The sequence below is a fragment of the Tachypleus tridentatus genome, chromosome 10 (assembly GCF_004210375.1).
Source record: "Tachypleus tridentatus isolate NWPU-2018 chromosome 10, ASM421037v1, whole genome shotgun sequence".
NCBI lineage: Eukaryota > Metazoa > Arthropoda > Merostomata > Xiphosura > Limulidae > Tachypleus > Tachypleus tridentatus.
This window is the reverse complement of record NC_134834.1, coordinates 161,317,775-161,457,005: the sequence shown is the minus strand read 5'-3', so window position 1 is coordinate 161,457,005 and position 139,231 is coordinate 161,317,775. Positions and strand designations below refer to the sequence as shown.

Here is a 139,231-nt window from a genome sequence, read left to right as displayed (position 1 = left end):
TATATAATATGTAACTAATATCATCTGTAGTAGTATATAATATGTAACTAATATCATCTGTAGTAGTATATAATATGTAACTAATATCATCTGTAGTAGTATATAATATGTAACTAATATCATCTGTAGTAGTATATAATATGTAACTAATATCATCTGTAGTAGTATATAATATGTAACTAATATCATCTGTAGTAGTATATAATATGTAACTAATATCATCTGTAGTAGTATATAATATGTAACTAATATCATCTGTAGTAGTATATAATATGTAACTAATATCATCTGTAGTAGTATATAATATGTAACTAATATCATCTGTAGTAGTATATAATATGTAACTAATATCATCTGTAGTAGTATATAATATGTAACTAATATCATCTGTAGTAGTATATAATATGTAACTAATATCATCTGTAGTAGTATATAATATGTAACTAATATCATCTGTAGTAGTATATAATATGTAACTAATATCATCTGTAGTAGTATATAATATGTAACTAATATCATCTGTAGTAGTATATAATATGTAACTAATATCATCTGTAGTAGTATATAATATGTAACTAATATCATCTGTAGTAGTATATAATATGTAACTAATATCATCTGTAGTAGTATATAATATGTAACTAATATCATCTGTAGTAGTATATAATATGTAACTAATATCATCTGTAGTAGTATATAATATGTAACTAATATCATCTGTAGTAGTATATAATATGTAACTAATATCATCTGTAGTAGTATATAATATGTAACTAATATCATCTGTAGTAGTATATAATATGTAACTAATATCATCTGTAGTAGTATATAATATGTAACTAATATCATCTGTAGTAGTATATAATATGTAACTAATATCATCTGTAGTAGTATATAATATGTAACTAATATCATCTGTAGTAGTATATAATATGTAACTAATATCATCTGTAGTAGTATATAATATGTAACTAATATCATCTGTAGTAGTATATAATATGTAACTAATATCATCTGTAGTAGTATATAATATGTAACTAATATCATCTGTAGTAGTATATAATATGTAACTAATATCATCTGTAGTAGTATATAATATGTAACTAATATCATCTGTAGTAGTATATAATATGTAACTAATATCATCTGTAGTAGTATATAATATGTAACTAATATCATCTGTAGTAGTATATAATATGTAACTAATATCATCTGTAGTAGTATATAATATGTAACTAATATCATCTGTAGTAGTATATAATATGTAACTAATATCATCTGTAGTAGTATATAATATGTAACTAATATCATCTGTAGTAGTATATAATATGTAACTAATATCATCTGTAGTAGTATATAATATGTAACTAATATCATCTGTAGTAGTATATAATATGTAACTAATATCATCTGTAGTAGTATATAATATGTAACTAATATCATCTGTAGTAGTATATAATATGTAACTAATATCATCTGTAGTAGTATATAATATGTAACTAATATCATCTGTAGTAGTATATAATATGTAACTAATATCATCTGTAGTAGTATATAATATGTAACTAATATCATCTGTAGTAGTATATAATATGTAACTAATATCATCTGTAGTAGTATATAATATGTAACTAATATCATCTGTAGTAGTATATAATATGTAACTAATATCATCTGTAGTAGTATATAATATGTAACTAATATCATCTGTAGTAGTATATAATATGTAACTAATATCATCTGTAGTAGTATATAATATGTAACTAATATCATCTGTAGTAGTATATAATATGTAACTAATATCATCTGTAGTAGTATATAATATGTAACTAATATCATCTGTAGTAGTATATAATATGTAACTAATATCATCTGTAGTAGTATATAATATGTAACTAATATCATCTGTAGTAGTATATAATATGTAACTAATATCATCTGTAGTAGTATATAATATGTAACTAATATCATCTGTAGTAGTATATAATATGTAACTAATATCATCTGTAGTAGTATATAATATGTAACTAATATCATCTGTAGTAGTATATAATATGTAACTAATATCATCTGTAGTAGTATATAATATGTAACTAATATCATCTGTAGTAGTATATAATATGTAACTAATATCATCTGTAGTAGTATATAATATGTAACTAATATCATCTGTAGTAGTATATAATATGTAACTAATATCATCTGTAGTAGTATATAATATGTAACTAATATCATCTGTAGTAGTATATAATATGTAACTAATATCATCTGTAGTAGTATATAATATGTAACTAATATCATCTGTAGTAGTATATAATATGTAACTAATATCATCTGTAGTAGTATATAATATGTAACTAATATCATCTGTAGTAGTATATAATATGTAACTAATATCATCTGTAGTAGTATATAATATGTAACTAATATCATCTGTAGTAGTATATAATATGTAACTAATATCATCTGTAGTAGTATATAATATGTAACTAATATCATCTGTAGTAGTATATAATATGTAACTAATATCATCTGTAGTAGTATATAATATGTAACTAATATCATCTGTAGTAGTATATAATATGTAACTAATATCATCTGTAGTAGTATATAATATGTAACTAATATCATCTGTAGTAGTATATAATATGTAACTAATATCATCTGTAGTAGTATATAATATGTAACTAATATCATCTGTAGTAGTATATAATATGTAACTAATATCATCTGTAGTAGTATATAATATGTAACTAATATCATCTGTAGTAGTATATAATATGTAACTAATATCATCTGTAGTAGTATATAATATGTAACTAATATCATCTGTAGTAGTATATAATATGTAACTAATATCATCTGTAGTAGTATATAATATGTAACTAATATCATCTGTAGTAGTATATAATATGTAACTAATATCATCTGTAGTAGTATATAATATGTAACTAATATCATCTGTAGTAGTATATAATATGTAACTAATATCATCTGTAGTAGTATATAATATGTAACTAATATCATCTGTAGTAGTATATAATATGTAACTAATATCATCTGTAGTAGTATATAATATGTAACTAATATCATCTGTAGTAGTATATAATATGTAACTAATATCATCTGTAGTAGTATATAATATGTAACTAATATCATCTGTAGTAGTATATAATATGTAACTAATATCATCTGTAGTAGTATATAATATGTAACTAATATCATCTGTAGTAGTATATAATATGTAACTAATATCATCTGTAGTAGTATATAATATGTAACTAATATCATCTGTAGTAGTATATAATATGTAACTAATATCATCTGTAGTAGTATATAATATGTAACTAATATCATCTGTAGTAGTATATAATATGTAACTAATATCATCTGTAGTAGTATATAATATGTAACTAATATCATCTGTAGTAGTATATAATATGTAACTAATATCATCTGTAGTAGTATATAATATGTAACTAATATCATCTGTAGTAGTATATAATATGTAACTAATATCATCTGTAGTAGTAGTATATAATATGTAACTAATATCATCTGTAGTAGTAGTATATATATGTAACTAATATCATCTGTAGTAGTATATAATATGTAACTAATATCATCTGTAGTAGTATATAATATGTAACTAATATCATCTGTAGTAGTATATAATATGTAACTAATATCATCTGTAGTAGTATATAATATGTAACTAATATCATCTGTAGTAGTATATAATATGTAACTAATATCATCTGTAGTAGTATATAATATGTAACTAATATCATCTGTAGTAGTATATAATATGTAACTAATATCATCTGTAGTAGTATATAATATGTAACTAATATCATCTGTAGTAGTATATAATATGTAACTAATATCATCTGTAGTAGTATATAATATGTAACTAATATCATCTGTAGTAGTATATAATATGTAACTAATATCATCTGTAGTAGTATATAATATGTAACTAATATCATCTGTAGTAGTATATAATATGTAACTAATATCATCTGTAGTAGTATATAATATGTAACTAATATCATCTGTAGTAGTATATAATATGTAACTAATATCATCTGTAGTAGTATATAATATGTAACTAATATCATCTGTAGTAGTATATAATATGTAACTATATATCATGTAACTAATATCATCTGTAGTAGTATATAATATGTAACTAATATCATCTGTAGTAGTATATAATATGTAACTAATATCATCTGTAGTAGTATATAATATGTAACTAATATCATCTGTAGTAGTATATAATATGTAACTAATATCATCTGTAGTAGTATATAATATGTAACTAATATCATCTGTAGTAGTATATAATATGTAACTAATATCATCTGTAGTAGTATATAATATGTAACTAATATCATCTGTAGTAGTATATAATATGTAATATGTAATATCATCTGTAGTAGTATATAATATGTAACTAATATCATCTGTAGTAGTATATAATATGTAACTAATATCATCTGTAGTAGTATATAATATGTAACTAATATCATCTGTAGTAGTATATAATATGTAACTAATATCATCTGTAGTAGTATATAATATGTAACTAATATCATCTGTAGTAGTATATAATATGTAACTAATATCATCTGTAGTAGTATATAATATGTAACTAATATCATCTGTAGTAGTATATAATATGTAACTAATATCATCTGTAGTAGTATATAATATGTAACTAATATCATCTGTAGTAGTATATATATAACTAATATCATGTAACTAATATCATCTGTAGTAGTATATAATATGTAACTAATATCATCTGTAGTAGTATATAATATGTAACTAATATCATCTGTAGTAGTATATAATATGTAACTAATATCATCTGTAGTAGTATATAATATGTAACTAATATCATCTGTAGTAGTATATAATATGTAACTAATATCATCTGTAGTAGTATATAATATGTAACTAATATCATCTGTAGTAGTATATAATATGTAACTAATATCATCTGTAGTAGTAGTATATAATATGTAACTAATATCATCTGTAGTAGTATATAATATGTAACTAATATCATCTGTAGTAGTATATAATATGTAACTAATATCATCTGTAGTAGTATATAATATGTAATATGTAATATCATCTGTAGTAGTATATAATATGTAACTAATATCATCTGTAGTAGTATATAATATGTAACTAATATCATCTGTAGTAGTATATAATATGTAACTAATATCATCTGTAGTAGTATATAATATGTAACTAATATCATCTGTAGTAGTATATATATGTAACTAATATCATCTGTAGTGTAAATGTAACTAATATCATCTGTAGTAGTATATAATATGTAACTAATATCATCTGTAGTAGTATATAATATGTAACTAATATCATCTGTAGTAGTATATAATATGTAACTAATATCATCTGTAGTAGTATATAATATGTAACTAATATCATCTGTAGTAGTATATAATATGTAACTAATATCATCTGTAGTAGTATATAATATGTAACTAATATCATCTGTAGTAGTATATAATATGTAACTAATATCATCTGTAGTAGTATATAATATGTAACTAATATCATCTGTAGTAGTATATAATATGTAACTAATATCATCTGTAGTAGTATATAATATGTAACTAATATCATCTGTAGTAGTATATAATATGTAATAATATCATCTGTAGTAGTATATAATATGTAACTAATATCATCTGTAGTAGTATATAATATGTAACTAATATCATCTGTAGTAGTATATAATATGTCATCTGTAGTAGTATATAATAACTAATATCATCTGTAGTAGTATATAATATGTAACTAATATCATCTGTAGTAGTATATAATATGTAACTAATATCATCTGTAGTAGTATATAATATGTAACTAATATCATCTGTAGTAGTATATAATATGTAACTAATATCATCTGTAGTAGTATATAATATGTAACTAATATCATCTGTAGTAGTATATAATATGTAACTAATATCATCTGTAGTAGTATATAATATGTAACTAATATCATCTGTAGTAGTATATAATATGTAACTAATATCATCTGTAGTAGTATATAATATGTAACTAATATCATCTGTAGTATATATATAATATGTAACTAATATCATCTGTAGTAGTATATAATATGTAACTAATATCATCTGTAGTAGTATATAATATGTAACTAATATCATCTGTAGTAGTATATAATATGTAACTAATATCATCTGTAGTAGTATATAATATGTAACTAATATCATCTGTAGTAGTATATAATATGTAACTAATATCATCTGTAGTAGTATATAATATGTAACTAATATCATCTGTAGTAGTATATAATATGTAACTAATATCATCTGTAGTAGTATATAATATGTAACTAATATCATCTGTAGTAGTATATAATATGTAACTAATATCATCTGTAGTAGTATATAATATGTAACTAATATCATCTGTAGTAGTATATAATATGTAACTAATATCATCTGTAGTAGTATATAATATGTAACTAATATCATCTGTAGTAGTATATAATATGTAACTAATATCATCTGTAGTAGTATATAATATGTAACTAATATCATCTGTAGTAGTATATAATATGTAACTAATATCATCTGTAGTAGTATATAATATGTAACTAATATCATCTGTAGTAGTATATAATATGTAACTAATATCATCTGTAGTAGTATATAATATGTAACTAATATCATCTGTAGTAGTATATAATATGTAACTAATATCATCTGTAGTAGTATATAATATGTAACTAATATCATCTGTAGTAGTATATAATATGTAACTAATATCATCTGTAGTAGTATATAACTAATATCATCTGTATGTAACTAATATCATCTGTAGTAGTATATAATATGTAACTAATATCATCTGTAGTAGTATATAATATGTAACTAATATCATCTGTAGTAGTATATAATATGTAACTAATATCATCTGTAGTAGTATATAATATGTAACTAATATCATCTGTAGTAGTATATAATATGTAACTAATATCATCTGTAGTAGTATATAATATGTAACTAATATCATCTGTAGTAGTATATAATATGTAACTAATATCATCTGTAGTAGTATATAATATGTAACTAATATCATCTGTAGTAGTATATAATATGTAACTAATATCATCTGTAGTAGTATATAATATGTAACTAATATCATCTGTAGTAGTATATAATATGTAACTAATATCATCTGTAGTAGTATATAATATGTAACTAATATCATCTGTAGTAGTATATAATATGTAACTAATATCATCTGTAGTAGTATATAATATGTAACTAATATCATCTGTAGTAGTATATAATATGTAACTAATATCATCTGTAGTAGTATATAATATGTAACTAATATCATCTGTAGTAGTATATAATATGTAACTAATAATATGTATCTATATAGTATGTACTAATATCATCTATGTAGTATATAATATCATCTAATATGTATCTGTAGTATATAATATGTAACTAATATCATCTGTAGTAGTATATAATATGTAACTAATATCATCTGTAGTAGTATATAATATGTAACTAATATCATCTGTAGTAGTATATAATATGTAACTAATATCATCTGTAGTAGTATATAATATGTAACTAATATCATCTGTAGTAGTATATAATATGTAACTAATATCATCTCTGTAGTAGTATATAATATGTAACTAATATCATCTGTAGTAGTATATAATATGTAACTAATATCATCTGTAGTAGTATATAATATGTAACTAATATCATCTGTAGTAGTATATAATATGTAACTAATATCATCTGTAGTAGTATATAATATGTAACTAATATCATCTGTAGTAGTATATAATATGTAACTAATATCATCTGTAGTAGTATATAATATGTAACTAATATCATCTGTAGTAGTATATAATACGTAACTAATATCATCTGTAGTAGTATATAATATGTAACTAATATCATCTGTAGTAGTATATAATATGTAACTAATAGTATCTGTAGTAGTATATAATATGTAACTAATATCATCTGTAGTAGTATATAATATGTAACTAATATCATCCGTAGTAGTATATAATATGTAACTAGTATCATCTGTAGTAGTATATAATACGTAACTAATATCATCTGTAGTAGTATATAATATGTAACTAATATCATCTGTAGTAGTATATAATATGTAACTAATATCATCTGTAGTAGTATATAATATGTAACTAATATCATCTGTAGTAGTATATAATATGTAACTAATATCATCTGTAGTAGTATATAATATGTAACTAATATCATCTGTAGTAGTATATAATATGTAACTAATATCATCTGTAGTAGTATATAATATGTAACTAATATCATCTGTAGTAGTATATAATATGTAACTAATATCATCTGTAGTAGTATATAATATGTAACTAATATCATCTGTAGTAGTATATAATATGTAACTAATATCATCTGTAGTAGTATATAATATGTAACTAATATCATCTGTAGTAGTATATAATATGTAACTAATATCATCTGTAGTAGTATATAATATGTAACTAATATCATCTGTAGTAGTATATAATATGTAACTAATATCATCTGTAGTAGTATATAATATGTAACTAATATCATCTGTAGTAGTATATAATATGTAACTAATATCATCTGTAGTAGTATATAATATGTAACTAATATCATCTGTAGTAGTATATAATATGTAACTAATATCATCTGTAGTAGTATATAATATGTAACTAATATCATCTGTAGTAGTATATAATATGTAACTAATATCATCTGTAGTAGTATATAATATGTAACTAATATCATCTGTAGTAGTATATAATATGTAACTAATATCATCTGTAGTAGTATATAATATGTAACTAATATCATCTGTAGTAGTATATAATATGTAACTAATATCATCTGTAGTAGTATATAATATGTAACTAATATCATCTGTAGTAGTATATAATATGTAACTAATATCATCTGTAGTAGTATATAATATGTAATATATCATCTGTATGTAACTAATATCATCTGTAGTAGTATATAATATGTAACTAATATCATCTGTAGTAGTATATAATATGTAACTAATATCATCTGTAGTAGTATATAATATGTAACTAATATCATCTGTAGTAGTATATAATAATAATAATAACTAATATCATCTGTAGTAGTATATAATATGTAACTAATATCATCTGTAGTAGTATATAATATGTAACTAATATCATCTGTAGTAGTATATAATATGTAACTAATATCATCTGTAGTAGTATATAATATGTAACTAATATCATCTGTAGTAGTATATAATATGTAACTAATATCATCTGTAGTAGTATATAATATGTAACTAATATCATCTGTAGTAGTATATAATATGTAACTAATATCATCTGTAGTAGTATATAATATGTAACTAATATCATCTGTAGTAGTATATAATATGTAACTAATATCATCTGTAGTAGTATATAATATGTAACTAATATCATCTGTAGTAGTATATAATATGTAACTAATATCATCTGTAGTAGTATATAATATGTAACTAATATCATCTGTAGTAGTATATAATATGTAACTAATATCATCTGTAGTAGTATATAATATGTAACTAATATCATCTGTAGTAGTATATAATATGTAACTAATATCATCTGTAGTAGTATATAATATGTAACTAATATCATCTGTAGTAGTATATAATATGTAACTAATATCATCTGTAGTAGTATATAATATGTAACTAATATCATCTGTAGTAGTATATAATATGTAACTAATATCATCTGTAGTAGTATATAGTATATGTAACTAATATCATCTGTAGTAGTATATAATATGTAACTAATATCATCTGTAGTAGTATATAATATGTAACTAATATCATCTGTAGTAGTATATAATATGTAACTAATATCATCTGTAGTAGTATATAATATGTAACTAATATCATCTGTAGTAGTATATAATATGTAACTAATATCATCTGTAGTAGTATATAATATGTAACTAATATCATCTGTAGTAGTATATAATATGTAACTAATATCATCTGTAGTAGTATATAATATGTAACTAATATCATCTGTAGTAGTATATAATATGTAACTAATATCATCTGTAGTAGTATATAATATGTAACTAATATCATCTGTAGTAGTATATAATATGTAACTAATATCATCTGTAGTAGTATATAATATGTAACTAATATCATCTGTAGTAGTATATAATATGTAACTAATATCATCTGTAGTAGTATATAATATGTAACTAATATCATCTGTAGTAGTATATAATATGTAACTAATATCATCTGTAGTAGTATATAATATGTAACTAATATCATCTGTAGTAGTATATAATATGTAACTAATATCATCTGTAGTAGTATATAATATGTAACTAATATCATCTGTAGTAGTATATAATATGTAACTAATATCATCTGTAGTAGTATATAATATGTAACTAATATCATCTGTAGTAGTATATAATATGTAACTAATATCATCTGTAGTAGTATATAATATGTAACTAATATCATCTGTAACTAATATAGTAGTATATAATATGTAACTAATATCATCTGTAGTAGTATATAACATGTAACTAATATCATCTGTAGTAGTATATAATATGTAACTAATATCATCTGTAGTAGTATATAATATGTAACTAATATCATCTGTAGTAGTATATAATATGTAACTAATATCATCTGTAGTAGTATATAATATGTAACTAATAATATCATCTGTAGTAGTATATAATATGTAACTAATATCATCTGTAGTAGTATATAATATGTAACTAATATCATCTGTAGTGTATATAATATGTAACTAATATCATCTGTAGTAGTATATAATATGTAACTAATATCATCTGTAGTAGTATATAATATGTAACTAATATCATCTGTAGTAGTATATAATATGTAACTAATATCATCTGTAGTAGTATATAATATGTAACTAATATCATCTGTAGTAGTATATAATATGTAACTAATATCATCTGTAGTAGTACTAATATATAATATGTAACTAATATCATCTGTAGTAGTATATAATATGTAACTAATATCATCTGTAGTAGTATATAATATGTAACTAATATCATCTGTAGTAGTATATAATATGTAACTAATATCATCTGTAGTAGTATATAATATGTAACTAATATCATCTGTAGTAGTATATAATATGTAACTAATATCATCTGTAGTAGTATATAATATGTAACTAATATCATCTGTAGTAGTATATAATATGTAACTAATATCATCTGTAGTAGTATATAATATGTAACTAATATCATCTGTAGTAGTATATAATATGTAACTAATATCATCTGTAGTAGTATATAATATGTAACTAATATCATCTGTAGTAGTATATAATATGTAACTAATATCATCTGTAGTAGTATATAATATGTAACTAATATCATCTGTAGTAGTATATAATATGTAACTAATATCATCTGTAGTAGTATATAATATGTAACTAATATCATCTGTAGTAGTATATAATATGTAACTAATATCATCTGTAGTAGTATATAATATGTAACTAATATCATCTGTAGTAGTATATAATATGTAACTAATATCATCTGTAGTAGTATATAATATGTAACTAATATCATCTGTAGTAGTATATAATATGTAACTAATATCATCTGTAGTAGTATATAATATGTAACTAATATCATCTGTAGTAGTATATAATATGTAACTAATATCATCTGTAGTAGTATATAATATGTAACTAATATCATCTGTAGTAGTATATAATATGTAACTAATATCATCTGTAGTAGTATATAATATGTAACTAATATCATCTGTAGTAGTATATAATATGTAACTAATATCATCTGTAGTAGTATATAATATGTAACTAATATCATCTGTAGTAGTATATAATATGTAACTAATATCATCTGTAGTAGTATATAATATGTAACTAATATCATCTGTAGTAGTATATAATATGTAATCTGTAGTAGTATAATATCATCTGTAGTAGTATATAATATGTAACTAATATCATCTGTAGTAGTATATAATATGTAACTAATATCATCTGTAGTAGTATATAATATGTAACTAATATCATCTGTAGTAGTATATAATATGTAACTAATATCATCTGTAGTAGTATATAATATGTAACTAATATCATCTGTAGTAGTATGTAGTAAGTATATAATATGTAACTAATATCATCTGTAGTAGTATATAATATGTAACTAATATCATCTGTAGTAGTATATAATATGTAACTAATATCATCTGTAGTAGTATATAATATGTAACTAATATCATCTGTAGTAGTATATAATATGTAACTAATATCATCTGTAGTAGTATATAATATGTAACTAATATCATCTGTAGTAGTATATAATATGTAACTAATATCATCTGTAGTAGTATATAATATGTAACTAATATCATCTGTAGTAGTATATAATATGTAACTAATATCATCTGTAGTAGTATATAATATGTAACTAATATCATCTGTAGTAGTATATAATATGTAACTAATATCATCTGTAGTAGTATATAATATGTAACTAATATCATCTGTAGTAGTATATAATATGTAACTAATATCATCTGTAGTAGTATATAATATGTAACTAATATCATCTGTAGTAGTATATATATGTAACTAATATCATCTGTAGTAGTATATAATATGTAACTAATATCATCTGTAGTAGTATATAATATGTAACTAATATCATCTGTAGTAGTATATAATATGTAACTAATATCATCTGTAGTAGTATATAATATGTAACTAATATCATCTGTAGTAGTATATAATATGTAACTAATATCATCTGTAGTAGTATGTATATATCATGTAACTAATATCATCTGTAGTAGTATATAATATGTAACTAATATCATCTGTAGTAGTATATAATATGTAACTAATATCATCTGTATATAATATGTAACTATATCATCTGTAGTAGTATATAATATGTAACTAATATCATCTGTAGTAGTATATAATATGTAACTAATATCATCTGTAGTAGTATATAAATGTAACTAATATCATCTGTAGTAGTATATAATATGTAACTAATATCATCTGTAGTAGTATATAATATGTAACTAATATCATCTGTAGTAGTATATAATATGTAACTAATATCATCTGTAGTAGTATATAATATGTAACTAATATCATCTGTAGTAGTATATAATATGTAACTAATATCATCTGTAGTAGTATATAATATGTAACTAATATCATCTGTAGTAGTATATAATATGTAACTAATATCATCTGTAGTAGTATATAATATGTAACTAATATCATCTGTAGTAGTATATAATATGTAACTAATATCATCTGTAGTAGTATATAATATGTAACTAATATCATCTGTAGTAGTATATAATATGTAACTAATATCATCTGTAGTAGTATATAATATGTAACTAATATCATCTGTAGTAGTATATAATATGTAACTAATATCATCTGTAGTAGTATATAATATGTAACTAATATCATCTGTAGTAGTATATAATATGTAACTAATATCATCTGTAGTAGTATATAATATGTAACTAATATCATCTGTAGTAGTATATAATATGTAACTAATATCATCTGTAGTAGTATATAATATGTAACTAATATCATCTGTAGTAGTATATAATATGTAACTAATATCATCTGTAGTAGTATATAATATGTAACTAATATCATCTGTAGTAGTATATAATATGTAACTAATATCATCTGTAGTAGTATATAATATGTAACTAATATCATCTGTAGTAGTATATAATATGTAACTAATATCATCTGTAGTAGTATATAATATGTAACTAATATCATCTGTAGTAGTATATAATATGTAACTAATATCATCTGTAGTAGTATATAATATGTAACTAATATCATCTGTAGTAGTATATAATATGTAACTAATATCATCTGTAGTAGTATATAATATGTAACTAATATCATCTGTAGTAGTATATAATATGTAACTAATATCATCTGTAGTAGTATATAATATGTAACTAATATCATCTGTAGTAGTATATAATATGTAACTAATATCATCTGTAGTAGTATATAATATGTAACTAATATCATCTGTAGTAGTATATAATATGTAACTAATATCATCTGTAGTAGTATATAATATGTAACTAATATCATCTGTAGTAGTATATAATATGTAACTAATATCATCTGTAGTAGTATATAATATGTAACTAATATCATCTGTAGTAGTATATAATATGTAACTAATATCATCTGTAGTAGTATATAATATGTAACTAATATCATCTGTAGTAGTATATAATATGTAACTAATATCATCTGTAGTAGTATATAATATGTAACTAATATCATCTGTAGTAGTATATAATATGTAACTAATATCATCTGTAGTAGTATATAATATGTAACTAATATCATCTGTAGTAGTATATAATATGTAACTAATATCATCTGTAGTAGTATATAATATGTAACTAATATCATCTGTAGTAGTATATAATATGTAACTAATATCATCTGTAGTAGTATATAATATGTAACTAATATCATCTGTAGTAGTATATAATATGTAACTAATATCATCTGTAGTAGTATATAATATGTAACTAATATCATCTGTAGTAGTATATAATATGTAACTAATATCATCTGTAGTAGTATATAATATGTAACTAATATCATCTGTAGTAGTATATAATATGTAACTAATATCATCTGTAGTAGTATATAATATGTAACTAATATCATCTGTAGTAGTATATAATATGTAACTAATATCATCTGTAGTAGTATATAATATGTAACTAATATCATCTGTAGTAGTATATAATATGTAACTAATATCATCTGTAGTAGTATATAATATGTAACTAATATCATCTGTAGTAGTATATAATATGTAACTAATATCATCTGTAGTAGTATATAATATGTAACTAATATCATCTGTAGTAGTATATAATATGTAACTAATATCATCTGTAGTAGTATATAATATGTAACTAATATCATCTGTAGTAGTATATAATATGTAACTAATATCATCTGTAGTAGTATATAATATGTAACTAATATCATCTGTAGTAGTATATAATATGTAACTAATATCATCTGTAGTAGTATATAATATGTAACTAATATCATCTGTAGTAGTATATAATATGTAACTAATATCATCTGTAGTAGTATATAATATGTAACTAATATCATCTGTAGTAGTATATAATATGTAACTAATATCATCTGTAGTAGTATATAATATGTAACTAATATCATCTGTAGTAGTATATAATATGTAACTAATATCATCTGTAGTAGTATATAATATGTAACTAATATCATCTGTAGTAGTATATAATATGTAACTAATATCATCTGTAGTAGTATATAATATGTAACTAATATCATCTGTAGTAGTATATAACATGTAACTAATATCATCTGTAGTAGTATATAATATGTAACTAATATCATCTGTAGTAGTATATAATATGTAACTAATATCATCTGTAGTAGTATATAATATGTAACTAATATCATCTGTAGTAGTATATAATATGTAACTAATATCATCTGTAGTAGTATATAATATGTAACTAATATCATCTGTAGTAGTATATAATATGTAACTAATATCATCTGTAGTAGTATATAATATGTAACTAATATCATCTGTAGTAGTATATAATATGTAACTAATATCATCTGTAGTAGTATATAATATGTAACTAATATCATCTGTAGTAGTATATAATATGTAACTAATATCATCTGTAGTAGTATATAATATGTAACTAATATCATCTGTAGTAGTATATAATATGTAACTAATATCATCTGTAGTAGTATATAATATGTAACTAATATCATCTGTAGTAGTATATAATATGTAACTAATATCATCTGTAGTAGTATATAATATGTAACTAATATCATCTGTAGTAGTATATAATATGTAACTAATATCATCTGTAGTAGTATATAATATGTAACTAATATCATCTGTAGTAGTATATAATATGTAACTAATATCATCTGTAGTAGTATATAATATGTAACTAATATCATCTGTAGTAGTATATAATATGTAACTAATATCATCTGTAGTAGTATATAATATGTAACTAATATCATCTGTAGTAGTATATAATATGTAACTAATATCATCTGTAGTAGTATATAATATGTAACTAATATCATCTGTAGTAGTATATAATATGTAACTAATATCATCTGTAGTAGTATATAATATGTAACTAATATCATCTGTAGTAGTATATAATATGTAACTAATATCATCTGTAGTAGTATATAATATGTAACTAATATCATCTGTAGTAGTATATAATATGTAACTAATATCATCTGTAGTAGTATATAATATGTAACTAATATCATCTGTAGTAGTATATAATATGTAACTAATATCATCTGTAGTAGTATATAATATGTAACTAATATCATCTGTAGTAGTATATAATATGTAACTAATATCATCTGTAGTAGTATATAATATGTAACTAATATCATCTGTAGTAGTATATAATATGTAACTAATATCATCTGTAGTAGTATATAATATGTAACTAATATCATCTGTAGTAGTATATAATATGTAACTAATATCATCTGTAGTAGTATATAATATGTAACTAATATCATCTGTAGTAGTATATAATATGTAACTAATATCATCTGTAGTAGTATATAATATGTAACTAATATCATCTGTAGTAGTATATAATATGTAACTAATATCATCTGTAGTAGTATATAATATGTAACTAATATCATCTGTAGTAGTATATAATATGTAACTAATATCATCTGTAGTAGTATATAATATGTAACTAATATCATCTGTAGTAGTATATAATATGTAACTAATATCATCTGTAGTAGTATATAATATGTAACTAATATCATCTGTAGTAGTATATAATATGTAACTAATATCATCTGTAGTAGTATATAATATGTAACTAATATCATCTGTAGTAGTATATAATATGTAACTAATATCATCTGTAGTAGTATATAATATGTAACTAATATCATCTGTAGTAGTATATAATATGTAACTAATATCATCTGTAGTAGTATATAATATGTAACTAATATCATCTGTAGTAGTATATAATATGTAACTAATATCATCTGTAGTAGTATATAATATGTAACTAATATCATCTGTAGTAGTATATAATATGTAACTAATATCATCTGTAGTAGTATATAATATGTAACTAATATCATCTGTAGTAGTATATAATATGTAACTAATATCATCTGTAGTAGTATATAATATGTAACTAATATCATCTGTAGTAGTATATAATATGTAACTAATATCATCTGTAGTAGTATATAATATGTAACTAATATCATCTGTAGTAGTATATAATATGTAACTAATATCATCTGTAGTAGTATATAATATGTAACTAATATCATCTGTAGTAGTATATAATATGTAACTAATATCATCTGTAGTAGTATATAATATGTAACTAATATCATCTGTAGTAGTATATAATATGTAACTAATATCATCTGTAGTAGTATATAATATGTAACTAATATCATCTGTAGTAGTATATAATATGTAACTAATATCATCTGTAGTAGTATATAATATGTAACTAATATCATCTGTAGTAGTATATAATATGTAACTAATATCATCTGTAGTAGTATATAATATGTAACTAATATCATCTGTAGTATATAATATGTAATATCATCTGTAGTAGTATGTAAATGTAACTAATATCATCTGTAGTAGTATATAATATGTAACTAATATCATCTGTAGTAGTATATAATATGTAACTAATATCATCTGTAGTAGTATATAATATGTAACTAATATCATCTGTAGTAGTATATAATATGTAACTAATATCATCTGTAGTAGTATATAATATGTAACTAATATCATCTGTAGTAGTATATAATATGTAACTAATATCATCTGTAGTAGTATATAATATGTAACTAATATCATCTGTAGTAGTATATAATATGTAACTAATATCATCTGTAGTAGTATATAATATGTAACTAATATCATCTGTAGTAGTATATAATATGTAACTAATATCATCTGTAGTAGTATATAATATGTAACTAATATCATCTGTAGTAGTATATAATATGTAACTAATATCATCTGTAGTAGTATATAATATGTAACTAATATCATCTGTAGTAGTATATAATATGTAACTAATATCATCTGTAGTAGTATATAATATGTAACTAATATCATCTGTAGTAGTATATAATATGTAACTAATATCATCTGTAGTAGTATATAATATGTAACTAATATCATCTGTAGTAGTATATAATATGTAACTAATATCATCTGTAGTAGTATATAATATGTAACTAATATCATCTGTAGTAGTATATAATATGTAACTAATATCATCTGTAGTAGTATATAATATGTAACTAATATCATCTGTAGTAGTATATAATATGTAACTAATATCATCTGTAGTAGTATATAATATGTAACTAATATCATCTGTAGTAGTATATAATATGTAACTAATATCATCTGTAGTAGTATATAATATGTAACTAATATCATCTGTAGTAGTATATAATATGTAACTAATATCATCTGTAGTAGTATATAATATGTAACTAATATCATCTGTAGTAGTATATAATATGTAACTAATATCATCTGTAGTAGTATATAATATGTAACTAATATCATCTGTAGTAGTATATAATATGTAACTAATATCATCTGTAGTAGTATATAATATGTAACTAATATCATCTGTAGTAGTATATAATATGTAACTAATATCATCTGTAGTAGTATATAATATGTAACTAATATCATCTGTAGTAGTATATAATATGTAACTAATATCATCTGTAGTAGTATATAATATGTAACTAATATCATCTGTAGTAGTATATAATATGTAACTAATATCATCTGTAGTAGTATATAATATGTAACTAATATCATCTGTAGTAGTATATAATATGTAACTAATATCATCTGTAGTAGTATATAATATGTAACTAATATCATCTGTAGTAGTATATAATATGTAACTAATATCATCTGTAGTAGTATATAATATGTAACTAATATCATCTGTAGTAGTATATAATATGTAACTAATATCATCTGTAGTAGTATATAATATGTAACTAATATCATCTGTAGTAGTATATAATATGTAACTAATATCATCTGTAGTAGTATATAATATGTAACTAATATCATCTGTAGTAGTATATAATATGTAACTAATATCATCTGTAGTAGTATATAATATGTAACTAATATCATCTGTAGTAGTATATAATATGTAACTAATATCATCTGTAGTAGTATATAATATGTAACTAATATCATCTGTAGTAGTATATAATATGTAACTAATATCATCTGTAGTAGTATATAATATGTAACTAATATCATCTGTAGTAGTATATAATATGTAACTAATATCATCTGTAGTAGTATATAATATGTAACTAATATCATCTGTAGTAGTATATAATATGTAACTAATATCATCTGTAGTAGTATATAATATGTAACTAATATCATCTGTAGTAGTATATAATATGTAACTAATATCATCTGTAGTAGTATATAATATGTAACTAATATCATCTGTAGTAGTATATAATATGTAACTAATATCATCTGTAGTAGTATATAATATGTAACTAATATCATCTGTAGTAGTATATAATATGTAACTAATATCATCTGTAGTAGTATATAATATGTAACTAATATCATCTGTAGTAGTATATAATATGTAACTAATATCATCTGTAGTAGTATATAATATGTAACTAATATCATCTGTAGTAGTATATAATATGTAACTAATATCATCTGTAGTAGTATATAATATGTAACTAATATCATCTGTAGTAGTATATAATATGTAACTAATATCATCTGTAGTAGTATATAATATGTAACTAATATCATCTGTAGTAGTATATAATATGTAACTAATATCATCTGTAGTAGTATATAATATGTAACTAATATCATCTGTAGTAGTATATAATATGTAACTAATATCATCTGTAGTAGTATATAATATGTAACTAATATCATCTGTAGTAGTATATAATATGTAACTAATATCATCTGTAGTAGTATATAATATGTAACTAATATCATCTGTAGTGTATATAATATGTAACTAATATCATCTGTAGTAGTATATAATATGTAACTAATATCATCTGTAGTAGTATATAATATGTAACTAATATCATCTGTAGTAGTATATAATATGTAACTAATATCATCTGTAGTAGTATATAATATGTAACTAATATCATCTGTAGTAGTATATAATATGTAACTAATATCATCTGTAGTAGTATATAATATGTAACTAATATCATCTGTAGTAGTATATAATATGTAACTAATATCATCTGTAGTAGTATATAATATGTAACTAATATCATCTGTAGTAGTATATAATATGTAACTAATATCATCTGTAGTAGTATATAATATGTAACTAATATCATCTGTAGTAGTATATAATATGTAACTAATATCATCTGTAGTAGTATATAATATGTAACTAATATCATCTGTAGTAGTATATAATATGTAACTAATATCATCTGTAGTAGTATATAATATGTAACTAATATCATCTGTAGTAGTATATAATATGTAACTAATATCATCTGTAGTAGTATATAATATGTAACTAATATCATCTGTAGTAGTATATAATATGTAACTAATATCATCTGTAGTAGTATATAATATGTAACTAATATCATCTGTAGTAGTATATAATAGTAGTATAATATGTAACTAATATCATCTGTAGTAGTATATAATATGTAACTAATATCATCTGTAGTAGTATATAATATGTAACTAATATCATCTGTAGTAGTATATAATATGTAACTAATATCATCTGTAGTAGTATATAATATGTAACTAATATCATCTGTAGTAGTATATAATATGTAACTAATATCATCTGTAGTAGTATATAATATGTAACTAATATCATCTGTAGTAGTATATAATATGTAACTAATATCATCTGTAGTAGTATATAATATGTAACTAATATCATCTGTAGTAGTATATAATATGTAACTAATATCATCTGTAGTAGTATATAATATGTAACTAATATCATCTGTAGTAGTATATAATATGTAACTAATATCATCTGTAGTAGTATATAATATGTAACTAATATCATCTGTAGTAGTATATAATATGTAACTAATATCATCTGTAGTAGTATATAATATGTAACTAATATCATCTGTAGTAGTATATAATATGTAACTAATATCATCTGTAGTAGTATATAATATGTAACTAATATCATCTGTAGTAGTATATAATATGTAACTAATATCATCTGTAGTAGTATATAATATGTAACTAATATCATCTGTAGTAGTATATAATATGTAACTAATATCATCTGTAGTAGTATATAATATGTAACTAATATCATCTGTAGTAGTATATAATATGTAACTAATATCATCTGTAGTAGTATATAATATGTAACTAATATCATCTGTAGTAGTATATAATATGTAACTAATATCATCTGTAGTAGTATATAATATGTAACTAATATCATCTGTAGTAGTATATAATATGTAACTAATATCATCTGTAGTAGTATATAATATGTAACTAATATCATCTGTAGTAGTATATAATATGTAACTAATATCATCTGTAGTAGTATATAATATGTAACTAATATCATCTGTAGTATATATAATATGTAACTAATATCATCTGTAGTAGTATATAATATGTAACTAATATCATCTGTAGTAGTATATAATATGTAACTAATATCATCTGTAGTAGTATATAATATGTAACTAATATCATCTGTAGTAGTATATAATATGTAACTAATATCATCTGTAGTAGTATATAATATGTAACTAATATCATCTGTAGTAGTATATAATATGTAACTAATATCATCTGTAGTAGTATATAATATGTAACTAATATCATCTGTAGTAGTATATAATATGTAACTAATATCATCTGTAGTAGTATATAATATGTAACTAATATCATCTGTAGTAGTATATAATATGTAACTAATATCATCTGTAGTAGTATATAATATGTAACTAATATCATCTGTAGTAGTATATAATATGTAACTAATATCATCTGTAGTAGTATATAATATGTAACTAATATCATCTGTAGTAGTATATAATATGTAACTAATATCATCTGTAGTAGTATATAATATGTAACTAATATCATCTGTAGTAGTATATAATATGTAACTAATATCATCTGTAGTAGTATATAATATGTAACTAATATCATCTGTAGTAGTATATAATATGTAACTAATATCATCTGTAGTAGTATATAATATGTAACTAATATCATCTGTAGTAGTATATAATATGTAACTAATATCATCTGTAGTAGTATATAATATGTAACTAATATCATCTGTAGTAGTATATAATATGTAACTAATATCATCTGTAGTAGTATATAATATGTAACTAATATCATCTGTAGTAGTATATAATATGTAACTAATATCATCTGTAGTAGTATATAATATGTAACTAATATCATCTGTAGTAGTATATAATATGTAACTAATATCATCTGTAGTAGTATATAATATGTAACTAATATCATCTGTAGTAGTATATAATATGTAACTAATATCATCTGTAGTAGTATATAATATGTAACTAATATCATCTGTAGTAGTATATAATATGTAACTAATATCATCTGTAGTAGTATATAATATGTAACTAATATCATCTGTAGTAGTATATAATATGTAACTAATATCATCTGTAGTAGTATATAATATGTAACTAATATCATCTGTAGTAGTATATAATATGTAACTAATATCATCTGTAGTAGTATATAATATGTAACTAATATCATCTGTAGTAGTATATAATATGTAACTAATATCATCTGTAGTAGTATATAATATGTAACTAATATCATCTGTAGTAGTATATAATATGTAACTAATATCATCTGTAGTAGTATATAATATGTAACTAATATCATCTGTAGTAGTATATAATATGTAACTAATATCATCTGTAGTAGTATATAATATGTAACTAATATCATCTGTAGTAGTATATAATATGTAACTAATATCATCTGTAGTAGTATATAATATGTAACTAATATCATCTGTAGTAGTATATAATATGTAACTAATATCATCTGTAGTAGTATATAATATGTAACTAATATCATCTGTAGTAGTATATAATATGTAACTAATATCATCTGTAGTAGTATATAATATGTAACTAATATCATCTGTAGTAGTATATAATATGTAACTAATATCATCTGTAGTAGTATATAATATGTAACTAATATCATCTGTAGTAGTATATAATATGTAACTAATATCATCTGTAGTAGTATATAATATGTAACTAATATCATCTGTAGTAGTATATAATATGTAACTAATATCATCTGTAGTAGTATATAATATGTAACTAATATCATCTGTAGTAGTATATAATATGTAACTAATATGTAGTAGTATATATATATAACTAATATCATCTGTAGTAGTATATAATATGTAACTAATATCATCTGTAGTAGTATATAATATGTAACTAATATCATCTGTAGTAGTATATAATATGTAACTAATATCATCTGTAGTAGTATATAATATGTAACTAATATCATCTGTAGTAGTATATAATATGTAACTAATATCATCTGTAGTAGTATATAATATGTAACTAATATCATCTGTAGTAGTATATAATATGTAACTAATATCATCTGTAGTAGTATATAATATGTAACTAATATCATCTGTAGTAGTATATAATATGTAACTAATATCATCTGTAGTAGTATAATATGTAACTAATATCATCTGTAGTAGTATATAATATGTAACTAATATCATCTGTAGTAGTATATAATATGTAACTAATATCATCTGTAGTAGTATATAATATGTAACTAATATCATCCGTAGTAGTATATAATATGTAACTTGTATCATCTGCATTAGTATGTAACATGTAAGTAATATCATCTGTAGTATATAATACGTAACTGATATCATCTGCCGTAATATATAATATGTAACTAATATCATCTGTAGTAGTATATAATATGTAACTAATATCATCTGTAGTAGTATATAATATGTAACTAATATCATCTAGTAGTATATATGTACTATATCATCTGTAGTAGTATAATATAACTAATATCATCTGTAGTAGTATATAATATGTAACTAATATCATCTGTAGTAGTATATAATATGTAACTAATATCATCTGTAGTAGTATATAATATGTAACTAATATCATCTGTAGTAGTATATAATATGTAACTAATATCATCTGTAGTAGTATATAATATGTAACTAATATCATCTGTAGTAGTATATAATATGTAACTAATATCATCTGTAGTAGTATATAATATGTAACTAATATCATCTGTAGTAGTATATAATATGTAACTAATATCATCTGTAGTAGTATATAATATGTAACTAATATCATCTGTAGTAGTATATAATATGTAACTAATATCATCTGTAGTATATAATATGTAACTAATATCATCTGTAGTAGTATATAATATGTAACTAATATCATCTGTAGTAGTATATAATATGTAACTAATATCATCTGTAGTAGTATATAATATGTAACTAATATCATCTGTAGTAGTATATAATATGTAACTAATATCATCTGTAGTAGTATATAATATGTAACTAATATCATCTGTAGTATATAATATGTAACTAATATCATCTGTAGTAGTATATAACATGTAACTAATATCATCTGTAGTAGTATATAATATGTAACTAATATCATCTGTAGTAGTATATAATATGTAACTAATATCATCTGTAGTAGTATATAATATGTAACTAATATCATCTGTAGTAGTATATAATATGTAACTAATATCATCTGTAGTAGTATATAATATGTAACTAATATCATCTGTAGTAGTATATAATATGTAACTAATATCATCTGTAGTAGTATATAATATGTAACTAATATCATCTGTAGTAGTATATAATATGTAACTAATATCATCTGTAGTAGTATATAATATGTAACTAATATCATCTGTAGTAGTATATAATATGTAACTAATATCATCTGTAGTAGTATATAATATGTAACTAATATCATCTGTAGTAGTATATAATATGTAACTAATATCATCTGTAGTATTATATAAAATGTAACTAATGTCATCTGCATTAGTATATAACATGTAACTAATATCATCTGTAGTAGTATATAATATGTAACTAATATCATCTGTAGTAGTATATAATATGTAACTAATATCATCTGTAGTAGTATATAATATGTAACTAATATCATCTGTAGTAGTATAATATGTAACTAATATCATCTGTAGTAGTATATAACATGTAACTAATATCATCTGTAGTAGTATATAATATGTAACTAATATCATCTGTAGTAGTATATAATATGTAACTAATATCATCTGTAGTAGTATATAATATGTAACTAATATCATCTGTAGTAGTATATAATATGTAACTAATATCATCTGTAGTAGTATATAATATGTAACTAATATCATCTGTAGTAGTATATAATATGTAACTAATATCATCTGTAGTAGTATATAATATGTAACTAATATCATCTGTAGTAGTATATAATATGTAACTAATATCATCTGTAGTAGTATATAATATGTAACTAATATCATCTGTAGTATTATATCAAATGTAACTAATATCATCTGTAGTAGTATATAATATGTAACTAATATCATCTGTAGTAGTATATAATATGTAACTAATATCATCTGTAGTAGTATATAATATGTAACTAATATCATCTGTAGTAGTATATAACATGTAACTAATATCATCTGTAGTAGTATATAATATGTAACTAATATCATCTGTAGTAGTGTATAATATGTAACTAATATCATCTGTAGTAGTATATAATATGTAACTAATATCATCTGTAGTAGTATATAATATGTAACTAATATCATCTGTAGTAGTAGTATATAATATGTAACTAATATCATCTGTAGTAGTATATAATATGTAACTAATATCATCTGTAGTAGTATATAATATGTAACTAATATCATCTGTAGTAGTATATAATATGTAACTAATATCATCTGTAGTAGTATATAATATGTAACTAATATCATCTGTAGTAGTATATAATATGTAACTAATATCATCTACAGCGGTATATAATATGTAACTAATATCATCTGTAGTATTATATAAAATGTAACTAATGTCATCTGCATTAGTATATAACATGTAACTAATATCATCTGTAGTAGTATATAATATGTAACTAATATCATCTGTAGTAGTATATAATATGTAACTAATATCATCTGTAGTAGTATATAATATGTAACTAATATCATCTGTAGTAGTATATAATATGTAACTAATGTCTTCTTTACTCGTTTATCACATGTAACTGATATCATCTGTAGTGGTATATAATATGTAACTAATATCATCTCTAGCAGTATATGATATGTAACTAATATCATCTCTAGTAGTATATAACATGCAACTAATATCATCTGCAGTAATATATAATGTGTAACTAATATCATCTGTAGTAGTATATAACATGTAACTAATATCATCTGTAGTAGTATATAATATGTAACCAATATCATCTGTAGTAGTATATAATATGTAACTAATATCATCTGTAGTAGTATATAATATGTAACTAATATCATCTGTAGTGGTATATAATATGTAACTGATATCATCTGTAGTATTATATCAAATGTAACTAATATCATCTGTAGTAGTATATAATATGTAACTAATATCATCTGTAGTAGTATATAATTTGTAACTAATATCATCTGTAGTAGTATATAATATGTAACTAATATCATCTGTAGTAGTATATAATATGTAACTGATATCATCTGTAGAAGTATTAATATGTAACTAATATCATCTGTAGTAGTATATAATATGTAACTAATATCATCTGTAGTAGTATATAATATGTAACTAATATCATCTGTAGTAGTATATAATATGTAACTAATATCATCTGTAGTAGTATATAATATGTAACTAATATCATCTGTAGTAGTATATGATATGTAACTAATATCATCTGTAGTAGTATATAATATGTAACTAATATCATCTGTAGAAGTATATAATATATAACTAATATCATCTGTACTAGTATGTAACATGTAACTAATATCATCTGCAGTAGTGTATAATATGTAACTAATGTCATCTGTACTAGTATATAACATGTAACTATTATCATCTGTAGTAGTATATAATATGTAACTAGTGTTTTCTAGTTTTCTATGTTTACACACATATGCCAATTAACAAGTCGATAATTTTGTGATTTAATTTTCGATTTCCTATTTAAAATCGCTGGGTTTTCTGTACAACACAGTTGTCTAATGTTTATTAATAGTTGGAACAAATAATTCTTGTATATACCACACAGAAAGAGGCTATGAATTTTAACATTCTCTCGAATGTGATAACATTTTATCTTGTGAATAAAATAGAAACAAATTATGAAAGATGTATTTCCTTGTTCAATGAGCGGCCCGGCGTGGCCTAGCGCGTAAGGCGTGCGACTGGTAATCCGAGGGTCGCTGGTTCGCACCCACGTCGCGCTAAACATGCTCGCCCTCCCAGCCGTGGGGTCGTTATAAAGTCACGGTTAATCCAACTATTCGTTGGTAAAAGAGTAGCCCCAGAGTTGGCGGTGAGTGGTGATGACTAGCTGCCTTCCCTCTAGTCTTACAGTGCTAAATTAGGGATGGCTACCATAGATAGCCCTCGAATAGCTTTGTGCGATATTCCCAAACAAACAAACATTGTTTGAAGAAAATATAAATGGATTAGATTTCTTTTGTGCACGATATTCAACCTGTTCAATCCATACTTTATATTTCCGAAGTTTTAACGGTTTCTGTATTACTTATTCCAGCTTGAATTTTTAATTCTAAATTCGATTCTCATTTTCAGCTTATCAGCCTTTAAGAAGCTCCGTAGAAAACTTTAAGCAGAAAAATGTTGCTTAGCAGAATGTCGTGACACAATATTTTACGTTTCTCGAGAGATTTCCTATTGGCTGTCTTCTGATGAAACTAGCGGTAAAGAAAAAAAATCAAAGTTAAGAGCTTTGTCAACAGAGGGCTTTTTTCATGCTATTTCACTACAGATTTTTATTTTTTTATTGATGAATTTGGTGAAAGCTTTGCAGCATGTTGGTAACACTTAGGTTAATCATGGTAAAAACAGCCAGGTAAGAGTTATTTACTTTTAATAAATATCAATCCATAATTGTGAAAATAAAGTCACAAAAAAAACGACGTTTAGACTCTAGTTAACTGTAAAATAACTTTTAATTGGTGTTTTGCCTTTTTGCTTCTTTGGGTCAAGTACATGAAAAAGGGTAAAGGTCATTTTTAGCCGCAACATAACGGCTCGCAGAATGGTTCTGATTTCTTCGGTTCTTTTTTCCAAATACAAGCTTTTATCTCATAGTTGCATTTGTTGGCCGATTTGATATCTAAATACAGCCGCGATTATTGAGGATTCCCTTTTCTTTGCTAACTTTATTATCAAAACGTGTAAATCTCTCCAACAAGCACTACATATTTTGAAAGACTATCTAGAATTGCATAATTGTTCTACATATTTATATCATTAATATATACTGCTGTTCTTGAGGAAACAATTTAACCTATATCTACCAAAATATTGTTTTTAAAACATTTATTTCTTTAACTATTATCTTTTCCCTTTTGTTAACTAATTTAGTGTTGGAATTATGTTCACAAACCTAAGTTCATTGTGATTGCGGCCCGGCATGGCCAGATGGGTTAAGGCGTTCGACTCGTAATCTGAGGGTCGCGGGTTCGAATCCCCGTCGCACCAAACATGCTTTCAGGCATGGGGGCGTTATAATATGACGGTCCATCTTATTATTCGTTGGTAAAAGAGTAGCCCAAGAGTTGGCGGTTGGTGGTGATGACTAGCTGCCTTCCCTCTATTCTTACACTGCTAAACTAGGGACGGCTAGCACAGATAGCCCTCGAGTAGCTTTGTGTGAAATTCCAAACAAACAAACAAATAATTGAGATTATAAGTGATATATGATTCTATAGGAGTCACAATACGGAAATTATATCGATCTTTGTTATAATAAATATATCATTTTTCTACTTTTCTTTAACCCTAACAGTCCTTTAATACAGACACTTCAGTAACCCTATCGAAGGAGAAGCTTTTTTCCAGGGGTTTCGGAATCAGTAAAACATTTAAGTTATTTTGTTTTATAGCACAAAAAAGAAAGTTTTAATCCTTACCATTGTATAAGCTGTGATTTTTTACAACTTCCTAATTCGTTGTTTCTTTAAAAAGTTTCCCATAATTCAAAAATGTTCCCCCTTTTCAAGTGTAAACCGAATTTTTTGTAACTCATCATCATGTTTCATAAACTGTAACAGGAAACCACAGTGTGTGTGTGTGTGTTTTATAACAAAGTCACATCAATCTATCTGCTGTGTCAACCGAGACGAATCGAATCCCTGATTCCAATCTGAAGACTTACCAATCTATAGATAAATCGAGGATAGAACAGTTGTCTTCTGTTTAGTTGGTTTAACTTATTAATGTTTTTATTTATTTAAAAGGAAATCAGATAGTTAGTGTTACGTTTTATTTTTGCTGTGTTTTTTTTTCTAATGATTGGTCGGTTTTTGTTCTCCACAAAGCTAAACAATGAGCTGTATGTGCTTGGCTCACAAAGGATACGTAAACCAGATTTTTAGCATCGTAAGTATGAGATCGTACGGTTGGAAATCTTAGCATAGCTTGGTGGTTAGAGCGCTTGACCTTTAAGCTGTAGAGGCGTTGTAACATTATGGTCAATCCAACTACCCGTTGATAAAAACGGAGGCCAAAGGTTGGCAGTGAGTGGTGTTCTTCTAGTCTCTTACTGATGAATTAGGAACAACTATTGTAGATAGCTCTCGAGTAGATTTAGTCAAAATTTAAAATAAGCCAAACTTACTATTGAGCCACTGGAGTTTGGGGGGAGGAGTGTTATAAAGGATTAATGGAATCTGCAGCTTTCACGATGTTTGTAACTTAAGAAGTCAGTAGAAACTCAGCTGTGAAATCAAAGAAAGAGAAAATTTCAAACAGAGAAATTCTAACAACGTTCCTACATAAATCGATTTTTCCCCTGTTGTATGTTGTTCCAAGAAGGACACAGGTATAGGATAAGGCTTCAATGAAGTATTAATAAATTTCATCATTGTTTTTATTTTACAAACTCTATACCAGGCAGAGTTTATACATTGTATAAACCTGTTGTGCAGTCTACTTTACAGACTAGTTTCTTAAGAAGTTAAACCGATAATACGAGTTGTTTTAAAGTTTCTCACCTTGTTACATTTTTAATTTTCCTGACTAAATGCAATCTGTCCCTGCAGAATCCTTCCACTGATATGGTCTATTATCTTGCTTTGACAATAATGAAGAACAAAGGTTAAAAAATAAGAAAGAAAAGGCTTAGTGAAATGTTAGTGTTAAAGTTTAGTAATAATGGAATGTATATCTCAGCTTATAAACAATAAAGTAGCATGTTCTACGAAGAGTTTTAGATTCTAAAGGTCCAATTGTTTACAGTTTCCCAAGGAGACAGTTACTTCTGTTAAGGTCAGCAGATTATGTTTGGCAAATTAATCTGTATTTGTTTTGTTTTATTATCACTTGTCAAAGTACAAAAAAATGTCTGTATCAATATTGATATATTGTAACCTATATTCATTACAATATGTAGCGTAAGGTCAACACTCTGAGAGGTGATGACATAAAGATTCAAAAACCTGGTGAGTGACAGCATAAATAGTCAGAAATCTGATGAGTGATAACATAAAGAGTCAAAAACCTTAAGAGCGACAGCATAAATAGTCAGAAACCTGGTGAGTGATAACATAAAGAGTCAAAAACCTGGTGAGTGATAACATAAAGAGTAAAAAACCTTAAGAGTGACAGCATAAACCTGTGAAACCTGGTGAGTGACAACATAAAGAGTCAAAAGCATCGTGAGTGATAACATAAATAGTCAAAAACCTGGTGAGTGATAACATAAAGAGTTAAAAACCTGGTGAGTGATACCAAAAAGAGTCAAAAACCTGGTGAGTGATAACATAAACATCCAAAACCTGGTGAGTGATAACATAAAGATCCAAAAACCTGGTGAGTGATAGCATAAATAGTCAAAAACCTGGTGAGTGATAACATAAAGATTTAAAAACCTGGTGAGTGATAACAAAAAGAGTCAAAAACCTGGTGAGTGATGACATAAAGATCCAAAAACCTGGTGAGTGATAGCATAAAGAGTCAAAAACCAGGTGAGTGATAAGATAAAGATCCAAAAACCTGGTGAGTGATAACATAAAGAGTAAAAAACCTTAAGAGTGACAGCATAAACCTGTGAAACCTGGTGAGTGATAGCATAAAGATTCAAAAACCTGGTGAGTGATAACATAAATAGTCAGAAACCTGGTGAGTGATAACATAAAGATCCAAAACCTGGTGAGTGATAACATAAAGAGTAAAAAACCTGGTGAGTGATAACATAAAGATCCAAAAACCTGGTGAGTGATAACATAAAGAGTAAAAAACCTTAAGAGTGACAGCATAAACCTGTGAAACCTGGTGAGTGATAGCATAAAGATTCAAAAACCTGGTGAGTGATAACATAAATAGTCAGAAACCTGGTGAGTGATAACATAAAGAGTCAAAACCGTGTCGTGTTATTGGCTGAAAGCTAGCAGTTAATTATTGCTCATAAACATTACTGCTTAGAATTAAAGCTTTACTTGGTTAAGCTGAATAAATTAGGCTTAGCTACATATTAAATGTTTATACACACACATATATATATATGTACGTATGTATGTCTATGGCTTGTTTATTTTTAGTCCACTGGTAGACCAAAGAAAATCTAAAGGGCTTTAACGCTTACACCTGGCATTCTATTCCTTTCATCAACATAGCGAAGATAAACTACTCCCAAAGCAAAGAAGATAACGACATTTTTTACTTTCTAATTTTCTCTTAATTATGTTTGTTCCCAGTTACTCGGCAGTAATCTTGTGGGTTTATACGATAATAATTGGGATAACACGATGGGCACACCGCACATAACCCATTGGTTGTTTTCCGCTCAAGAAAAAAACTGAACCATTTTTAAGAATGAGTATAATGAGCTAACTGACCTTCATTACAGCCACATATCGGCTAACACTTTCTGCACATAATATCTAAAACTTATTCCTAAAAATACAAAATCTAAATATCCAGATTGAAAAAAATAGGTTAGATAATTCAGTTAAAACTGGCATTAAATCTATTGGTCGATAGGATAGATCATTCAGTTACAATTAACTAATCTTAAAACTACTGATCAATTTGATAGGTAATTCAGTTAAAACTGGCCTTAGAACTACTGGTCAATAGGATAGATAGTTCAGTTAAAACTGACCTTAGGAATATTGTTCAAGAGGATAGACAATTCAGTTATAACTGGCCTTAGGACTACTGGTCAATAGGATAGATAATTCAGTTATAACTGGCCTTAAAACTATTGGTCGAGACGATAGACAACTCAGTTACAACTGGCCTTAGAACTACTGGACAAGAGAATAGATAATTCAGTTATAACTGGCCTTAAAACTATTGGTCGAGACGATAGACAACTCAGTTACAACTGGTCTTAGAACTACTGGACAAGAGAATAGATAATTCAGTTATAACTGGCCTTAGGACTACTGGTCAAGAGGATAGATAATTCAGTTATAACTGGCTTTAAAACTATTGGTCGAGACGATAGACAACTCAGTTACAACTGATCTTAAACCTACTGATCAAAAGGATAGGTAATTCAGTTAAAGCTAGTCTTAGGACTACTGATCAAGAGGATAGATAATTCAGTTAAAACTGGCCTTGAGACTACTACTCAAGAAGATAAATAATTCAGTTACGACTGGCCTTAGGACTACTGGCCACGAGGATATATAATTCAGTTAAAACTGACATTAAGACTACTTGCCATAAGTATATATAACTCAGTTAAAAATTGACATTAGGTCTACTGGTCAAGGATTTAAGTAATTCAGTGAAAACTGGTGTTAGATCTCAACTTTATGATGATGTTGGAAGTATAATACATAGAAACATAATCAGATCTGTTTTATATTTTGAAACACATATTTGTAATGACCAAATTATAAATCATCCCAAACAAAATAAATATTATTTTGTATATTGAAATATTTTTATACATACAACAATCTAGTAACCTGTACCATAAATAATGCTTCTCATATATTCCATGTTCGTTACTCCTATTGTTAATAAATATTTTGTCAGTCTTATGTGTTTAAAGGTTGTGTTTGATCGCGCAAACCAAGGGATAAAAAAATTTAATTTTGGAGACATAACGAATAAAAGCCCTGTGGTTCAGCGGTAGCCGTGAGATACTAAAATTGGGTTTTCGATTCCTGTCGTTTGCCCTGTGCGAATAATCAATTGTAAAGCTATGCAGTTAACAACAAAACAAACACGAGAGCCATTAACTGACTCGTACATTATATTTACAAATAAACTAGTATATTAAACATTATTCTAATCAACACTATCCACTGTCGTTACGATCAATAATATAAACACAAACTGCCTCTACTAGTTAACGTCTGAAGGTTGATGGTCATTTGAAAAAACAAAATCCAATAATGAATTAATTCATTGTTGATTTACTGCGCTAAGTAATCAACGGCCATGAGTTCGGTCCTCACGCTTTGTTTGTATCAAGTTATAATTACTGTGATGTCTCCAAAGGATTCTCAAACCATGTGAGAATCATGTCGATCACACAAACCGGTATATTAACTTCAATTAAGCCTTTTTGCTACGACAAGTAGCCAAGATTTTCTGAATTATAGGTTTATTTCATACTTACGAAAGAAATCACTTACTATTAAATTACCGATTCACATCGTGGCAAAATCAAATACGATGTTTCTTTCGATATCTAGGATTTTCGATGATTTATAAAAAAAAAAACATGCATGGAATTTTTAATACTCTAACTTCCAACAGGTCGGTAAGAACCTTTTAAATATTCATGGCTCAAATTATGGGAATTACGAAATCAAATTTTAAGTAATAATAATGAAACCTTGAGAAAATTTATGACGATATTATCGTTAACACAAAGTGTTTAACTTAGAAAATATTCATTAAGAACTTTAAATTGTAAGAATTATATATTGCTTGTACTCATTATACATTATACAATGTATTGATTAACAGCCTCAAACTGTAAGTTTTATTCATCAGTTGTAATCATAACAATATAACAAATTAATAGCCTTAAACTGTAGGTTTTATGTATAAGTTGTGATCATAACAGTATAACAAATTAATAATGTTAAACCTGTAAGCTACAGTCAAAACCTTTCACTAACAAAGCACGCTAGAAACAAAACCTGCCACTAAAAACATAATATTATAAACAAAACCTTCCATATTATATGCAGAACTACTTTGTTTCTTATCAACCCAGCTGTGATACCAATCACAAACATAGTATCTTCTACAAACATTCCAAGAAAAAATAAGTTCTTATTCAAATAATGCCTTAATTAATAATTAGGTCCTAGTTGTTGCAAATCATTTGGTTACTAAAGTTTGTCATACAGAAAAGTTTATACCTTTTAATACTTATACATTTTCTTTGATATTAAATAGGATTCTGAATTTCCAATGTTACCACAGGTGTACATGAATATGTTTATATATATATATATATTTTATTTTCTTAGTTGTATGAAAATAAAATTATACATAATGAAAACCATCAGAAAAAAAAAGTTATATTTTTACAGTTTGTGGTTTTAAAATATTCAAGTGTATTTAGAAAGGTTGAAATTACCAGACTAATTCTACTCTTATGTACTTAAACCACTTTGTGAAAACAGTTCCTAAAATTTATTTTGATTTGATAGTTTTAAATGGAAAGTGAGGTTGAACTTTATAAAAAATTTATATAAAATTAAATTTGTTTGTAGAAACTGATTGTTAACAGAATCACTTATTGTTAAGAAATGTCCAACTTGCTGTCAAACTAAAAATACCATTCCCTAAATAAATATTTTTATGTGTCTTTAGTTAAACTGTTTTAAGTTTGACAATGAAGACCACAGTTTGCACCATAACAGCAACCCAGAAAACTGTTGATGGTCCAAGTTCTAAGGTAAAACATTCCACACCTCTAAATCTACTTTTACAATACACCATAATGGGATATGAGTGAAGTAAGATTTAACTAAAATTTATTTATTTATTAATATTTTAAATGTTGTGTATTATACGGCAGAGTTGAGTTTCCAAATTATGAAATAGCAATTCATTTAGATAAGAAAAAACTTTGCCATAAAACCTATGGTCATCATGTACATTAAAGTTTAACAAGTCTTTTCTTTTTAAGAGTAGAAAATAATTTTATTTATCAAAGTACTTGAAAATGTTTCTTTTATTGAAGTATTTGAAAAAAATAATTATATAATTTTAATACTTGTTGCAGACTTTATTGTGAGTCATAATTAGATGATGTGATTCAGAAAACAAATACAGTTACATCAAAAATAAAAACTGTTAAAGCATCTTATTCATTTTTATATTCAATTATATGCAAGTATGTCTTGTTCTACTCACTCATGATCCCCTGCTGGAACAGCAGTAAGTCTTAGGATTTACAACACTTAAAATAAAGTGTTGAATTTCTTTTGATGGACACAGCAGATAGCCCAATGTGGCTTTGCTATAAAAACAACACCTACCCATTTACGAATAAATTGGCTAAATTACCTGTGTTTCTTTTGGGCTTCAGATAAAACAGTGCCTACAATTTATGTTGTACCTTACGTATTTTCCATGAATATTATGTCACAAAATTAACACCTTGTCATTAATTTTAATTAAAGATATCAGTTCATAATAGGTTCATCACATGTATGTATTTATTTTTAAAATATAATTTTATCACATCCTACACAAAGTTTTAGACTAATTTTGTTGTTGTTTATTTCCTTAGTAAACAGGAAAAACAGTTTTATAATTGTACTATATTCCAAACACAATTATTATTGTTTAAGATTTTAATAAACATTGTATAAGAATAAAATATGTACTAGAATATGAAAATCTAAAATTGATTCCTATATTTCAAAAATGAACAATAAACACTTTGGTGATTTTTTTTTTCTCGTACACTGTTTAGGTGGTTTCATCAGACTTTATTGGAGATTCTCACAGCAGTATTTTTGATGCAAGTGTTGGCATTTCTTTAAACGAGAACTTTTGTTAAACTTGTTTCATGGTAGGTTTGGTTTTATTATGCAGGTACTTTGTAAGTAGTTTAGCCTGAATTTTGGTGAATGTTTCAAATTTATTTGTCATTAAATACTGTACTATTGCAGACATATCAAATATACAGATATATTATTTTAACAGAATCTAATGCTGCAGGTTTATTGTGACATAACTGTTAGTGAAAGTGTGACAGATGTTAGTGTAAGTTTTCTGTACTTATGACTTTTCTGTGACTTGTGTCATATTAATCCTTTTAGCTTATTTTCCAATTCATTGTTTCACTCTTCATATACATTAAAACCATATAAAACAGTAGTTGTTCATTGTTCTTGTTTTATACATACATGTTTGTTTATAGATGTTTCAAATATTTTATAATTAATTCATCATTTACCTCCCTTGTGTGTTTGAGAGAGAAGGAGTTCATGGAAGGCTTTCCTCAAATTATTATTTTGCTTACCACAATTAACATTTTTATTATTATGTTTGTTCTCTGAACATATACGTAAACATATAAACATCTGTTGCTATTATTCATTCATAAGAAAATCTTGAACTTCTTCTTAGTATGGTCAGTAGTAAGAACATGGTTCTCTGTGGAAAATTAAAACTTCTTTGTAATTTGTTTGGTCAACAACCAAGTTAGAAAATGTTTCCGTGTTTCTTGTGTAAATGGGACAGCAGAACATGAAATCAAAACTGGCTAAAAAAGCAATGGCCATGCAAATTCAGCAAACTTTTATTAACCTGAAGATGACCTAGGAAGGTCAAAACCTTTTTCTCTTCTTACCAATAAAAGTTAATACCCAAAGCAGCCGTTCTGAGATAAGTTTATATTTCAGATTGGTTTCTTGTCATTAAGAAGGTATGATATAAACTCCTTCTTAAGATATCATGCTAATATCATGTCCCTGGAGAAAGTAAGTTTTTAACCAAATGCCTGACCCAAAAACTCTATTCATTTCAGAATCAGATGAAAGTGTACCAAGAGTACACAAATGAAATGGTGCCATGTTTAGTGGGACAAGGGTTGAAATCCACAACCCACAGATTGGAAGTTCAGCACTCTAATCACTTGGCCGTGCCAAGACTCTCAGTATATCACTGATCACCTGGCCGTGCCAAGCCTCTCAGTATATCACTGATCACCTGGCCGTGCCAAGCCTCTCAGTATGTCGCTGATCACCTGGCCGTGCCAAGACTCTCAGTATGTCGCTGATCACCTGGCCGTGCCAAGACTCTCAGAATGTCGCTGATCACCTGGCTGTGCCAAAACTCTCAGTATGTCGCTGATCACCTGGCCGTGCCAAGACTCTCAGTATATCGCTGATCACCTGGCCGTGCCAAGACTCTCAGTATGTCGCTGATCACCTGGTCGTGCCAAGACTCTCAGTGTATCGCTGATCACCTGGCCGTGCCAAGACTCTCAGTATACCACTGATCACCTGGCCGTGTCAAGACTCTCAGTATATCACTATAACACTTAGATTTGACAAAAGAATTAAAATAAATGAGGATGCATGTTTGTCTCACATCAGTGATCTTCCATTTTCTTCAGTTTGTTTGCATTTTTGTTAACAAACATAATAATAAAAAAATGTTCATTGTGGTAAACGAAATAATAATTTGATCTAAATAAGAGTTTAGTTTCCTTCCAATTTGTAAAAATATCCTTATACAATAGAAAAAATGGATATTATTTAAACAGCTATAAAGATGAATTTATTAGCAAAATAAAAAAAACTATTTGTACCCTTGCACTTAATAGATGTCACAAATCTTCAGAAAAACAGAAAATATTTATTAAAGCAGTTTCACCTTGTTACTGATATAACATTTTAACAAAACATTAAATGTTTATTTCCTTTTGTGAGTTTATTGAATACCCAATACATTATTACTCTTGGGGAAAACTGACAAACACAATCTGTTAATTTTCTGGTTCTAGAGCGATCCTGGCTGTCATAAACAACTTCATGTAACACATTTCAACATATTTGGGGATATTTCATTTTTACTGTATTAATAACATTTTACTGCATCTCTGGTTGACATTCTAAAAGATCATAAAGATTACACCCATCTGCCAGTTCAATGAAAGGATGCTGTGTGAAAAAAATAATAAAAAACATCAGTTTAATAAAAGTAATTATTCTACATCATACACATTATGTTAAATTAGTCTCTGTAAACAGTACTGTGTACAAATGTTAGGACAAGGGAATACTCTGTCATTCTTTCCATTTTATGAGTTCAAGTTTGAAATATTTCATTCAAAATGTGTGTTGTATGTCAGGTAGAAGAAAGGTGAAAGATACTTATCTCACCATGCAGCACCTACTATGAAGCATGAGAGAGACAGTGTGATAGTATGGGGGGGGGGGCGTTTATGATGAGATAACAGGAGACATTTCAAAATACACTGAACAATAGACCAGCTCAAGTATTGATCCATCATAGAGCATCCAGTGGTTTACATATTATTGGTAACTGATTCTAGTACCAAGAAGATAATAACCTCAAAACCTCATCCAACCCATACAGAAATTACTTAGTTAAGAAACAAGCTGCTAGAGTCATTCAAATAACACAGTTACCCACACAGAGCCCCTGTCTCAACCTAACTGAACAGATCTGGGATATGACATATTAAAAACTTTACAAATCAAAAGTTACTTCCAAAGAAACTTTATGGCAGTGTATGAAAGCCACATGGAACACAATCCTATTGGATACTTTGATTAAATATCTTGTAACAATACCTAAAAGACTGTCTGCAGTTATTAAAGCAAAAAATTTAATATTTTTAAAGAGTATGGCATTCCAAAGACATGCTGACAACTGAAGATTAAGTAATTCCACGTATTAAACTACAACCCTCTAACAATATGGTTTTATAAAAACAAGGTCAAATCAAGTGTTCTGTAAATTATACTCTTGTTGAAGAATATATAACAATTGACATTTAACAATCCTCTGTAAGAAGATATCTTGAAGTTTACAATTTGTACTGATAAAAATGTTATATATACTTTACCATAAAAGCATAAGAAACTGAAAATTACAAAAAGATAAAAACAGAAAACTCATTACTCATGACCAGTCCTACATGAGTCTGTCTATAACTTCAAGAATTACCAGCTTTTTGTAATATAAAAAACTATATAATAAAAATTGAAGAACCCACAGCAGGTATCAAAATCACATGAACGATAAAAACGAAAATTAGAAGATGCATGTAATTGTTTCTCAAACCATTAATGAAATGTATTTCTCCATTAATTATGAGAAAAATTAAACTTTCATCACCAGGTTCAAAATATTTGTTTTCAATTAAAAGTTAACAACACTAGTAATGATATAATCTACCTTTATAACGTACATGTTTTTGTTTGTAGATTTGTTTATTTTTCTCAAACATCTAAGAAAATATTCAAAACCATGGTATGATGTTGTATATTTATCATACTGTAATTTGCATAGATTTGTATGGTTTTTCTTTATCAAGATTTACATAACCTTCTGGCATGACTCTTATTAGACTTTTGTCAATGCATGACACTGCAGGTATGTCATTTCTTTCTTTTTCTGAACTTGGAAGACTTCATCATATAACATGATGAACTAATTAGTAAACTTCTAGAATAACTTCCTCCTCAAGAGTTACATGGTACATTTCATTCCTAGCACCACTAACTGACAAATGGTTTTTGATACAGTAGACCTGAAATCCCTCACAATATACTTATTTTATAATTATTAGATATTTGAGATTATGAAACTACACACTGTTATAATGGCTAATGCAAACAATTTGTGGAAATACAACAAACAGACAAGTAACTCTTACTCGGGGAAAACAAATTGTACTTTATTAAATATATAATATAATGATTATTAATATTCTTATAGAATGGAACAGTTGTTTTCTATAACTAATTTACAATGTACACTATCCTTATATATGAATAAGGACAAGGGTAAATACAAACAATGTCACAATTTGTTGTCATTAAATATAAATAGAGAACTAGCTTTTAGATAAACCATACAAAATATTGTAAAAATCAGGTGTGTTTTTTAATGAATAATAAACGCATTAAAATTCAAAGTATCTGAATGTAAGATCCAACAACATTTTGAGTTTTATAATCTTAGAAATTATACCACAGGAACATTGCTATGAAGTACAACCACTTTTACCAGTTAGAGATTAACTAAAGTGAAGGTGAATGGATGGATTTAAATATAAGTTTTACAAAGTAAAAATATTCACCTTAAAGTTGATTAGTTTAACAGCAGTAAAACTTGATATTGTGTGGAATTATGGAGATTACAAAACAAACAAATATGAAACTATGAGTAATTTATACCATACCTTTAAGAGTTCAGAGGCAGTGTATCTTTTAGTTACATCCACTTCTAAACATTTATTCAAAAAATCTTGAAACACGGGGGGATAGGTTATGTTTATTTTCAATTTCTGGCTTCCCATTTGTTAGTATTAAGTTATATATCTGAAAAGTAATTGATTATAAAAATATATAAGTATACATAATGAAAAATTACAGCCAATACTGTTAGTTACACTAGTATTATAGAGATATAATATACCTTACTTATAAAACACAAAAATACTATCTGCTTCATGGACTCTTACAGAATCCTCATTACTTGACAACCATGACATCACCATGTACAACTTTTTTGGATAATTCCTCCCTAATAATATCTAAATAGCTCCCAAAGTACATCACCATGGGTGAATTACCTAAACTGTTACTGTTTTATTATAGTGGCTTCAGAAGATGATAGTGATACTATGGCCAAAAACACTAAAAGTTAACAAGTTACAAAACAATAATATGTACATTCAATAATTACATGTTTGTTACTGTAAACAATCTTGTCAAATGTTCATGGTTGTTATATTCATTATATTCAATACATCTATATGTATGAATAATGTGCAAAGCCATCTTTTTGTCCTTATTACATCTATTCCCTGTAGTTGGTGAAAGACACTGTACAAAACATACAGTTGTGTTTTATACTACAAAAGTGTAGCTTTTAAGAATGTGGGTATTGTGAAACAATGGTAATTTTTGTGATTAACATTATTAGAGAAACATTTATGTTGAACAAAAGCAAACCATTAATCCACCCAAGTCATTAAGACCTTGAAAATGTTCATGAAAGACTATAATTTCATTCATTGAAAGACTCTTAAATTTACTGAAACAAACTTTAATATTGTCATTATACCAAAGTCTTTAATTTTCCATCTAAATTCAGTTCTTTTATAACTTCTAAAACATAAACAATGTAAAAAAGAAGAAAAATAGGAGACATCCATATTAGGAGAAAATTGAAATTCAATCTACTCTTACTCCTTGGCTGTAAGCACTGGTTACCAACACTTACCATGTCAGAATTTTCATCATAATAAGGAGGTTGACCATCAATCATTTCAATGACTGTAATGCCCAGTGACCAAATGTCAACCTCCGGTCCATACATTTTCCCTATTATTATTTCTGGAGCCATCCATTGACGAGTGCCAACCACTGACGTTCGTTTTTGTTTAGGGGATATTTTGGCACATAATCCAAAATCAGCTGTGTGATGGAGAAAACCAAAAATAAAGTTTTCATGTGAGAACAAATGACAACAGAAATAAGTTTTACAGAGCTTCTAATCAGCCTTACAAAATAAACTTAAGGTGTATTAATAATTGTTACAGTTTTGTTGTCAGCTCATCAGGCTGAACTGAGCTGAGAAAAGTTCAAGATTTCTAAAACAAGTTAACCTTATCAAGCCAGGTATAATATATCATTTTTTATGAGGGCACATGACAACATTAACTTCTCATTATTTTTGTTTAGACTTATAACAAAATAAAATTTTGCCATTTGTTTCAGATAAATTAATTAAAAAAATATTCAATTGGTTAACTATAATTTCAATTTATTCTGGTCCTATTGATAATATTGATTGTAAAATAGAAATATTTAAACATTCAAATATACAAATAAAACTTGTCAACATACAAATCTGCTTAGTTCCAGAACAAATAGTTTGTAATAAAATATTTATTTTAGAAATTACTAGTTTTAAAAAATTTAAAATATAATTAAATAACAAAAATCATGAGTTAACCATGGAAAATTAACAAAATATTTAAAACCAACTGGCTTAAAACTGGTTATAAAAACAAGTGTTGGTGTTGTTTTACATTGTTCTTAGTTTCTCCATTGTGACTTAGAATCAAAGATGTGTGAGAAACAGTATTTCAAATCTATCTTTTGTATCCTACAAATCAGAGCCAAACAAGATTTTCATTCAATGTTAGAACTCATCAGTTTGGTTAGATGGTGAGACACAAAAGTTTCTATGAAACACTATTTATACATGTGGTATAAAACATTAAATATTTCAATATGAGTGGTGTAAATACTGAAATATTGTACAAGTTAAAGTTATTATAAAACAAGTTAACTGTGGATGTATTTCATTTTTCATATTCCTCTTAACTTGTCTATTGTGGTTCAAAATTACAGATGTATAAAAGATAAAACAAAATGGTTTTCTTACATACCTGTAATTTTTCAATCACAACAGACAAATTAAGATAAATATAGAAAAGTAAAAAACACATCTGTAGTTGATTTGTTTTATAATAATGAAAACTTTAAATATTAAATTTCAGACAGACAGGTTTTAAAAAAAAATGTTTTATTTTTTGTTTGCTATTTGTATATTACTGGCTTATTGTACTTTGAGACAAATGTTACTTTCCATTAATATATATAATTTATAATTAGGTCTTTACATAAGACTGCTTTTTGAAAAATAAACTATCAGATTAATATTAGTTTCCAACTGGCAAATAGTAACTCAAACTCTTGTTTTAATGAAAATAATGTGTTGTCAGAAGGTCAAGTAATCTATGATAAAAAGTGTTAGAAACAAGCTAAAGTACTTAGAACATGTTCACAAAGTCATTATATGTCTAAAAACTGACCTAGTTTTATACTGTAGTCCTTTCCAAGTAATATGTTACTACTTTTAATGTCTCTGTGAATTACATTATTGGTATGCAGAAACTCTATTCCTTTGAGAACCTAAATGAAATATGAAAATATTTTAAATATATTAAGATATATTAGTATGAGTTTTGTGTGTTTGTTGTATTCAATACTTTATATCTAATGATATTTGGATACAAGAATACAAACATGAAGTACAACAAAAAAAAATATTAAAGTTTGTTTATATTAATAACTACCAGAAGTACCTGGCTCTGATCATGTTATTAGGTTAATTTATTACTTGTTTTATTATCTGCTGTCAAGAGTAAAGTGTGGGATTTACAGGTTGAGACCAACAATTTTGGTAACTTTAAACCTAATTCATTTTGAATTAAGGTGTTTTATATATTTCATTTATACTTTCAGTACATGGACTAACAACAGTATTACACTATACTTTTGTTACTAAGCAACATGACGTAAAATGAGTGGTTGTAAAGCATTATTATCAAGACACATTGTTTATCCTATATATGTTTTTGTATAAATGAAAGTACTCAACTATGTTCAGATTATTAGGTTGATATATTATATTGTGACAGAGGCAGACTAGCCAATGTGCCATTGTACTTTGGCCTCCTCAAATAAAGTGCAAAGGTCATATATAACTCTGTGCTGGTGGGATGGTATAGGTCCTAACCAGTAATGAAACAGCACGGCCCCTAAACAGGGCCAAGTCCACCGCTGCTACATGTCTATGTTATTGTGAGTGTTTTGAATCTATTTTAACATAAAGGTATAGCCTATATATGTTTCTTGCTAAGCAACAAGACATAATAGTCATTGTCCTTTCTCAGGAAATGAATGTTTATGGAAGTAAGTATCCTATATTTTGACAAGGAACTACAATAATTATTGAAAACATAAATTACAATCATCTTATCTCTGCTATAATGAAACCTATACTAAATACAAATAATCAATATAACATACTTCTTTACAAACCACTGATATTTCATTTTCACAGAGAGAAGTTTTGTTGACAATGTCAGTCAAACAGCCACCTTCCATATATTCCATTGTTACCTAAACAAAGAAAATTTAATATTACACATACATTTTAGTATTTACTAAAATTATACATAATAATGAGACAGTAATCATATATCAAATAAAAATAGAAAAGTTTTTAAACAATTATTCATGAGGTAGAACTAAAGTAACAACAGTTATTAACCATTCTTTAATATTTAGATTTTTATTATCTAGAAAGACGTGTGGTTCATAGAAAAAAATTACAAATTCAATTTCAAGAGTGTTAATGAAGAGAGACCACTTTTCAACATCTTTCTTAGTTTTATCTATTTCTAATTTTTATATTTTACCACAAAAGATTTTTTATATTTTTTTAAATGTACAATGTTTTATATATTAGTTACTAATGATGTTATCTTATATCCAACATTTATAAACAAAACAATTCAGATTGTATTTGATGTAAGAAACTTCAAAGTTAATATTTATTGTATTTCACACAAAGTTTACAGTTTTGCAAATAATGCTACATTTAATACAATAATTTCTACAACCACATATAAACTATGTGAACCAAACATACATAGAAAATGGATAAATCAACGTAATAAATTACAGAGTGCTACCGATATATATTGTGTTGATGAGAGATAGTATACTACTAGGAACACTGTAAGGAAGTATAAGTTATTTCAAAATCATATATATGGAATCAGTTAAAAATTATTGTGTCTCAAACAAATATGGCTCCAATCTACAGTCTCTTACAAGAGATCTTTCAAGTATTATTTATAACCAGAATTTTGAAAAAAATTCACACCTAGAAGAGTAATATGTAAAAAATTTTCTTAAATATGAAGAATTGCTTGAAATAAACTCATTTAACTAAATAAAGACAGAACCTTAACCTACTCTCTACAAGAGGTAATATTAAAAATAAAAGAGAACTAATATGTAACACTAACAACACTTACCCAGAGCTCATCACCAACAAGATAACTATCAAAGTACTTCACTATATTAGGATGTTTCGTTTCTTGAAGTACTGATAATTCTCTGATTAGAAGTTCTTTTTTCACTTGTTGGTTTAAATTTATCTGTTTAACAGCAACATTCAAACCAGTCACTTTATCAATGGCTGTATAAATAGTTCCTGAAGCACTGAAACGGTAGAACAAAATTTCATTAGTAATGTGCTAGTACATGAACATATTACACCATGCTACTAATAAAATTAGTTTACCTTTTAAAATAATAATAGATTGTCAGATGTTTCTAATCTTATATTTCTATACGGTTAAAAACTGTATGCTTAGTTTATCTTACTGTAATTACAAAATTATCGACAATTTAATGTTTGCTATTATATGAACGTGATTCTAATATACTGATAAAAAAATAAATGATTTAATGCATAACAATATTAATTGCACTACAGATTATTTGGATAATTAAACCTTGTATGTGATCATGTGCACTTTAAACATTGTCATAGCAATAATGTCGTTCTATACTGTTATTTTGTTTTTAATAATTTGTCTAACTTCCTCTTTAAATGATAATGTACAATTATTTAGTTTCAATTTTTCAACACTTTCTGAAGTGTGAAACTATTTTTGCTGCAACTAAAATAGTTATTTTTGAATACAAACTTTTGTTGATGTGAAATGAAACAGTTGCATTTGTGTCACGAGAATCAGACTGACCACTTGTTACTCTACGTTTTTTGTTAACTTGACAGACCAGAAAAGGGTAAGATGTCTTAATATTGAACGTTTCTATATTTTATAATTTAAATCATATTTTCCGCAAATCAGGAATATTATTCTATAGATTGGTTAACCAGCATATACATTTTCCTTCTGTGTCCCACATTCTGTAATAATGTTATGAAAGTTATACTCTTCTGTACTGAAAATGTAATTACGATAGATACACAAACAACTATTTTCATTCAGTGCTGCCCTCTATATATGTCTCTCAAGTACAATATTATGCGAACCTTTTCAGACAGACATTTGTAATAAGTGTGTCAGGATTTATGTTCATTGGTTCCACTTTAATCCAAAATCCGATCACTGGCAACAGATATCTATCTACGTGTGGGTATTATGAGGGATCCCAATTCAAGGAATGAACCACAATTTGACGTCTTACTCTTGTTTTTGTATGATTTAATATGGAGGATTTCATGTCGTCTACACCAGCACAACACGACAACCCCACTCTACACTGAATGGATTTTATTATATCGTTAAGGATGTTGCCCTTACAGTACTTACACAAGCAATATAGAACTGGAGAGTATTAACGGTCCACAGACTCCACTAAGATAGAAAGAGTATTAAACCTCATAGGGAGTCTGGAGACACGAAAACACCTGAAACAGTGCAATGGGTGACCACAAAACCCTATTTTAAAAACAGAACAAACCGATTTATTTAATACAAAGGATAGCAAGAATGGGTAGATATCTCTTTCTTCTTTACCCATGTAGTCCATAAGTGGTATAGTCCAGTACGAGCGTATTTATAAAGAAATTCTAACTTCAGGAAAACCTTCAAATGATCTTGTTAAATACCCCTTCAATACAGTATTCAATGCGTAGCCACACAAGTCAAGACGTTTAACAAGCGCAAGTTCTGAAAGTTAAAGTATACATGGTCAGACACAATTTGACACAAAGTGCGATCCAAACAATGGGTAATTGCAATAAAATGGGAAATAAGACCCCTGAAAACATCACACAGAAATTTGAAGTGTGGATATATGTGGAAAAGGATAACCCAAACAAGAATAAATGGTGATACTATGAAAATAGTGAAATATGAATGTATTAGGAGTAGCCCCAATGGCCAGTTAAAGACATTCTTCCAGTGAATGATAAAGATGTGATGTCAGAGAGAAGATAAGGTGTCAAGTTTAATGAGATTACATCCTAAACAAAAATGAAAAGCCAAAACCCAGTTTGTGAGGGTGGAAGGAGAAATATCACGAGCAGAGGATAGTTCCCGAGTGATAAAGGGGCGAAAACGAACAACACATTTGGAAGCCATATGGACAATATTACATTGAAAATCACATACAGTAAATAAGAGTATTATCAGAACAGACATGGGATAAAGGCGAGAAATGGAAAGAAGGCAAATGGGTTAAAAGTAGAAGTTATACTCTCTTGCCACTGAGGTTTGGGGAAGAAGAGAGTGTTTCGGATAAAGGAGATGATGTGTGGGATGATAAAGAGTACATGAAACATCACTGGTAAATAAATCAAACCACCAACATCCATAAGATAAGAGGAGAAGGAACTAACTCTCATGGGAAAGGTAATACAAGGAACAGGTGGAATGCGAGTTGAATGGAGGCAATGGAGGACCATATTAACACCACAGTCCAGAAAAGCAGCCCACATAAGAGGAAGACGAATCTGGAAGAAATTTATCAATATGAAGGTTATAAGGGAGACAAACACTCTATGATATTGGGGAAAATGAAAGATGTGGGACAAAGCCTCCTGAAAACTAGAAATTGAAGATCTCTGATGAAAAACTAAGTAAGAAACACAGCAATATGAGGAACAGTTGGACAATTAGCTGAAAACCTCTGGCCCAGAGACCAATAGCCAAAAACATTTCATTTATGTTGATAAACTTTCATGGATAAAGGACAAATGGAACATAACAGAAATGAAACTACTTATCAGGACAAGCCTGATTTGCTCACTAAGAATCAGAAAAGGAACCAAACACGACGACAGAACACAGGAAGAGCAGGATGAAGCACCAATGAACATACAATCATTTGTTTGTCCAATCCTGACTAAAGAGTTACCAAGGATCACAGAACAAAGCAGAAGTAATTTGTGGTTGTGTGATGTGGAAAAGACATCAATGTTAGGAGTGTCCCACTGAAGTCAAAGCCACCAGAAAAAAAGAGGCTCAACAAACCACTTTATTCGATAAATTTTGTGTAAACAAGAAAGATGAAATGCAACAAGATTGAAATACTCAGAACATAGCACACAGTGATATGGACATCTTGGGTGTTGGCATGAAAATGCATCCATAGATCATAGAGATGACAAGAAAAACTCAAACTATGCAACAAAAACATCTGTGGCCAAAACCTGCCCAAAGGTAGGTGTGCATAACTGTTAACTCACCCATTGTTGGACACACGAAAGATATGATCATAACTATTTGGATATGTGAATTAACGTTCGTAACATCCAACTTGGTCATCCATAATCGGCAAGAAAACTCACCTGGGGGCGAAGAAAAAGTCCATAGTAAGACAAAGGAGATTGAGAAATATTTTGAACTTTTGAAGTAGGATAATTTTATGACTTGTTGCCAATTTACATTTTTTGAGAGAAGGGAATATAAAAAACCTGCAATACAAACTGAAAGAAACATTAGTCACACGTTTGATGGCCTATTATGACAGAAAAGCTTGAACCACATTTGACTGCTGTTAATTGGTAACAGAATCCTGAAGTAAAAGCCCATCTGATAGAGCCTGATAAACACGCTGATTTTCTAGGTCTAGGAAAATAACGAGATACAGAACCCCTAAAAGAAGGAACAGGTAAGGACTAGAACAGCAATAGGGGTTTGTCGTGGTTTACACTGCAACAAACAATCTATCAAGAAAGAAATAGTAAAGGATTCCATACGAGATTGCAAAGTATCAGTAACATGGTTTATACATACCAATAAAGAAAGGGCGCAATGTGTAATTCTCTGAAATAAGTGTTGACAGACAAACCTGGAACAAGGCCACATCGAGACCCAGGAGATATCAATAACAAAGGAACGACGTGTGCAAGGCAAGATAAAAGGATGACTAATAGTCATTGTGAAAATAATAAGGGAGAGGCTGTCCGTCAATAAACTCAACCATCAATGCATAGCCTGGAGAACACGATAGATGGCAGACAAAAAGGGTAGACAAAGGTTTGAAATTGGACATGTTTTTAAACGCAGCAGAAAATCACGTATTGCCACCATATTGGCATAATATTCCTCAAATGTCGAGGATAACTAGTTTGATGGTATCCCAAAGCAAACTGATGACAGACTATGTCAAGTGAGACATGTTGGCACCCTCAACCAATTGGAAAGCAAAATATCACGCAAAAACTCTAATATCAGAGGAAAGTAGGAAGACTAAATAAGGACAAGAAGAAATACCATGTAAAACAGGAGGACAGAGATCATAGAAAATTGGAGAGAGGGATGAAACAACACAAGCCATAGAATCATGTACAAAAAGACCATACGAGGCCTAGCTGGTTCCACTGACAGGGACATAGGAAGAAGTAGCAAAACCTGGGTGCGATATTTTTCAGACTGGATATATTTGGCATGTTCTTGAGGAAGTGATTCAAGTTCAATAGAAGGTAGTTAATCCATGTAACAACCAGTACCTCGGACAACATCCACGTATAAATCCAATGGCAGGTCACTCTCACCTGCCGCCAATGGAAAAGTGACTGTTGGTGGTGTGACACACAAAGTGGCAACATTAATTTTAAAATTAATGGTAAATAACAGATCGAACAAATTCTTTGATAGATGAATATAAACGTGTGAGAAAGAAAAAATAATAACAATTATGATTGGATAGTATATTAAAGATAAAGACGTAAGCTGTATAATATAAACGATTTGGAAGTACAACTATTCAACTTATAATTAGGAAGAACAATTTTAAACTTCTAAATACGAACCCTGCCACAAAAGAAATGATAGTCTGATAAAACTGAATAAAGAGAGTTATATGCTTAACAAGCACATGCGGCGTTTTTATTAGTGGAGGGTTTTCCCAGGGTAATTTATATGAAAGAAGCGGCAGGAGGCATATGACATGCGTAAAAAACATTTCTGCTTATAGTGGGCAGAACTGAAGACGAATAGCCATTTATGTAACTGAAGGTAATGCACTATATCGGAAGAAGTCATTGAAACTAATAAAATATCTATGCATTTGTAATTTTAATAACTAAAAATCATAATACTAATAAAATAAATAAATTGATAATTGATGCCTGTTAACATGTTTACAACGCTAGTAATTTTTTCTTCTACACAAGGAAAAAGTGAATTACTGTGAAAGTGCAAAGTATTACGATGAAAGTATAAAAACATTTTATTTCAGTGGTCACTATATGACATGTAATTAACCCTTGTCTTAATATTTAGTTTCGATCATGACGCCTGCTATTTAATAGTATTTGGAACATAAAGAATTTGTGACGTAAAATTTACAAAATGATCAGTTTAATGTCATACATTCACTCAGTTGAAAAGCTTTTAAAACAAATCAAGGTAAACCAGCAGTTTTTTTTTTAAAAAATCAACATATGGTCTTAGAAAAAACAAGCTGATTAAGAGATACAGCTAAAGTTAAACAATAACTTATAATTAATTAGTGCTATCTTTTTATCTGTTACATTTATTTCTTCTTAATCCTTTCGCAAAATCACAAGCGATTTTACTTCGGACTAAAAAACTCATATACAGAACCTCAATCCAAAGACTCAAGTTCTAATAAGAACACTTAGCACACTCAATTTATCATAAATTTAAATACAATAAAAATCTGCTGAGATACTTATTACAATGAGACTTACCCATGGCCGATTTCTGATATTTTTCTATATTTCATATTGGGATTTCCCTGAGAAACAATACTGCTTAACTTTATCATGATTTCTTTGTCTGTCAGTTTTCCGTCCAGCCCAACAAGTGAGCAGTTTTTCAGTTCCTATTTTTTAATAAATTGTGTATACTGTTAAAGACACGTAGTTATTAATTTTGTAACAATGAAGTAATAATTCAAAGCCAATGATGTATTCACAGAGCAACTGTGAACCCAATGTTCTTACACCAGTGAAATAATCAAAGAGAAGCTTTTGAATTATATAATCCTAAGACTGTAAATAAAAAACAACAACAACACTAAAACCAAGACTGCCGTGGGAAAATATCAGTAAAATAACTCAAAAGTAACAATGAACACTACAGTTTGAAATATATTAATTAAACACTAGGAAGCTTTGTACTGGCAATTACGGTTAGTGTTTGACTGGAACACTCCTGACGAAGCTGTAAAGCGAAACGTTGTGTGACTATTGAAGACAAATAAGAAATTTGTAGGCTCCCGTTAGCAAAGCGGCGGGATTATGCCGCTAAAAATTAAGTTTCGATACTCGTTGTGGGCTGAGCACAGATAGTCCTTTGTATAGTTTTGTACTTAAAGACACACAAATTTCCAATTATAAAGTTTATTATTAGTAAAAAAATGTCTATAACAATACGCACTACATATATTGAATTATATAAAGTATTATAAAACAACAATTTACCACACAAATATACGTTTATCAGCAAATATTAATTATATTGTTTGTTTTGAATTTCGCGTAAAGCTACTCGAGGGCTATCTGCGCTAGCTGTCTCTAAATTAGCAGTGTAAGACAAGAGGGAAGGTATCTAGTCATTACTACCCACCGCAAACTCTTTGGCTACTCTTTTACCAGCGAACTGTCGAATTGACAGATACATTATAACGCCCTCACAAGCATGTTTGATGCGACGAGTATTCAAACCCGCGACCTTCAGATTATAAGTCGAGTGCCTTATCCACCTACCCATGCCCGGCCAGACTGATTGTAATCTCACGAATGCTATATAGAATATTCTAAATTACACCATAAATGTTATTTAAACAAAGAATCAACCTCTGGTATTTTAAATACAAACAACACCTCTTGTTTGTTTTCTGATTTTGGTGCTTGTTTTTGTTTTTTTTTAATTTCGCTCAAAGCTACTCGAGGGCTATCTGCGCTTGCTGTTTCTAATTTAGCAGTGTAAGACAAGAGGGAAGGCATCTAGTTATCACTACCCACCGCCTACTCTTGGGCTACTCTTTTACCAACGAACAGTGGGATTGACCGTCACATTTATAACGCTCATACGGCTGTAAGGGCGAGCATATCTGGCGCGACTGCGATTCGAACCCGCGACCCTCAGATTACGAATCGAACGGCTTAACCCACCTGGTCGTGCCGAGCCCCGCTGTTGGTGAAACATAATTCTAACATTTAGTTAGTGTCCAATCATCAATAAGTATTTAAACAGATAATCATTCAATGTTGTTCTAATGAAGATTTTTACAGTATTGTATAATTGGCTGAGAGATTTTCAGTAAATATAATAGTTACAAGATTTGAGCTAAAATCTCACCTTTAACACCTGAAGGAGTAGCAGACATAACCCAAGACTTACGAATACTATAAGTCCGGCATAGTAGATTATGAGGTTCCTCAGGTTATGTAAATACGAACCTTCCACTGAGCACCCCTTGTGACATCTTTTATAATCAGGATAACTGACAACAGAAAGCAGATTTAAATGTGTTAAATAATCAGGTCTGTGGTTTTTGTAACATGGAGAATAAGCCATTAGTCTCATATACCTACGGATAGTATAGATACACGTGATTGAAGAAATCTCTAGGACCAGCAACTACAATTGCATGGATGTAAATATACAGTAATTTGTAAAAACACAAAAGATGTTTTGTTAATTATTGATTGCATAACATGTTTAAAGATACAGCTAATCAATGACGACCTCAGTACAATCAATTCCATATATCTTTCACAGTGAAATACTTCTGACATGACATAATCAAGCTATTTATAAAAGTTAAAAACCAATATCGTCAAGTCTCATGACTTACCCAAAATCAGGGTATTTTTTGTTCATAATTGAGATGAGATAGCTTTTTAATTTCCAGCCATGGTTATTTTCTTCGTGCGTTATTTTTTGTATATATGTGAGGAACACGATTTCAAAAACAAGTGTGCCCACAATTAGCGAAATTATAGCGCACAGGAAAAATATCATGAACTTAGTAGTCTTTGGCAAATATATTATGTAGATTGATCTACTAAGCTTTAAATAAATTAAAGCCAACACCACTAAAATACCATAAACAAAAAGAAGATATAACTTTGATAGTGGCAGTGATGTTTCCATTGACTGATAGTAAATTAAAATTGCACGACTAATGCGAAAAGAAAGGAAATCCATTTTCTCTAGAACTTATCTTGTAATATCTTTTATACTCCTCTGTAGAACTGGTTTCTAAGGTTTTGCTCTTAGCAACATGACGTGTCAATATCAGGTAGATAATTGTTGTTACGAGGAAACATATAATTGTTGTGCTTTTTTGTTTTAAAGTTTTTATAAAGGTTAAGATAAAACGACCTTTACATTCCAGAAAAATATAAAAGAATATCTTCTTATTTAAACTAATGTTTCGCTTTTGTGGCTTCTACGGGGAAAATATACATAACTGTTTAATATTAAAACATTCGTTAAATTAATAAACTGTTTGTAATGTTATGTTTCTCGAGTCTGCCACGACGCGCATCTAAAAATGTATAAAATATTATTTGTGTTTCATTGTTGTTCTTTGTAGCTATAATACTAACTAGTGAAGTATTAGAAGGGCCCGGCATCACCAAGCGTGTTAAGGCGTTAGACTCCTAATCTGAGGGTCACGGGTCCGAATCCGGGTGGCACCAAACAAAGTTACTCTTTCAGCTCTTACGCGAAATTCAAAACAAGCTAGAATTTTGAAATAAGACAATAACGTTTCGACCTCAAGATGACCTAAGAAGGTCCAAACATTGTTCTGTACATTGTATTGTTCTAATACTCGTAGTACTAGTCTTGAGAATACGATTTTACTTCAAAAATGTTTCTCGTCATCACGAGATATAAAATATCTTGCACTGACAGCCGCATTGTTAATGTTAGTTTTTGTTTTCTAGGATTCCTAGCTGAGCGAGCAACGATGGCCGAATAGTTGAGGCACTCGACTCGTAATCTGTTGGTCACAGGTTCAAAGCAAACCAACCCTAGTTGAGTATGTAGCCTCGTAAATCGCGTTATTTTTTCCCTCTTCTAAAATAGATTTGAACAAAGTTAAGTACCAGTTGTCAGCCTTAAGTTCCCAGGTTTATGGCTGAGCCGTAGGAGGAGGGGTGAAAGAGAAATTAAATAAACAAAAAATGGAGGCAATTTTAATAAAAACTAATTTATTAGCGAAATGAAATGCAACATGATATTTTTCTTTAGACTAAAGCGTCAGTATCTGGTATTTAAGTGTTTGTTTCTGTTACAGTGATAATGAGTTGTTTTTTTCTGAAAATGTATCTCCACGCTATTATCAAAATGCGCATGCGTATACACCGAAGTAAATACACTTAAAAAGTTCAAACGGCAATATAAAAGTTTATGAAAGATGTAACATTAGGTTGTAGAGTAACAGTATATGTTTATTTGTTGCTACCATTAAGTCAGTAAAATTTAACAATAACTAAAGTAAAGTAAAAATGTTCACAGGTGTCAACTTATTTCTTTATCGAATATAAGCGTATATAAACTTACAGAGGCCTAATTCATATTAAGCCTAAGAGAAGTGGACTTACAGACCACGGTGTTTCCCATTATAATATTTGTCAATGTATGGCTGATACTTATAGGTTAGCAACATGCAACATGACTTTCATTAACTCTCCAAAAAAGAAATCACTCTAATTTTTGACAAAGAAAATAGTATCTGCATTTGTAATTAACTCTTTATTTTTTACAAAATAAAACTTGGATTAATGTGTAAACAAATAATGATGATTTTGTGTGTGTAAAATAAAAATATATATCCTACAGAACATAATTTCTGAAGAAAATGTTCCAAAAATTAAATCAACATTTCCAGCAACCTAGTCTCAGTCATTTATTACATTTCACACTTAACTAACAAAATTATTATATAGAGTACTATAGATGATCAACTCAAGATACATTGGTTAGATGAAATTCAATTTAAACAGGGTTCAACCTAATCATCAAAATAGTTTGTCTTGTTAGAAGATGAGAGTTGGAAACATGATCCAACATAAAACACGTGAATAACATTAAATGTTAAAAATATGTTGATGACTGAGTAAAAGTCAGTAGCACCCAATTTAAGGTATTAGGTTGTCCAGAAATAAATGCCAAAATTCTCAGGATAACATTCAGAAGCTGAATATAGATTACCTTATCATTGGTTTGTTGGTTTAGTCTAATGATTGTTGCTTATAAGGTGTCTTAATTGTCTGCTGTTTCAACTTGGAATATGTTTTGCAACCCCCAAATCTGCATAGATAAGAGGGATTTTCATCTGTTTTTTGCTCTACAACTTCAAACATAAAGAAAACTATTATAGAAGATTGAGATTCTTAATAATTTTTTTCTAAACACAGTGGCTGATAAAACCAGTCAAACTAATGCTTAAAACTGAGTTAACTTTATGTATCAGTTGAAATAAACAATTTAATGGATAAGCATATAAAATATGGTTATGCATTTTTCATTTTGCCATGGACAGTTGTTAATTTTCTAAAATACACCCTGACAAAAGTGTTTAAATTTATTTATTTATTTTTCAAGTAGTTTCTTTATTAATTATGTCTGAAATATAATTTTTTAAAAATCAAGCTAATGAAACATCATTTAACTTATTCTTAACTCTTAAAATGATTTTATCATCCACCATTGTGGATTGTTCCTAATTAAGTTTTAATTGTTTTCAGATCTGACAAGATCTTATACTTCTGTTGTAGCTTTCACTCACATTCACAATTAACTTCGTTAATATCAAATCAAATTACGTATAAAAATAGTTTCAAGGTATAAAACATTGTTTGAGACTGTCCTTAAACCCTGAGGTGAAAGTTTGGATGGTACTTCTTAAGATAAGTCAGTTGTTTGGAATTAGTATCTTCTTGTCCATTTGTGTAAAGAAAGAAATTAATAACTGTAATTGAAATCTGTTGAGAAGCTCCTTTTGTATAAAATATGGCTACCTTACTAATGTTGTTTATTTAACCAGATGTGATTATTAAGACATGGAATTTACATATTCCAATGATATTTCAAACCTTACTTAAACTAACACACTTTTACTGATGTTCACTATAAACACATTCACCTTACATTGCATATCACCCATTAAACATACCAATCACTTGTATATTACTTGACAACATTTACATTATAGAAAGGACAGTAATTGCAATTATGTTTCAAAATAAACCTTTTTTATATATTTATATATAAATGACACACTATCTTGAAAAACAGAATGAGTCAAATTGAAAACACACAACCATCATCTGATGCTCAAATTTGTATGTACACAGATCATAGAACACCTGGCCGTAAGTCAATTTATTGTTATTACCTGTTTCATTGTACATATTTTAATTTATTGTATATCTGTGAAAAGCAGAACCAAATTTACACAGGGAAAACCAGTCACATGCTCACTGAATACAGAAGAGAGATTTATAGAGCAATTTCAGTTGAGAATTTAAAGACAATTTCTGTATAACATTACACATCAATCACCAAAGAATCAAAATCAAAAATAATATTTTAAATAAGATTGTACAAGCCATTTTAGTGTTAACAAATACTTCAGCCTTTATAAATAAAAAAAAACATATGTTTTTGTTTCACTTTGTTTTCTTTATTCCTTTGAATGTTTATAAAAATTGTCAAAATTATTTATTTTAATTTTTTTCAAATTCTTTATATTAACTGTGTTTTTATATATTTCTTGTAATCATAATTTTTTCAAATTCTTCATTAACTGTGTTTTTATGTATTTCTTGTAATCATAATTTTTTCAAATTCTTCATATTAACTGTGTTTTATATATTTCTTGTAATCATAATTTTTCAAATTCTTCATATTAACTGTGTTTTATATATTTCTTGTAATCATAATTTTTCAAATTCTTCATATTAACTGTGTTTTTACATATTTCTTGTAATCATAATTTTTCAAATTCTTCACATTAATTGTGTTTTTACATATTTCTTGTAATTATAATTTTTCAAATTCTTCACATTAATTGTGTTTTTACATATTTCTTGTAATTATAATTTTTCAAATTCTTCACATTAATTGTGTTTTTACATATTTTTTGCAATCATAATTTTACTTCTTTAGCTTTATTGAACACTTTGTCTCTACTTTCTTTGTCTTTGTTATATCATCATTATTAATACTCAATGGACGTGACGATGACTGAAGAAGGTCGAAACATTGTTCCCTCCTCTACCTAAAAAATTTTCTCAACCCAAACGAGTCGTTTTTACATATATATTATTAATACTCATGTCTTTATCTCATAAAACGTTATTTTCTCATTTGTTGTTTTCCATTCAGAAAGTCCTGTCATTAACCAACAAGCTTGTTTCAGGCTTGAAAAGAAACATTTGATAGAAACATTACAAGAAAATAAAAAAATTAAAATAATTTAACACCAAGTTTAATTTATTATTGAACCATCACATTGTTCTGTTATTTTATATACATACATTTCATTCATCACAAACATATTACATATATTTTGTTTCATCTGTTTAGTTTTCATGAATTCTATATCAGAAATTGTTTTGATGAATTATTGTCCCTCTAGGGCTATAATTGATAATGTGGGTTTTAGTTACATCTGTACTTGTTGCAGTATACTAGAATTTCTATCATTAGTTATTGTTGTTTTCAGTTATTTAATTTGAAAAATTTATATCAATGTCACTCTCATGTTTACATGATTTACTGAGCAAGATATCAGATACTTTGCTTTAACCAACATTTTACACTGAGATATTGTAAATTTTTCTGTCTGTTTGTAGTAGGTTTTGAATGTATCTGTGGAGGGTAACAGCTCGTGAATTGAATAATATGAAATGCTTGATGCCAGTTAGGTAATACTACTGGTTTAGACATTTAATGTACAGTTCATCAAGTGAGTTTTAAGTATGCTAAACATGAGTTACTTTATTACTTTTATCAGAGGTTTGGATGTTTATGTCTTATGTATGTGTCTGTCAGAAAATTTGAGAAAGACTAATATCCTGCTTATGTTTATTTTGGACATAAGAATCGTTTAGTGTGTGGAAAACAACAACAAAAGATTTCTGTGTCCACATTTTACACAACATCATCACAAACACAACTTATATATAGTTGAGAATATAACAGGAGATGACATTTCTACCTATAACTCTTTTTAAAATAAAAAAAAATACCACGCCTGTCTAATGCTATCAGTGTTGATAGCTTTTATTAAGTTGAAGTTAACACTTTAGTAACTACAACTAATGCATCTGTTAGCCCTCATTAATCACAAAGTGTTTGTTGGTTTCATTTTCTAATATGTAAAACTGTAAATACAATGGAACCTTTTAAGTGGAAACCACAGAGTGAAATTGGTGAAACGAAAAGCATGCTTCTGTTTAGTATGTGATTATCAAAACACATGTTTTACATTAGATTATGATAACAAATCTGTTTTTTTGAAACTGTACTGTTCTCCAGCTAACAATGTAAAGAACCTGCTCAGTCACCTTGTTTACATGTTAACTGTTTATGTTGGACAAGTATCTGAGTTTGGAATGTTTCCTTATGAATCAGCCTGTAACATCAATCAATACCACACCAACAACAACAACCTGTAGTTGTTAAGTTAATCAACTTTATCTTCTCCCCAGATCTAAATAAATCTTTGCATTGATAACTTTTAACAAAAGTAAAAATGTTTATTGTACTGTTTGGTAGTTACTTCAGGGAATACATGTTTCCTTACTTCTGAATTTTAGATAAATTCCATTCTTTAGATAACATAAAGATCTCTAGACAGTTTTAAGGAATATCTTCTCATTTAGAAAATGGTTTAGAAATAAATGAAAAAAAAAACAAACTTTAAAAGCAAGAGAAGTAAAAACACAAACCTACCAAGTCTTCAACACAGTGAACTAACACACAGTTTTCTGAATTTTATCACTCTTGTGATGTCTCATGAAGTGTTAATTATAACATCTTAGCTATCAAGTTGTATTAAAAAATGGAAAACCCAAGGCACAAACTTGTTATACCCACCTTTTTAAAATCAAATGATGCTGCTTATTTGAAGCAGTTAAAGATATGACCTTAGTTTAAGAACATTACATAAAGTAAGATAATAAAACCTACTGGAAATATGTTCATAAAGATTTAATAATTAATACTAACAAACAAAAATAAATAAGAATAAAAATTCAAAAAACAAAAAACTTAGTGATGTAAAGATGAAGGAACTAAGATACATAGAATGTTTGTGAAATAATGGAATCACATGTGAGTTATAAAGGACTATATGGATATGGTAGTATTTATAATATCCACAATCACAAGTAGATCAGGAGAGTTTTTGTAATGTTACAAGTGATGAATCAATCAAGAATACAAACAAACAAACATACCTTCTTATAAATTAATAAGTTAACTGTATAATATCAACAAATAAAAATAAAATAGAAGTTTATGAAATTATTTAGAAAATTATCTTTTATAATCATATTATATACTTACTGTTTTATAAACTTAGCTGTTTTATTATTTTTATGAAGATATAGTTATTAAATTTATTTTTTGTTTGACCAATAATCAAACATTCCTATTTAATGCCTTTCATATTTCAAATGAGTTTGTTTTATGATATACCTTTTGTTTTATTACTTATTTCAGTAGGCATTTTTGTCCAATAAAAATTAAATATTTTTACCAGTATCTAAACACATTATACAGATATTCTCCTCATAAATATTACTACTATTTTGAAAGAAGAGTATTGTTTTTTCTTACATTTAATAAGTTAAAAGAAAAGAAAGTTGTTTGTGTGTGTGTGTCACACACAATTCATGATTATGTTAATTATGAAAACTTGAATTACTTTTTTCAAACACAAAACTTCACAATATCTGTGTTCTGTACAATACATTTTTTTAAAAAAAATAGAAACTTTCATGGACAAATAGGTAATTTCAGAAAACAGGAAAAGCAAAAATGTGTTTAATGGAGCAGTTGACCACAGTATTTTAAAATATTACTGTTAAAATGTACATTTTCACTTTATCATCAATACAAGAACATTTATAAATCACCACCTAAAGTTTTTTAACATGTAATTATAAATTCAAACCTATTTTAAAAAGAGTAGGCCTCGTGAAACTGTGCTCTAATATAATTTAATCATAGAGAAAGCAAGAAAAACTGATTTTAAAAAGTGAAAAACTAAATAAATATCCTTGAAAATAGATTCAGATGAGTTACACGCTCCGTTATTATTTAAACATTATTACCACGATCATACAAGCACTAGTAATGATCACTATTTCAATACAGATGAAAATAGCACTTGAATATGATAATTCAGTAATGTCAGATATCGGTACTAGTCCTGGTTCACTGAGAATTATTTCTTTTCACAGATGAATACTACATAACCTGTATATAAATAGAAACCAAAACAGCAAAACATGGATGAAATTTAAGAGCATACCTCCACTGCCATTCCAAAGAACTGCAGTAAGGAATGGTAGTAGGTTATGGTTTGGTTTGTTTTGAATTGTGTGCAAAGCTACACAAGAGCTATCCATAGTGTAGGACTCTTCCTTCCAATTACTTTTCATACAGAGTGTAAAGCTCTTCCTTCCAGTTACTTCTCACCCAGAATAAAGGGCTGTTCCTTCCAGTTAGTTTTCATTCAGAGTGTAGGGCTCTTTCTTACAATTACTTTTTATCCAGCGTGTAGGATTCTTCACTTCAATTACTTTTCATCAAGAGTGTATGGCTCTTTCATCCAATTACTTTTCATCCAAAGTGTAGCGCTCTTCCTTCCCGTTACTTCTCATCCATAGTGTAGAGCTGTTCCTTTCAATAAGATTTCATGTAAAATGTTGGTCTCTTTCTTTTAGTTACTTCTCGCTCAAAGTGTAGGGCTCTTCCTTCCAATTACTTTTCATTCAGAGTGTAGTTTCTCTTTCTTCCCTTCATTCTTTACTCAGAGTGAAGGCTTTTCCTTTCCATTACTTTTCATCCAGAGTGTAGTTTCTCTTTCTTCCAGTTACTCTTTACTCAGAGTATAGGGCTCTTCGTTCCAGTTACTTTTCATCCAGAGTGTAGTGCTTTTCCTTCCAATTACTTTTCATCGAGAGTGTAGGGCTCTTCCTTCCAGTAAGTTTTCATCCAGAGTGTAGGACTCTTATTTCTTGTTAATTCTGACGAAAAGTGTAGGGCATTTTCCTCAAGTTACTTGTTACTTAGGGTGTAAAACTCTCCTTCCAGTCACTTATCATTCATAGCGTGCGACTCTTTTCTCCAGTTACCAGGCACGGCATGGCCAAGTGTGTTAAGGCGTGCGACTCGTAATCTGAGGGTCGCGGGTTCGCATCCCCGTCGCGGCAACCATGCTCGCCCTTTCAGCCGTGGGAGCGTTATAATGTGATGACCAATCCCATTATTCGTTGGTAAAAGTGTAGACCAAGAGTTGGCGGTGGGTAGTGATGACTAGCTGGCTTCCCTATAGTCTGACACTACTAAATTATGGACGGCTAGTACAGATAGCACTCGAGTAGTTTGTGCAAAATTAAAAAAACAAACAAATAAACTTTCTAGATACTACATTTAAAGTGTAGAACTTTTAATTTCAGTTACTTTTCACTCAAAATGTAGAACTCTTCCTATCAGTAACTATTCACTCAGAGTGTAGGATTCTTCATTCCAGTTACTTTTCATCCAGAGTGTAGGATTCTTCATTCCAGTTACTTTTCATCCAGAGTGTAGGGCTCTTTCTTACAATTACTTTACATATAGAGTGTAATGCTCTTCCTTCCCGTACTTCTCATCCAAGGTGCAGGGCTGTTCCTTCCAATTAGTTTTCATCCAGAGTGCAGGGCATTTCCTTCCAATTACTTTTAACTAAGTGTATAGGGCTCTTTCGATTACTTTTTATCCAGAGTGTAGGGCTCTTCCTTCCAGTCAGTTTTCATCCAGTATGTAGGGCTCTTCTGTCTTTATACTTTTTATTTTCAGTGCAGGACTCTTCCTTGTACTTACTTGTTACTTAGAATGTAGGACTCTTTCTTGTATTTACTTGTTACTTACAGTGTATGACTCTTTCTTGTACTTCCTTGTTATTTAGAGTGTAGGACTCTTCCTTGTACTTACTTGTTACTTAGAGTGTAGATCTATTCCTTTTCGTTACTTCCCTGAGAGTGTTGAACTCTTCCTTCCATTTACTTTGATCCAGAATGTAGGGCTCTTTTTCCAGCTACTTTTCATACAGAAGGTAGGGTTCTACCTTCCAGTTATTTTTTATCCAGAGTGTAGGATTCTTCATTCCAATTACTTTTCATTTAGAGTGTAGTGCTTTTGCTTGTAGTTACTTTTCATCCAGGATGTAGGGCTCTTCCTTCCAGTTACTTTTCATTCAGCATGTAGTGCTCTTCCTTCCAATTACCTTTCATCCAGAGTGTAGGATTCTTCATTCCAGTTACTTTTCATCCAGCGTGTAGGATTCTTCATTTAAGTTACTTTTCATCCAGAGTGTATGGCTCTTTCATCCAATTACTTTTCATCCAAAGTGTAGCGCTGTTCCTTTCAATTAGTTTTCATGTAAAATGTTGGTCTCTTTCTTCTAGTTACTTCTCGCTCAAAGTGTAGGACTCTTCCTTCCAATTACTTTTAATCGAGAGTGTAGGGCGTTTTATTCCAATTGCTTTTAACCAAGTGTATTGGGTTCTTCCTTCCAGTTAGTTTTCATCCAGTATACAGGGCTCTTCTGTCTTGTTACTTCTTACTTAGAGTGTCGGACTCTTCGTTGTACTTACTTGTTACTTAGAGTGTAGGACTATTCCTTGTAGTAACTTCCATGAGAGTGTAGAACTCTTCCTTTCCGTTACTTCTCACCTAGAGTGTAGAACTCTTCCTTTCCGTTACTTCTCATTTAGAGTGTAGAGCTCTTCTTTTCGTTACTTCTCATCTAGAGTGTAGAACTATTCCTTTCCGTTACTTGTCATCTAGAGTGAAGAGCTCTTCTTTCCGTTACTTCTCATCTAGAGTGAAGAGCTCTTCTTTTCGTTACTTCTCATCTAGACTGTAGAGCTCTTCTTTCCGTTACTTCTCACCTAGAGTGTAGAACTCTTCCTTTCCGTTACTTCTCATTTAGAGTGTAGAGCTCTTCTTTTCGTTACTTCTCATCTAGAGTGTAGAACTATTCCTTTCCGTTACTTCTCATCTAGAGTGAAGAGCTCTTCTTTCCGTTACTTCTCATCTAGACTGTAGAGCTCTTCTTTCCGTTACTTCTCATCTAGAGTGAAGAGCTCTTCTTTCCGTTACTTCTCATCTAGACTGTAGAGCTCTTCTTTCCGTTACTTCTCATCTAGACTGTAGAACTCTTCTTTTCGTTACTTCTCATCTAGACTGTAGAGCTCTTCTTTCCGTTACTTCTCATCTAGACTGTAGAGCTCTTCTTTCCGTTACTTCTCATCTAGACTGTAGAGCTCTTCTTTCCGTTACTTCTCATCTAGAGTGTAGAACTCTTCTTTCCGTTACTTCTCATCTAGAGTGTAGAATTCTTCCTTTCCGTTACTTCTCATCTAGAGTGTAGAACTATTCCTTTCCGTTACTTCTCATCTAGACTGTAGAGCTCTTCTTTCCAATTACTTTTCATCGAGAGTGTAAGGCTTTTCCTTTCAATGAGTAGGGCTTTCCAGAATGTAGGGCTTTTTTTTCTTATTACTTCTTACTAAAAGTTTAGGACATTTTCTTCAAGTTACTTCTTACTTTGGGTGTAAAACTCTTCCTTCCAGTTATTTTTCACTCAGTGTAAAACTCTTCCTTCTAGTTACTTCTCACTCATAGTGTGCGACTCCTCTTTCCAGTTACTTCACTTAAAGTGTAGAACTTTTCTTTTCAGTTAATTTTCACTCACAGTGTACGATTCTTCATTCCAGTTACTTCTCATCTAGAGTATAGGGCTCTTCCCTCCTGTTACTTCTCATCCAGAGTGTAGGGCTGTTCCTTCCAGGTATTTTTCATCCTTAGCGATGGTCTCTTTCTCCTAGTTACTACCCACTCAAAGTGTACGCCGCCTCCTTCCAATTACGTTTCATCCAGGGTGTAGAGTTGTTCCTTCTAGTTACTTTTCATCCAGAGTGTTGTTTCTCTTTCTTCTAGTTATTCTTTACTCAGAGTGTAGGGCTTTTCCTTTCCATTACATTTCATCTAGAGTGTAGTTTCTCTTTCTTCCAGTTACTCTTTACTCAGAGTATAGGGCTTTTCGTTCCAGTTACTTTTCATTCAGAGTGAAGTGCTTTTCCTTTCCATTACTTTTCATCTAGAGTGTAGTTTCTCTTTCTTCCAGTTACTCTTTACTCAGAGTATAGGGCTTTTCGTTCCAGTTACTTTTCATTCAGAGTGAAGTGCTTTTCCTTCCAATTACTTTTCATCGAGAGTGTAGGGCTCTTCCTTCCAGCAAGTTTTCATCCAGAGTGTAGGACTCTTCTTTCTTGTTAATTCTGACGAAGAGTGTAGGGCATTTTCCTCAAGTTACTTGTTACTTAGGGTGTAAAACTCTCCTTCCAGTCACTTATCATTCATAGCGTGCGACTCTTTTCTCCAGTTACCAGGCACGGCATGGCCAAGTGTGTTAAGGCGTGCGACTCGTAATCTGAGGATCGCGGGTTCGCATCCCCGTCGCGGCAACCATCCACGCCCTTTCAGCCGTGGGAGCGTTATAATGTGACGGTCAATCCCATATTCGTTGGTAAAAGAGTAGACCATGAGTTGGCGGTGGGTAGTGATGACTAGCTGGCTTCCCTCTTGTCTGACACTACTAAATTATGGACGGCTAGTACAGATAGAACTCGAGTAGCTTTGTGCAAAATTAAAAAACAAACAAATAAACAAACTTTCTAGATACTACATTTAAAGTGTAGAACTTTTATTTTCAGTTACTTTTCACTCAAAATGTAGAACTCTTCCTATCAGTAACTATTCACTCAGAGTGTAGGATTCTTCATTCCAGTTACTTTTCATCCAGAGTGTAGGGCTCTTTCTTACAATTACTTTACATATAGAGTGTAATGCTCTTCCTTCCCGTGCTTCTCATCCAAGGTGCAGGGCTGTTTCTTCCAATTAGTTTTCATCCAGAGTGCAGGGCATTTCCTTCCAATTACTTTTAACTAAGTGTATAGGGCTCTTTCGATTACTTTTTATCCAGAGTGTAGGGCTCTTCCTTCCAGTCAGTTTTCATCCAGTATGTATGGTTCTTCTGTCTTTATACTTTTTTACTTTCAGTGCAGGACTCTTCCTTGTACTTACTTGTTACTTAGAATGTAGGACTCTTTCTTGTATTTACTTGTTACTTACAGTGTATGACTCTTTCTTGTACTTCCTTGTTATTTAGAGTGTAGGACTCTTCCTTGTACTTACTTGTTACTTAGAGTGTAGATCTATTCCTTTCCGTTACTTCCCTGAGAGTGTAGAACTCTTCCTTTCATTTACTTTGATCCAGAATGTAGGGCTCTTTTTTCCAGCTACTTTTCATACAGAAGGTAGGGCTCTACCTTCCAGTTAACTTTTATCTAGAGTGTAGGATTCTTCATTCCAATTACTTTTCATCCAGAGTGTAGTGCTTTTGCTTGTAGTTACTTTTCATCCAGGGGGTAGGGATCTTCCTTTCAGTTACCTTTGATCCAGGATGTAGGGCTCTTCCTTCCAGTTACTTTTCATTCAGCATGTAGTGCTCTTCCTTCCAATTACCTTTCATCCAGAGTGTAGGATTCTTCATTCCAATTACTTTTCATCCAGAGTGTAGTGCTTTTGCTTGTAGTTACTTTTCATCCAGGGGGTAGGGATCTTCCTTTCAGTTACCTTTGATCCAGGATGTAGGGCTCTTCCTTCCAGTTACTTTTCATTCAGCATGTAGTGCTCTTCCTTCCAATTACCTTTCATCCAGAGTGTAGGATTCTTCATTCCAGTTACTTTTCATCCAGCGTGTAGGATTCTTCATTTCAGTTACTTTTCATCCAGAGTGTATGGTTCTTTCATCCAATTACTTTTCATCCAAAGTGTAGCACTCTTCCTTCCCGTTACTTCTCATCCATAGTGTAGAGCTGTTCCTTTCAATTAGTTTTGATTTAAAATGTTGGTTTCTTTCTTCTAGTTACTTCTCGCTCAAAGTGTAGGGCTCTTCCTTCCAATTACTTTTCATCTAGAGTGTAGGGCGTTTTATTCCAATTACTTTTAACCAAGTGTATTGGGCTCTTTCTTTCAGTTAGTTTTCATCCAGTATGTAGGGCTCTTCTGTCTTGTTACTTCTTACTTAGAGTGTCGGACTCTTTCTTGTACTTATTTGTTACTTAGAGTGTAGGTCTATTCCTTTTCGTTACTTCCCTGAGAGTGTTGAACTCTTCCTTCCATTTACTTTGATCCAGAATGTAGGGCTCTTTTTTCCAGCTACTTTTCATACAGAAGGTAGGGCTCTACCTTCCAGTCAGTTTTTATCCAGAGTGTAAGATTCTTCATTCCAATTACTTTTCATTTAGAGTGTAGTGCTTTTGCTTGTAGTTACTTTTCATCCAGGGGGTAGGGATCTTCCTTTCAGTTACCTTTGATCCAGAATGTAGGGCTCTTCCTTCCAGTTACTTTTCATTCAGCATGAAGTGCTCTTCCTTCCAATTACCTTTCATCCAGAGTGTAGGATTCTTCATTCCAGTTACTTTTCATCCAGCGTGTAGGATTCTTCATTTAAGTTACTTTTCATCCAGAGTGTATGGCTCTTTCATCCAATTACTTTTCATCCAAAGTGTAGCGCTGTTCCTTTCAATTAGTTTTCATGTAAAATGTTGGTCTCTTTCTTCTAGTTACTTCTCGCTCAAAGTGTAGGACTCTTCCTTCCAATTACTTTTAATCGAGAGTGTAGGGCGTTTTATTCCAATTACTTTTAACCAAGTGTATTGGGTTCTTCCTTCCAGTCAGTTTTCATCCAGTATGTAGGGCTCTTCCGTCTTTATACTTCTTACTTTCAGTGCAGGACTCTATCTTGTACTTACTTGTTACTTAGAATGTAGGACTCTTCCTTGTATTTACTTGTTACTTAGAGTGTAGAACTCTTTCTTGTACTTCCTTGTTATTTAGAGTGTAGGACTCTTCCTTGTACTGATTTGTTACTTAGAGTGTAGGTCTATTCCTTTTAGTTACTTCCCTGAGAGTGTAGAACTCTTCCTTCCATTTACTTTGATCCAGAATGTAGGGCTCTTTTTTTTCAGCTACTTTTCATACAGAGTGTAGGTCTCTACCTTCCAGTTAACTTTTATCCGGAGTGTAGGGATCTTCATTCCTTTTACTTTTCATCCAGCGTGTAGGATTCTTCATTTCAGTCACTTTTCATCCAAAGTGTAGTGCTCTTCTTTCCCGTTACTACTCATCCACAGTGTAGAACTGTTCCTTTCAGTTAGTTTTCATGTAAACTGTTGGTGTTTTTCTTCTAGTTATTTCTCGCTCAAAATGTAGGGCTCTTCTTTCCAATTACTTTTCATTTAGAGTGTAGGGCTTTTGCTTCTAGTTACTTTTCATCCAAGGGGTAGGGATCTTCCTTTCAGTTACCTTTGATCCAGAATTTAGGAATCGTCCTTCCAGTTATTTTTTATCCAGTGTGTAGAACTCTTCCTTCCAATTACTTTTTATCCATATTGTAGGACTCTTCCTTTTAGTTACTTCCCTTAGAGTGTAGGGCTGTTCCTTCCAAATACTTTTCTTTCAGAGTGTAGGACTCTTTTTTCCAGCTACTTTTCATCCAGAGTGAAGCATTCTTCTTCATTCCACTTACTTTTCATCCAAAATGTAGTGTTCTTACTTCCAGTTACTTTTCATTTAGTGGGCAGGGATCTTCCTTTAAGTTACCTTTGATCTACAATGTAGAGCTCTTCCTTCCAGTTACCTTTCATCCAGCATGAAGTGTTCTTCCTTCCAATTACTTTTCATCTAGAGTGTACGGCTCTTCCTTTCAATTACTTTTCGTTCAGAGTGTAGTGCTCTTCCGTGTAGTTGCTTTTTACCCAGAGTGTAGGGCTCTTCAGTGATGACGAGAAACCCACTTGTTGAGAAATTTATATGCAAAAACGGCTCGTTTGGGCTGAGAAAACACTTTTACATAGAAGAGCGAACAACGTTTCGACCTTCTTCGGTCATCGTCAGGTTCACAAAGAAAGAGGTAACTGACCGGAAGCTGACCAAAACGAGCCGTTTTTGCATATAAATGTAGGGCTCTTCGTTCCAGTTACTTTTGATCAAAAGTGTAATGCTCTTCCTTCCAATTATTTTTATCCAAGTGTATAGGGCTCTTCCTTCCAATTACTTTTGATTGAGAGTGTAGTGCTTTTTTTTTCATTTACTTTTCATCCAGAGTGTAGCGCTCTTTTTTCCACTTACTTTTTATCCAGTGTGTAAGATCCTTCCTTCTTGTTACTTCTTATTCAGAGTGGACGGCTTTTCCTTCCATTTACTTTTTTTTTAATCCAGAGTGTAGGGCTGTTCCTTCCAGTTATTTTTCATCCCTAGTGTAGGTCTCTTCCTTCCAGTTACTTTTCATCCAAAGTGTAGGGCTCTTTTCTCGAGTTAGTCTTCATCCTGAGTGTAGGGTTTTTCTTTCTTGTTACCTCTTACTAAGAGTGTGGGACATTTTCTTCAAGTTGCTTGTTGCATAGGGTGTAAAACTCTTTCTTCCAGTTACTTATCACTCATAGTGTGTGACTCTTCTTTCTAGTTACTTTACTTAAAGTGTAGAACTCTTCCTTTCAGTTACTATTCATAAAGAGTGTAATGCTTTTTCTTCCAGTTATTTTCACCCTGAGTGTACTGCTCTTCCTTCCAGTTACTTTTCATTCATAGTGTAGGGCTCTTTTTTCTAGTTATTTCTCACTCATCGTGTGGGACACTTCCTTCCAGTTTCTTTTTACTTAAAAGTGTAGGACATTTCCATCTTTTGAGTATCCACTAACAGTGTACATACGACTCTTCCTTGTACTTAGTTCTTACTTAGAGTGTACGACACTTGAGTCCATTTGATTTGACATATATTTCATTCTGAAATACTTTTAACATAGGATAATCAAGGAATTTTTTGTATTTATAAAAGTATAAAAACTAATTTTTTGAAGTATTTTGATATCTGGATATTTCTTGTTTATAACTGAGGTGAGAAAGCTTTTTAATTTCCAACGATTATGATATTCCCCATATATTATTTTTTGTATATATCATATGTCAGTAGCACGATTTCAAAGAGAAGTATGCCCACAATTAGTAAAATTATAGCGGACATGAAAAATATAATAAACTTAGCGGTTTGCGGTAAGTATATTATGGAATTTGATCTATTGTGTCTTAAATAAATTGAAGCTAACACGACTGAAATATCACAAACACAAAGTAGATAAACTTTTCGAGTGGTAGCAATTTTTCCATCTCCTGAAAGCAGACCAAAATTATACAACGAATGCGTAAAAACACAACAGCTCCATTTGCTCTGGAACTTGTTTTATAATCTCTTTGATAGTTTTCTGTGGAACTGGTTTTAAAGGTTTTACTATTAGCCACATGATGTGTCTACAATATCAGATAAATAATTGTTGTTATGAGAATATAATTTTTGCACTTTTGTATTTTAGTGTTTTGATAAAAGTGAAGAAAAACGACCTTTACATTCCAGATAAATATAAAAGAATACATATTTTTTAAAACCATGTTTCGCGTTTGCGCCTTCTTCGTCGTTAATATACGTAATTTATTGATATTAAAATATTCGTTAAATTGTAAAACTGTAACGTTTTGTTTTTCGAGTCTTCGTTGTTTGTTTTTTGGAATTTCGCACAAAGCAACTCGAGGGCTATCTGTGCTAGCCGTCCCTAATTTAGCAGTGTAATACAAGAGGGAAGGCAGCTAGTCATCACCACCCACCGCCAACTCTTGGGCTACTCTTTTACCAACGAATAGTGGGATTGACCATCACATTATAACACCCCCACGTCTGGGAGAGCGAGCATGTTTTGGCGCGACTCGGGCGCGAACCCGCGACCCTCAGATTACGAAGCGCACGTCTTAACGCGCTAGGCCATGCCAAGCCTTTTTCGAGTCTTCCGTAACGTGTTTAACAATGTATAAAACATTATTATATTATAGTTGTAATACACATTACGTAGTCATAGAAACACGCCACATATATTACTTTAATTGATATACAATAAAGATTACCCGTTTCTTCTGACGATTCGTCAATTGAGACTAAATGACACAATATCTCTTACACCAAATGCCGCATCGTTGATATTTGTTTTTTAAGGATTCCAAATTGTACGTCGAAGCTAACAAATCGCGTTCATTTTACTCTTATTTTAAAATAGTTTAGTACATAGTTCAGTACCGGTTGTTAGCTTATAATTTCATAGACTTATCTCTGAGGCAGTTTAAATAATCCAAAAAGGGAGGCAATTTTAATAAAATAATAAAAAGTATGTTATAAGCGAAATAAAAGGTAATAAACATTTTTCATTGGACTGAAACGTCAGTATTTGACATATAAGTGTTTTTGTCTCTCTTAAAATAAAAATGAGAATTTGTTCCGAAAATGTTCCTGCACCTACCATCTAAATGCGCATGCGTACAAACCAACGTGAGTATACTTTACTATTTTATTCAGCTATGTGCTGTTGTTTTAAATTAAGCACAAAGCTACAAAATGGGCTATTTGTGCTCTGCCCACCACAGGCATCGAAACCCGATTTTTAGCGTTGTAAGTCCGAAGACATACAGCTGAGCCACTGGGGGGCAGCTATGTGCTAAAAACCTTTACTGTTGCTCTACATTGATTGATTTAGCGTTTTATGGCACAAAGCAGGTAGGCTATTTGTTGCTCTACAACCTAATGTTAGGTATTTAAAAAAAACTTTTATTTGTGTATTTCTTGCAATTTTAATGTGCAGTAAAATTTAACAATAACTAAACTAAAGTGAAAATGTACCCAAGTTAGTGTTAATTTATTTCTTTATCTAATATTGTCGTACTTGGTAAAGGCCTGATTTGTGTTAAGCCTAAGATCAGTGGACTTGCAGACTACGGTGTCTCCGATTAGAATTATTTTCAGTTATACTAGAAATCATCTGTTTTAAGAAGTATTATTGCAGTGAAGACACCAATTTGACTGTAAATGATTAGAGGATGTTTGATATTATGTATATTTATGTTTTACAGTTATTAGTTGGCGTACATTTGATGAAGCAAAATGTTATAGTTGAAATTTATTTAACATACTTTAATAAATACTGAGCTGGTTGCTAAGTTTATGTAGACCGATAAAGTCTCTAGTAACTTAATATAGCTTAAGAACCTAAACACAGACTCCTGTTTCTTGTTAAATAAATTGGCCGTTTTCAATTAGGCCTACTTTGTTCATTTTTAAATTCGCCTGCAAAATATATTCCTTTATCATGAGATTACTGAACTCATCACATAGCTTAAAGTGTATCTAAAGGTAATATAATGATAATGGATAATTATTACCCAAATCAGAATACCTTTTTTAGTATTGATCAAAATTATGAAAATATAAGAAGTTTGTGGCCCTGTCTTCTATAAAAACTAAAACTATCTTGATTTAACATGTGTATGTGTGTGTGTGTAAATGCATACATATTAGTTTGTTATAACACAAAAACAAGCCGAAACAAAAGCAAATTAAACAAAAAACGCTATATCAACTGAAAAGATCCAATGGTACAAGCTACAATGTGGGATTATAAAATGTACCCTGGGTTTTGGAGGTGACTCCGAAATAGGACCCACATTGCGGTGGGGATACACCGTCTACTAGTCTTAACCTCTATTTAGTAGTCTCGCATAAGAAATAAATAGTAGCAATAGATATAGAATAAGAAATAAAAATTAGGAGAGCAAGATGTGGGTGCTCAAGCCCACAACTCCCCTCATATATCAATCACCCTTTGCTGCATGCAAACAGTTTTGGGAAGGTTACTACTGTCCAAGTAAAGAATTAATTGAAATAAAAAGTAGAATGAGGTTGTAGCACACTGGGGGGAGTAGGTAAGATGAAAACCTTCTTATTGTTAGCTTTCCAGCCCTCAATATGGTAGAAGGACATAACCAAATACACTATTTCTCAGTCTGTAAATTAAATCCTCTTACTTCTTCGAACACGTGATGATAATTAGGCACGCTTCAGTTCTTGTAATTGTTTATTTTATAAGTTTTTAAAAACTTGTAAAACGTGGAAGTAATTTAAATGAAAATTTCTCACGAATAGAGTACTTGTTGTAATAAGTTTATCATCAAGTTCTTTCTCATGAATAGAGTACTTGTTGTAATAGGTTTATCATCAAGTTCTTTCCTTCCACGAAGGTTTTATTCCCTTTCCCTTCTCTCATTGTCAACACTTTTCTCTATAATTAAATACATCAGCATTATCTCTGTGTTTAGTGGTCCACGAATGTTCTTATCTTTTGGTTACTGATTCTTTTATTAATCTTTATAAAATTGAAAGCAAAATTCTCATGCAGAAGAACACACTAGGGAGGTGTTACACACAATGCCCTTAACAACATGAGATTTCACAGCACTTAAAATAGTTGCCAAGAGGTATCATTTCACAATAACATCAATTTTTACAAAATCTTTGGCATCGCATGCTTTCAGCATAGCTTAAGATGTCATTCAAATAGTCCTCAAATAATGTATAAAGTTACAAAACACACACGTATGGGATAAATGTACCCTAATTTCTTTCTTCTTTATTTATCTGAATACAGTTACCGTGAAACAAAGTGTTTAGGTCTATTACAATGATTCAATTGAAAATCAGTCTCTTAACTCCACAACAGGGTATGGCATGTATCACACAACCCGCAACAACTAGTGATCATACGCAACATTTCTTAATGCTACAACAGTCTTGTACGGGATATACAACCCACACGTAGTAGTGGTCCCAAACAATGTTTCTTCAGGTTCAGTGTGCGGTGTGTATTATACAACCCATTCCTATTAGTAGTCACGAACAATATTTCTTTAGGTCACAACAGTATGCGGCCTCGCATGGCCAAGCGTGTTAAGGCCTGCGACTTGTAATCTGAGGGTCACGGGTTCACATCCCCGTCGAGCCAAACATGCTCGCCCTCCTAGCCGTAGGGGCGTTAAAATGTGACGGTCAATCCCACTGTTCGTTGGTAAAAGAGTAGCCCAAGAGTTGGCAGTGGGTGGTGATGACTAGCTGCCATCCCTCTAGTCTTACACTGCTGAATTAGGGACGGCAAGCTCAGATAGCCCTGGAGTAGCTTTGTGCGAAATTCAAAAACAAACAACAGTACGTAGTACCTGTGCTGCCTCTGCTGGTGGAATTTTGAAATATTCCTCGTATATCATAAAACATTTGCTGTATTACAGCATTTTTCATGTTAAGAATAAAACAATGCTTATAATCAATTTAGTGCTGTTAGAGAAATTCAATGAGTTTTTAATTTTTCAATTTATGTTAAGATTTTCAAAAAATATATCCTATTCCATTGACCATATATTGAAAATTGAGATTCGTTACAACTACTTACGTGTAAACGTGTCTCTCATTTGGGTGATGTCTTGGGTTCGAATCCTTCCTAGTCTTTTTTTTTGGGGGGGTTATAAAATACAAAACTTATAAAAACGAAAAATCTCAAAATTTTTCGTTTTAGAGCAGAGCCATTTTGAGCTGTGTCTACTGTATTCAAGGGTGGAATCGAATCCCGAATTTTAGTGTTATAAGTTCGGGGACTTGCTGACTTCCCATCGGAGGACATCACAAAATGTTTAATTTCATATAATATCTTAATGTGTTTTATTTATTCAGACCAACAGTTTATTTTTTAAACAAAGAAAAAAATGTACATTAATCCTCCTAGTGGTAGCAGATGAAATAACTTAAATAAGAATAATTAATTTGGTTTGAGATCTGTTTCACCAGAATAACAATTAATAAAAACTACAATATTATCAGGTAGTTGAGCCGTAAGTCTGAGAGCTTAAAAATCTGTTTCTGTAGAGTGTAAGATAAAGATTCCTGACTGCATGTGGTTGTAGTAAGTGGTTTGAATTGTTTTGAATTTCGAGCAAAGCTACACGAGGGCTATCTGTGCTAGCCGTTCCTAATTTAGCTGTGTAAGACTACAGGGAATGCAGCTAGTCATACCACCCACCGCTAACTCTTGGGCTACTCTTTTATCAACGAATAGTGGGATTGACCATCACATTATAAAGCCCCCACGGCTGAAAGGGCGAGCATGTTTGGTGCGACCGGGATTCAAACCTGCGATCCTCAGATTACGAGTCGAACACCTTAACCCACCTATCCATGACGGGCCTGTGATGAGAGACACTTTTTATTTAGTTTTAATAAGAGCAGTGAGAAGAAAAGAGGAACACAAAAGGAATTTTCTTGACATGAAGTGAATTGGTCAGTTTCCTAAATATTTTGACTTGGCATATATTTAGCACATTTCTATACAAAATTATAAATGATTAATGTTAAGATCTACACTTCACAGAACCAACCACATTATTATTATGTGCAAAATTATAATATAAATGATTAATGTTAAGATCTACACTTGACAGAACCAACCACATTATTAAAAACATATGATGATAGTTTTCTCTCAAAAATAATGTTACTAGCTTTCTTTATAGTAATGCCATGGAATTTAGATTAACAGTTTCTTGTCATCATCTACGTGCAATCGATACAGTCGTGTAAAGTATAATTATAAAGTAAACATAAATATAAAAATAACTGATTTATTTGTTTTAGAGGAATGTCACCTTGAGCTTTCCTCTATAATGATCGTGGGGAATTGAGCCCCAGATATGAGCATTCTAACAGTGGACATAAATATAGCATGTTTAGTTGTGGTTATATTACATTATACTTATTTGTATTCCAGGAAACGAAATACAGAGCCTGGTAATTAAACAGACACCCACTCCAGAAAGAATCCAGTTTTATTAAATAAACAAACATGAAACTAAAGGTACAAAATGTTCCAGCTGTTGAAAAAACCATTCTTGTAGCTTCTCGACTGACTTTCGGGAAATTATCAAAACAACATTGTATTATTTTATAATTAGGATGAAATATATTAATATTTGCTACTTTTCATTTGGCCATAAAAGTATAAAAACAGTATAGTTTTTAAAACTGAACACAAACTATACAGTGTTATAAGCAACTGACACCTGTAGGTCTTGGTAGCAGAACATTAAACAATTCAATGTGAGCGTCATTACCAATCTTTCTAGTAAGTGTTAAACAAGACTTCACAATAAATTAACCCGAGAACTTTTGAAAACCGGAGTTTATTTCACTACTCAAAATGATAAGATTACCAGTCATTGTGGAAAGAACATTGAACAAGACTTTATAGACAAATGTAATTAATCAGATAATTTTTGAAAACCAGAGTTTAATTCATAACTTAATACGGTATGTTAAGTAAAAATTGACATTTCACGCTACAAGCTTAAAAAAAAGATTGTGTAATATTCTGCTTGTGTGGTTCCCTCTATTGTTAAATAAAGCATTTTTTTAATGGGTGAGTTTTATTTACAGTGTATTAAGAGTTTATGCAGGTGATGGTTTTAAGGCTCTTACTTCTGCTTGCTCAAACTCAGGTAAAAAGAAAAGTTAGGTAAAATAAAATTTCCTTCATAAAGAACAATAGTACGTTTTGATCATGACTCATTCAAATTAAACAATATTTTTCTCCAAGTGTCAACTCAAACACTTGGTCCCCAACATTTCACAATCGATGTAGTTTGTTGTCAAAATTTTCAGGTTTTCTCAGGTAACTGAACAGAAAGTCTATTGAAGAAATGTAAGAGAAAAGTTTTTTTTTTCTTCAAATGTTTTGACAAATAATCGAGTCCCCTCATCAAATATTTTTTCGATTATGACCTCTTTTAAAATAGAAGACAACAAGAATATGATGGGACAATATCAAGGTTTAACCGAATGAAGAAAATTAAACCTTGAAAAACACCTTATAACAATTTCATTGTTACGTGTAGCAATATACCAGTACATCTTACTGAAATAATTCATTAGGTTTGAACTCATTAAACCACATTCCGAATAAACAATATTTTGATAATGCCACGGATATGTTTGAAGTATCCCTCAATAAGACCAGGTTTACAAATGTATTTAATGCATTATTGTTTCATTTAATCGCCTATTAACAATGTAATCAATAGTTTGTCAGCTATATATATTGTAACATTGCAAATATTTACAAAATAATATAATTTAAAATAACTTGCATTTCCTTCTAATTCATTTAGTTTCAGTATGATATAAGTTATATAACCTATTATATACACACATTCATGTATATTGAATTTAGCAGACAACTCGCATTAATAACCGTAACACAGACCTCCGAATTTAAACTCATAAAAGTTTCACTTTGTAGAAAGGAAAAGAAGTTCTCGGAATTGTTCACGTGTTTTTCTATAGTTTTTGGTTTTTTTTCAAATCGCTTAGAAATATTCTTACTTAGATCATACCATTGTTTCGCTTACCACAGTTAATATTTATTATGATGTTTAGTGACGAAAATTTTCACCTTTTTCTTCACTGAAGACACAGAGATTTTCAGGAAAATAGTTAATATCTAAGTGTAAGAAATGAACTTTCAAACTTATATTACAATTCGTCTCTTTTTATTTTTCGAGCATATAATCGTTATTTGGGTCCTTGTTCTTTCCTAAAAATGTATTCATCTCAAATCAATTTCTTAATGTGAGGCCAAACAAAATCCCTACTTTTAGTTCCACTTCAGAAAGAGCTGAAAACTCTTGTTTAATATTTTCGATCCAGGTATAATACTGACTCTGCCTAACCATTGCTTCTGTATCCAGTGCTGATATGTTCTGCTGTCCCATTCACATAACAAACGTGGAAACTTTGTACAACTGGATTGTTGACCCAACAATATACAAAGGACTTTTACGTCTCCACAAAGTGGCCAATCATATTCTTTGTATTTAATCTTATTATGAATACATTCAAGGTTTTCTAACATTTCCTTTATGTGAACCAAATATGTAATAGGAACAGATGCATATTTGTCATTATTGTGAAGAACAACAAATTTTGGACTTCTTATGGAGGAATCAATGAACAATCCCTTGGTCATTAGCCATAGCTCATAGTATTGTATAAATTAAACAATATTGTTACAGTGAACCTCCTCAGAAAAGATATGGTATTAATGCTTTCTTATGGTACGACTGGCACAACAAAATTTTTTGACACCAAATTCAGATGAAACTGTACCAGTTGAGTAGATGCAGATACATAATGTTTTAGAGCAATGGGTTTATAGCAGATTGAAGATACATAATGTTTTAGAGCAATGAGTTTATAGCAGATTGAAGATACATAATGTTTTAGAACAATGGGTTTATAGCAGATTGAAGAGAAGAAATTTCCATTTTATTATGAGTGTTGTAGCCTTCCAGTGTTACATACAAACTACTTCCCTTAAAATCTCAATACCTTAAGAGAAAATTAGTATGGGAATGATTACATCTAAACATCAAGGAAATGAAGATGGGGTATCAGGGAAGGTAGAACATCAGCATGATGGCTGATTAATGCTGGTCATTGAAACGATATGCTACAGATGCAATACATAAGTCTGTTCATTTTTAATTTCAAACAAAGCTCCAAGATGGCTATCTGTGCTATCCATCCCTGATCTAGCAGTGAAAGACTGAAAGGAATACTGCTAGTCATCACCTCCCACTGTCAAATTTTGGGCAACTCTTTTACCAAAGTGGGATTCACCATAACATTAAAATGCCCCCACAGATGAAATGGCAACCATGCTTAGAGGGACAAGGATTGAAATCCACAACCCAAAGGTTGCAAGTTCAGCACTCTAATCACCTGGCCATGTCAAGACTCTCAGTATATCACTAATCACCTGGCCATGTCAAGACTCCCAGTATATCACTAATCACCTGGCCATGTCAAGCCTCTCAGTATATCACTAATCACCTGGCCATGTCAAGCCTCTCAGTATATCACTAATCACCTGGCCATGTCAAGACTCTCAGTATATCACTAATCACCTGGCCATGTCAAGACTCTCAGTATATCACTGATAACCTGGCCATGTCAAGACTCAATATATCACCATAACACTTAGATTTGACAAAAGAATTGGGATAAATGAGGATGCATGTTTGTCTCACATCAGTGATCTTCCATTTTCTTCAATTTGTTTGTATTTTGTAAGCAAACATAATAAAAAATGTTCATTGTGGTAAACTAAATAATGATACAGCATAAGACTATAATAGCAAATATTTATTAAAGCAGTTTCACCTTGTTACTGATATAACATTTTATCAAAACATTAAATGTTTATTTCCTTTTGTGGGTTTATTGAATACCCAATACATTATTACTGTTGGGGAAAACTGGCAAACACAATCTGTTAATTTTCTGGTTCTGGAGCGATGCTGGCTGTCATAAACAACTTCATGTAACACATTTCAACATATTTGGGGATATTTCAATTTTACTGTATTTATAATATTTTACTGCATCTCTGGTTGACATTCTAAAAGATCGTAAAGATTACACCCATCTGCCAGTTCAATGAAAGGATGCTGTGTGAAAAAAATAATAAAAAACATCTGTTTAATAAAAGTAATTATTCTACATCATACACATTATGTTAAATTAGTCTCTGTAAACAGTACTGTGTAAAAATGTTAGGACAAAGGAATACTCTGTCATTCTTTCCATTTTATGAGTTCAAGTTTGAAATTTTTCATTCAAAATGTGTGTTGTATGTCAGGCAGAAGAAAGGTGAAAGATACTTATCTCACCACACAGCACCTACTATGAAGCATGGGAGAGGGCAGTGTGATAGTATGGGGTGGGGGGTGTTTATGATGAGATGACAGGAAATATTTATGTTCTACTAAATATAAAGATTAATATACCTGAGGTTTCAACTTCCATTGTTCTTTTCATGGAGCCTGAAATCTTATTTTTAACTTTATTCTAATACTTTTGTATAGTACAAAAATATAAATTTAATATTTTTAAAGAGTATGGCATTCCAAAGACATGCTGACAACTGAAGATTAAGTAATTCCACGTATTAAACTACGACCCTCTAACAATATGATTTTATAAACAAGGTCAAATCAAGTGTTCTGTAAATTATACTCTTCTAGAAGTATATATAACAATTGACATTTAACAATCCTCTGTAAGAATATATCTTAAAGTTTACAATTTGTACTGATAAAAATGTTATATATACTTTACCATAAAAGCATAAGAAACTGAAAATTACAAAAAGATAAAAACAGAAAACTCATTACTCATGACCAGTCCTACATGAGTCTGTCTATAACTTCAAGAATTACCAGCTTTTTGTAATATAAAAAACTATATAATAAAACTTGAAGAACCCACAGCAGGTATCAAAATCACATGAACGATAAAAACGAAAATTAGAAGATGCATGTAATTGTTTCTCAAACCATTAATGAAATGTATTTCTCCATTAATTATGAGAAAAATTAAACTTTTTCATCACCAGCTTCAAAATATTTGTTTTCAATTAAAAGTTAATAACACTAGTAATGATATCATCTACCTTTGTAACGTACATGTTTTTGTTTGTATATTTGTTTATTTTTCTCAAACATCTAAGAAAATATTCAAAACCATGGTATGATGTTGTATATTTATCATACTGTAATTTGTATAGATTTGTATCATTGGTTTTTCTTTATCAAGATTTACATAACCTTCTGGCATGACTCTTATTAGACTTTTTGTCAATGCATGACACTGCAGGTATGTCATTTCTTTCTCTTTCTGAACTTGGAAGACTTCATCATATGACATGATGAACTAATTAGTAAATTTCTACAATAACTTCCTCCTCAAGAGTTACATGGTACATTTCATTCCTAGCACCACTAACTGACAAATGGTTTTTGATACAGTAGACCTGAAATCCCTCACAATATACTTATTTTATAATTATTAGATATTTGAGATTATGAAACTACACACTGTTATAATGGCTAATGCAAACAATTTGTGGAAATACAACAAACAGACAAGTAACTCTTACTCGGGGAAAACAAATTGTACTTTATTAAATATATAATATAATGATTATTAATATTCTTGTAGTATGGAAGAGTTGTTTTCTATAACTAGTTTACAATGTACACTATTTTTATATATGAATAAGGACAAGGGTAAATACAAACAATGTCACAAATTTTTCTCATTAAATATAAATAGAGAACTAGCTCTTAGATAAACCATACAAAATATTGTAAAAATCAGGTGTTTCTTAATAAATAATAAATGCATTAAAATTCAAAGTACCTGAATATAAGATCCAACAACATTTTGAGTTTTATAATCTTAGAAATTATATCACAGGAACATTGCTATGAAGTACAACCACTTTTACCAGTTAGAGATAAACTGAAGTGAAGGTGAATGGGTGGATTTAAATATAATAAGTTTTACGAAGTAAAAATATTCACCTTAAAGTTGGTCAGTTTAACAGCAGTAAAACTTGATATTGTGTGGAATTATGGAGATTACAAAATAAACAAATATGAAACTATGAGTAATTTATACCATACCTTTAAGAGTTCAGAGGCAGTGTATCTTTTAGTTACGTCCACTTCTAAACATTTGTTCAAAAAATCTTGAAACACTGGGGATAGGTTATGTTTATTTTCAATTTCTGGCTTCCCATTTGTTAGTATTAAGTTATATATCTGAAAATATATATCTTATATATTATATAAGTATACATAATGAAAAATTATCCCCAATACTGTTAGTTATACTAGCATTAGAGAGATAGAATATACCTTACTTATAAAACACAAAAATACTATCTGCTTCATTGACTATTACAGAATCCTCATTACTTGACAATTATGACATCACCATGTACAACTTTTTGGATAATTCCTCCCTAATAATATCTAAATAGCTCCCAAAGTACATCACCATGGGTGAATTACCTGAACTGTTACTGTTTTATTATAGTGGCTTCAGAAGATTATAGTGATACTATAGCCAAAAACACTAAATGTTAACAAGTTACAAAACAATAATATGTACATTCAATAATTACATGTTTGTTACTGTAAACAATCTTGTCAAATGTTCATGGTTGTTATATTCATTATATTCAATACATCTATATGTATGAATAATGTGCAAAGCCATCTTTTTGTCCTTATTACATCTATTCCCTGTAGTTGGTGAAAGACACTGTACAAAACATACAGTTGTGTTTTATAGTACAAAAGTGTAGCTTTTAAGAATGTGGGTATTGTGAAACAATGGTAATTTTTGTGATTAACATTATTAGAGAAACATTTGTGTTGAACAAAAGCAAACCATTAATCCACCCAAGTCATTAAGACCTTGAAAATGTTCATGAAAGACTATAATTTCATTCATTGAAAGACTCTTAAATTTACTGAAACAAACTTTAATATTGCCATTATACCAAAGTCTTTTATTTTCCATCTAAATTCAGTTCTTTTATAACTTCTAAAACATAAACAATGTAAAAAGAAGAAAAATAGGAGACATCCATATTAGGAGAAAATTGAAATTCAATCTACTCTTACTCCTTGGCTGTAAGCACTGGTTACCAACACTTACCATGTCAGAATTTTCATCATAATAAGGAGGTTGACCATCAATCATTTCAATGACTGTAATGCCCAGTGACCAAATGTCAACCTCCGGTCCATACATTTTCCCTATTATTATTTCTGGAGCCATCCATTGACGAGTGCCAACCACTGACGTCCGTTTATTTTGTTTTCGGGATATTTTGGCAGATAATCCAAAATCAGCTGTGTGATGGAGAAAACCAAAAATAAAGTTTTCATGTGAGAGCAAATGACAACAGAAATAAGTTTTACAGAGCTTCTAATCAGCCTTACAAAATCAACTTAAGGTGTATTAATAATTGTTACAGTTTTGTTGTCAGTTCATCAGGCTGAACTCAGCTGAGAATAGTTTAAGATTTCTAAAACAAGTTAACCTTATCAAGCCAGGTATAATATATCATTTTTTATGAGGGCACATGACAACATTAACTTCTCATTATTTTTGTTTAGACTTATAACAAAATAAAATTTTGCCATTTGTTTCAGATAAATTAATTAAAAAAATATTCAATTGGTTAACTATAATTTCAATTTATTCTGGTCCTATTGATAATATTGATTGTAAAATAGAAATATTTAAACATTCAAATATACAAATAAAACTTGTCAACATACAAATCTGCTTAGTTCCAGAACAAATAGTTTGTAATAAAATATTTATTTTAGAAATTACTAGTTTTAAAAAATTTAAAATATAATTAAATAACAAAAATCATGAGTTAACCATGGAAAATTAACAAAATATTTAAAACCAACTGGCTTAAAACTGGTTATAAAAACAAGTGTTGGTGTTGTTTTTACATTGTTCTTAGTTTCTCCATTGTGACTTAGAATCAAAGATGTGTGAGAAACAGTATTTCAAATCTATCTTTTGTATCCTACAAATCAGAGCCAAACAAGATTTTCATTCAATGTTAGAACTCATCAGTTTGGTTAGATGGTGAGACACAAAAGTTTCTATGAAACACTATTTATACATGTGGTATAAAACATTAAATATTTCAATATGAGTGGTGTAAATACTGAAATATTGTACAAGTTAAAAGTTATTATAAAACAAGTTAACTGTGGATGTATTTCATTTTTCATATTCCTCTTAACTTGTCTATTGTGGTTCAAAATTACAGATGTATAAAAGATAAAACAAAATGGTTTTCTTACATACCTGTAATTTTTCAATCACAACAGACAAATTAAGATAAATATAGAAAAGTAAAAAACACATCTGTAGTTGATTTGTTTTATAATAATGAAAACTTTAAATATTAAATTTCAGACAGACAGGTTTTAAAAAAAAATGTTTTATTTTTTGTTTGCTATTTGTATATTACTGGCTTATAGTACTTTGAGACAAATGTTACTTTCCATTAATATATATAATTTATAATTAGGTCTTTACATAAGACTGCTTTTTGAAAAATAAACTATCAGATTAATATTAGTTTCCAACTGGCAAATAGTAACTCAAACTCTTGTTTTAATGAAAATAATGTGTTGTCAGAAGGTCAAGTAATCTATGATAAAAAGTGTTAGAAACAAGCTAAAGTACTTAGAACATGTTCACAAAGTCATTATATGTCTAAAAAACTGACCTAGTTTTATACTGTAGTCCTTTCCAAGTAATATGTTACTACTTTTAATGTCTCTGTGAATTACATTATTGGTATGCAGAAACTCTATTCCTTTGAGAACCTAAATGAAATATGAAAATATTTTAAATATATTAAGATATATTAGTATGGGTTTTGTGTGTTTGTTGTATTCAATACTTTATATGTAATGATATTTGGATACAAGAATACAAACATGAAGTACAACAAAAAAATATATTAAAGTTTGTTTATATTAATAACTACCAGAAGTACCTGGCTCTGATCATGTTATTAGGTTAATTTATTACTTGTTTTATTATCTGCTGTCAAAAGTAAAGTGTGGGATTTACAGGTTGAGACCAACAATTTTGGTAACTTTAAACCTAATTCATTTTTGAATTAAGGTGTTTTATATATTTCATTTATACTTTCAGTACATGGACTAACAACAGTATTACACTATACTTTTGTTACTAAGCAACATGACGTAAAATGAGTGGTTGTAAAGCATTATTATCAAGACACATTGTTTATCCTATATATGTTTTTGTATAAATGAAAGTACTCAACTATGTTCAGATTATTAGGTTGATATATTATATTGTGACAGAGGCAGACTAGCCAATGTGCCATTGTACTTTGGCCTCCTCAAATAAAGTGCAAAGGTCATATATAACTCTGTGCTGGTGGGATGGTATAGGTCCTAACCAGTAATGAAACAGCACGGCCCCTAAACAGGGCCAAGTCCACCGCTGCTACATGTCTATGTTATTGTGAGTGTTTTGAATCTATTTTAACATAAAGGTATAGCCTATATATGTTTCTTGCTAAGCAACAAGACATAATAGTCATTGTCCTTTCTCAGGAAATGAATGTTTATGGAAGTAAGTATCCTATATTTTGACAAGGAACTACAATAATTATTGAAAACATAAATTACAATCATCTTATCTCTGCTATAATGAAACCTATACTAAATACAAATAATCAATATAACATACTTCTTTACAAACCACTGATATTTCATTTTCACAGAGACAAGTTTTGTTGACAATGTCAGTCAAACAGCCACCTTCCATATATTCCATTATTACCTAAACAAAGAAAATTTAATATTACACATACATTTTAGTATTTACTAAAATTATACATAATAATGAGACAGTAATCATATATCAAATAAAAATAGAAAAGTTTTTAAACAATTATTCATGAGGTAGAACTAAAGTAACAACAGTTATTAACCATTCTTTAATATTTAGATTTTTATTATCTAGAAAGACGTGTGGTTCATAGAAAAAATTACAAATTCAATTTCAAGAGTGTTAATGAAGAGAGACCACTTTTCAACATCTTTCTTAGTTTTATCTATTTCTAATTTTTATATTTTACCACAAAAGATTTTTTATATTTTTTTAAATGTACAATGTTTTATATATTAGTTACTAATGATGTTATCTTATATCCAACATTTATAAACAAAACAATTCAGATTGTATTTGATGTAAGAAACTTCAAAGTTAATATTTATTGTATTTCACACAAAGTTTACAGTTTTGCAAATAATGCTACATTTAATACAATAATTTCTACAACCACATATAAACTATGTGAACCAAACATACATAGAAAATGGATAAATCAACGTAATAAATTACAGAGTGCTACCGATATATATTGTGTTGATGAGAGATAGTATACTACTAGGAACACTGTAAGGAAGTATAAGTTATTTCAAAATCATATATATGGAATCAGTTAAAAATTATTGTGTCTCAAACAAATATGGCTCCAATCTACAGTCTCTTACAAGAGATCTTTCAAGTATTATTTATAACCAGAATTTTGAAAAAAATTCACACCTAGAAGAGTAATATGTAAAAATTTTTCTTAAATATGAAGAATTGCTTGAAATAAACTCATTTAACTAAATAAAGACAGAACCTTAACCTACTCTCTACAAGAGGTAATATTAAAAATAAAAGAGAACTAATATGTAACACTAACAACACTTACCCAGAGCTCATCACCAACAAGATAACTATCAAAGTACTTCACTATATTAGGATGTTTCGTTTCTTGAAGTACTGATAATTCTCTGATTAGAAGTTCTTTTTTCACTTGTTGGTTTAAATTTATCTGTTTAACAGCAACTTTCAAACCAGTCACTTTATCAATGGCTGTATAAATAGTTCCTGAAGCACTGAAACGGTAGAACAAAATATCATTAGTAATGTTGTAGTACATAAACATATTATACCATGCTACTAATAAAATTATTGTACCTTTTAAAATAATAATAGATTGTCAGATGTTTCTAATCTTATATTTCTATACGGTTAAAAACTGTATGCTTAGTTTATCTTACTGTAATTACAAAATTATCGACAATTTAATGTTTGCTATTATATGAACGTGATTCTAATATACTGATAAAAAAATAAATGATTTAATGCATAACAATATTAATTGCACTACAGATTATTTGGATAATTAAACCTTGTATGTGATCATGTGCACTTTAAACATTGTCATAGCAATAATGTCGTTCTATACTGTTATTTTGTTTTTAATAATTTGTCTAACTTCCTCTTTAAATGATAATGTACAATTATTTAGTTTCAATTTTTCAACACTTTCTGAAGTGTGAAACTATTTTTTGCTGCAACTAAAATAGTTATTTTTGAATACAAACTTTTTGTTGATGTGAAATGAAACAGTTGCATTTGTGTCACGAGAATCAGACTGACCACTTGTTACTCTACGTTTTTTGTTAACTTGACAGACCAGAAAAGGGTAAGATGTCTTAATATTGAACGTTTCTATATTTTATAATTTAAATCATATTTTCCGCAAATCAGGAATATCATTCTATAGATTGGTTAACCAGCATATACATTTTCCTTCTGTGTCCCACATTCTGTAATAATGTTATGAAAGTTATACTCTTCTGTACTGAAAATGTAATTACGATAGATACACAAACAACTATTTTCATTCAGTGCTGCCCTCTATATATGTCTCTCAAGTACAATATTATGCGAACCTTTTCAGACAGACATTTGTAATAAGTGTGTCAGGATTTATGTTCATTGGTTCCACTTTAATCCAAAATCCGATCACTGGCAACAGATATCTATCTACGTGTGGGTATTATGAGGGATCCCAATTCAAGGAATGAACCACAATTTGACGTCTTACTCTTGTTTTTGTATGATTTAATATGGAGGATTTCATGTCGTCTACACCAGCACAACACGACAACCCCACTCTACACTGAATGGATTTTATTATATCGTTAAGGATGTTGCCCTTACAGTACTTACACAAGCAATATAGAACTGGAGAGTATTAACGGTCCACAGACTCCACTAAGATAGAAAGAGCATTAAACCTCATAGGGAGTCTGGAGACACGAAAACACCTGAAACAGTGCAATGGGTGACCACAAAACCCTATTTTAAAAACAGAACAGACCGATTTATTTAATACAAAGGATAGCAAGAATGGGTAGATATCTCTTTCTTCTTTACCCATGTAGTCCATAAGTGGTATAGTCCAGTACGAGCATATTTATAAAGAAATTCTAACTTCAGGAAAACCTTCAAATGATCTTGTTAAATACCCCTTCAATACAGTATGCAATGTGTAGCCACACAAGTCAAGACGTTTAACAAGCGCAAGTTCTGAAAGTTAAAGTATACATGGTCAGACACAATTTCACACAAAGTGCGATCCAAAGAATGGGTAATTACAATAAAATGGGAAATAAGACCCCTGAAAAACATTTGAAGAAGAATGAAATATAACTTAACAAAGTCACAGAAATTTTAAGAGTGGATATATGTGGAAAAGGATAACCCAAACAAGAATAAATGGTGATTCTATGAAAATAATGAAATATGAATGTATAAGGAGCAGCCCTAATGGCCAGTTGAAGAAATTCTTCGAGTGAATGATAAAGATGTGATGTCAGAGAGAAGATAAGGTGTCAAGTTTAATGAGGTTACATCCTAAACAAAAATCAAAAGCCAAAACCCAGTTTGTGAGGGTAGAAGGAGAAATATCACGAGCAGAGGATCGTTCCAGAGTGATAAAGGGGCGAAAACGAACAACACATTTAGAAGCCATATGGACAATATTACATTGAAAATCACATACAGTAAATAAGAGTATTTCCAGAACAGACATGGGATACAGGCGAGAAATGGAAAGAAGGCACATGGGTTAAAAGTAGAAGTTGCACTATCTAGCCACTGAGGTTTGGGGAAGGAGAGACTTTTTCAGATAAAGGAGAAGATGTGTAGGATGATAAAGAGTACATGAAACATCACTGGTAAATAAATCAAACCACCAACATCCATAAGATAAGAGGAGAAGGAACTAACTCTCATGGGAAAGGTAATACAAGGAACAGGTGGAATGCGAGTTGAATGGAGGCAGAGTGAGGCAATGGAGGACCATATTAATAGCACAGTCCAAAAAAGCAGCCCACATAAGAGGAAGACGAATCTGGAAAAAATTTATCAATATGAAGATCATAAGGGAGACAAACACTATAATATTGTGGAAAATGAAAGATGTGGGACAAAGCCTCCTGAAAACTAGAAATAGAAGATCTCTGATGAAAAGCTAAGTAAGAAACTCAGCAATATGAGGAACAGTTGGACAATTAGCTGAAAACCTTTGGCCCAGAGACCAATAGCCAAAAACATTTCATTTATGTTGATAAACTTTCATGGATAAAGGACAAATGGATCATAACAGAAATCAAACTACTTATCAGGACAAGCCTGATTTGCTCACTAAGAATCAGAAAAGGAACCAAACACGACGACAGAAGACAGGAAGAGCAGGAAGAAGCACCAATGAACATACAATCATATGTTTGTCCAATCCTGACTAAAGAGTTACGAAGGACCACAAAACAAAGCAGAAGGAATTTGTGGTTGTGTGATGTGGAAAAGACATCAATGTTAGGAGTATCCCACTGCAGTCAAAGTCACCAGAAAAAAAGAGGCTCAACAAACCACTTCATTCGATAGATTTTGTGTAAACAAGAAAGATGAAATGCAACAAGATTGAAATACTCAGAACATAGCACACAGTGACATGGACATCTTGGGTGTTGGCATGAAAATGCATCTCGAGATCATAGAGATGACAAGAAAAACTCAAACTATGCAACAAAAACATCTGTGGCCAAAACTTGCCCAAAGATTAGTGTGCATAACTGTTAACTCACCCATTGATGGACACACCAAAGATATGATCATCACGATTGGGATATGTGAATTAACGTTCGTAACAACCAACTTGGGGCGAAGAAAAAGTCCATAGTAAGACAAAGGAGATTGAGAAATATTTTGAACTTTTGAAGTAGGATAATTTTATGACTGGTTTCCAGTTTACATTTTTTGGGAGAAGGGAATATAAAAAACCTGCAATACAAACTGAGAGAAACATCAGTCACACGTCTGATGGCCTGTTATGACAGAAAAGCTTGAACCACATTTGACTGCTGTTAATTGGTTACAGAATCCTGAAATAAAAGTCCATCTGATAGAACCTGATAAACACGCTGATCCTCTAGGAAAATAACGAGATACAGAACCCCTAAAAGAAGGAACAGGTAAGGTCTGAGAAGGACTAGAACAGGAATAGGGGTTTGTCGTGGTTTACACTGCAACAAACAATCTATCAAGAAAGAAATAGTAAAGGATTTCATACGAGATTGCAAAGTATCAGTAACATGGTTTATACATACCAATAAAGAAAGGGCGCAATGTGTAATTATCCGAAATAAGTGTTGATAGACAAACCTGGAACAAGGCCACATCGAGACCCAGGAGATATCAATAACAAAGGAACGACTGTGCAAGGCAAGATAAAAGGATGACTAATAGCCATTGTGAAAATAATAAGGGAGAGGCTGTCCCTGAATAAACTCAACCATCAATGCATAGCCTGGAGAACACGATACATGGCAGACAAAAAGGGTAGACAAAGGTTTGAAATTGGACATGGTTTAAACGCAGCAGAAAATCACGTAGTGCCACCATATTGGCATAATATTCCTCAAATGTTGGAGTTAACCAGCTTAATGGTATCCCAAAGCAAACTGATGATAGACTATGTCAAGTGAGACATGTTGGCACCCTCAACCAATTGGAAAGCAAAATATTACGCAAAAACTCGAATATCAGAGGAAAGTAGGAAGACTAAATAAGGACAAGAAAATATACCATGGAAAACAGAAGGACAGAGATAGAAAATTGGAGAGAGGGATGAAACAACACAAGCCATAGAATCATGTACAAAAAGACCATACGAGGCCTAGCTGGTTCCACTGACAGGGACATAGGAAGAAGTAGCAAAATCTGGGTGCGATATTTTTCAGACTGGATAGATTTGAAATGTTCTTGAGGAAGTGATTCTAGTTCAATAGAAGGTAGTTAATCCATGTAACAACCAGTACCTCGAAAAACATCCACGTATAAATCCAATGGCAGGTCACTCTCACCTGCCGCCAATGGAAAAGAGACTGTTGGTGGTGTGACACACAAAGTGGCAACATTAATTTTGAAATTAATGGTAAATAACAGATCGAACAAATTCTTTGATGGATAAATATAAACGTGTGAGAAAGAAAAAATAATAATAAAACAATTATGATTGGATAGTATATTAAAGATAAAGGCGTGAGATGTATAATAAAATAAATCTCTTTGGAAGTACAACTATTCGAGTTATAATTAGGTAGAACAATTTTAAACTTCTAAAACCTTGCCACAAAAGAAATGATAGTCTGATAAAACTGAATAAAGAGAGTTATATGCTTAACAAGCACATGCAGCGTTTTTATCAGTGGAGGGTTTTCCCAGGGTAATTTACATGAAAGGAGCGGCTGGAGGCATATGACATGCGTAAAAAACGTTTCTGCTTATAGTGGGCAGATCTGAAGAAGAATAGCCATTTATGTAACTGAAGGTAGTGCACTATATCGGAATAAGTCATTGAAATTAATAAAATATCTATGTATTTGTAATTTTAATAACTAAATCATAATACTAATAAATAAATTGATAGTTTAAAGGTTTGAACTAATACATTTTTCATGGCTGTTAACATGTTTACAACGCTGGTAATTTTTTCTTCTACACAAGGAAAAAGTGAATTACTGTGAAAGTACGAAGTATTATGAAGAAAGTATAAAAACATTTTAGTTCAGTGTTTACTATATGACATGTAATTAACCCTTGTTTTAATATTTAGTTTCGATCATGACGCCTGCTTTTTAATAGTATTTGGAACATAAAGAATTTGTGACGTAAAATTTACAAAATGATCAGTTTAATGTCATACATTCACTCAGTTGAAAAGTTTTTAAAATAAATCAAGGTAAACCAGCAGTTTTTTTTTTAAATTAAATATATGGTCTTAGAAAAACAAGCTGATTAAGAGATACAGCTAAAGTAAAACAATACCTTATAATTAATTAGTGCTATGTTTTTATCTGTTACATTTATTTCTTCTGAATCCTTTCACAAAATCATAAGCGATTCTACTTTGGGATCCGACTTCTAAAAAACTCACATACAGAACCTCAACCCAAAGACTCAAGTTTTAATAAGAACACTTAGCACACTCAATTTATCATATTTTATCATAAATTTAAATACAATAAAAATCTGCTGAGATATTTATTACAATGAGACTTACCCATGGCCGATTTCTGATATTTTTCTATATTTCATATTGGGATTTCCCTGAGAAACAATACTTCTTAACTTTATCATGATTTCTTTGTCTGTCAGTTTTCCGTCCAGCCCAACAAGTGAGCAGTTTTTCAGTTCCTATTTTTAATAAATTGTGTATACTGTTAAAGACACGTAGTTATTAATTTTGTAACAATGAAGTAATAATTCAAAGCCAATGATGTATTCACAGAGCAACTGTGAACCCAATGTTCTGACACCAGTGAAATAATCAAAGAGAAGCTTTTGAATTATATAATCTTAAGACTGTAAATAAAAAAACAACAACAACGCTAAAACCAAGACTGCCGTGGGAAAATATCAGTAAAATAACTCAAAAGTAACAATGAACACTACAGTTTGAAATATATTAATTAAACACTAGGAAGCTTTGTACTGGCAATTACGGTTAGTGTTTGACTGGAACACTCCTGACGAAGCTGTAAAGCGAAACGTTGTGTGTCTATTAAAGACAAATAAGAAATCTGGAGACTCCCGTTAGCAAAGCGGCGGGATTATGCCGCTAAAAATTAAGTTTCGATACTCGTTGTGGGCTGAGCGCAGATAGCCCTTTGTATAGTTTTGTACTTAAAGACACAAAAATTTGGAGTTGTAAAGTCGTTTATTGTTAGTAAAAAAATGTCTACGCACTACATAATTTGAATTATATAAAGTATTATAAAACAACAATTAATATACCACACAAATATACGTTTGTCAAGATTAATTATATTGTTTGTTTCGAATTTCGCGCAAAACTACTCGAGGGCTATCTGCTCTAGCTGTTTCTAATTTAGCAGTGTAAGACAAGAGGGAAGTCATCTAGTTATCATTGCCCACCGCCAATTCTTGGGCTACTCTTTTACCAACGAACAGTGGGATTGACCGTCACATTTATAATGTTCATACGGCTGTAAGGGCGAGCATATTTGGCGCGACTGGGATTCGAACCCGCGACCCTCAGATTACGAATCGGACGGCTTAACCCACCTGGCCGTGCCGAGCCCCACTGTTGGTAAAACATAATTCTAACATTTAGTTAGTGTCCAAACATCAATAAGTATTTAAACAGATAATCATTCAATGTTGTTCTAATGACGATTTTTACTGTATTGTATAATTGGCTGAGAGATTTCCAGTAAATATAATAATTACAAGATTTGAGTTAAAATCTCACCTTTAACACCTGAGGGAGTAGCAGACATAACCCAAGACTTATGAATACTGTAAATCCGGCATAGTAGATTATAAGGTTCCTCAGGTTATGTAAATACGAACCTTCCTCTGAGCACCCTTTATGACATCTTCTATAATCAGGATAACTGACAATAGAAAGCAGATTTAAATGTGTTAAATAATCAGCAACTACAATTACATGGATGTAAATATACAATAATTTGTAAAAACACAAAAGATGTTTTGTTAATTATTGATTGCATAACATGTTTAAAGATACAGCTAATTCCATATATCTTTCACAGTGAAATACTTCTGACATGACATAATCAAACTATTTATAAAAGTTAAAAAACCAATATTGTCAAGTCTCATGATTTACCCAAAATCAGGGTATTTTTTGTTCATAATTGAGATGAGATAGCTTTTTAATTTCCAGCCATGGTTATTTTCTTCGTGCGTTATTTTTTGTATATATGTGAGGAACACGATTTCAAAGACAAGTGTGCCCACAATTAGCGAAATTATAGCGCACAGGGAAAATATCATGAACTTAGTAGTCTTTGGCAAATATATTATGTAGATTGATCTACTAAGCTTTAAATAAATTAAAGCCAACACCACTAAAATACCATAAACAAAAAGAAGATATAACTTTGATAGTGGCAGTGATGTTTCCATCGACTGATAGTAAATTAAAATTGCACGACTAATGCGAAAAGAAAGGAAATCCATTTTCTCTAGAACTTAGCTTATAATATCTTTTACACTCCTCTGTAGAACTGGTTTCTAAGGTTTTACTCTTAGCAACGTGACGTGTCAACAATATCAGGTAGATAATTGTTGTTATGAGAAAATAGATAATTTTTTGCACTTTTTATGTTAATATTTTGATAAAAGTCAAGAAAAACCGACCTTCAAATTACAGATAAATATAAAATATATTTTAATTTTTTGTTTGTTTGTTGTGGAATTTCGCACAAAGCTACTCGAGGGTTATCTGTGCTAGCCGTCCCTAATTTAGCAGTGTAAGACTAGAGGGAAGGCAGCTAGTCATCACCACCCACCGCCAACTCTTGGGCTACTCTTTTACCAACGAATAGTAGGATTGACCGTCACATTATACACCCCCACGGCTGGGAGGGCGAGCATGTTTAGCGCGACGCGGGCGCGAACCCGCGACCCTCGGATTACGAGTCGCACGCCTTACGCGCTCGGCCATGCCGGGCCTATTTTAATTTAAACCAACGTTTTGCTTCTTTTGCAGCTTCTTCGGCGTTAATATTCCTAATTGACTGATATTAAAATATGCGTTAAATTATAAAACTACTTATGATGTTCTGTTTCTCGAGTCTGCCGTGATGTTCGTTTAACAATGTATAAAATGTTGTTCTAATGTTTTTCGTTATAATACACATAACGTAGCTAAACAAACCAGTCACATATATTACTTTAATAATTTATATACAATAAAGATTACCTGTTTCTTTTGACGATTCATTAATTGTGGCCGGAACTAAAATAAAATCTCTTACACTAAAATCCTAATCGTTTTTGTTTTTTAAGGATTCCGAGTTGAGCGTCCGAGCTACAAATCGAGTTATTTTTCCTGCTCTAAAATAGTTTATATTATAGTTAAGTTCCGATAAGCGTGTAAAATCGCAGACTTGTTAAGTAAGTTATAAGCAAAATGAAAGATAATAAATTTTTTCTTTAGACTAAAACGTCAATATTTCGTACATAAGTGTTTATTTCTCTTGCAATAATAAGTTTTCGTTTGTCCTGAAAATGTACCTGCACCTTACTATCTAAATGTGTATAGGTATACACAAACGTGAGTACACTTTATTATATATTTTAGACAGCAATATGTTAAAAAAATTAAAATATCTAACGTCAGGTTGTAGAGTAACAGTATATGTTTATTTGTTGCTACAATTAAGTCAGTAAAATTTAACAACAACTAAAGTAAAGTAAAAATGTTCGCAAGTGTCAATTTATTTCTTCATCGAATATAAGCGTACATAATAAAGGTCTAATTTATGTTAAGACACAGTATGTGTGTCTTGACCTCCGCCGAACCCCTGAGATTGACTCATCGAACCCCTGGGGTTCGATTGAACTCAGGTTAAGAATCACTGCCTTAAGGAGTTCATGTTATATTACGTGAACCGTTAATTCAATTAACTGGTTAACATTTATACTTTAATAAATACTGAGATGGTTGCTAAGTTTACGTAGACTGATGAAGTCTCTAGCAATGCCCTCTAGTTTGAGAATCTAAACAGACATGTATTTCTTGCTAATTAAATTGGTCGTTTTCAATTAGGCCTACTCTGGTCATTTTTAAATATGCCTACAAGATACATTTCTTTATCTTGAGATTACTGAACTTATCACATAGCTTGAAGTGTATCAGAGGGTAATCATAATAATATTGGATAATTATTACTAAATCAGAGTAACGTTTTTAGTATTGGCCAACAATTATGACAAGATAAGACGTTTGTTGGCCTGTCTTGTACAAAAACTAAAACTATCTTAATTTAACATGTGTATGTGTGTGTAAATACATATATATATTAGTTTGTTAGAACTCAAAAACAAGCCGAAACATAAACAAAAACGATGCATCAACTTGGAAAGATCCCAGGTTACAAGCTACAATGCGGGATTATAAAATGTACCCTATGTTTGGAAGTGACTCCAAAATAGGAACCACATTGCGGTGGGGATACACCGTCTACCAGAAATAAACCTCTATTCGCCAGTCTTAGATAGGAAATAAAGAGTAGCATTAGATATAGAATTAGTAATAAAAATTAGGAGAGCGAGATGTGGGTGCTCAAGCCCACAACGCCCCACATCTGTATCACCCTTTACTGCCTGCAAACAGTTGTGGGAAGGTGACCCTCCTCCCCAGTAAAGAATTAATTGAAATAAAAAATAAGGTACTACTATATGGGGGTAAGTAAGATGAAAACTCGCCTCTTGTTGTTAGCTTTACAGCCCATAATATGGTAGAAAGGCACAACCAAATACACTATTTCTGAGTCTGTAAATGAAAGCCTTTTTCAAACACACGACAATAATAAGTCACGCTTCAGTTCGGTATACTGGACTTTTAGGTCATTGAGGAGCTAGACAGGGTCAGATACATTTTTAACTACTTCCTTCTAATTAGGAGTCTTACTCCTCTCTTAAAAGTTGCGGGGTCTTATCTACCATTGGCTTAAAAAATGTAGCACACATGTCGTGAGATATTAACAAGCTGATACAAACAAATATCGTGATTGTTTATTTCATAAGTTTTTAAAAACTTGTAAAACATGGAAGTAATTTAAAATTGCTCATGAATAGATTACTTGTTGTAATAAGTTTATCATCAAGTGCTGTTGTTCCACGATTCTTTTATCTTCTCTCTGCACCTTCTCTGTAATTAAACACATCACTATCTATACTTTGGGTGGTCCACGAACGTTCTTATCTTTTGTTTACACTTAAAACTCATTCTTTTATTAATGTTGATAAAACTGACAACAAAATTCACACGCGGAAGAACACACTAGGGAGGTGTGATACACAATGCCCTTAGCAACATCAGATTTCACAGCGCTTAAAATAGTCGCCAAGAGGTATCATTTCACAATAACATCAATTTTCACAGAATCTTTGGCATCGCATGCTTTCAGCATAGCTTAAGATGTCATTCAAATAGTCCTCAAATAATGTATAAAGTTACAAAACACACACGTATGGGATAAATGTACCCTAATTTCTTTCGTCTTTATTTATCTGAATAAAGTTACCGTGAAACAAAGTATTTAGGTCTAGTACAATGATCCAATAGAAAATCAGTCTCTTAACTCCACAACAGGGTATGGCATGTATCACACAACACGCAACAACTAGTGATCATACGCAACATTTCTTAACGCTACAACAGTCTCTTGTACGGGATATACAACCCAAACGAAGTAGTGGTCCCAAATAATGTTTCTTTAGGTTACAACAGTGTGTGGTGTGTGTCATACAACCCATTCCTATTAGTAGTCACGAACAATATTTCTTTAGGCTACAACAGTATGCGGCCTGGCATGGCCTAGCGCGTTAAGGCGTGCGCTTCGTAATCTGAGGGTCGCGGGTTCGCGCCAAACATGCTCGCCCTTCCAGCCGTGGGGGCGTTATAATGTGACGGTCAATCCAACTATTCGTTGGTAAAAGAGTATCCCAATAGTTGGCGGTGAGTGGTGATGACTAGCTGCCTTCCTTCTAGTCTTACACTGCTAAATTAGGGACGGCTAGCACAGATATCCCTCGAGTAGCTTTGTGCGAAATTCCAAAAAAACAAAACAAACAAACGTTTTAGAGCAGAGCCACTGTGAGTTATATCTGCTATGTTTAAGTGGGGAATCGAATCCTGAATTTTAGCGTTATAAATTCGTGGACTTGCTGACTTCCCATCGGAGGACATCACAAAATGTTTAATTTCATATAACATCTTAATGTGTTTTATTTATTTAAACAGTTTATTTTTAAACAAAGAACAAAATGTACATTAATTCTCCTAGCGGTAGCAGAGTGAAATAACTTAAATAAGAATAATTAATTTGGTTTGAGATCTGCTTCACCAAAGTAAGTATTAAAAACTAGAATATTTTGCGATATTTGAGCCGTAAGTCTGAGAGCTTAAAACTCTAAAAATCTCTTTCCGAAGAGTGAAAAATAAAGTTTCCTCACTGCATGTGGTTTGTTTTATTTTGAGTTTCGCGCAAAACTACTCGACGGCTATCCGCATTAGTCGTCCCTAATTTAGTAGTGTAAGATTAAAGGGAAGGCAGCTAGTCATCATCACCACCCACCGCCAACTCTTAGCCTACCCTTTTACTAACGAATAGTAGGATTGACCGTCACATTGTAACGCCCCCACGGCTAAATGGGCGATCATGTTTGGTGTGACAAGGATTCGAACCCACGACCCTCAGATTACAAGTCGAGTGCCTTAATCATCTGGCCGTGCTGGGCCTTCCAATTGGAATTAGTGGTAAACTAATTTTATCTTTATTGTACTATCTTGTAAAGAGTTAATTAAAACATCTTAGTTATCAAGTTGTGTTAGAAAAAAGTAAAACCCAAGGCACAAATTTGATATATCCACCTTTATGAAACCTAATATTTCTCCTAATTTAAAGCAATTAAAGATATGACCTCAGTTTAAGAACATTACATAAAGTAAGATAATAAAACCTACTGGAAATATGTTTATAAAGATTTAATAATTAACACTAACAAACAAAAATAAATAAGAATAAAAATTCATAAACAAAAAACTTAGTGATGTAAAGATAAAGGAACTAAGATACATAGAATGTTTGTGAAATAGTGGAATCACATGTGAGTTATAAAGGACTATATGGACATGGTAGTATTTATAATATCCACAATCACAAGTAGATCAGGAGAGTTTTTGTAATGTTACAAGTGATGAATCAATCAAGAATACAAACAAACAAACATACCTTCTTATAAATTAATAAGTTAACTGTATAATATCAACAAATAAAAATAAAATAGAAGTTTATGAAATTATTTAGAAAATTATCTTTTATAATCATATTATATACTTACTGTTTTATAAACAAAGCTATTTTATTATTTTTATTAAGATATAGTTATTAAATTTATTTTTTGTTTGACCAATAATCAAACATTCCTATTTAATGCCTTTCATATTTCAAATGAGTTTGTTTTATGATATACCTTTTGTTTTATTACTTATTTCAGTAGGCATTTTTGTCCAATAAAAATTAAATATTTACACCACATTCTCCTCATAAATATTACTACTATTTTGGAAGGAGAGTATTGTTTTGCCCTAGATTTTATAAGTTAGAAAAATAATAGAAAGTTGTTTGTGTGTGTAGATATATTAATTATGACGTTTTTCTTAAACACAAAACTTCACAATATCTTTGTTGTATCAGTGCTCTGTATAAAAGAAAATAGAAACTCTCACAGAAAAATACATACATGTAATTTCAGAAAACAGGAAAAGCAAAAATGTGTTTAATGGAGCAGTTGACAACAGTATTTTATAATATAACTGTTTAAATGCACATTTTCATTTTATCACCAATACAAGAACATTTACAAATCACCAGCTAAAGTTTTTAACATGTAATTATAAATTAAAACCCATTTTCAGAGTAATAGACTTTGTAAAACTGTGCTCTAATATAATTTAATTGTACAGAAAGCAAGAAAAACTTCTAATAAAAAAGTGAAAAACTAAATAAATTCCTTTGAAGATGGGTGTAGATGATAATAATAAAACAGTTTTACATCTTCTATTATTGTTCAAAGTTTATTAACATGATCACACAAGCACCAGTATTTCGCAGGAAACATCCTCACGTTGTTTATTCAGAATGTGAGAAGAAAAAAAAGACACTTTTCTATGGACCTTCATAAAGCAGAATAATTAGGCTTAAGAGGTTATAGGTCAAAAACTGGCCATTTTTTTAGTCAAATATAATACTTAATACCCCGGTACACATCCACAGTATCCAAATGGTCTGCGTCCTTCCATCTGTAAACATTCACGTGTACCTCACGAGATGTTGAGAATACAAATGTATCCCCTTACTATGCGTACGAAGTTTAAGGTCCCGATGTTATTTTCTCTTGGTAATATTACGGTCACACAGACAAGTAGGCCTTTTATTATTATTCAAAAAATAAATAAAAAATGGTATTCACAAGCACATTCTCATAATGCCTGTAATTAAAATGTTTCATAAAATAACAAAAACAAATATATATAAATGTATACTCATATATATATTCAGTAATTTTCTGTTATTGATGTCTCCAAAATGTTTCTACTACATTTGATACCGAAATGTGACTTGAGGTAGGTTTTATGCGATATAATATTGCTTTACGGATAAAGAATCTATAATTGCTGATCTAATGAAGTTTAGTTTTAAGACGAACAAGTTCAGTTGATTGTTACGTCATTTCAACAGTGAACTTTCTTTATGCATATTAACAGAATTAACGCCATATAAACACAATTAAAATGGATATTTTAGTAGCTGGAAGTCTCCCAAAGGCATACGTGGACTACTTTGTCTTAGAGGTTTTGTCAAAAAAAACCTTGAAATAGGGAATATTTTCATACACTTCTGCTTCATTACAGAGAATCGGCTGTCTCGAATACTGTAACTTTTTGTTTGATGACTGGAAACTGTCGAACAATGTACAAGGTGATTTTATTTAAGGATTTTCTGTCCGAGAATAAAAACACACTGAGTACAGTTCAACTTTTTTAAAGCCTCGAGGTAAAAGATAAAAGTAATTAATCAATTAAATAACTCCATTATCGTGTATGTGTGTGTGTGTGTTTTCTTATAGAAAAGCCACATGGGGCTATCTGTTGAGTCCACCGAGAGGAATCGAACCCCTGATTTTAGCGTTGTAAATCCATAGACATACCACTGTACTAGCGGGGACCCAACCCATTATCGTTCACAAGCAGGGCCCGGCACAGCCAGGTGGTTAAGGCACTCGAAACGTAATCCGAGGATCACGGGTTCGAATCCCGTTACACTAAACATGCCAGCCCTTTCTGTCGTGGGGGTGTTGTAATGTTCAGTTAACCCCACTATTCGTTGGTAAAAGAGTAGCCCAAGAGTTGGCAGGGGGTGGTAATGACTAGATGCCTCCCCTCTAGTCTTACACTACTAAATTAGGTCTGGCAAGCGCAGATAGCCCTCGCGTAGCTTTGCAGGAAATTCAAACCAAACCAGTTATTTCCTTGGTAAACAGAAAAAAAAAAAACAATTTTGCAATTTTACTGCATTTCAAACACAATTATTATTTTTTTAAGATGATAATTTATTATCCCGCTTTGTGGAAGTTTGGTTTGTTTTTAATTTCACGCAAAGCTACACGGGGGCTAACTGCGTTAGCCGTCCCTAATTTAGTAGTGTAAGAGTAGAGGAAAGGCAGCTAGTCATCACCACCCACCGCCAACTCTTGGGCTGTTCTTTTACCAACAAATAGTGGGATTTACCATTACATTATAACGCCCACACAGCTGAAAGGGTGAGCATGTTTGGTACGACTCTCGGATTACGAGTGGAGTGCCTTAACCACCTGGCCATGCCGGGCCGAAATTATCACCTGACGAGGTCATTAGTGATTTAATAACGATATAAAGAACGTCCACATTATCTAATATTGTTTTTTATACAGTTTTTGATTCCGTATCAGTACCCACAAATAGTGTATATAATAAATAATGTTATTTGTGTTTCTGTCTTGCTGTCTGTCATCAACCATGAGCACATCTTATGTCAGTATCATCGATTTACTTTACAACTGCCACCCGCTACTACAGCGATAAGTCTACGGATTTACAACGCTAAAATCAGAGGTTCTATCTAGCGCGGTGGGCTCAGTAGATAGCCCGATGTGGCTTTCCTGTGAGAAAAACATACGCACTTTACAACTAGCAGCATCTCTTCATCTCAGTGTGATTTAAAAGATGAAAGTGAAAAACTGAAGTTAATTATTAACAAATAAACATTAATTTTATAGATAAATTATAAAGGGAAATAACGAATTATTATTTTTCATTTTCGACATCTTGCCTTTTATGACTGTCTTCTTTCGCTCTTTAACTTTCATTATCATACAGATTTTGTATTTTTAATACATATTGTATTTTTAAGTTTTTATTATTTTCATGACAATGTTTTTTCTTAAAATAAAAATGTTCTGAACTTTATGAATGTCGTTATAATTGCTTTCTCGCATTAAATTTACTGAATTAATATAAACTGTATATGAATTAAAATTATATTTTTTATTTTATCATTAACAGAAACACTAGATATTACAAAATGTTAATAATAAATTTATAATATTTTCCGCCCCCTTCGGGATCGCATCAAGTATTCCAACAAATTAATACAACTTCTAACTTGTTTGTTTGATTTTGAATTTCGCGCAAAGCTACTCGAGGGCTATCTGCGCTAGTCGTCCGTAATTTTGCAGTGTAAGACTAGAGGGAAGGCAGCTAGTCATCACCACCCACCGCCAACTCTTGGGCTACTCTTTTACCAACGAATAGTGGGATTGGCCGTCACATTATACACCACCACGGCTGAAAGGACGAGTATGTTTCACGCGAAGGGGATGCGAACCCGCGACCCTCAGATTACGAGTCGCACGCCTCAACCCACCTGGCCATGCTGGGCCGTAGAAACTCCTAACAGCACCCACCTTCGCAAAATCATCCGCTGCAGTGTCTGGACGTACGATCTACAGTTGGTGGTTTGTGTACACCCGTGTTTATTCAACAGTTAGTCATTAGTACTGTTTAGTCGTCAACGGATCTTCAAAATTCCTAAACACGTGTTATTTCCTTCAAAATCGTCACCCGGAAAACAGACCCAGTACCTCACTAAATTTAAAAACGCACGGATAACGGAATTCAGGTGATTTTGTTTTGCCTTTTTAGTTTGTCGGTCAAAAGCTCGTGTGAGCTTTGTTGTATTGTTTTATACATAGCGGCTTTAAATAAAACTATCTTATCTTAGGTGGTGCACATCAAGTGAGAAGGGGACAGACTGTGCCCGTTGCAGCTCCTGTAAACTGGACTTCAAGATTCCTTATGGTGGCAGGAATGACTTCGTTAAACACACCCAGACCCCATCCCACAAACACGACGTTTGGCAGCAATAACGGTAATGTGGACCAAGTAGTCCAGCCGAGACTCTGTTTGCCAACTTCATTGTTAAACACAACCTTTCCTTAACCGTGGCGGGCCACTTCACACAGCTTGTAAAGGTGATGTTTCCAGACCCACAGCACAGAAGTTTGTCTACAAGAGATCCAAGACGACCCAGATCATTACACAGGCTTAGCACCAGACTGGGAAAAGATGGTTGCCAACATGTTCCGTAGAGAAAAGTTTTCCATCATCATCGTTGAGAACAACGACAGGAAGAAGCTAAATGTTTATGAATGTTAACTATGTATTTATAATTTTGTTTATTTGAAAAATGTTGTATTTTTCGCATATAATTTTAAACGTGTTGTTAGAGTGAAGCTCTCCATTTTTAAATTTGAACAACTCGTGCGAATTATGCGAAAGTAAGTTATGCTGAAAATACTGGATCACTGTTGAATATGACAAATTAGAAACACCGTAGCAAGAGCCACATGATGTGTTTCTGTGTTGAATGTCTGTTTATATATCGCTACACGACGCTCTGTGAAAAATTATTACGAATTTGAATCTTGGCTTAAACAAGGTTTCTCTTTTGCCAGATTACAGGTCCAGCTGCAATTTTAAAATTCAACTCGAGATATTGAATTCCTTCCTGCAGACAGAAATATAAAGGATAAGTTCGGATGGAAAGCTGAACAAACCCAACTATATTCAGATGAAATGTTTGTGTATTTAAGCCTTTTTCTATAACAAACTCCATGTTTCACTTTCTTTTTTACTTTTTCTCAGTAATAGTCAAGTAAAACAAGTAAAAACGATTAAAGTTAAAACTAATTACTGACGCTTTGCAACGTTTTGATATTTGCACAATGGAATTTTTGTTGATGCATTTTTTGTTAGATTGTTAAGCACAGAGCTACACAATGAGGTAGTCGTGCTCTGCTCACTGATGATGAAGACGTTTTTGGTGACGGGATACGAACTCACGACCCCAGGTTGGGAATCGAGTTCCTTAACCATGGGGCCACTGTGGCATTACTAAAGGAGTCTCCATTGACTCGGCTGTAAGCTCGATGGCTTATATTCTAAAAATATGGGTTTGTATAATTATGGTGGGCAAGTTTCAGATAGCCCATTGCTAAGCTTTGCATTTTAACACAAAGGGTCCAATAGTAATTATGCTTTAGGGCTCTCGGGTACATTGTTACTGCTCTGTATAGATCCTACTGCAGTTAGAATCATAAGTCATTTCAGGTACGTTATTAAGGTTCTATACAAGTCCAATTAACAATCCTGACCAGAGGGATAATAACCAGTCAGCAACACTCGTCGCTAACATACGTACTCTTAGCATAATAATAAGATTAGCTGCGACCTTACAACAGCCGGTCACGCAGATTACGCTTATTTGGTTGTGAATAGTAATATTCTTGTTAGTGGTCAATAATATACATACTTGTTATTCAGCAGTAGACATTAAAATGTATTTCAGAGGTCACGTTGGTCACAGTTGCTTTATGACGGACAATAATGGACTTGTTAATAGTAGCGAAGAATAATATATTTGTTGCTGGACACTTGGGTCACAATTAATCTGCAATGGTTAACGACATATTTTAGCGGTCACGCGGAGACATAGTTGTTGTTTTTTCTTTGATTGATATGATCGTCTGTACAGTTTGTTGACCCAAATGATTCGTAGTTATTGTGTGTTCAGACTATGTCTACTAACATTACGACATTCATTGGGAAGACGTGATTTATGTAGCTATTTTGTGGTAGCCACGATATGTTATTGGTAGAGGCGTAGCTCGAGTATGTGTGTGTGTGTGTGCAAACATCCCAATATTCAGTAGTGGAAAAGGTCCATTATTTTCAGGTTTTAAAATGAACACGAACGTTTTTATGTAAATCACGTACATTAATGGGGTAGAAAATAAAGCGCACATTGTATTGGAAAATAAAACCCTCTGTAGTGCTGGCTACGCACCTGGTTCGTAGTCACACTAAATCTCAGCTACTTGCTAGTAATCCGTTTGTTTGTAATATCTAAAGATGGTAGTAACAATTTTACCCATCCTGCTTAAGTAGGATAACGTTCTCCGGTGCAAGTGTATTACAATGATAAAAAAAACAAAACATAAACAATTATTGTAGTATGTTCCTACCTGCTCCTATATTCTCCTACACATATCAATCTCACTTCCAATCTATAAATTTAGTTCATTCATTCATCTACCACTCGATTCCGTCAAGGAACATAGGGCCACAATCACTTGCAGTTTCATGAACAGGTATTTAAGTGAGTGGGTTGTTAGCCCACTGCACCGAGCCGTCCCTAATTTAGTAGTGCAAGACTAGAGGGAAGGCAGCTAGTCATCACCACCCACCGCCAACTCTTGTACCAACAAATAGTGGGATTAACCGTCACATTATAACGCCCCCACGGCTGGGAGGGCGAGCATGTTTGGCGCGATTCGGGCGCGAACCTGCGACCCTCAGATTACGAAGCGCACGCCTTAACGCGCTAGGCCATGCCGGGCCATATAAATTTAGTTAGTAGATTTAAATTAAGCTACATTTGCATTGTCTGAATCATTCTAAACTACATCTTTGATAATCTTTTTTAATATAATTCTTCGTAATTCGTGGTTACATTGTGACAATGATATTGATAAATTATAAATAAAGTTTATTCAAATGAAGAAATAAATTTATTTTTTATACTACGCACTTTATTATAGATTAAATTAATTAATAATCGATTTGTCAACACTTCGTTACTCTTTTCAAACTGTGCTCACATAATTGGACAACATTCTATTATTTCGCTCAAACCACACCCATTGATCTGATAAAAATATATTATTCCTTACGTCACATTCACCTGATTTTCAAACTACACCCACTTAATCTAACAACAATTCTATATTCCTTTCAAACCACACCCACCTAATCTGACAACAATCCTTTATTCCTCTCAAACCACACCCACCTTATTTTATAACAATATATTATTCAACTCAAATTGCACCAATAAAATATGAAGACTCCATTATTCCTTTAAAACCACACGTATAAGAATTACAGAATCCATCAGAACTGTCCTATCACCCTTATCTGAGTTGTTGTATAAGAATTACAGAATCCATCAGAACTGTCTTATCACCCTTATCTGAGTTGTTGTATAAGAATTACAGAATCCATCAGAACTGTTCTATCACCTCTATCTGAGTTGTTACCATTCCACCAGATAAGCATTCATTCTACATTTGTACATAACCGAACATTATTATTCTAATTAACATCCACACGAGTTCAACTGTATTTGTCTTTAAAACTAAGCATAATCCACTTCGAATTAACAAAAGAACAACTTTGACTATTATTTTTCTCCACGCACTTATTTGGTTCCTATGGACAGAAAGTCTAACAACAGCGTACCGTATTAATACAATTAGTTGGTCAGTGGTGGTTGGTTATGCTTCTATATCAGTTACTTTCGCGTGTTTATATCAGGTCTTTATACTGACTTAGGTAACATTCATTGCATGCGAAGACTTATATAACATTTCACATTCCACCACTCAAACAAAATTGTTACAATAACCACGCACCATAAGGAAATGGGACTATTTTCTTCACACCCCTGTTACTCCAATTTGAAGTATCCTTTTCTTCTACAGGTGGGCAGTCACGACTCTGTGTTTGGTAGTTGTGTCGCCCTCGATCGCACGTATCTTTGTTAGGACCGATGCACGCAGCGTAAGCCATAGCGTGAGGTATGTAGGTTTGCTCGAACACACCCCTGAAAAGGTGAGACATAGGTCGATGGGCGTATACCGTGACATCTTCCCGCCGACTGTTCCACGTAATTTTTATGTTCTGGAAGTCGAAGTCACTAAAAATCAACCATAACTAGAACGAACTGCTAAATTACATATTTTAATATTCATTATTATATTCCATATATTTTGTAATTTTCAATTTAATCTGATATAATGGCATGTAAATATAACTTTAAATTAATGTATTTTACGATCATTTTATATCCGAATTCTATCAGTTAAATATTTGATTTCTTCAAACAAAACTGAAACCAAAAATAGGGTTTATTTTGTAGTTTTATATGTCTTGTATTCTCTATATTCATAAAAGGAATGCAAATATGTGTTTGTTTTTTTAATTTCGCGCAAAGCTACACGATGGCTATTTGAGCTTGCCGTCCCTAATTTAGCAGTATAAGACTAGATGGAAGGTAGCTAGTCATCATCACACACCGCCAACTCATGGGCTACTCTTTTACCAGCGAATAGTGGGATTGACAGTCACGCTATAACGCCTCCACGGCTGAAAGGGCAAGGATGTGTGGTGTGACAAGGATTCGAACCTGCGACCCTTAGATTATAAGTCAAGCGCCGTAACCACTTGGCCATGCTTGAGCCAGGAAAGCAAATAATTTAAGATTTTTTAAATTTTTGGACAAAAGATATATAATTATTAAAATAAAACATTAGGACATTTTCATTTATCAAATAATAAAACAAATATTATAATTTAATTCGCAACGGTTGCTTGAGGTGCATAAATTTGTTGTCCACCGGTAGAATATCGGTAAGCCTAATCGTATTATAAGAAATTTCATAATGAACTGATACTAAGGTAAGCCTAATTGAACTATAATGTCTTGTAAAGTCTTACCAGTGTCGACGCCTGCAAGATTCTTCTCCCTAACGGGAAATTTCTACTATACCCAGGTCCGTTTCAGTTAGTGTTAGCGACGAGAAACACACATACAATTTCTTTTTTGATTAAATCATGGGGAATTATAACTAACTAAAGTTATGTTTTCAATGGTAAAGTTATCATTTTTCTTTTGGTTAAAAATGAGATTTTTAGAACAAAACGTACAATTCAGGATTAAAACTTTTCCAAACTTCAACTCAAGACAAGTAATGTGCAATTAGTATTAAAAATGGTGTTTTCTCGAATACGACATTCATACTCGAATTTAACAGTAACATCGAATAACACGAACTTAAGAAACTTTTCAAATCCTTGAAAATTTAATTTTCAAGTACTCCAATTGTTTTTTCATTATTATTTTAAAACTGCAAAATAAAGTTTATTAAGTGGGATGAAAAACAATTAGTCAACATAATTTCCTTAAACACATCTTATTTTGTTTTTTTTTTTGTTGTTATATTCGTCACTCTGTTTTAGTATTGTCACTCAATACAAATCAATTTTACAGAATTATAAGGTAAAATTTCCAAATACCTAAAATTGGATTTCCTCGTTTAGGGTGACCACCAAAAGTAAACACGTGCGAATGATCTGAAGTCACAACAATTAAAGTGTCATCTTCTCTTGTCATCTCTAACACTTTATTTACAGCGCTCTCTAGTGCCAATGTGTCCGTGAGAGCCCGATAAGCATTGTTAAAGTGGTGGGCATGGTCTATTCGGCCACCTGGTGATAAAATAGAGCATTATTTTACTAGACGTTATTTTTACGAACTTTGGTAGGTTTCGTGACTTAGTGCATAACAGTTTAATGTTATGATACTTTATATTATGAATTAGTTTATGAAAATAAGTTAGCAAGTTAAAAAAGTGGATAGTTATTTTATATTGTATTCATAACTTTGGAAATTAAATTTATTAGTAGTTATTTTATATTGTATTCATAACTTTGGAAATTAAATTTATTAGTAGTTATTTTATATTGTATTCATAACTTTGGAAATTAAATTTATTAGTAGTTATTTTATATTATATTCATAGCTTTGGAAATTAAATTTATTAGTAGTTATTTTATATTATATTCATAGCTTTGGAAATTAAATTTATTAGTAGTTATTTTGTATTGTATTCATAGCTTTGGAAATGAGTACACTGGTATATTTAGGTAGGGGCTAAATCCAGGGCCCATGGTTTTAATGAGGGCCCTTTTATAATTTTATTGTATCATCCATAAAATTACATAAGATGTAGGACTCACAAAAATTATTACCCCCTGAGCCCACACAACCTTAAATTCGCCACAGAATGAGTAAGCTATTCACGTAATAACCAGTGAAGAAATGTAATAATATTACATAATATTAAATTAGCTAAAACCATATAATTAAAGTGTGAAAATTGAACACCTTTTACAAACAAAGATTATAAAAAAGTAAACTTACATAATAAGAGAGAGGAAAAAGAGAAATACACCTTTTATCAAAATTAATTTTAAAAATATATGAAAAAGGGTTAAAGTCGCCTTCGACTAACAAGAATCATAACACAACAGGTCAGTTTCCCTCTCCCAACAAGAAACTGAGGGCGTCTGTAAATTATTACATTAACTGATGATGTACGATAAACGACCGTAGTTAACAGTTTAATTGTGAACAATACATTAGGTTTGTCTATGGCCAATGGTGTTGGGGCTTAAATGATTTCCAGAGGATAACCAATCTCCGTACACGTACGTATCAGAATTTCCAAACAATGTCCTTAAAATATCTCCAGCTAAACTAATTTACTAGGTGTGGTTTCTATTATATTCAAGTAACAAACTGACATCGTGTATAAAGCAAAGGCTAAGTTTACCTTCTACTAATAGGAAATACCCGTGAGGGTTCCTACGGACTATTTCAATAGCTTTTTGTGTCATCTCAGCCAAGGAAGGTTCTCCACTAGGACTACTGTCGCGGTCAGTTTCGTAAGTCATGTGCGAGTAGCCAAACAAACCTGCAAGAAAACCAGAACCTGGCAGTTTAATGACAGTTTCACTTCAGTACCGGAATACATTTGTATACTAAATAATAATTAAAAAAATAGAACATTCCAATGGACGTTTGTATTTTTTTGTTTCATCTCAGTTACAGAAGTTGGCTGCAAATTACAAGCAACAATATCTGTCTTGAGCCCTGCTTGTGCATTCTGAGATGTGAATGTCCACCCATTTCATTTTTTGTCGTCCTTTCGTTATCTTTCTTCCACTTTTCCTTCTAGAATAATTTTTGCATCTTGTTGGACTTTATGTCCAATATGACTTCATATTTCAGTTGAAGAAATTATTTTTTATTTAATTGAATTACCCCTTACTTGATCTTTAGAAACTAATCAAATAAACAGAAATTACCTAATAAGTAATCGATTTTCCCAGTATCAACAACTTCAAAGTCCTCTTTCTTCCACACAAAACGATGTCGTAGTTCTCGCACCTCTTTGTCCTTATGCCACTCTTCAATCAGGTTCCTACCGTCCCCACGTCGGCCTACGTTAGCTGGACTTTCAGGATCTCGTATGCTTTTGGGCAGAAAATGACGACGTCCTACACCAAGTATTACCTGAAGAACAAACAGTGCAAGTTTAGATTGTTTCAAGAAACAATAGAATAAAGAAAAGACCCAAAATAGCAGCCTAACTTGAAATTCGTTCAGGCAGGATTAAAATATCTTATTCTGTGAGACTATTTTCTTTCTCTTTTCGAAAGTTATACTTTTGTGCCCAGCAATACCACTCGTAGAGCGCGTATTATGTTTTGAATTTCGCGCAAAGCTACTCGAGGACTATCTGCGCTAGCCGTCCCTAATTTAGCAGTGTAAGACTAGAGGGAAGACAGCTAGTCATCACCACCCACCGCCAACTCTTGAGCTACTCTTTTACCAACGAATAGTGGGATTGACCGTCACATACACATTATAACGCCCTCGCGGCTGAAAGGGCGAGGATGTTTGGTGCGACCGGAATTCGAACCCGCGACCCTCGGATTACGAGTCGAACGCCTTAACACGCTTGGCCATGCCGGGCGAGAGAGCGCGTATACTCGATTCGAGCTTATTACTTATCAGAATCTCTACCAGCCTACCCTCAAATTGAAATTATTTTAGGGAGGATTAGAGTAAATTAATCTATGAGACTAAGGATTAGTTAAATACATCAGTTGAAAAGGTTTCACCTCCTGAGTCCACAACTGTAATTAGATCTCAAATCGGTCAAAGATGATGGAGCTGTGAACTAAAAGTTTGTATATGAAAAATGCAAATCCACCGTATAAGCCGTTATTCTGCAGCTATAAAAAGACCTGAACCTGAAATGTAGATAACAGATTAACTTACAGTATCCGTTAAGAACTTCAGTTTTCCCGAATCTGAACTGTTAACAACAGAGGTTACTTGTATGTAGTATAAACTATACATGAATTCAAAGGCCAGGCGGTTAAGGAACTCGACTAGTAATCCGATGGGTCGCGGGTTCGAATCCCTGTCACACCAAACATGCTCGTCTTATCAGCCGTGGGGGTGTTATAATTTGACGGTCAATCCCACTATTCTTTGGTAAATGAGTAGTTCAAGAGTTTGAGGTAGGTGGTGATGACTGTCTGCCTTCCCTTTAATCTTACAATGCTAAATTAGGGACGGCTAGCGCAGACAGCCCTCGTGTAACTTTGCGCGAAATTCAAAACAAACCAAACTTGAATTCAAAACGACCTATTTTAATGGTGTTAGGCCAACATCATTAGTTATGTTTAAACATATTCAATTATTTATTGTATAAAAATTATTGTTAACACATTTCTTCTTTTCACTCCCATAGCACGACTACAATAAGGTAAATAAAGGATGAATACGTATTATTACTTATATCGTTTATAATTATTGTTGAGGATTTCAGTTTTAAGAAGTATAATAATTTATCCTAATTTTTACTTTTGCAGCACAGCGGAAAAATAAATATTGTGTGAACTTTTGAATGTGGAAAGATCATTCACTCACCGGTTTTTAGTTGTTACTTTGAAGACTAATTAGCCAATCATCAATCTGCAGTTGTTAATTTGAGGATACATCAATCAGTTACAGGGCTGTGGTAAATTTAAGTTTATTTCAGCCAATCACAGGTCTGTAGTTGTAGTTGTTAATAAACTTATCCACTGACCAGGTTCATCATGTATTAGTTTCCAAGTTGATATTATCTTCATACCAAGTATAATTACATTATCCTTTGACCAAATTCATAATGTACCAGTTTCTAACGTGATGTTATCTTTGTAACAAGTATGTTATAAGGTTAATTATTGGTTGGGTTAATTACCCATCATCTATTTTAAGAAGTACGTTCCACAAATATAGAAATATAAAAGGTTAGTATATCAGTGAAACTTATATAATGCATGAAACTGGTTTATATATACTGGCTAGCTTCGTCTCAACCACTTCCTCTGGAATTTTCGCCAATTAGATTCTTATGAAGTATCCTACATTTATGTGGCGGCCAGGTTCATCTTCCACCAGTTGTTTGGCGATGTCTTTACACGTATTGCGGGCATCTTCTGGCATCTTAGCATCAGATTCCCAGCATCTGCTGGCAGAATGGGCATACATGGCTGCTGGGGTGGCATGAGTTACCCTTGTTGTAGTGACCAGTCCAGTAGCTTTACCTCCAGGGAGATGAAGTAGGACATTTTCAAAATTTAACAGAATCTAACTTTATTAACATAAAGTGGTTTTTTTCACATTTAGCCATTGTCTTATTGTCATGTGACATTCAGAGGTTCATTTATGAAGGTAGCATTTATTAGTTTTTAATTTAGCAATGGTTTATGTAGTTATAAATTTGTCTCGTAAACCTAGACTGTGTCTTTTTTGGGCATAGTTGTCCGTGATTTTGAATCATAGGACAAGAAGAAACTCATGAAAAATAATAAGTTAACAGGACCCTTCGACAATTAGTTGGGGATCTTTTATCACAGCGAATAGTTAGGGTTAGCTGTCACACCCACGGCCATAAAGTGTGGAATGCGTTTTTAGGGAAAGTACCGCAAAATACGGGTTCATGAATTCAAAGATATGGCATAGAAACCACGCCTGGACTTGTAGAATATTGAGTGTGATAGCTGTTAAGTAAAAAATAACAACAACAACAAATTAAAACCAACAATATATTATGTTTATTGTACAATTATCTTTAGTTATTTGACACTTTATATCTTACCCCCCGAAACCTAACGAAATGTAAATCTATTAGGCCTGAAAACTGTAACAAAAACACGTTAACTGCTAATGCTTATTTTTAAACTTCTCTTAACTTGTCTATTGCGACTCGAAATCATAAATGAATAGCACTCGACTCGTAATCTGAGGGTCGCGAGTTCGAATCCTCGACATATCAAACATGCTAACCCTTTCAGCCGTGGAGGCGTTATAAAGTAACGATCAATCCTACTATTCAATGGTAAAAGAGTAGCTGAAGAGTTAGCGGGGGTCGTGATGAATAACTATTTTACATTGCTAAATTAGGGACGGCTAACGCAGATAGCCCTCGGGTAGCTATGCGCGAAATTAAGAAAAGACAAATATAAGTGAATTAAAGAAAGAATATCTCATTTATATTTTTTGTCTCCAATTGGTTACCGTTCAATAATGTTTTCGTTCAGTGCGAGAATACATCACTTAAGTTGTGAGACAAAAAATATATATGAAATGCCATCTATATATATCCAGTATAATAATTTAAAACTTTCAATTTAAACATTCGAAATTCGATGACATACTGGAAAACTAATAGGCCTAAAACTTGTTATAAAAACAAATTAACTGCAGGTTCGTTTTTCAAATCTCTCTTATTCGATGACATACAAGAAAATTAATAGGCTTAAAACTTGTTATAAAAAATTAACTGCAGGTTTGTTTTTCAAATCTCTCTTATTTTCATATTTCGCCACTTTTTGTCAATTTTCATGTGATAAACAACAACAAAACATTAAGTAATCCAGATAACAATAACATTGAATTCCATATAATAAAACCAACAAAAAAGACTGATGACAATGAAGTCTACTTTCATGTGAAAAAAAAGCAACATACAAGATAGGTAACAATGACTTTGGTTTCCATGGGATAAGAAAGAAGAACAGATAAGAAAGATAACAACGACTTTTATTTTCATGGGATAAAACCAACAGACAAGATAAATAACAATATTTTCGAATTTCATGTGTTAACAATCAATAACCGATACGTATAATGATGACATCAAATTTCACGTGATAAAACCAACAAACAATTTGTTGGTTTGTTTGGAATTAAACACAAAGCTGTAAAATGGGTTATCAGTGCTTTGCCCACCAGGGGTATTGAAACCCGGTTTCTAGCGTTGCAAGTCCGCATACATACTGTGCTAGTGGGTGGGATGGAGGTGAAAAAATGGCAAATCAAAGATGTTGGCTTGCTGGTTAGGGCGCTCGACATTCTCAATATGTGGGTTGTGGGATCAACCCCAGTCACCGAATAAGCTCGCCCTTTCAGCTATGGCGACGTTGTATTGGGATGGTAACCCTCACTATTTCACAGTTAAGAGTGTGCCAAGAGTCGGCAGTGAATGGTATTGACTCTGCCTTCCCTCTACTGCTATCATTTAAAAATTATGGACGGCCAGTGCAAATATCCTTCGAGTAGCCTTGCGCGAAATTCAACCAAACCTCTTTAGTTTTTTACGATTTGTTATGCTATTTTCTTAGTTTTAATATTTATTTATTTATTTTTAGCGAAAATACTAACTTCATTTACTGTTGAAGACTGTAATAATCAACTACTTGTTCTCTGTGCAACATATTAAAGCTTACCTTCTTGTTGTGTCCAGTCGGTTAAACAAGGGATCCTGGCGGTGATGCTAGATAAACAGTTTTCATGAAGTCCACTGTCATCCAGACCCAGTGTTTCGTAGCGACTTTTAACTCCACTCAGTAAAGCAGTGGCGCAAGCTCCCGAATCTCCCACTTGACTGTCGATGTTGTATGTCTATGTATACAGAGAAGTTGAGATGAGGTGTAACATTCAACCAACGTACAGTGTTACAGCCCTTGTTGGTTATTTGTTTTTAATTGATTAGCTCGTTTCTAGCTTTTGGTTAAATGCGTTTCTCTTTTTTTAATGCAAGACCAACAGTTTTCGTGGGAATCTCGAAAAATTGTAAATTAAAGACCTTATAACCGAAATAAAGACAATTAAAAATATAAAGGAATCATATTGAGTGACATAACACCTCGACTATTTCTTTCTTTTTGTAATACAACTTTAACAGCTTTTCTTTTCTCCTGTTAACATAATTTAGATGGCGCGTATGTAGAGCAGAATCTGTGAATAGGGCAGGCTTCGCTTTTGTTCCTCAATACAAGTCGTCTGCGGCTGTACAATCCGAGAAGTGAGTTATTTGTATTTCGAGAAGCACTGTTTTGGAAGTTTTATTTATAGTCTAAACTACAGTCGTTTATAAAACAAATGAAGTATCTTATGCTAATAAAAACAGTTACGTGAAACAATGGAATATGTTCGATCAACTTGGTATCTTTATTGCAACAGTATTTATTTAAAAATAGGATTTCCAGAATAATAATGAAGAATCCTAAATCTAAGTAACCTGTGTTAGGCCTAACACTACTTAAGCCTTTACTAAGTTTGGAATTTATGCACAAAGTTACACCATGGACTTGTCTGTGTTCCGCTCATCACCGGTATCGGTGTGAACCTGCAGACATACTGTTGTGCCAGTGAGAGGCACTTTATTAAATACGGCTTATATTCGATGAATTAAAATTCCAAGTTGTGTACGTTGTTTGCTTTAGTTTAGTTAGGGCTAAACCTTACTGTACTTAGTATCAATAAACAAATTTACAATGTTATTCCACAACCTAACATTAAGGGAGAGCGAGCAGAACTGAAACACCTGCTCTAATTCTCAGATCTATTGACCTAATTGATCTAATGACTATGACGAGAAACCAGTCATCACCAAGTCCCTGTTGAGCATATCCATCTGATCACGTAAATGATGAGTTCATGCATAAACCTTTTCGTCTGCACAGTTAGAACCAGGTCTGAGTTGTGCAACTCGTCACGATGATGAGGTCCATACACAAATGTCTTCATCTGTACAGTCAAACCCCACTTCAGGTCCTGCTGTCTTTATTACACTTGAACAAGTTTGGGAATTGCCAAAGGTAAGATGCTGCTATTTATTTAACAGTTTGAATTGGATTTCACGACAGAAAATCTGAAATTGTTTCATTAGTATTTCGTGTATTGGTAAATTTTGCAGGTTGTTCAGGGAACATTTTATCAGACCGTGGTCGTAAAAGAAACAAATAATATTAGTTATAACAACATCAGGAATGAAACATATGAAGAACGTAGCCTAACCTAGACCAGCAAAAAGGGCAAAACAATGCTTGACTAAGAGCCTTTAGAGACAGTTGGCGGTAGAGCCAAATAAAGACAGTCCATCCTCTGATGATAATGACAGTAACTCTTGGAAAGACAGTCCATCCTTTGATGATGATGACAGTAGCTCTTGGAAAGACAGTCCATCCTCTGATGATGATGATGACAGTAACTCTTGGAAAGACAGTCCATCCTCTGATGATGATGATAGTAACTCTTGGAAAGACAGTCCATCCTATGATGATGGTGATGACAGTAACTCTTGGAAAGACAGTCCATCCTCTGATGATGATGATGACAATATATCTTTTGTGGGTAGTGATGATAACAATGATGGGGAGACAGAACAAACAACAAGCTTACAGTTAGGAAATGGTGATTACAACAACCTTAAGACTCACAGCTATATGTTGGCTGAAATGGAAATACAGAAAAGTCGTAAACCAGTTTATTATGTGGGCAAAGTGCTGTCAGAATTTGATAAAGATGGTGACTGTGAGGTAGAATTTCTAAAAAAACATAAAAAGTTAGCAAATATGTTTTAAAACCTAGAGCTCAAGATAAGGAAACAGTCAGGAAAGACCGAATCGAACTAGTCATGCCAAAACCAGTGGCCAAAGGCACAACTGTTCCCACAAGAAATGAACTAAACTTTCAAGTCAGTTTTGGAAACATCCTTGTTCGTTCAAAGTTAGAAAAGTTGATGCAGTTGATAAACATCCCGACAAAGTTATTTTTATTGAAATGTTTAATGGTGACAAAGTATGATATTAAAGTTTTATTGCAGCTACGTATGTTGTGTAACAGACAACGATAAGTTAGATGTAAATAAGCTGAGGAAACGTTGATTATTTTGTGTAACAAATATTGCCTTGGATTATTTACTTATAATTCTGTTTAATATTATTCCCTTTATATTCTATCACAGTACCATGTTATTGATAAGCATTATTTAATATGTTATGTCAAATGTGTTTATTCGTTTGCGTTATATACGTACAATTAGGATGTTCTCTATACGAGGGCCGTTCAAAAAATACGCGGACTGTTTGAATTGCGCAGCTCCAGTTGGTTCCAGGTGAATCTGCTTGGTGTCGCTAGGTTCGCACAGATCAGCTGATTACGACGCCATTTCCCGATTTCAGATATCTTCATTTGTGTATTAGCTACGCGGTTTTAAGTGAAGTGCGATTTTTTCGTTTGGCGGATTTCAGAATGAATGACCTGAAGGAGCAACGACTTGTGAAATTTTGTGCTAAACTTGGAAAATCTGCGACTGAAACTTTTGCTATGCTTAACACGGCTTACGGTGATGTTGCTATGAATCGTACGGCATGTTTCAAGTGGCATGAACGTTTTAAGGATGGTCGACAGTCCATTGAAGATGATGAGCGTCCTGGACGTCCTTCCACGTCAACTGACGACCCACACGTCGACAAAATCAACACCCTGGTGCGGGCAAATCGACGTCTGACTGTCAGGGAGCTTGCTGAAGAGCGTGAGATATCAGTTGGATCTTGTTACGAGATTTTGACCGAAAAATTGAAGATGCACCGCGTTGCTGCGAAATTCAGCCCTCAGAACTCGTGAGTTTTTGGCCAAACACTCGATCACTGTTCTTTCCCCCCCCTCCTACTCACCTGACCTTGCTCATTTTTTTTTGTTTTTTTGTTTCAGAATTTCGTTCAAAGATACACAAGGTTTATCTTCATATAATCGTCTCTAATTTCACTGCGACAGGCCAGAAGGAAGGAAGTTTGTCGTCAGTATTCACTGTTAGTTCTTGAATTAATCTTGTTTGACCGAATAGTGGGATCTTTACTGTTATAACGTGAACATCACATCCAGGGTGAATATACTATCATTCCCATTCAACTGTGCCACAGAAATCTGGCATTAAACACAAATTTTGAAGCAAAAGGGACACGAACCAAGAATCAGCAGATATATAATCTGGGCATGATAATCAGTGAGCCACGTTCAGTCCAACATATTTAACAATGGCGTAGTTTTTGAAGCAATGGATGTGTGTCCATAGTTACGATTTTGCTGTCTGTCTAGATAATTACGGTTCTGCTATTTGTTTCCATAATTACGGTTTTGCTGTTTGTCACCAACACACTATCATGCAGCCAGCGACTCTTAAGACATTCTAAACCTTGTTATAATCCCCAAATCAATCCTACCTTTCTACCGGAACTTTTCTACACACTCCACTGTGTCTAGTGACTATTTCCCTATCTCTTTCACTCTACAAATTAACGGACAAGCCATATATCCCTATAGCTCCCAACAATTACATAATAATCGACTGAAACAATTGTAACACTTCACTAGACACCTTAAACACTTACCTAATTCATAACTAAGGTATCATTTAAAGGTCATCAAGATATTTGGGTAGAAAAGGTCACGAAAGCCATTACTCAAGCAACACAAAAGACAACCCCCACAAAACAAAGTGGCAATACACTACAACACTGGAAACTTTACCCAGAAAAAATTAACTGAATTAAAAAAAAACGCCCAAGAAGAAGTTTCATGGAAAGCACGAGGCACATTATGAAACCACAAACAAACAGAATACACACACTATTTAACGGGAGAAAAATAGTACTGGCTAAAAATGTTGTTAACAAACTAAGTTACTTTCAAAATTAACCACAATAATTTTAGAATCAATTTAAATCTTTAACATCTGAGAGAAACAACAACCAATTATATCATCATATTAAATATAACAACATCACCACCAAAACAGACACTGATAAGGTGGAATTACCAACCGAATACTTCCAAAATTATTTTTCAAACATCGAATCTCCTCTACAATCAAAACAAAAAGTTCACAGTCATATAACCTTTCAACCCAAACTATTCAGCCCGATATTCCACACGTCCATTGAATCACAAACATCACAGGTCTTCCCTTACTTATTCAATACAAACGTCCCTACAGGTTAACCTGAAACAAATATTAAGTCACTAAAAAATCCGACTTCTAGCCATGGTGGTATTCGTAACATAATATTAAAACAACAAAAAAACGGATTGAACAACTCATTAACTACATTTAGCTAACATTATGAATCTACTACTTTCATCAGGCTATAGTCTGGAATCTTGGGGAAAATCTATCGTCACAAATATTTTTATATTTACTGCAAATAATTCCAATCCGTAATCTTCAGACCGATTAGTCTAAGAAGCTGTTTAGGTAAGTTACTTGAACGCATAGTGTCACAAAAACTACTGGTTTATTATGATAACAACAACCTGATACCAAACATCCAACTATCGTCCTGCAAAAGCATAGAAACTGTAGACCATCGAACCAGACTAACTGAATCTCTTCACAATGAATTTAACAGTAACCAAGCTGCTTGAGCTGTATTCCTAGACGTAAAGAAAGTATTTGACTGTGACTGGCACAATGTTGTTAGACACCACTTATAAAATATGAAAGTGAATAACACACTACTTAGATGGACATCTAATTTCCTTAGTGATCAAGCAACCACAGTTAAAGTTAACAAAACCATTTCAAAATCATTTGACATTTGACTCTAAAAACTAAATACCTGTAACGGTTTCTTCGAGGGTTTTTTTCCATAGTTACGTTTTTGCTGTTTGTCTCCATAGTTACAGTTTTGCTGTCTGTCTCCATAGTTACGATTTTTTTGCTGTTTGTCTCCATAGTTACGATTTTTTTGCTGTTTGTCTCCATAGTTACAGTTTTGCTGTCTGTCTCCATAGTTACGATTTTGCTGTTTGTCTCCATAGTTACAGTTTTGCTACTTATCTCCATAGTTACAGTTTTGCTACTTATCTCCACAGTTACGATTTTGCTGTTTGTCTCCATATTTACGATTTTGCTGTTTGTCTCCATAGTTACAGTTTTGTTACTTATCTCCATAGTTACAGTTTTGCTACTTATCTCCACAGTTACGATTTTGCTGTTTGTCTCCATAGTTACAGTTTTGCTACTTATCTCCACGGTTACGATTTTGCTGTCTGTTTCCATAGTTACATCTTTTCTAGCGTATAGGCCTGATTCAAATTATCTGTCTACACAAGACATATGGAACATTTCTTTTACATAAAAAGGAAATTAGGTGCTAGGTAGTCAAACAGGGTGAAATAATATGAAGGGGTATCCTCATAACCACGGTAAGGTTTTGTTTAAGAAAATCACAAGAGGTGAGGTATCGGGTGGTACTTCAGTATGAATTCAAAAAAGGTTTCACACTGAACGTCACTTTCCGCCTCTTTCTGTGACCTACAGTCACAGCCAAAGATGACCGCATGTTCATTGTTAACTGGAGAATGATTTAATGCAGATGACGAGCACGTGCGTTTGTTTAATTTGAGGAACCCTCAAGTTCCAACGGCGTGTGCGACTAAAAAAAACAACAACTAACAGTTTCTTTCAATAACATCGTAATAGAAATTTACCACTGTTTACATTGTTGGGGTGGGGGTCAAAGAAGCACGAGACCCAGCAGACCCAGACCTCGCTAGAAGTCACACTGGAGCATGCAGTTAAACCGAGGTCAAGCCTATTACCATGTAGTGATAATAATAATAAACAAATTTCACAAGACCTTAAAGTCTTCTCTACATTTCCACTTCTGATACGATAACATAGAGAATAAGTTATGAAAAACACTAGCACTTATGTAATTCTTCATCTAAAAAAGTTTTAAACTGAAGTCACCAACAAATGTTTAAAAAATATGAGGGGGCGTTTCTCGTGCGTGTTTGTATGTATTGGAATAAAACTGGTACACAGTTATTATATGTATAACTATGTCCCATTTTTTATAAAGGGTAATTAATTACAGGGGCGTAGGGAGAATTTTTTTATTGTTGAAGGTGTTAGTTTTGAAATCTGGGTCGTGTTTATTTAAAACATTAATTATAATAGATGTTTTATGAACATAGGGTGATTTTTCGGGAGGTGCCAATCACAACTCTGATATAAACTAACACCCTCGAGTACAAAATGTTTAAATAGTATCAGGTGTATAAACAACAGAAAACAGGAAGTGTATTTTACAGCTTCAAAGAAATCTGGAGTTGTTCACAGACATGACATAGCTTCTGGAGTTGATAACGTAGAACTAGCTTAGCTTCTAGTGTTGATAATGTAGAAGTTGCATACCTTTTGGAGTTGTTAACATAAAATGGAAATACCTTCAGTAGTTGATAACATAAAGGTGATGTAACCATAAGAGTTGGTTATATAGAATGGGCATAACTTTTAGTCTTGACAGTATAAAAGTGGCATAGCTTCTAATTCTGATAACTAGAAGTGGCATAGCTTTTAGTGTTGATAATATAGAATTGACATAGCTTTTAGTGTTGATAATATAAAAGTGGCATAGCTTCTAGTGTTAATAATATAGAATTGGCATAGCTTCTAGTGTTAATAATATAGAATTGGCATAGCTTCTAGTGTTAATAATATAGAATTGGTATAGCTTATAGTGTTAATAATATAGAATTGGCATAACTTCTGGAGTAGATAACAGAAGAGAACTAACTTCAGTAGTTGATAAAATACAAGTGACGTAACCTTAGGAATTGGTAACATAGAAATGACGTGGTTTCTAGAGTTGGTAACATAGAATTGGTATAGCTCCTGGAGTTGATCACATACATAGTGGTAACATAACGTCAGGAGTTGATAACATAGAGTTGACACTAATAGTTGATATCATAAAAATAGCATAGTTTCTAGTGTTGGTAACGTAGTGATGAAATAAATTCAGAAGTTGATAACACAAAAATTACATAATTTCTGGAGTTGATGACATAGTGGTGACATAACGTTAGGAGTTGATAACATAGATTTGACACTAATAGTTGATATCATAAAAATAGCATAGTTTCTAGTGTTGGTAATGTAGTGATGAAATAAATTCAGAAGTTGATAACACAAAAATTACATAATTTCTGGAGTTGATGACATAGTGTTAGGAGTTGATAACATAGACGTGGTTTGGTTTGTTTTAAATTTCGCGCAAGTCTACTTGAGGGCTATCTGCTCTAGCCGTCCCTAATTTAGCAGTGTAAAGCTAGAGGGAAGGCAGCTAGTCATCACCACGCACCGCCAATACTTGGGATACGCTTTTTACCAACGAATAGTGGGATTGATCGTAACATTATAACGCTCTCCCACCATTGAAAGGGCGAGCATAGTTGGTGTGACACGGATTCGAACCCGTGACCCTCAGATTACGAGTCGAGTGCCTTAACCACCTGGCCATTCCGGGCTAACATAGAGGTGACATTAGGAGTTGATAACACAGAAGTGACATAACGCCAGAAATTGGTAACATGCAAGTGACATTACTTTAGGAGTTGATATCATAGAGGTGACGCAAAGATTTTTTCAATCCAGTTTCATGTAACTTAAAAATAACATTTTTGCCCAACGTAGTCCAGAAAAATTTTGTGAATCTGAGAAGGAGAAACGGAGGAATACTCGGGCAAGTGGTTACTAACATATATATATATATAGTAGAACGTGGTTTAACATATCGACCTTGCTTCCCTGTTCCACGCGCTAGATGACATGCTGCTATTTCCATCCTAACTCAATGTGTTATGTAGAAATAATAAATACCATAACTACTTGACATCAGTAAATCATAAGACAGAAATATCTGACGGTTCCCAGCACTGGCATTCAGTGTACGAGTTGGAGCAACATAAACTCAGCTACACTCTGTCTGTTTTTCTATCTAATTTTTTTCTCTATTTGTTTCTAGATCGGTTATGAATTTTGGAATAAGTTGAGATTTTGAATAATGCTTTTAAGTTCTACTTATTTGCTAAACTGTTGTTGTTTATTTGAAGATACATTAAGGGTTACTTATGAATAATTAATGACCAAATATCAACATCTTCTGATCAAAACAAAGTTGCTGCGTAGATCACAACTTAAGATTAGTTTAGTAAATAAACGTACTAAGCCAGTTTGTTATAACACTCTGTCTAGGAGCATGTAATAGCTTAAGGCGTTTAATGATAATAATGGGACTACCGATGTTCATTGGCTGGTAATCTTCGCTGTTATCGACATCCCTGGCCGTAATCCTCTTAATGCCTCAAAAAGATCAGCTTGCTTAAAAGATTTGGGTTGATTCTAAATTTATATTCAAGAGTGATATTTTAAAGTAATTATCATAATATATACATATATATAGAAATAAATAGAAAATAATGAATAATTAATACTGTTGTAAACTATATTTTCAATTTTGTAATTTAGATGTTAGATAGAGGGCGCATGACATTAAGGTCAAATAAGTTTAAAACATAGTCGTAGAATACCTGGAATGTTTGTGAATATTAGTGATCGAGAGACTCTGCGAAGTGTATAGAGAGAAAAAGAAGAAAGGTTACTTTATGAACACGAGAGTTAGAGAAATACTGAGTTAGTTTTTCAGTTGCCAGTGACGTATGTAATTCTCAGTTTGTTCAGTGATTGTAAAATTATTGAAGGTATTGAGGTCGATGTATTAGGTACTAGACCGATCAGCCGTGAACTTGTACAGGGTGCTCAGAAAGTCACTGTGCAGTTTTGTAATCATATTTTATTCAGTCTATTTCAAACCAGCAACCGATAGCAGTGTTTAGAAACAAAATAAGAAGGATTCAAACCTGTATTGATGCCAACGGGGGTCACTTTCAACATTGTTTATAATTGTCATTCATATTTACCTTCTGTATTCTATATTTAAATATGTATGTTAATAATTATATAAGTGCACAGTGACTTTCTGAACACCCTGTAGAAACGTAATAAGCAACTTGGAAAATGGTACTTACCTTGGCAGTAAGCTGATTGGTTCAACATACACGCAACGATCCATATCAGAACATAACGTTTATAGATGGAGACAGAAATTTCGTAGTCGTTCAAAGCCCACATTTTAATTTTCTACAGAGTAAGAACTTTTCTCTGATTCCTTTTCCTCAATAACACTGCTGTAGTTGTGAAATACCCAATTATTAATTATACACGTTAAGGTGGCAGCAGAAACTAGGGTTTAATTAAATTCATTCGGGTTTCGAATCAACGTTTGTTTCATCACACCTCTTAGCGGTTTGATTAGAATATCGAAAACATTACACGAGTGACTCGTTCTAGTGTGTCGTTTATACGGGAACTCTCATGCATCAGTTGATTGTTGAATATCTCGGTTTGTGATTAGTCTGTGATACCTCGTAGGTCGATCGTTTGTATTAACCCAAAAAATATACTGGGACATTTGACGTGTCTGTCATTTGTTGATACAAATTTCTCTTTGTTGAAATCATTACTGAAAATAACAATAGAGACACTTAATTTCTTATGTGCCTGTGGAGGCGTGACAGTTACTTTACTTAAATGTTATACATCTCAGTTAAAGGTACAGTTTTAGGTTTACAATTTGCAATAAGCTACATTTTAACAGTTCTATACAACTTATTATTACTGCATAACGTGTCAGTGTCACAGATTAATAATCGTCAATTTCCGTACGATAATTAAAATGTAGCGCACTCGTTACCACATATTAATTCTACAAGAGTAGGCACGTCTTTTTTTTCTTTTTTTTTCCATTAGATCGCACGATAGATGTGCCACTATCTCCAAAGCGTTCGATCTTCATGGATGGGAAACAGAGGCTGGACTTATTAATTACGTCACGTGAGTTCCACGCACGAGGGCAATATTTTCAGTTTCTTCTACGCACGAAAGATGTTTATGTTGCGCTTAACTTTGTGAAATCTGAATGACTCGTTTTTGTGGAAATTGATGTGGTGACTCGGACAGTACGAAGCCGTTAGAGGGCGTTCAATCACCATAGAAACTAGGAGAAAAATTAGTGGCGTTACTATTAGTAACGGCTAAGACATGGGTCGTTACCTCTGATCCGACGTAATAAATTTCCAAACAATTACATATATATTCTTATCAGAATCTCACTTTACAGGCCCGGCATGGCCAAGCGTGTTAAGGCGTGCGACTCGTAATCTGAGGGTCGCGGGTTCGCATCCCTGTCGCGCCAAACATGCTCGCCCTTTCAGCCGTGGGGGCGTTATAATGTTACGGTCAATCCCACTATTTGTTGGTAAAAGGGTAGCCCAAGAGTTGGTGGTGGGTGGTGATGACTAGCTGCCTTCCCTCTAGTCTTACACTGCTAAATTAGGGACGGCTTGCACAGATAGCCCTCGAGTAGCTTTGTGCGAAATTCAAAAACAAACAAACAAACAAACAAACTCATTTTACATTATATTTAAGAATTTCAACACAGTGATATAACTAGTACATATACGCCATAGAGTCCAAACCTGTCGAGGCGAATCTTTAATTTTCTATTACAAACTATAGCATTTTGAACTGGATACTTCAAGGAGCCAGTTTATCTCAGAAGGTTCAAGTCACATACAGAAATACATATATTCACAACTAATCCATATTTTCTTTTTACAGTTACTGTTAACTTCCGCTATAGCTGGAACGTTTCAAACTCGTCTGTCTAGTAGTTAATTAACCGTCCGTTATGAGTGGACGAAATTATCTTGATAAATATGTGAAATTGGAAATTTTTAATGTAGGTTTAAAAAGCTCTAAAGAATGCATTAAAATCTGCGGGATAAAGTACCGACTGAACGTCTACAGTATTACGTAACTCTACTGACTGTACCAGCTGGGCATGCTCAGTATTACAACTAGGTAATATATATATTTATACTTTTACTCATCTCCAACTTGAGTGGGCCTCGGCATGGACGAGTGGTTAGGGCGCTTAACTTGCAATTCGCGGGTTCGAATCCCCCATCATACCAAACATGTTCTCCCTTTCAGTCGTGCGGACGTTATAATGTGCGCCTAATCCCACTATTCCTTGGTAGTAGCTGTGAGTGGTGTTACCTTCCCATAATATAATATAATCCTGAAAATATAGTTTTTTTGTGATCAAATGACCAAATATATTTTAAAATCACATTTAAGGATGATATAGTTCTTAAAATCAGATTTGGCCCAGTATGGTAATATTGTTAGGACACTTGACTCGTAATCTGAGGGTCAAATTCGAACCCTTATCACATCAAACATGCTCGCCCTTTCAGCCGTGGGGTCAATTATAATGTGACAGCCAATCCCATTATTCGTTGGTAAAAAAGTAGTCCAAGAGTTATCTGTGGGTGGTGATGACTAGCTGCCTTCCGTCTAGTCTTACACTGCTAAATTAGGGACGGCTAGCACAGATAGCCCTCGTGTAGCTTTGCGCGAAATTCAAAACAAACAAATGAATCAATTTCAGTGTTAACAACAGTATTAACAAATTTTACTTTTATAATGCTTTGCACACCGTCTGTCCTGCCATGACGAATAATTAGAGAGTAGAATATTGGCTGAGGAAAACGTTAAAAATAATCTTTTTACAAATGTGTACATTTTAAATACACAATATAATTGTAAATGTTTTTGTTAAATCTTTTAAAACCATATTTGTGTATCTTGACAATTATGCGAAATATGATAAAAGAACAATTTAACCATTTTAACGCCTTGACAGATGATCGTATGGTGCCTTATGCCAGTTTCTGAGGGAGAGGAACAGAGTGTATGTGTGACGGTCTAAGAAAGTTCAAGTAGTTGTACTCAAAAGGTCACAAACAGTTAAAGTGTTTTCTTACACAGAGGATTTGGTTGTAAAAGACACTTACTTTTGGATGTAGACTGAATAACTTGTTTTTGTATACATATTTCTGGTTTCTGAAGTGTCAGGACTTGGTTTCAAATTAAGGTGCGAAAGTGGCGCTCAGACATTACTAAACTCCTATACACATCACAACTCACTAGATTAGTTACGATATGGCGAAATTTCGAATATTTTATACAGAAAACTAGAACACTGATAAATTTACGAGTTGTTGTTTGCTATTAAGAACTAAAGTACACTGAACTGCCCGTCACGAGTATCTAAGTCCGGTTTCTAGCACTATAAGTCCACGGATATGCTGCTGGACCACTGGAGGGCAAACCTTAAAGTAGTGATTTTTATTTTTACAAATTAAGCACAACATTTTTATTTTTTGTCTTAAACAATTTATTTTCAAGTAAAATGTAGAACACTGACAATTTTCCAACAATCTTCAATAAGAATATTATGAAAAATAATTTCAAATTTAATATAGTACATATGCTTTTCGCCCCCGCTAGTACAACAGTAAGTCTATGGATTTACAACGCTAAAATCAGGGGTTCGATTCCCCTCAGTGGGTTCAGCAGATAGCCTGATGTGGCTTTGCTACAAGAAAAACACAAACACACGTACCCAATGTGCAAAGCTTTCTTTATCCTACATATAACCTTACAGACCTAAATATTCCACTTTTCAAAATTATCTTATTCATCACTAGCATAAATTATCTTTCCACTTTCTAGAACCGGACACTTTTGGTTTGTTCTTTACAAGTTCTCTTTCAAGTCTACCTGTTAAGAACGTTCACTTTGTCAGTGTCACCTTAACTGCGCCAGTGAATTAAACAAAGTAAAACTTGTTCAGTTTCACAAGGGGTGACACACACAGAGAGACTGCGCTGTTATCATGTGGACATCTAGTTAGAGTTTCACATGCTGCAACTTTTGTAGAGTTGTTTTATTAGCATCTACTCTGAACTTGAGTAACATCAGCGACCATTAGTTAAACTAAACTGTAGTTGAAGAACAAAATGGGTATGTTATCGTTAAATGCACTACACTTTGCATCATTATTGTCGAATAATTCAAATAATTCATTCGCTAACTTTTTTTTGTTTGTTTTTGAATTTCGCACAAAACTACTCGAGGGCTATCTGTGCTAGCCGTCCCTAATTTAGCAGTGTAAGACTAGAGGGAAGGCAGCTAGTCATCACCACCCACCGCCAACTCTTGGGCTACTCTTTTACCAACGAATACCAACATTTTTACCAACGTCACATTATAACGCCCCCACGGCTGGGAGGGCGAGCATGTTTGGCGCGATGGGGATGCGAACCCGCGACCCTCGGATAACGAGTCGCACGCCTTACGCGCTAGGCCATGCCGGGCCCTCGCTAACTTACACATAGCCGGTGTAAGATAGGATTCGTTAGGACTCATAAAAGGCCTTTATGTCAAAAATCGGAAGACGGAGGTTGTGACTTTATTTTACACTTCCAGAGACTTTAAATAAGGTTTTCCTGAAAGTAAATAAACTTACTGAAGAACCCGAAATTATTCTTGAGAGACTACTTCAAGAGTATCAGCAGAGATGGAGCCACTAGTAGGTTAGACACCTCGGCAATTTATCGAAAAATAATTCTCCTAGCGACAAAACTTCAAGTGTTAATAAAGAAAAAAAGTTCATTCTGTGACTTAGGGAAATAAATACTACCAAAACATGTTGATGAATGGACAATCAGATACAATAAATAAATAAAGATTTCGTTTGGTTAATGAACATTTTGATTTTATTTATGATTTGATGATTGTTTTGATGTCAGATTAATTGCTTCACATGAAAACCACCTTTATAAAAAAAACTGTCCCACAGCTCAGCAACCTTCCTAATTAATTGCTTCACATGAAAACCACCTTTACAAAGAACTGTCCCACAGCTCAGCAACCTTCCTAATTAATTGCTTCACATGAAAACCACCTTTACAAAGAACTGTCCCACAGCTCAGCAACCTTCCTAATTAATTGCTTCACATGAAAACCACCTTTATAAAGAACTGTCCCAGAGCTCAGCAACCTTCCTAATTAATTGCTTCACATGAAAACCACCTTTACAAAGAACTGTCCCACAGCTCAGCAACCTTCCTAATTAATTGCTTCACATGAAAACCACTTTTATAAAGAACTGTCCCACAGCTCAGCAACCTTCCTAATTAATTGCTTCACATGAAAACCACCTTTATAAAGAACTGTCCCACAGCTCAGCAACCTTCCTAATTAATTGCTTCACATGGAAACCACCTTTATAAAGAACTGTCCCACAGCTCAGCATCCTTCCTAATTAATTGTTCCGTGGATGATGTGCCTTCATAAAAATTGCGCCACAAGTCACAACCTTTTTAAATAATTGTCCTATATGTCAACCATATTTTGAAATAGCTGTCTGACTTGTCAACTGTCTTATCAACAAACTTATCCAATGGTAAACTCTCTTCTTAACAAACTGTACCTTTGGTCAACTGTATTTCTAACAAGTTGCCTCTCTGAACAACTGTATTTATAAAGAAGTATACCATGGATCAACAACCCAGTTTAAAACTGTAACAGTATAGCTAACATCTACAACAGGGGTGAACGGTTTCTCTACAGAACCAGTTGATTCGACGATTCGACCACGTTATTCATTGTTGTAAGAACTTTCAAGAAACATTCTTATCTTTCTAACGTTTCATTGACCATGCAACATCTGTATATCTTTTGTAATTAATATTTTCTCGAGTCGTTTTTATTTATTTACAGATGCACTGGAGATTTCGGGTGTACTTTACGCAGGTTTGTTTCTATAAAAGTGCACGCTCAACTCTCTCGTGCAAGAGACACCGCACGCTCATCTCTCTCGTGCGAGTTCAAACAATTAAAAAATCAAAATCAGGAATAGCATCAAAAATGCGTTAAAAATCAAGGTAAATTATTTAAACTAATCAGCTTTATAAGTAAACATCATAAACAATTAAGAACTGGTTTAAACATGTTTATATATCAGCTAATGAAGAAAGTGTTATAATGTAGAGACAGAAAACTGTGAGACACAAACCCATCTAATCAGTTTATTAGTCTTCCTTCATATAAATCACAACAATTAGTTATGGATTAAGCTTCTGAAGTGTCGCACTTCTAAAACTCGTGTCACAGAGAGACTGTTAACAATAACAAAGGTTTACACTAAAGTGTTTATTTCCACTTCTATAAACCCTAGGAATGTTCGTGGGCTCTCCTGTGGACGGTCTGACTGTAAACAACCAAATAAATTAAACAGATACAGCGTCTACGGACAGCAGGATCCTCCACCTAGATATAAAGAGGTCACAGACTTATATGGAGACACCAAAATACCAGAAAACGACTTTTCAATGGAGCAGATAGCACTAAAAAAGTTGTCGTAGAGCACAAAATAAGCGTAATACTTATCAAAGTCGCAAATCCACGTTTAATGATAAAACTGGACCAAGAATCCCGTTAAAATATCACATACATTTAATACTTTGTCTTACTTCGGGTAAGAAGCTAACTAAAATGTATCTGTACAGAAACAAGAACCTAACTACAATCTAAAATACAATATATCTGTAGAGAAACTAGAACCTAGCTTGACACAACTTTCACGGTCTATGTTTACCGACACATCTAGGTTAGAGTATTACAGAGATCAAGACTACATGTTTGTATGTTATTTGATAATGGCACGTCAATCAAACGGGGTTTTGTAACAATACTCGCAGGTTCTTGTAACTGTATTTTTTTATACCTTTTGCATCAAAATAAAAATCATTTACTTTTCTTAGCAAAAATCTAGTGGAATTTTAGCTGCAAACTTAAAAAAATGTAATTCATTGGTCTCAAAATGCTTTTATTTTAAAGTCAAAATAATATTTTAAAAGTTTTTGAAGATATGTCACAAAGATGTCCCCTTTTAGAGTTTTTTTTTATATATAAAGCAGGACAATCAGATTTCCAAACCAAAAATCGGGGCAACCTAGTCCTTGACCCTAATTTCAGAACGGTTTTTACAAATATAAAATAATTTATCTTTTATTTCATTTCAACTCATTTAATTTTTTACACTATCTCAAAGTGTATTAAATGTGTCTGAAAAACTGTGCAGACCTAGGTTTCTCACCACGCACGGACTGAACATTTCGAGAGAGTTTGGAGCCTGGATACTATATGTTACAATGATGAGTAAGTAAATTATTACGTGGGTGGTACGACGTGACTGACAGTTTGAAGCCCTTATCATAAAACCCTGACGCTCTGCGTGTCCCGAGAAAAATCGGGACTCTGCGACAAACTACCAAACATTGGAACTGTCCCAGCAAAACTAGAACGAATAGCACCCTATTACAAAATACGAAAATAATATAAATTGAATCATAAAGGAAAAAAACAAAAGTCAATAATTACGTAATTGTAAATACACCATAAAATGATGTTTAAAAAATTTCCAGCACAATTATTACAAATATTACGGTAAAAAACTCGTAACAATTTAAAACAGATTTTATTTTACATTTTCATTGCCAAAATAGACGTTTCCGGATTGAACCCTTCATTTTGAAATTATATACGCACTCATAAAACGGTTATAAATGTTTGTGCCTATATGAATTTTCTTTTTTTAACATATTCAAGCACAGCTAACCATAGTAGCATGAGGGATAACATCTGTAGATGTTAGCTATTTCCAGAAATATTCCAGGCATTTTCAAATGTCTCCATCTGGACAAACAACGAGATACGAATACTATGACGACGAAATCACCCCTTCCCCTAAAAAAATAAAAATGGGAAAAGCACATACACATGAATGTGTGTATATATATATATATATAGTACTATATATGCACACATGTATAGCAAATATATGGTGGTCTCTGAAATATCAAGTATACATTGTCTGTAGAGGGCGTTGTTATCTGTCAGCAAATTTAGATTTTAAATTAAGTTTTGAATAACCACTTTTGACTGTTAAAACACGTAATATAGTAAATTTAAAGAGTTGGTTAATTATAAAACACAAACTAGGGCTTTCAAGTAGCTGATCCTATACGTGTGTAAAAATTTATTTGAATAGATTTCATGATGGACCCTCCTGTAGATCTAAATGGGATGTTTTATATATTTTTGAACTTAAAGTTAAGTACTGAATTTTAGTACTATCTGCATACCCTACAGTTCACAGGAACATGAAGCACGTACACAAAACTTATTATCCTCAGTTAATTGTGTATTTTTATGGAAGTAACAAAAATTAGATGGTGCAGCAAACGTTGGAAAAATAGTACAAGCACTTGTAATGAGATAACCACTCATGTGACCCGGCTGCCTAGCATGGCGAAGTGGTTAAGGCACTCGACTCGTAATCTAAAGGTCGCAGGTTCGAATCCCTATAACACCAAGCATGCTCGACCTCTAAGCCGTGAGTGTTCGAATGTGACAATCAATCCAACTATTCGTTGGTAAAAGAGTAGTTCAAGAGTTAGCAGTAAGTGGTGATGACTAGCTACCCTTCCTCTAGTCTTACACTGCTAAATTAAGGACGGCTAGCGCAGATAGCCCTCGTATAGCTTTGCGCGAAATTCAAAAACAAAGATAATAAATAGATTTAAACACATTATTGGAAATACCCAAACCCCCTGATGATCTCTGGAAAAATAAAGTCACCTAATATAATATAAATTAGAATAAGTTAAAGATAAATAACTTCTTGCAAACTTTCTATATAAAGCAGAAACAAATTCTATATGTCTTCTTGTCTGTCCGTTATCTAACTACTCCTAGGTCGCTGGGCTACTCTCATTCACACTTTGTGGGATGATGAGTTCGAACAAGGGACATGTTGATAGGGTCTCATAACCCCCTGCATTCCAATTACTGCTGTTATTGGACATTTATTATCTTTGAGGAGTGTTAACTTTATCCATAGATGGCGCCACATTCTTATACGAAATCAAAAACAAAAAATTATTAAATATCCTCTAACGCAACAGACACCACGTGGGAAGGGACACAGAAACGTTTTATGTTTCTTAGAAAGTGCTCTGAAACTCTCTATGGAGGAAAGTAATGAAAAACAGACTACGTTATTGCAGTAATGCACAAACACACCTTACGTTTCATCTCCAACAGCCACCATAAAGTTGATATGAACAACAATTATTTGAGTTGTACGTATTTCCTACTTTGACCCGTGATCTTTCAACTTCTACGACTTATGACCGTTAATTAATTAATAACGTGAAACACACTGTGGGTTGATATCAAGAGCTGGATGTTGAAATTGGATAACAGGAAGTAACCATACCACCGCTACATTATCCACTACCTCTTCTTCAGTGTATACCATATTTTAAGTATAAACATATTGAATTCTTAAACTCTATATTAAACATTCAGTAAAGTAATAATGAATACTGTGATAATATTCACTTAACATTTTGTTTAATGATTCTTGAGTACAAGGCTACACAACTAAATATAGGAGGTGTGCCTACAACGAGAATCGAACACGTATTTTAGGCTTAAAAACTGTCAATCATACCGATGAACGACTAAACTTGAGTTCGTTCGAGAACAAGAGCTTACGTGTACACTATACAAGTACAGAACATCTAGACAGGACAAACAAACTCTCAATGCCAGTAGAAGTAATACTTGTATAGTGTACACTATACAAGTATAGAACATCTAGACAGGACAAGCAAACTCTCAATGCCAGTAGAAGTAATACACTATACAAGTATAGAACATCTAGACAGGACAACCAAACTCTCAATGCCAGTAGAAGTAATACACTATACAAGTATAGAACATCTAGACAGGACAAACAAACTCTCAATGCCAGTAGAAGTAATACTTGTATAGTGTACACTATACAAATATAGAACATCTAGACAGGACAAACAACCTCTCAATACCAGTAGAAGTAATACTTGTATAGTGTACACTATACAAGTATAGAACATGCAGACAGGACAAACTCTCAATGCCAGTAGAAGTAATACTTGTATAGTGTACACTATACAAGTATAGAACATCCAGACAGGACAAACTCTCAATGCCAGTAGAAGTAATACTTGTTTTTCCTACTTTCGATGTAAACTCAGAAATATTGATGAGTTTTGATACTGCTGACAAGCCATTTAATTCAACCTACCAAGAAAAACTGACATAACTAAGTTTGATACAACTTACAAGTGATTTAAATCAACTTGTGAAGTAGAACTGAGGTAATCAAGTTTATTACAACTGATAAGTGATTTAAATCAACTTGTGAAGTAGAACTAAGGTAATGAAGTTTGTTACAACTGATGAGTGATTTAAATCAACTTGTGAAGTAGAACTGAGGTAATGAAGTTTATTACAACTGATAAGTGATTTAAATCAACTTGTGAAGTAGAACTGAGGTAATGAAGTTTGTTACAACTGATGAGTGATTTAAATCAACTTGTGAAGTAGAACTGAGGTAATGAAGTTTGTTACAACTGATGAGTGATTTAAATCAACTTGTGAAGTAGAACTGAGGTAATCAAGTTTATTACAACTGATAAGTGATTTAAATCAACTTGTGAAGTAGAACTGAGGTAATGAAGTTTGTTACAACTGATGAGTGATTTAAATCAACTTGTGAAGTAGAACTGAGGTAATCAAGTTTGTTACAACTGATGAATGATTTAAATCAACTTGTGAAGTAGAACTGAGGTAATCAAGTTTGTTACAACTGATAAGTGATTTAAATCAACTTGTGAAGTAGAACTGAGGTAATGAAGTTTGTTACAACTGATAAGTGATTTAAATCCACTTGTGAAGTAGAACTAAGGTAATCAAGTTTGAAAGAACTAATGTTGCAGCTCAGCTGGTTTAATTAGTGAACAGTTTTATTATATCCTGTCTATTCCTAGTCCTACTTTAGAAACATACATACCGCTTCTCGTATTTGTTACGTTCCAAAGCCATAGAGAGATAGACGTCTTTCACTAGTGTTATAAATATATAACTAAACCGGTATGTCAGTGATCTATTTCAGTCCTGATTCTGTCTATCTATATTCACCTGCGTCTGTCAGTCTGCTTATCTCTCTATCCACTCGATTAATTATTAAGTTATTGATACTACTATCTGAAAAGTTGCAAAGTTATTAGTAGTACTATCTAACTAATTGTTAAGTTATTGGTGGTACCATGTGACTAGTTGTTAAGTTAATATTAACGCTATCTGACCTGTTCTGAAGTTATTTGTAGTACCATCTAACTAATGTTTAAGTTCTATTGTTACCCCAACCACAATATGTAAAAGCCAGTTGTATTGTTACACTCCGCTAGTCTGCATCGCTTAGCGACACGACCATAACCTGGTTTGGTTTGTTTTGAATTTCGCGCAAAGCTACACGAGGGTTATCCGCGCTAGCCGTCCCAGCTAGTCATCATCACCCACCGCCAACTCTTGGGCTACTCTTTTCCCAACAAATAGTGGGATTGACTGTCACATTATAACGCCCCTATGGCTGAAAGGGCGAGCATGTTTGGTGTGACAGGGATTCGAACCCGCGATCCTCAGATTACGAGTCGAGTGCCTTAACCACCTGGTCATGCCGGGCCACTATCACCTAATATTGTTGACTTAAATATGTATGTATTACTCCCAACGATCACGGGGGCTGGTTTGACACCAATTTGTCTTTATCATTTTACGTTTTAGTGTAGGTACGAGTATATACTTAGCTTCACGTAGATATTTCTAAGTTCTTGGCAAGTTTTCAAAAACATGAGTGATCACAATTCGTATGTTTTTATTAGATTTTTGTGAACTATTTCAGTTTTATTGTATATTTTTTCTTTTCTTTTTCCAAACGTATTGACATTAATCTTAGTCAATGAAATTAATTTTCAGGTTTTAAACTTTATGGTAAAGTTTCAGTAGTAAAACTTAGGCCTATCGGGTTTTGGTGTTTCTTTCTATTTAGCCGTTGAAAGCGTAAGTTTTAGATTGTACGACGTAATTTGATAAATACTGTAACGGATTTAATATTATATATTTATTTGAGTATTTACGTTTCTTTCGGTTTAATATATATTTGGAAATGCATGTAACTTACATTGTTAAATGTGTATCGCGAATATCCCGCCTGTATTCTAACTTTCTAAAAGTTTCTCGACCGTAAAATCCAACTATATATTAGGTGTGTATGTAATACAAATTTGTTTGTTTCGAACTTCGTGCATGGTTAGGGCGCTCGACTCGTAATCTATGGGCTGCGGGTTCGAATCCTCGTAACACCCAACACGTTCACTCTTTCAGCCATGGGTCTATATAACGTCACAGCCAATCTCACTATTATTTGTTTAAAGAGTAATCCAGAAGTTGGCGGTGGGTGGTAATGACCAGCTGCCTTCCCTCTGCTAAATGAGGGACGGTTAGCGCAGATAGTCCTTATGTAGCTTTACGCAAAATTTAAAAAAACAAACACACAGTAATTCTAACAGTTAGTCATGTGTCCGTCTGTTGTCAATGCGCATGTCACTTATCGGAAAGCTGTTACTGTTTCTGGAAATAATAATAAAAAAGGAATAGGGAAATAATTTTCTTTCTCATCTCAAAATTTTTGGTCCTCCAGAGGCACACCAGTAAAAACCGGGTTTCGATACCCATGGTGATCAGAGCACAGATAGCCCATTGTGTAGCTTTGTGTTTAATTGTAAACACTCAAGGGCCCGACATGGCCAAATGGGTTAAGGCATTCGACTCGTAATCTGAGGGTCGCGGGTTCGAATCCCCGTCGCGCCAAACATGCTCGCCCTTTCAGCCGTGAGAACGTTATACTGTGACGTTGGTAAAAGAGTAGTCCAAGAGTTAGTGGTAGGTGGTGATGACTAGCTGCCTTCCATCTAGTCTTACACTGCTAAATTAGGGACGGCTTGCGTAGATAACCCTCGTGTAGCTTTGCGCGAAATTAAAAAAAAAGTCGTTGAATAACTACGAAAAATCAAGTCTATCGTATTTTGTTTTACATCCAGTTTATCTCAGAAATATTCTGCCTACTCATTGTATTCTAATTTATTTTATCCGTTTAAGTAAACATGGTAGTGACTGTAGTAAAAAGTCCCTATACATGTTGTATTATTTATTAGTGTTCTAACAAACCAGAAAAGCGTTGTTTTTGTCTTATGCTGTTCATGTGTAACGGTGTGACTAAGTTCCTCAAGTAAGAAATATAATATGTATATACGCTGAATATATATATCTTGCAGCTGCTGTCCTAGAAGGTACAACGGAGCAGTCTTACATAAAACATGTTCAAATCATTAAACAAGTCGGAAACAGATCGAGAGGAAGAAGTGTTATATTCGGGTCAGCCCTCCAGACAAATTTAATGGACCTCTTGTATATAAAAAAAAAAAAAAGACTTCAATCTACTTTATATCCGTAACAAAGCGTGCGGAACACGTCATGGTGCACGTGTGCTAGCAATTTAAAATCAAGATAATTCACTTGCTAATGGATTGTGAAGTCACATTATAACGCTCCCACGGATTGTAAAGTTACGTATCACATTATAACGCTCCCACGGATTGTAAAGTTACATGTCACATTATAACGGCCCCACGGATTGTAAGGTTACGTGTCACATTATAACGGCCCCACGGATTATAAAGTTACGTGTCCATTATAACGCCCACAAGGATTGTAAAGTTACGTGTCACATTATAACGGCCCCACGGATTGTAAAGTTACGTGTCATATTATAAATCCCCCACGGGTTGTACGTGTCACATTATAACGCCCCCACGGATTGTAAAGTTACGTGCTCGCCCTTTCAGCCGTGGGGCTAGTTATACAGTGGCGGTCAATCTCATTATTCGTTGGTAAAAGAGTAATCCAAGAGTAGGCGGTCGGTGGTGATGACTAACTGCCTTCCCTCTATTCTTAAACTGCTAAATTAGGGGCGGCTAGAGCAGATAACCCTCGTGCAGCTTTGCGCGAAATTCAAAAGTAAACAAACGAATATGGTGCAGTTCAGGTTGAAAATTTCAGTTCCAGTGTAGATGAACCATTGTAACAACAATGAACTGACAATTCACACAGTATGTGTTTTACAATGATTAAACTACGGTAAGTGAAACAGGGATTTCAGGAACAAATGTAAATCAAAGAAACATTTGTTTTATAAATGTGTAACAATAATCATATACATGATCTTCTTTGGTGGTTTCTATACAGTATGACACTAGATGACACATGTTTAATGATACTTAGTGTTACTCACATATCATTCGTTTTTCCTTTTTGGTTTGGTTTGAACTTCGCGCAAAGCAAGGGCTGTCTGATGATGAACAGTACTAAAGATCCACTTGAAGGGCTGTCTAATAATGAACAGTACTAAAGATCCACTTGAAGGGCTGTCTAATAATGAACAGTACTAAAGATCCACTTAAAGGGCTGTCTAATGATGAACAGTACTAAACATTCACTTGAAGGGCATTCTAATGATGAACCGAACTAAAGATTAACTTGATAAGCTATCTAATGATGAACCGTGTTAAAGAATTATCCACGATATTACCACAGATGTAAATACAAAATGTAAACGTGTTGATAATGGATTTTACAGTCTGAGTTCGAATAGTAGTCTAACAAGTTTTGTTAGCACCAGAAAGTCAACGAAGACACACGAAGTTTCCGTTCAACTTCTCGTGAAGTCTGCGTATTGTGATGTCAACAAAAGACACACGAAGTTTCCGTTCAACTTCTCGTGAAGTCTGCGTATTGTGGGGTCAACAAAAGACAGCGGAGTTTCCGTTCAACTTCTCGTGAGTCTACGTATTGTGAAGTCAATAAACGACAGCGGAGTTTCCGTTCAACTTCTCGTGGGTCTGCGTATTGTGAAGAGTGAAGTCAACGAAGACACACGAAGTTTCCGTTCAACTTCTCGTGAAGTCTGCGTATTGTGAAGTCAACAAAAGACAGTGGAGTTTCCGTTCAATTTCTCGTGAAGTCTGCGTATTGTGGAGTCAACAAAATACATCGGAGCTTCCATTCAACTTCTCGTGAAGTCTGCGTATTGTTAAGAGTGAAGTCAACGAAGACACACGAAGTTTCCGTTCAACTTCTCGTGAAGTCTGCGTATTGTTAAGAGTGAAGTCCACGAAGACACACGAAGTTTCCGTTCAACAAACACCAATAACACAAATATTTAGTGAGATTATTTTCTAGTAAAGATGCTTATGAGAATAAAACTGCATAACTGCCTCAATTTCTTGCATTCTTATGATCTTCTAAGTAGTGTACACAACTATCTGCAAGTAGAGACTGACACTTAGGTGTGTTTTTTTTTTTCCTTGATTGTTTTGCAATTCTCAAGACGAGAACCACAACCATTTGTTCATTGGTTGTAGATAAAGTCAGTAACTCAGCAGCCTTCTTACTTGTATCCATACATACTTTTGAAATGGATACCACATCAAAATTCAGACTTATTTCCTGTCTTGGAAACTTTGTGCATGATAATGTTCACATCTGCCATTGCT

General features: G+C 31.4%; 3 protein-coding genes and 2 long non-coding RNA genes across 5 annotated transcripts; 2 read left to right on the top strand and 3 right to left on the bottom strand.

Moving 5' to 3' along the window:
- The first annotated feature begins 33,992 nt into the window (after window positions 1-33,992).
- LOC143228255 (uncharacterized) lies at window positions 33,993-37,351 on the top strand. Its single transcript, XR_013015288.1, has 3 exons — window positions 33,993-34,384; window positions 35,452-35,536; window positions 36,563-37,351. It is a non-coding gene; the product is annotated as an uncharacterized LOC143228255 (long non-coding RNA).
- A 1,083-nt stretch (window positions 37,352-38,434) lies between these two features.
- LOC143228254 (serine/threonine-protein kinase Pak-like) lies at window positions 38,435-53,336 on the bottom strand. The gene is made up of 8 exons (XM_076459543.1): window positions 52,970-53,336; window positions 51,355-51,488; window positions 45,695-45,881; window positions 44,679-44,771; window positions 43,679-43,778; window positions 42,079-42,272; window positions 41,033-41,171; window positions 38,435-38,759 (listed from the first exon to the last, which is right to left on the bottom strand). The coding sequence occupies exons 1-7, from the start codon at window positions 53,195-53,197 to the stop codon at window positions 41,085-41,087; spliced, it is 1,023 nt and encodes a 340-aa protein (XP_076315658.1). The 5' UTR covers window positions 53,198-53,336; the 3' UTR covers window positions 38,435-38,759; window positions 41,033-41,084.
- A 17,700-nt stretch (window positions 53,337-71,036) lies between these two features.
- LOC143230792 (uncharacterized) lies at window positions 71,037-76,306 on the top strand. Its single transcript, XR_013016632.1, has 2 exons — window positions 71,037-71,570; window positions 75,658-76,306. It is a non-coding gene; the product is annotated as an uncharacterized LOC143230792 (long non-coding RNA).
- A 2,653-nt stretch (window positions 76,307-78,959) lies between these two features.
- Window positions 78,960-96,245, bottom strand: LOC143228554 (serine/threonine-protein kinase PAK 3-like). Its single transcript, XM_076459796.1, has 9 exons — window positions 96,187-96,245; window positions 92,995-93,139; window positions 91,783-91,916; window positions 86,077-86,263; window positions 85,062-85,154; window positions 84,061-84,160; window positions 82,455-82,651; window positions 81,413-81,550; window positions 78,960-79,393 (listed from the first exon to the last, which is right to left on the bottom strand). Exons 1-9 carry the CDS (start codon window positions 96,243-96,245, stop codon window positions 79,322-79,324), a joined length of 1,125 nt encoding a protein of 374 aa, XP_076315911.1. The 3' UTR covers window positions 78,960-79,321.
- A 10,093-nt stretch (window positions 96,246-106,338) lies between these two features.
- On the bottom strand, window positions 106,339-120,252 carry LOC143228553 (alkaline phosphatase, tissue-nonspecific isozyme-like). Its single transcript, XM_076459795.1, has 7 exons — window positions 120,229-120,252; window positions 114,352-114,526; window positions 111,989-112,167; window positions 109,870-110,077; window positions 109,335-109,475; window positions 108,016-108,207; window positions 106,339-106,620 (listed from the first exon to the last, which is right to left on the bottom strand). Exons 1-7 carry the CDS (start codon window positions 120,250-120,252, stop codon window positions 106,481-106,483), a joined length of 1,059 nt encoding a protein of 352 aa, XP_076315910.1. The 3' UTR covers window positions 106,339-106,480.
- Between the last annotated feature and the right edge of the window lie 18,979 nt (window positions 120,253-139,231).

Bases quoted from the DNA above. Each gene is read 5' to 3' on its own strand.
- LOC143228254 (XM_076459543.1), bottom strand. From the start codon at position 53,197: ATGAGACTAATGGCTTATTCTCCATGTTACAAAAACCACAGACCTGAT. The intron at 51,489-52,969 runs GTGAGATTTTAG...ATTAAAAAATAG, and splicing joins TACTCCTTCAGGTGTTAAAG to GAACTGAAAAACTGCTCACT. The intron at 42,273-43,678 runs GTCAGTTTTTAG...TCCATCACACAG, and splicing joins GGACTACAGTATAAAACTAG to CTGATTTTGGATTATGTGCC.
- LOC143228554 (XM_076459796.1), bottom strand. From the start codon at position 96,245: ATGTGTGCTACATTTTTTAAGCCAATGGTAGATAAGACCCCGCAACTT. The intron at 86,264-91,782 runs GTAAGTCTCATT...CTACCGTTTCAG, and splicing joins ATATCAGAAATCGGCCATGG to TGCTTCAGGAACTATTTATA. The intron at 82,652-84,060 runs GTCAGTTTTTTA...TCCATCACACAG, and splicing joins GGACTACAGTATAAAACTAG to CTGATTTTGGATTATCTGCC.
- LOC143228553 (XM_076459795.1), bottom strand. From the start codon at position 120,252: ATGCGGTCATCTTTGGCTGTGACT. The intron at 114,527-120,228 runs GTAGGTCACAGA...CTGTATACATAG, and splicing joins GGTCATCTTTGGCTGTGACT to ACATACAACATCGACAGTCA. The intron at 109,476-109,869 runs GTAATTTCTGTT...GTTTTCTTGCAG, and splicing joins GAAAATCGATTACTTATTAG to GTTTGTTTGGCTACTCGCAC.